The following is a 144,179-nucleotide window of genomic DNA, read 5'->3' as shown; positions in this document are numbered from 1 at the left end:
CTACAAGAGGGAGGCAGGAGGATCAGAGTGAGCAAAGATGTGAAGATGGAAGCAGAGTGACACAGACATTTGAACACACTACACGGCTGGCTTTCAAGATGGAGGAAGAGGCCATGAGTCAAAGAATACAGTCTAGAAGTCGGAAATCTTAAAGTCAAGGGGTTGGCAGGAATGCGTTCCTCCCAGAAGCTCTAGTGAAGAATCTGCTTCCTTACCTTTTCCAGCTCATAGGCCTATCTAGACTGTTAAGATAATAGGTTTGCATTGTTATAGGCACTAAGTTTGTGGTAATTTGTTACAACAGCAATAGGAAACTAACAATTCCTTATCCCCCCATCAAGGACACTGGCATGGTGGGCAGCAATCAGCAGACCTGGGTCTGACTCTGTGTTCCATGCCCTGTAGCTACGTGACTTGGGACAAGTTACTTTATCACACTGAGACTCGTTTTCCATGTCAATAAAATGGGGATAGCAATGTTTGACTCACAAAGTTGTGAAAATTAGAAACTGTGTGAACCAGCTGGGGTAGAGGAGGCTCTTAGTAAGTGGAAGCTATTATTATTCTTTCCATCACTATTTTGTTTTTACAGCTTTCCTTTAATTAGGCAAGGAGATAGGAGACCAGAGACACAGACCCCATTTAGAAGCAGGATGTTGGAAGGGAGAAGGGATTACAAAATGCTTAGGTGGGAGTAGTTAAAGGAGGTTCTATTCCACAGAACCAGGCAGCAGCCCTGGCTGTCCTTTCTCTCTCCCTTCTACTCTCAGTGGCACAATCCTGCTCTTCAACCTCCAGGTTTCACACTCAGGATTTCTCTTGGCCTATCTCCTTTATCCCCATCAAGCCTTGATTCTTTTTCTCCATCTCATCTCACCCAGAGGCCAACCCACTGTTTTGGTTATCCTTCTCAGTCATGACGCCGGTCATTTTGGTTATATTTGCTCATATTTGGTCATTTTTGCTTTCTTTATGTAGCACTGATACCCAGTCTAGATTGGGTCTCCAGTTCTTGGTCACAAATTGTAATGACTGTGTCTTCCTTGCTCACAATGGAGAGGCTCCAGCAGCCGTGTCTGCACTGTGTATCTCATTTCCGCTGGCTCTAATAACTCATTGGCTCAGGATGGACAATTGCCCAAGTTAGGAATGGGGATTTGTGATCTAGACCACCCTGACTCAGAAATGGTCAGAACCATAAGCATCAATCACTTTCTCAGGAGGCTGATTAACAGCCATATTCCACCAGGGGAGGGGGAGGAGAGGAGAGAAGAACCCAACAGACTTGCAGGGAGATGTCCCAATGACATTGCAATTCCCACTTCTAGCCCTTTCCTGCAGCTCTACTGTATTCTTGTAATCCAATTTTATGAGATAACCCTATACATATCCTTATACATAATTTACATACATAGAATACACATATACGTGAATATGTATGTAGAATATACATGTACATGTTGAGATAAATTTCTAGGCCCAAGATGGAGCTGCTCCTGGCCAGGGTGCCATGTCAGCAAAAGGAATATAGGTAACTTTCCTGTCTCTGTAAATGTTCTGCATGCCCAGAAATATGGTATATCCAATCAGCTGATTTCCAAACACCAAGCTAACTCTGGGCTTTATGCTTATTTCCTTGTTTTTTCTTACCCCGAGTGAGGTTGACTATGTGGCCCCAGCCAGTCAGATAATTTCTATTTTGTTTCTGCTTTTTCTTTATCTTATAAAAATTTCCTGCCTTCCTCCCATTTTTCAGTTCTCTGGACCCTTGGGAATGGTGACTGCTTGTTTCATGAAGTGTGAAATAATGTTTGTTTATATCACTTAAATTGTCTTCTTTAATCATTTTTAACATAGATATACATAAAATTCTCAATTTTCCCCTCAGCCAACTTTAATTGAATTTTGTCATGGTGACCAAAGGGCTTCAGCCAATGTATAAATAAAGATCTTTAAGAATAGCAAGCTCCATCCAGGATTAAGACTAGAGGAAAACCATTTAATACAAATGCTGCCTGGTGCCTTGTGCTCATCTCATTTTATTGCTGAGCCAGAGGCCTGAAAATCTTGATGACCAAAGTCCTCTATCATCAAACACCTTCATCCAGGAGGAAGTCTATGAAAAACGACACCACGTGATCATGGCCAACATCAAGCACTGAAAGAAGCATCATATCCTTTCTTTCTTGAAATGTATCCAAAGAAAAGATGAGTACAGGACGTCCATAGCCATGGCCAGCTAATCTTAATTTCTCTTCATGTATAAGAAAAAGAAAAAAGGGCAGTAAAAACGATGTCCTCAGGGTTTCTTTCTTTCTTTCTCTCCTCCTCCTTCTTTTCTCACAGGCCCAACTTAGCCTGAAAAGAGGCACTTTTGAGTGAAGATTCTCTCAATGGACGTGGACATTAATGTTCCAAATGACTTGTGGGTTGTCACGTTCCCACTAGGCCAACTCACCAAAGCAGGTGGTCCTACCAGATGTTTTGGTGGCCAGGACCCTGCTAGGAAAGACCCAGAGAATGGGAGGGACTAATGAATGATGAGTACCTGCTTTGGGCCAGGCATCTGGCTTCTCTTCATTCCTCATAGTCATCCAATGAAGTGGGTAGTATTTTTCCCATTCAACAGATAAAGAGCTGGGGTTCAGAGAGGACAAGTAACTTGTCCAGTATCTTACAGGTAAAATGCGATGGGTTCCATCTCAGTCCAGAGCCTGCAATTTTTTACTATACCAAGCACAACCTTCAACTGAGAAGTTCCTCATTCCCAGGAAAAAAAGTTGTAGAGGGCGCCCGGGTGGCTCAGTAGGTTAAGCAACTGCCTTCAGCTCAGGTCATGATCCTGGAGTCCCGGGATTGAGTCCCGCATCGGGCTCCCTGCTCAGCGGAGAGTCTGCTTCTCCCTCTGACCATCCCCTGCCATGCTCTTTCTCTCTCATTCTCTCTCTCTCTCTCAAATAAATAAATAAAATCTTAAAAAAAAAAAACTTAAAAAAAAAGTTGTAGAGTTTCCCACTAGGCCTGAGACAGAATTCACAGTACAGCCTGTGTCAGGAAAATGATCTGAATATTCACCCAGTAGGCTTTCTGTAGTTCTGTTACTATGGATTCAGGTTTCCACTCTCAGTTGATCCATAACCACCTTCTGAGGTGTTCAGTAAGAACATGAAAGGAACATGAAAGGTAGTTAGATGGACAGGGCTTTAGACTGGGGGGCCAACAACCCAATGTTGGGTATACACCTCTGCTTCTGATTCTCATGCCTTTGTTCCAAGTCTCTAACATGGGAATACTAATTCCAGTTCATTCCACCTCACAAAGGACAAAGAGCAGGTGAATTCTCTGCCAAAGGTGAGTCTGCAGGTGAGCCAACACATGCAGTGATCCACCCAAAGGCCCCTCTCACCCTTAGCAACAACCCTGTGATGGCAAAATAAATAGCAGATTTGGGGGCACCTGGGTGTCTCATTCGGTTGGACATCTGACTCTTGATTTCGGCTCAGATCATGATCTCAGAGTTATGAGATCAAGCCTCACATGGAGCTCTGTGCTTATGGCGGGAGTCTGCTTGAGATTCTCCCTCTCCCTCTGACCCTCCCCCTCTCGTGCGTGCACACTCTCTCTCTCAAGTAAATAAACCTTAACAACAACGACAAAAAAGAAATAGCAGATTGGAAAGTCAGGCAGGTGCCTCCTCCTGATGTCAATCCTCCTCACCTACCTATATACTAAAAGAACTGCCCTTCCCTGGGGGCAGGGGAGGGACCTGGCAAGACAAGCCAAACCGCCCAAGTCTTATCTAGGTCACCTTGAAGCAGACTAAGCAAAGCTTCATCCCAGCACGGCTCCCTGAGCACAAGACAAAAGGACAGGGATGAGAGTAAGCAGCAGGGAAATATTCATCACCACCCCTCGGCCTCCCACAGCACACTGCTATCAGTGTCTTACCATTTTTTTCTTTTCATGCTTGTCTTTCCCTGACCGCATGTGAGTGACTTGTAGTCAGGGATCCTCTCCTGTTACAGAAGAAAAATACGAACACATTTTTTCTTGTTAAATAACAATAAAAACATCCCAGAAGAGACTGAAGGCCTCCCTGACCCCTTCGGTTCCAGCACCTCCGATCCCAGTCCACACCCGGGGGGTAACCTCTGTCAGTAGGATGAACGTAGATACTTTTTCTGTGTATTTCACTGAATGGTGTTGTATACACACTTAACTCATACAAATCCAGTTTTAGCCAAAACAGAACAAAACAAGACTCTGAGCACGAAATAGCAATTTAAATAGTACCATTCCACACACTGAGTCAGTCAATGGCCTGGAGAAATGTAGGGTGAATGACATAATAATCCCTCAGTGAAAAACCAGGTCCCTCAACTGTCCTGTGCTTCTGAGAATGGGACCATTTCACTATCCACGGGGATGATTTAAAATATTTTCAAAGATAATTCTGCTATTATTTGATTTTTGCTCTAAACACTAACTTAACACTAGCCTTTTTTTTTCTTTAACAAGCTTTATTTATTTATTTAAAAATTTTTTTTAAAGATTTTATTTATTTATTTGAGAGAGAGAATGAGAGACAGAGAGAGCATGAGAGGGAGGAGGGTCAGAGGGAGAAGCAGACTCCCTGCTGAGCAGGGAGCCCCATGTGGGACTCGATCCCAGGACTCGAGGATCATGACCTGAGCCGAAGGCAGTCGCTTAACCAACTGAGCCACCCAGGCGCCCTATTTAAAAATTTTTTTATTATGTTATGTTAGTCACCATAGAACACATCACCAGTTTTTGATGCAGTGATCCACAATTCATTGTTTTCGTATAACACCCAGTGCTCCGCGCAGTACGTGCCCTCCTTAATACCCACCACAGGGCTAACCCATCCCCCCACCTCCCTCTCTTCTAAAACCCTCAGTTTGTTTCTCGGAGTCCATAGACACTAACTTTTGAACCCAACTCCTATTAAAAGTACCGCAGATACCCACTCCGGCTCCATGACATTACCGTGATGCCCAGAGCAAGTCCTGAAATATAGTGACAAAGTCAATTCACCTATTGGGATCCACAAAATGGAGGCTGGCCCCGTGGCCCAGCACACCTGAGTCAACCTTCAATTAGGGAAACACTTCACTGCTTAAAAAACCTAATACCAATCACAATCTTCCAATTCAGCTTTAGCTAGTTTATCTTACACTAGAAAATAGGACCTGCTGGCCTTATAAAGAAATTCCCAAACTCCTCCTAGCCTGTTTTCTCGGTGCCTCTTTTAACACCCTGTACAATTTGCTCTTGCCCGAAATCCCTTGGCAAGAGTGCTTCCCTGCTTGTGAGGCCCTGTACCCCCCCAATCCACAGATTGCCTTCCCTTGAAGAAAGGACAAACTCATTACTATATTTAGTTCTGTCATTTTAACAATAGGAATGCTCTGAGGGGCGCCTGGGGGTGCTCAAGTCAGTTTGATGTAGGTAAAATATAGGTGAGGTATGGTACAGTGAGGTCCAGAGCCCACGGCCAAGAAAGAATTCTTGAGACTCCTTTGGTGCAAAATGGTGGGCGGTGGGGTTTTTTTCCCTATTTAAAGATTTTATGTATTTATTTGAGAGAGAGAGCACAAGCTGGGGGAGTGGCAGGCAGAGGGAGAAGCAGGCTCCCCGCTGAGCAAGGAGCCCGATGTGATACTCAATCCCAGTACCCTGGAATCACGACCCGAGCAGAAGGCAGCCGCCTAACTGACTGAGCCACCCAGGCATCCCAAAATGGTGGTTTTATTAAAGCATGGTGCTACAGGATTTTTTCTCCATCGGTCCCTGCAGTTCTTGGTCATGCTGCTTTGAAGAATGAAGAGATCCACCAGACGGTGGTGGGCAGCAAAGCAAGGTTCTCACAAGGTTCACGAGGTTCATTGAGGAATAGCAAAGTGATAGTACAAAGCTCCCGAGGAGGAAGAGGACCCAAGAGGGTTGCCACTGGAGTTTCTAAGACTTCTAAGTCTTAAGGGTTTTTATGGGCTTGTTGGTGGGCTGTTTCATTCTGATTAACCCTTCATGAGCTCGTCATCCGATCAGGTTTTTGCCATCTATCTATCCCGTGGGAGAGGGTGGCGGGATCCTTCCAGGGTGGTGTAAAATCCTTTTAAGGGTGGTTTCCTCTTAGGGTGGGGGATAGCTTGTCCCTGCTGGCCTGCCTTCCAACTATCCTTCCTCACAGGGACAGGACGCATGGGCAGAAAGAGCTGCACCGGGGTTGTGAGGAGCAATTGATTATATATTATGGGGTTGGGGCAGGTAAAGAAAAAGGGAGGTGTCAAAAAGACTTTCACACGCTAAAGGAGACCCTCAGGATACTGGAGGCCTTGCTATTATCAAACCAAGGTTGTTTTTTTGCTCTAGCAAAAGCATTAACATTAAGATAGTTGGAAGTTTCCTGGAAGAATGTTACAGATGTCTCACCCAGGAGTGTGGGGGAGGGTGTCAGGGTGTCAGCTTGTGCTTTGTCCTCAGCTAGTATCAGGTTAAGCGTCTGACTCTACATCTCAGCTCTGGTCTTGATCTCAGGGTTGTTAGTTTAAGCCCCACTTTTGAGTTCCACACTGGGCATGGAGCCCACTTAAAAAAAACTGAGATTGATTCCTCCCCATCGGGCTCCCTATCCAGCGGGGAGCCTGCTTCTCCCTCTCCCACTCACCCTGCTTGTGCTCTCTCTCTCTCACTCAAATAAATAAATAAAATCCTAAAAAAAAAAAAAAACCAAACCAAACAGTAGGAACTTTCTGAAATGTTTCAGGACAGAGGAAAAGAAAGAAGGAAGGATCCTGGACTGGGTGGACCTTACAGGCGAAGCAAATCTTGGCTACAGATTATGCTGAGTAATGGTATTTCTGACTTGGCTGAGATGCTATTCAGAGGGAAACACCACTCTGCAAATGTGTAATATGGGCCTTCAACAGTGGCCATCTGGAGGCTGTCCTTTGGCCCAGAAAGTGTGGGCCCAGAAAGTCTGCTCTGAATGTGGCATCATGCTCATCGGGCCTCCATCAGCGGAAATGGGCTGACCCCTGTCCACATGAACTCCGTGATACCAAATTCCGACTTGAGCCAGATGTACTTTCTTTTCCACAGATGCACTTTAAAGGGAATGGGCCTGGCTGTATTTTCTCTCAAAACCAGGAGAACTTGGGGCCTTACTCCCCTTACGTTCTTGGGTATCTGGTCTCCCTGCAGGTACTAGGCATTTTCATAGTCCTGACTGATGATTGCTATCAAATCTCTCCTCCCTCAAAGCTCTTCCTTAATTCAGAGTTTCACTTTATGTCAAATATTGTTTTTTGGACATTCTGAGCAATGATTTTGCAATGGTGAATGCCTTGCAAAGGAGGAGAGGAGAAGTGGGTGACTGATTCTTACAATGTTAAAAGTCATCCTGGAGGGGCGCCTGGGTGGCTCAGTCATTAAGTGTCTGCCTTCGGCTCAGGTCATGGTCCCAGGGTCCTGGGATCGAGCCCTGCATCGGGCTCCCTGCTCGGCGGAGAGCCTGCCTCTCCCTCTCCCACTCCCCCTACTTGTGTTCCCTCTCTTGCTGTGTCTCTCTCTGTCAAATAAATAAAATCTTAAAAAAAAAAAAAAGTCATCCTGGAGTTGGCACATCAGCTCAGAATTGCCAGATAATTCCCCTTCAGATCTAGCCATCTGACAGAAACAGCCACGCCGAGAGAACGGCCAAGCTCTTGCCCAGCTGTTCCTGGGGTGGGTTGCTAAATACCCATTTTGTGAGGTTTTTAGCCCCAGTGAAGGCTTCAGAGCCAGAGTTGTTCATCCCTTGGAGCAGGATAGAAAGTGGGGATTAGAAAGGCTGTTAGAAATAATCTAATCCAGCCATGTCATTTAGATTTTCATTTTTAATTCTTTCAATTTACAAATGAAGAATTTGAGGCTGCAAAAGGGGAAGTTTCTGGTTTGAGAACACACATTTGCTTTAGTGAAAGAGGGGAAATGAGAACTCAGGCCTTCTCACTTCTAATTCAGTGTTCCTTCCTCAACACCATGCTTTGGAAGTGCTGGGTGAAACAAAATTAAACCATGTTCTTTATCACCAGACTTCTAGTCTTCAATATGGTCATATCACCAGACTTTTGAGTCTTTAATATGCTCATATGTAACATTTCTTTCTTAGAGGGGAATATATTTTTCACACATTCCCAGACGTTTTTGACCAGATTACTTTTTTAATACGATGTCTGTTTACATTCTCCAAAAGAAGATTAAAGGATTCTTCATAACAGCTTAGGAAATACTGCCCTACACCATGCTATTATTGTTAAGTGCTACGCACAAAAAATCACCTACACATAATCCCTACAACCCATGGAATGCAGCACTGATGTTGAGACCCAGGATACTCAGCTGCTGGCAAACATCATCTGTTGTTCTAAATATCAGCAATGAGCTCTGCATCTCAAAATACAGAAGTGTAGGGCACCTGGGTGGCTCAGATGGTTAAGCGTCTGCCTTCGGCTCGGGTCATGATCCCAGGGTCCTGGGATCGAGTCCTGCATTGGGGTCCCTGCTCTTTGGGAGCCTCCTTCTCCCTCTGCCTCTCTCTCTCGCTCTCTCTCTCTGTCTCTCATGAATAAATAAATAAAATCTTAAAAAAATACAGAAGTGTATGTGGTGGGAAAGGAGGAACATAGGCAGTGCAAGGGTTAATGGTCAGCTCTTCTCTGACTCCCCTCAGCATATCTGGGGTTTAGGGCTGGTCAGCCTTCATTCAACATGCAATGATTGTGTTTCTGTGAGGTGTCCTAGATTCTTGGCTTCAAGGACATCACAGTTTGGTAGGGGAACAAGCACATAAAGGAATGAGCGCTGCGGTAGATGCAGTGGCAGGAACATGTACAAGGCAAAGGTAAAGCGAAGAGGAGGGACAGAGTGAAACCTTAGATCTTGCAGAAGGGGACGGGGCCAGTGGCTAGGACCACTTGCCAGAGGAATCCCTTTCATTGGGTGTTAAGGCTCAGTAGGGATTTACTAGATGGCAGAATGGGCTGAGGAAGAGAGAACAGCATGTGCAAGGGCAGAGAAGGGGAAAACAACATGGTTCTTGGGGTTGGCATAGGAAATTGGGTTGTTTTGGGGATTTTTTGGTTTTGTTTTTGAGATTATTATTGGTGGGAAGGGGAGAGTCATAGGGTTAATCAGCAGGGATCTGAGGCTGATGAGCCTTCTGCACTAGGCTGAGGTGTTTGAACTTCATCTGTGAGTTGGCCCAGTCTGCCTCCATAAATACCTGCCTTTCTGCGAGCATGTGAGGGTCAGCCACCTCCTCAGGTCAACTAAGATTCCAAACCGCCATGTCAACAGATGGCATTTTGAGGTATGGGGCTTCAGAGAGAGAGACTGGCTGGGACTGAATTTCACAATAGCCTCTTCTCCACATACAATTTAAGAATGGAACCATAATGCCCACATGCAGCCAAAAAAGCCACACTGTTCGAGATGCAAGAATTTAGAGACAATCCATCCTCATAATTTTTTTTTTTTTTGTAGTTAAGGTAACTTAGACTCTGAATAGTGAGGTGGTATAGCAAAACATATCAGCAGCAGAACCAGGATGAAACACCATTTCTCATATGCCCAGGAACAGACTTTTTAAAAATTTGCAGTTAAGTTACCCAAGCCATGAGAAACATCATCAAGTTTGTGCCCATTTATTCATTCAGCATGCATTTGTTCATTCTCTTCTATAAATTTGGCTTTAGGAACTGAAGATTCGTGGATGACAAAACCTGGTATCTGTCCTAGAGGAGCCCAAGGCAAAAGATAAGGACATGACACCATGGAAGACTCTGGTGGCTCTGGTGACTGAGAGTATGCTGGGTGAAATGGGATGGTCCCGACCATGACTTTAGCTGATTGTTGTCTGAATATTGGCTCAAGGTTTCTTCCTTAAGAATTTTTTCGAGAGGCCAGAAAACTAGATTTTTGAGGAAAACATTCTGATTTTTAAAACACTGGAAGGCCAGGGTGCCTGGGTACTCAGGTCACGATCTTGGAGGCCTGGAATTGAGCCCTACATTGGTCTCTCCGCTCAGCAGGGAGTCTGATTCTCCCTATCCCTCTGCCACTCCCCCTGCTTGTGGTCTCTCGCTCTCTCTATCTCAAATAAATAAATAAAACCTTAATAAATAAATAAATCAAATACTCTAAGGCCCAAATGAAATATATCTGCAAGTGAATTTGACTTACTGCCTCTATTTTGTGATTCCTATTCTAGGCAATTATTCTTACTGTATTGCTGAAAGATCTCCCAGGGGGCTTGTTAAAAATACAAAACTCTTGGGGCACCTGGGTGGCTCAGTCATTAGGCAGCTGCCTTCGGCTCAGGTCATGATCCCAGGGTCCTGGGATCAAGCCCCGCCTCAAGCTCCCTGCTCAGCGGGAGGCCTGCTTCTCCCTCTCCCACTCCTCCTGCTTGTGTTTGCTTTCTTGCTGTCTCTCTCTCCATCAAAATAAATAAATAAAATGTTTAAAAAAAAAACAAAACTCTTGACTACATCCCAATACATTTGGAATCAATAGGGCTGGGTTGGGATCCTTGAATCTCTGCTTATCATAAACACTTCCAATGTAGGGGTCCACAGACCACATTTTAAGAAACCCTGATCTAGCTGCCTGTTTCCCACTTAGGAGCTTTCATTTCATCCCCTCTTAACCCAGGGTCCCCAGCGGTGGATTTAAATCGTTGATTCGATTTATAGTTCAGTTAGGAAACACTGTTCTGGAGGTCAGGACTCATACATTCCGTTCATTTCAGTGTTGACAAGTCTCTCATGCAAACTCAAAGAGGGAACAGCAATGACAAACAGAGGTAAAGGGCAGAAATGCATAGATAGCTTGTAGGAGGCTGGAGACAGGGAGAAAGCCAGAAAGGAAGAAGGGGGGGAGGGGGACTCAGGAAGTTGAAGTTAACTGCTGCATTCAGTGGGGGTGTGGGCTTCAGAAGGATCACCCACTCTTACACACTGACTGTAATCCCTGTTCCTAGCTCTCAGCTGCTTATCTAGTCAGATACTTCATCCATCAGGAGATGGCCCAGGAGCCTATTAGAGGTGAAATGATTTTCCAGTTGCAGCAACAGGCCTTCCTCCCTCTGAGTAGACCACTTGATTTATCTTTTGTTAAAGATTTTATTTATGTGAGAGAGAGAGCACGCATGAGAGAGAGAGAGAGAGAGAGTGCGCGCACACACAGGGGCAGAGGAAGAGGGAGAAGCAGACTCGCTGCTGAGCAGGGAGCCCAACATGTGGCTCGATTCCAGGACCCTGGTATCATGACCTGAGCTGAAGGCAGACGCTTAACAACTGAACCATTTATTGAATAGATGCGGTTTAACCACTTGGGAGCTATGCAGCCTTGGCAAATCACTTAATCTTCTAGAGTCTTAAGATTTCTTTATCTGGGGGCGCCTGGGTGGCTCAGTCATTAAGCGTCTGCCTTCAGCTCAGGTCATGATCCCACGGTCCTGGGATCGAGCCCCGCATCGGGCTCCCTGCTCCGCGGGAAGCCTGCTTCTCCCTCTCCCACTCCCCCTGCTTGTATTCCCCTCTCTTGCTGTCTCTCTCTGTCAAATAAATAAATAAAATCTTCAAAAAAAACGATTTTTTTATCTGCTCAAGAAGGTAATGATACCTCCTCCATAAGGCTGTTAAGAGAGCTAAATGAGATAATGTATGTAAAAGCATTTAGCATAGCACCTGGCTGATAGGACATGATCAGTAATTTTTTTCAGAGCTAAAAAAGGGTTTAAGAAGTTATCTGTCCCAGACCCCTGCTTTCACCATCAAAAACAATTAAGCCAGTCTCCTCATGCTACAGGATCTGAATACCATTTTAGATTTAAGGAAGATGATAGCGACACGCCTCTTTCTGGGGATGCACACTAGATGGGATTTCAGTCCAAAGAAGCAACCCTCTGAAGGGCAAGGTCTCCCAGAGTGCACTCTTCCTGGGCTGCACCTAGTAGGTGAGAAGAATTTGCATATGAAAGTCACATGCTTTTTTTACTTAGACTCTCATGAAATAATAAACACTCCAGACTTGCACCACTCTCTAAATCAGGAAAGAGGGGGCACCTGGCTGGCTCAGTCAGTAGAGCAGGTGACTCTTGATCTCAGGGTTGTGAGTTTGAGCCCCATGTTGGGTGTGGAGCCTACTGAAAAAATAAAAGAAAAAAGAATTTATTAAATAAATAAATCAGGAAGGAAAAATGAAACAGAATCAATGGTCCCAGACTGGTTGTGTTTCAAGGAGAGGATGTTATTTCTTTCTTTTTTTTTTTTAAGATTTTATTTATTTATTTGACAGAGAGAGACACAGCGAGAGAGGGAACACAGGGGAAGCAGGAGAGGGAGAAGCAGGCTTCCAGTAGAGCAGGGAGCCCGACGCAGGGCCAATCCCAGGACCCTGGGATCATGACCTGAGCCGAAGGCAGACGCTTAACTGACTGAGCCACCCAGGCACACCTGTAGTCCTCTTCTTAAATGATGTCCAGGTGTATCAGTGGATGTGCCGAGTGCAGATGACATACCCCCTTCTGTGCCCACAGGAGCCCCTGCCTACGTGCCCATACTCTTTCCCACTCAGCACCAATGCAGTCACAAATTGTTCTCAACACAACACATCTGATGGATTAGCTGACCAAGAGCGGAACCTATCCCTGCAGTTGGTAGTGTGGGGGCTTTGGAAACAGGCAGCTCTGTATTCAAACTTCAGCGTCAGCGCGTACTAATTGTGTTGTCTTGGGAAGATCCCTTGTACTGCTTGTACTCTTGAGCTTCCATTTCCTCATCTGTAGAATGGGACAATCTTCACAATGACACTGCCAGGGTGGTACTATTACTATTCCCATTTTATAGTATGAAGTGTTTTTTTGTGTGCTTTTTTAAAAGATTTTATTTATTTATTTATTTGTCAGAGAGAGAGAGAGAGAGAGAGAGAGAGCGAGCGAGCACAAGCCGGGGAGTGGCAGGCAGAGGGAGAAGCAGGCTTCCCGCTGAGCAGGGGCCCAACGAAGGGCTCAATCCCAGGACCCCGAGATCATGACCTGAGCAAAAGGTAGACGCTTGATGACTGAGCCACCCAGGCGCCCCATGTTTGTTTATATTGAAGTAATCTCTACACCCCACATGGGGCTTGAACTCATGACCCTGAGGTCAGGAGTTGCACACTCTTCCGAATGAGCCAGCCAGGTGCCCCATTTTCCCCATTTTAAAAATGAGAAAAACTGAGGCACAGACAGGGCAAGCAACTTGCCCAAGATCATGAAATAGAAAGAGGGAGAGCCAGAATTCAAAGCCAGAGGTCTATTTTTCAGAGCCCATTCTAGTAACTGTCAAGCTACTCTCCTCTTAGGCTGATCAAATGCTGCCTAGGAGCTAACAAGCACAAAACTGCCAGACTTAGGTGACGTATTTAATAGAGAGTTGATTAAGAGACATATTCCATTGGCTGACACTTTAGCTCTGGCTAGAGACAGTTTGTCTTAAAATAAGAAAAGCTGTAGTGGAAAGACCTGCTGGATTTGAGCGTATAAAATCTCACGTCATATTCAAACTATTTGGCCAAGAATCTGGCTCTTGAAAAGCGACTCATCTGATAATGGAAATATAAGAGTCAGAGATCACTTGACTAAGTAGCCCAAACTCCTCTGAATAAAAAATGTACCATGAGCGAATGTTGCTAAAGTCACCATCCATTGCCAAGATGATTGCATAGTGATTGAGACACAGGTTAAAAGAAAGTAAATTGTAACTTAAGACTGAGCCATTGTAAGTGGGCTAATATTTGTAGAACCCTTAGCACAGTGCCTGGCACCTAGTAAACACAATTTAATGTTTCGTAAATAAAGAAAATATAGCCAGGTGGGTGTGGGAGGAGACCTAGTTAGAAGCAACCATGCTGGGTGCCGGTTGAACTTCTTTTCACATCCCCCCCCCCACTGGCCTTAGAAAAACCATTTCATTTCTGAACCTCCGTTTTCCTGTCTGTTAAGTAAAAATTATAACAATAACTAACTCAAGAGGATTGTTTTAAGAACCAAAGAGACAGTGGGATATTAGGGATGAAAATATGTCATTTATAAGCTATAAAGCACTATAAAAACACCATTACTATTTCTAATATCCCAGTTCAGAATTACAAGCAAAAGGACTGGAGAGATGTCCTGAGGCAGAGAATCAGATTTCTGGTGCCAGTGCCCAGGATTGTCTGCCCTTCTCCCAGCCCCCTCCCTGGCACAGACCCACCCCTATCCGCAGGCCCAGCCAAGTAGGGAGTAGAGGAGGGTCCCCAGCACCCAGAGTTGGAACACAGAGTGCTCTCTCTCCCTTGCTCACAGAATCAAGGCTGTACAGAGTTCTTGAGTTAAGTGAACAGCACATCTAGTGTGCCAGGTTGTCTGCATTCGGGATTAGATAGACTTTTGGGGACTGCCCTGAGAACCTGATGACCCAATGTAACCTCATTTTTCTGGGCACTGGCATTGTGAGTTTTACACAATTGGCTTTATAAATATACTTTGGAATACAGAGCCTGCTCTAACAGTGGGGACTGCTTGTATAGAACCAAATGGAACTGCTTGAACTATGGTGCAAACTTCTGAAAAGAATATAAAAACATGGCATTACTATAAACTGTGAGATATTACCCCAAAGAGGATTCCCTTTTCTTTTTCTTTTTGCCTTTCTTTGTTTTTTGGTTTGTTTTTGTTTTCATTTTCTTTTACTGTTTGGGAGAGAGCCATAGTTTCCTATTGATTTGTCTCTAGGATTCAATTCAGGGGGAAAACCAAAGTGACTCAACAATTCCAGGGATGCCGTGTGTAGGAATCAGCTGCCACGAGGAGTAAAAAGCAATATAAAACCACCAAGGAAAGGTACAACCAAAAGGTGATGAGGAGTGGCTGGCTGGCTGGCTCAGTCAGTAGAGAATGCAACTTCATCTCAGCTTGCGAGTTTGAGTCTCACGTTGGGTGTAGAGAATACTTAAAGATAAAAATGTTTTTAAAAAATAAAAGGGGGCGCCTGGGTGGCTCAGTCGTTAAGCGTCTGCCTTCGGCTCAGGTCATGATCCCACGGTCCTGGGATCGAGCCCCACATCGGGCTCCCTGCTCAGCGGGGGAGCCTGCTTCTCCCTCTCCCACTCCCCCTGCTTGTGTTCCCTCTCTCACTGTGTCTCTCTCTGTCAAATAAATAAATAAATAAATAAAATCCTAAAAAAATAAAATAAAAAATAAAAGGTAGTGGGGCGCCTGGGTGGCTCAGTTGGTTGAGCCACTGCCTTCGGCTCAGGTCAGGATCCTGGAGTCCCGGAATCGAGTCCCACATGGGGCTCCCTGCTCGGCAAGGAGTCTGCTTCTCCCTCTGACCCTCCCCCCTTTCATGTGCTCTCTCTCTCTCTCATTCTCTCTCTCAAATAAATAAAATCTTTACAAAAATAAAAAATAAAAGGTAGTAAGGAAAAAGGTTTCATAAGGCAAATGAATTCAAGAGGGGAGCAGAAACCTACAGCTCATGGGGACCCTTTACAAATATAGCTTTTAATCAACTTCCCAGTATGCCATCAATAGAAGAGATCAGATGATTTCTGTCTAGAAATATTTAGACCAAAATTTTTTTTACCAGAAATAATGTGAGTTTTGGGTTTTTTTTTGTTTTTTTTTTTTTGTAAGCAGGCTCCACACCAGCATGGAGCCCAACATGGGGCTCAAACCCACGACCCTGAAATCAAGACCTGAGCTGAGATGGAGTCACATGCTTAACCGACTGAGCCCCCCAGGTGCCCCTAATGTGAGAAATTAATTGACATCAGATGTTATTTTCTTTTCATTCCTCATCACTCTAGCAGGTAAGTATTCATAACTCGTAACAGATTAGAGAACTGATCTGTAGAGATGGTATGTAGTTTGTTCATGGTGGAGCAACTACAGCATGGTGGAGCAAGGATTCAGACTCAGAATTGTCTGACTTTAGTCCGTGGTCTTTCAACAGCACCATGTCATCTCCACCACACAGCTCTATGAAAGAGCCATGCTATTGAATTTGCAAAAGGTAGAACAGAAGAGAATCAGTCTAGAAAGCAGAATAGAATTTGGTTCTCATAGATTTAATAGGGGAGAACTGAGAATGATACCTTCACCTGTCTGACAACTGATGGACATTTTATCTGGGAGATGCGGTCTTTCTGGTTCTCTTATTCATAGAAGAGTCACCATATATTCATAGAAGAATCACTCATATATTCAACATATATTTATTGTGTCACACATTTCTCGGGCAGTAGGGATAGAAAGACAAGAAATAGCGCTACGCTTCATAACTTACATGTATGAGATTTATATTTTCTATATATCAAAGATACCTAGCTGCCCTGTGGGGCTTACTTTCCAGTGGGGCTGTAGGGGACCAATTATAAGTGCACTTTAGGTACTCTACTAGAAGCATGGAGGACATCAAGAGATCAGCGCTTTGGTCAGCATCAGCTATTATTCCTTTTTTTTTTTTTTTAAGATAGTAGAATACCATTTCTTTTTTCTTTTTTTTTTAAAGATTTTATTTATTTATTTGTCTGAGAGAGAGAGCACAAGCAGGGGAAGGGAGAAGCTCCCTGCTGAGCAAGGAACCCAATATGGGGCTCGATCCCAGGACCCTGAGATCATGACCTGAGCTAAAGGCAGACGCTTAGCCTACTGAGCCACCTTGGCGTCCCGATCAGCTATTATTCCTAAGGCAAATTTACACACATATGCAGATAAGGCATTCTAGGGGAACTAATTTTCATCATGCTTGGAACACTTTCATATTTCAAAATTATGTTGGCAACAGGTTTATACAATAGAGACCCCCATACCTGTGCCAGCCTGGGGTGAAAACTAAATCAGAATGGAGTGACTGAGATTGGGCTCAAATCTGAGATGATTCTGATCTCCCAGAGACATAGGATATCCCAGCTGAATTACCCAGATGTGTTCCAAATGTCACAGAAGATCTCGTGGAACTGAGGACTACAGGTGGGCTTTATCATTGTGAGCAGGGCCATCCTTAGGAGGGTCTGAGCCTGAGACTGGGTATGGGACCCCTCTTCCCCTAGCCCAATATTTTCATATATGTGAATATGGTTTAAAAGATCAAGTACAGCCTAAAATAAACTTCAGGAACTAAAAGATGTAAGCATTAGAAGAATTGTACACTTGTTCATACAGGACTTTATTCATTCATCCGTTCAATATTTAGCATCTGATAGGGTCTGTCAGTGGGGAATATGAGATGAATACACCTCTCCGCTCTCAAGAGCATGCATTCTATTTGGGCAGACACGTGTGAACACAGCTTTGGGCAGAGCATCCTAAGAGCCCAGAGAGGCTGTTGGAACAAGCCGGCTTAACTTTTCTGAGGGTAAAGAGGGATGGCGATGCTCAAATTTGATTTTGAGAAAAGGGCAGAGGTACTGAAAGCAGAGAGCAGAGTAAGTGCAAAGCCCCATAGCTGTGGGGGAACGCGCCAGGTTCAGGGGATTGATAGAAGTCACGTGTGGCTGGCAGGCAGCATTCAGGCCCTGGAGCCAGGGCTGCCAAGGAGAACAGGGACAGATCATGAGGGCCACTGCACATGCCAAGGAGCTTGGCACTTAATGAATAAATAATGTGGAACAAACCACAAGAAAGCTTTAATTCCCAATGTGCCACGATCATGTTTGCATTTTTTTTTAATTTTTTTATTGTTATGTTAATCACCATATATTACATCATTAGTTTTTGGTGCAGTGTTCCATGATTCATTGTTTGTTCATAACACCCAGTGCTCCATGCAGAACGTGCCCTCCTCAATACCCATCACCAGGCTAACCCATCCCCCTACCCCCCTCCCCTCTAGAACCCTCAGTTTGTTTTTCAGAGTCCATCATCTCTCATGGTTCGTCTCCCCCTCTGACATACTCCCCTTTTCTTCCTCTCCTGTTATCTTCTTCTTTTTCTTTTTTCTTAAAATATGTTGCGTTATTTGTTTCAGAAGTACAGAACTGTGATTCAACAGTCTTGCACAATTCACAGCGCTCACCGTAGCACATACCCTCCCCAATGTCTATCACCCAGCCACCCCATCCCTCCCACCCCCAACCACTCCAGTAACACTCAGTTTCTTTCCTGAGATTAAGAATTCCTCATATCAGTGAGGTCATGTGATACATGTCTTTCTCTGATTGACTTATTTCACTCAGCATAACACCCTCCAGTTCCATCGACGTCGCTGCAAATGGCAAGATCTCATTCCTTTTGATGGCTGCATAATATTCCATTGTGTATATATACCACTTCTTCTTTATCCATTCATCTGTCGATGGACATCTTGGCTCTTTCCACAGTTTGGCTATGGTGGACATTGCTGCTATAAACATTGGGGTACACGTACCCCTTCGGGTCCCTACATTTGTATCTTTGGGGTAAATACCCAGTAGTGCAATTGCTGGATCGAACGGTAGCTCTAATTTCAACTGTTTGAGGAACCTCCATACTGTTTTCCAGAGGGGTTGCACCAGCTTGCATTCCCACCAACAGTGTAGGAGGGTTCCCCTTTCTCCACATCCCCGCCAACATCTGTCGTTCCCTGACTTGTTAATTTTAGCCATTCTGACGGGTGTGAGGTGGTATCTCATTGAGGTTTTGATTTGGATTTCCCTGATGCCGAGCGATGTTGAGCACTTTTTCATGTGCCTGTTGGCCATTTGAATGTCTTCTTTGGAGAAATGTCTGTTCATGTCTTCTGCCCATTTCTTGATTGGATCATTTGTTCTTTGGGTGTTGAGTTTGATAAGTTCTTTATAGATTTTGGATACTAGCCCTTTATCTGATATGTCATTTGCAAATATTTTCTCCCATTCTGTCGGTTGTCTTTTGGTTTTGTGGACTGTTTCTTTTGCTGTGCAAAAGCTTTTTATCTTGATGAAATCCCAATAGTTCATTTTTGCCCTGGCTTCCCGTGCCTTTGGCGATGTTTCTAGGAAGAAGTTGCTGCGGCTAAGGTCGAAAAGGTTGCTACCTGTGTTCTCCTTTAGGATTTTGATGGACTCCTGTCTCACGTTTAGGTCTTTCAACCATTTGGAGTCTATTTTTGTGTGTGGTGTAAGGAAATGGTCCAGTTTCATTCTTCTGCATGTGGCTGTCCAATTTTCCCAACACCATTTGTTGAAGAGACTGTCTCTTTTCCATTGGACATTCTTTCCTGCTTTGTCAAAGATAAGTTGACCATAGAGTTGAGGGTCCATTTCTGGGCTCTCGATTCTGTTCCATTGATCGATGTGTCTGTTTTTGTGCCAGTACCATACTGTCTTGATGATGACAGCTTTGTAATAGAGCTGGAAGTCTGGAATTGTGATGCCGCCAGCTTTGCTTTTCTTTTTCAGTATTCCTCTGGCTATTCTGGGTCTCTTCTGGTTCCATACAAATTTTAGGATTATTTGTTCCATTTCTTTGAAAAAAGTGGATGGTATTTTGATGGGGATTGCATTGAATGTGTAGATTGCTCTAGGTAGCATTGACATCTTCACAATGTTGATTCTCCCAATCCATGAGCATGGAACGTTTTTCCATTTCTTTGTGTCTTCTTCAATTTCTTTCATGAGTATTTTATAGTTTTCTGAGTACAGATCCTTTGCCTCTTTGGTTAGATTTATTCCTAGGTATCTAATGGTTTTGGGTGCAACTGTAAATGGGATCGACTCCTTGATTTGTCTCTCTTCTGTCTTGTTGTTGGTGTATAGGAATGCCACTGATTTCTGTGCATTGATTTTATATCCTGCTACTTTACTGAATTCCTGTATGAGTTCTAGCAGTTTTGGGGTGGAGTCTTTTGGGTTTTCCACATACAGTATCATATCATCTGCAAAGAGTGAGAGTTTGACTTCCTCTTTGCCAATTTGGATGCCTTTGATTTCTTTTTGTTGTCTAATTGCTGTGGCTAGGACTTCTAATACTATGTTGAATAGCAGTGGTGAGAGTGGACATCCCTGCCGCGTTCCTGACCTTAGGGGAAAAGCTCTCAGCCTTTCCCCATTGAGGATGATATTCGCTGTAGGTTTTTCATAGATGGCTTTTATGATATTGAGGTATGTACCCTCTATCCCTATACTCTGAAGAGTTTTGATCAAGAAAGGATGCTGTACTTTGTCAAATGCTTTTTCTGCATCTATTGAGAGGATCCTATGATTCTTGTTCTTTCTTTTGTTAATGTATTGTATCACGTTGATTGATTTGCGGATGTTGAACCAGCCTTGCAGCCCAGGGATAAATCCCACTTGGTCGTGGTGAATAATCCTTTTAATGTACTGTTGGATCCTATTGGCTAGTATTTTGGTGAGAATTTTTGCATCCATGTTCATCAAGGATATTGGTCTGTAATTCTCTTTTTTGATGGGGTCTTTGTCTGGTTTTGGGATCAAGGTAATGCTGGCCTCATAAAATGAGTTTGGAAGTTTCCCTTCCATTTCTATTTTTTGGAACAGTTTCAGGAGAATAGGTATTAATTCTTCTTGAAATGTCTGATAGAATTCCCCTGGGAAGCCATCTGGCCCTGGGCTTTTGTTTCTTGGGAGATTTTTGATGACTGTTTCAATTTCCTTAGTGGTTATAGGTCTGTTCAGGTTTTCTATTTCTTCCTGGTTCAATTTTGGTAGTTGGTACATCTCTAGGAATGCACCCATTTCTTCCAGGTTATCTAATTTGCTGGCATAGAGTTGCTCATAATATGTTCTTATAATTGTTTGTATTTCTTTGGTGTTGCTTGTGATCTCTCCTCTTTCATTCATGATTTTGTTGATTTGGGTCATTTCTCTTTTCTTTTTGATCAGTCTGGCCAGGGGTTTATCAATCTTGTTAATTCTTTCAAAGAACCAGCTCCTAGTTTCGTTGATCTGTTCTACTGTTCTTTTGGTTTCTATTTCATTGATTTCTGCTCTGATCTTTATGATTTCTCTTCTCCTGCTGGGTTTAGGCTTTATTTGCTGTTCTTTCTCCAGCTCCTTTAGGTGTAGGGTTAGGTTGTGTATTTGAGACCTTTCTTGTTTCTTGAGAAAGGCTTGTATTGCTATATACTTTCCTCTCAGGACTGCCTTTGCTGTGTCCCAAAGATTTTGAACAGTTGTGTTTTCATTTTCATTGGTTTCCATGAATTTTTTTAATTCTTCTTTAATTTCTTGGTTGACCCATTCATTCTTTAGTAGGATGCTCTTTAGCCTCCATGTATTTGAGTTCTTTCCGACTTTCCTCTTGTGGTTGAGTTCTAGTTTCAAAGCATTGTGGTCTGAAAATATGCAGGGAATGATCCCAATCTTTTGGTACCGATTGAGACGTGATTTGTGACCTAGGATGTGATCAATTCTGGAGAATGTTCCATGGGCACTAGAGAAGAATGTGTATTCCTTTGCTTTGGGGTGGAATGTTCTGAATATGTCTGTGAAGTCCATTTGGTCCAGTGTGTCATTTAAAGTCTTTATATCCTTGTTGATCTTTTGCTTAGAGGATCTGTCCATTTCAGTCAGAGGGGTGTTAAAGTCCCCCACTATTATTGTATTGTTGTCAATGTGTTTCTTTGCTTTTGTTATTAATTGCCTTATATAATTGGCTGCTCCCATGTTCGGGGCATAGATATTTACAATTGTTAGATCTTCTTGTTGGATAGACCCTTTCAGTAGGATATAGTGTCCTTCCTCATCTCTTATTACAGTCTTTGGTTTAAAATCTAGTTTGTCTGATATAAGGATTGCCACCCCAGCTTTCTTTTGGTGTCCATTAGCATGGTAAATGGTTTTCCACCCCCTCACTTTCAATCTGGGGGTGTCTTTGGGTCTAAAATGAGTCTCTTGCAGACAGCATATGGATGGGTCTTGTTTTTTAATCCAGTCTGATAGCCTGTGTCTTTTGATTGGGGCATTTAGCCCATTTACATTCAGGGTAGCTATTGAAAGGTATGAATTTAGTGCCATTGTATTACCTGTAAGGTGACTGTTAACTGTCTGTTGTCTGTGTTCGTTTCTGCTCTTTGCTGCTTTTAGGTTCTCTCTTTGCTTAGAGGACCCCTCTCAATATTTCTTGGAGGGCTGGTTTCGTGTTTGCAAATTCCTTTAGTTTTTGTTTGTTCTGGAAGCTTTTTATCTCTCCTTCTATTTTCAATGATAGCCTAGCTGGATATAGTATTCTTGGCTGCATATTTTTCTCGTTTAGTGCTCTGAAGATCTCTTGCCAGTCTTTTCTGGCCTGCCAGGTCTCTGTGGATAGGTCTGTTGCCAATCTAATGTTTCTACCATTGTAGGTTACATATCTCTTCTCCCGAGCTGCTTTCAGGATTTTCTCTTTGTCTCTGAGACTCGTAAGTTTTACTATTAGATGTCGGGGTGTTGACCTATTATTATTGATTTTGAGAGGGGTTCTCTGTGCCTCCTGGATTTTAATGCCTGTTTCCTTCCTCACATTAGGGAAGTTCTCTGCTATAATTTGCTCCAATATACCTTCTGCCCCTCTCTCTCTCTCTTCTTCTTCTGGGATCCCAATTATTCTAATGTTGTTTCGTCTTATCATATCACTTATCTCTCGAATTCTGCCCTCGAGATCCTGTAGTTGTTTCTCTCTCTTTTTCTCAGCCTCTTTATTTTCCATCATTTGGTCTTCTATATCACTGATTCTCTCTTCTGCCTCATTTATCCTAGCATTTAGTGCCCCCATTTTTGATTGCACCTCATCAATAGCCTTTTTGATTTCGATTTGGTTAGATTTTAGTTCTTTTATTTCTCCAGAAAGGGTTTCTCTAATAACTTCCACGCTTTTTTCAAGCCCAGCTAGTATCTTTAAAGTCATGATTCTGAACTCTAGGTCCGACATCGTACTAATGTCTGTATTGAGTAGGTCCCTGGCTGACGGTACTACCTCTTGTTCTTTTTGCTGAGGTGATTTCTTTCGTCTTGTCATTTTGTCCAGAGGAGAATAGATGAATGAGAGAACAAAATGCTAACAGGTTTACAACGTCCCCAGCAAATATACTGTATACAAATCAGAAAAGACCTGAAACCAGGGGAAAAGAAAGGGAAAGAAAGAAAAAAGAAAGAGAAAAAGAAAAAAAAAGAGAAAAAAGATAAAAACAAAAACAAAACAATACAAAAAAGGCAGAATATGATCAAATATGATCAGGCTAGTGCATAGATCAGTGCCACACACTAGATTTTGGGCGTATTTTGGTCTGTTAGAAAAAAGTGCCTCCTAAAATTTTAAAGGAAGAAAGACATATATGTACAAAATAAGGGTTGATACAATGAAGGGATGGAAGATGACTGTAAAGATGAAAATTATAAAAGATTTTATAAAAGGACTTGGTAAGATAAGTTGTTTGAAAAAAGAAAGAAGATTTAAGAAGAAAAAAAAAAGGAAAAAGGGAGAGAATGTGATCAGGCAGGAGACTAGAACAAAGCCATACACTAGTGATTTAGGGTATATTTTGATCTGTTAGAAGAAACTGTACCTCAAAATTTTAAAGAGAGAACAACTTATATATATATATGCCAAAAATAAGGGTAACTACTATGAAGGGATAAAATATGACTCTAAAAATGAAAAATAAAAAATGTTTTTTTTTTTAAAAAAAGGGATTTATAAGATGTTGGTTGAAAAAGGGAAAAAGAAAAATAAAAAAAAAACAGTCAACAAAAATTAACTTTGATGAAATAATGAATCCTGGTAAAAAAAAAAAAAAAGAAAAGAAAAAAAAAAAAAAGCCATGAATCTATGTGCAGTATTCCCCTAGCGCTGGAGTTCTCCTATTCTCCTTGATCGATCAACTTGGTCTTGGCTTGCTGGCTGTTTGTGCTGATCTTCTGGGGGAGGGGCCTGTTGCTGTGGTTTCCAAATGTCTTTGCCGGAGGCGGAATTGCCCCGCCCTTGTCGGTCCGGGCTAAGGAAGCTGCTCCGGTTTGCTCTCAGGAGCTTTTGTTCCCTGCAAGTTCTCGGTACAGCTTTGGAGGACCAGGGCAGAAATGGTGGCCTCCCAATCTCCACTCGAAGGAGCTGAGAACTCGGGGCCCCGCTCCTCAGTGTGCCCCCAGAGAAAAGCAGTCACTTCCGTGTCCCCGGTCTCCGGCCACACTCCGTGCTCACCCGGCCTGTGATCGAGCGCTGCTATCTCTGGCACCCGACCCCGCGCGGAGTCTCCAAACCCAGCAGATCCCTGCAGTGCGTTCCCGCACCGCTCCTCTCCGGGAAGGAAGGAGAGTCTCCCCGGATCTGCTGCTTGTTGGGTCCCTGCTGGGGGAGCCGTGCCCCGACTGGGCCGCAGATCACAGTTTATGGCAACCCCGAGCTGAGAGCCCGCGACTCTGCTCCGTCTCTGCAGCCGGCTTCCCTGCTCCGATACCTGGGAGCTCTGGCGCACTCAGGCACCCCCGGTCTCTCTGTGACCCCAAGGGTCCTGAGACCACACTGTCCCAGGAGGATTCCACCCTCCGCTTAGCCACTGCAGCGACGTCCCTCCGCCGAGCCAACTTCTAAAAGGTCCGATTTTGTGCTCCGCGGCTCTATCACTTGCCAGAAGCGGCCGGCGGAGGCCCCTCCCCCGCCGTCTATCCTCCCGAATATCGCCTCGGATTCACTTCTCCGCACGCCCTACCTTCCAGTAAGTGGTCGCTTCTCTGTTCAGAGAGTTGTTGCTACTCTCCTGTTCGATCTCCTGTTGAGTTCGTAGGTGTTCAGAATGGTTTGATCCCTATTCAGCTGAATTCCTGAGACCAGACGAAATCTAGGTCTCCTACTCCTCCACCATCTTGCTCCGCCTCTCCCATGTTTGCATTTTTGATAATCACAGAGAACGCAGTGAGAACAATTATAAAAGACAAGAGCAAAGGAAAGGGACTACTTGGAAGTCTATAGTGATAACTTGACAAAAGTAATATGAAAGTATTTTCACTATCCGATATTTAAATAATACAGAAGCTATTTCAGGAACAACACATTATCCTCCTAATGGATATTTAGGTTGTTTCTAATGTTTTTTATTATTAACTATGACTATGCTTGTATAGGTGTTCAATAAATTGCTTATGAAAAACATTACTTCTCGAAATAGTCTTTTAAAAAACTAGATGCCCATCTTCTTGGCATGGCTAAATCGATTTTTGGAGCATTAAAGGATGGATGAGATGGTAAGATAACTCTAACTTTACTTTAGGCCCAATTAATATCAGCCGAAATATGACTGAACCCAGGACTACGGAGAACAACACTAGTCTATCCGAATCCAGTCAGAGATGGGGAGGGACTCTTCACAGCTCTTGCTCTGGACTCAATGTTTGTATCCCCCCAAAAGTCGTATGTTGAAAGCCTAACTCCCAATGTGATGGTATCAGGACATAGGGCCTTTGGGAGGTGATGAGGTCCTGAGGTCATAGCCCTCATGCATGGGTTAGTGTTCTGATAAAAGAGACCCCAGAGAGCTCCCTCGCCCCTTCTGCCAAGTGACGGCACAGTAAGAAAATGGTTGTTTATGAACCAGGATGCGGGCTCTCGCTGGACACTGAACCTGCCAGTGCCTTGACCTTGGACTTCTAGGCTCCAGAACTGTGAGAAATCAGTGTTGTTTAAGCCACCCCGTCTATATGATTTTATCAGAGCAGCCCAAATGGATTAAGACAGCTCTCATGGATACACTTGGGAAGAGACAGCACAGGGGTGGAAATGTGATATATTTTTCCTAGGAAGGCTTGCACCTAAAGCGGAATCTGGTGATAGAGGGGAGAAATCGGGCCAAGTGGAAAAGCCTTTTGGAGCAATGCAGCACATGAAGCCGATGCTCCAGGCAGCATTCGGGAGGTGGTGTCCCACCAAATGACCACCGCTGCTACTGGTGGTTGGCTGTAAGCCTTGGTCCTAGAAGATCGTTGACTTACAACAAGGCCCTCCCCTTGCCCCCCTCTGTGGCAACTCTCTTACTAATGGTCTTTTAATCATCAAAAAAACTGAAACCCTAGGGATGCCTGGGTGGCTCAGTTAAGTGTCTGACTCTTGATTTCAGCTCAGGTCATGACTTCAGGGTTCTGGGACTGGAACCTCATGTTGAGCCCTCCACTGGTCCCCACACTCAGCAGGGAGTCTGCTTGAGGATTCTCTTCCTGTTCCTCTGCCCCTCCCCCAGCTAGCACACACATGTTTTCTTTCTCTAAAATAAATAAATAAATCTTAAAAGAAAAAACTGAAATCCTTATAAGGTCTGAGGTCAGATTTGTTTGGGGTCACACCTTCCTTGGGTTTTGTATTAACCCCATCTCTCACAGATTGGTGTTAATTCTCTGCCTAAGCCCTACAGAGATGAAGAGTTCCCAGTATCTTCCTTATAGACTCATCTTAGGGTTCCCCATACTTTCATAGGCAGGAATATACCGCAAAGCTCCCACCTAAAAGCTGAGCTCAGTTTTCTTGGTTCAACTGTTAAAGACAAGGATAAGGACAGGAGGTCAGTTGTGATATTAGAGTTATGACATCGCGGACTATGGAACTCAAGAGAGGCATAGAAGCTTTTGAGCACTGGACTAGACTAGAACTGTCTGCAAAGCTTCATAATCTAGCAGGTTAGTATGTGCAGATTTAGTATGTTCTCCTAGTTAGTCACATAATTAAACAATTCTCTTACCTGAGAAAACAGAAGACTCCTAAGAAATATCTTAAAACCGTAGTCGGGGGGGGGGGGTCCATGTTTGTCTGTTTCAAATGACTACTAGCCCATACTTAAGAAAGATATCTCTTTTTTTTTTTAAGATTTATTTTAAAGTATACCCAACATGGGGCTCAAACCCACAATCCCGAGATGAGTTGCATGCTCCACCGACTGAGCCAGCCAGATGCCCGAAGAAGATACCATTTTCTCTAATTCGCAGAAGAGAAAAATTGTGGGAAAGGACAATGGGCATGTTCAAAGCAGATTTAGCCAAAGAGATTTTAATCTACCTGCAACTATGTTCTCACGGACAGGTTACTCTAAAGCCCTCCCTTCTCATATCCCTTTTTCTCTCCACTGATGGAGAAGAGAAGAGCCCAGTCCTCTTGCCTGTGTTCCAGTTGGCTGTCTCTCATATCTCCAAATATTTGGGATATTTGGGACAGCAGAGACTATACTGTTTCAGCTCAGTCACTGACTTGTTGGATGAGTATCTAAAATTAAGGCTGCTAGGCCCTAGGGTAGGGAAAGACTACAGCCACAGGATTTCAGCCAAAGCGTTAAATCATCCTTCTGAAATAGGTGGAGAAATACAAACTGGATGAGAATGGATATGATCTGCCACACCAGAGTTCTGATTGATTGGATCCATGTGAATCCAGAGGGCAGACTCTACTCAGGCTCAGTCCCGGTCAAAATTTTGCCCATGACTTGAATGAGTACAACAGTGACAACCTGATGAGTCTGTAGCTGACCTGAAGCCAGAGGAGACAGTGAGTAGAGAGGATATCAGAATCCGAATCCAAAGAGAGCTCAACAGGCTGGAGCAACGGGGAGAATCCGGCAAGATGAAAGTTGACAGGGAAAAAAGACAAGTACACAGGTCCTAGGTGAGAAGATGGGCATCTTGTAGCATATACGTAAAGGACTTAAGACGAGGTTAATGTACAAGAACAGAGAGATGTGCTAAGATGATTAAAGACTATAATTATAGAAGCATAATGTCAACATTAAGGGAGGTGATTGACCTGATCCACTTTATACTAGTGTGGCCACATCTACAAATTTACTTCTCAGATTCTAGGCACACCCTGTAAGAAAACAAATATTAAGAGATATACAGGACAGTAAAAGCACTTGAAATCATGTCTTAAAAAGGAATGGCCAAAAGAATTCAGTATTTTACCTAGAATCAAAGATTTTTATCTAAAAGAAAAACATTGATGGTGAAATGATTTCTGTCTTGAAATATCAGGAGCTCTGACACGCCAATCTGGAATGAAGTTGGGCCATTTGGCAGGGACATTTTGGGAGGAAGGCATCCCTCAGAGAATGATAGAATAGATGATGCCCCAGGTTGCTTCCAGTTCAAAGAGGCTGTGGCCTTGTCCTTCTGGCACATCACAGGACCCCTATGTGTCTTATTTCCTCATGTATAAAATGATTTCTGAGCAGAACTCTGATCTCCAAGTTCTTTTTCTGCTTGAACAGACTGTATTTCTGTATCTCTTTTTCTTTGAATTTTCCCACAAGGCTGGGTACAGATGGGAGTTAATACAGACTTGTTTCCAGTTTACCTCGTTCCATTAAATGAGAGCAATGGGAAACTCCAGGGAAGGCTAGGTGAAGAGAGAGAACCTGCTGTTACAATTGAATTGTGTCCCTCCAAAATTCATATGTTGAATTCCTAACCCCCCAAGTACCTCAGAATGTCTCAGCATGTGACTGTATTTGGAGATAGGGTCTTTTTTAAAAGACCCTAACTAAGTTAGAATAGGTTATATGAGAGGGCCTAATCCAATACGAATGGTGTCCTTATTAAAAGAGAAAATTAGGGTATGGACAGGTCCGTGAAGACACAGAATGGGGATGGCCATCCACAATCCAAGGAGAGAGGCCTCCGAAGAAACCAACCCTGCCAACACTTTGATCGCAAACTGCTAGCCTCCAGAATTATGAGAAAATGGGTTTCTGTTACTCAGGCCACCTAGTCGATGGTGCCCCGTTACAGCGGTCCTAGCGGACTTGTAGACCTGGTATTTTCACATCTCCTCACACAGGGTAGGGAGAAGAGGAGTGGAATGTTTTGTTTATGAAAACCTCTTCCAAAAGTGTCAAACTATAGGGGTGCCTGGGTGGCTTAGTTGGTTAAGCATCTGACTCTTGATTTGGCTCAGGTCACGATCTCAGGGTTGTGAGATCAAGCACTGCATCAGGCTCCATGCTGGGCGTGGAGCCTACTTAAGATTCTCTCTCTTCCTCTTCCTCTGCCCCTCCCCCTGCCCCCACTTCCTTGTTCTCTCTCAAAAAAAGAAAAAAAAGGTGTCCAATTTTAAGGACACTGCCTGGATTTATCCTTAGATTTCATCCATCCTTCTCAGAAATATGAGGCTTTTTCTTTAGTTGCAGATTTTTGCAATTAGAACGGACTCTACACCACAGATCCCAAATTGGTGACTCAAACCAGTTGAATGTGGTCACAAACATGGTCTGTTTCGGTCCCCACATATTAAATTTTCTTTTATATATAGTGGCAAATAATTAAAAATTGAGGGGCTTTCACATTAAAGCCCATATCTCTGCTTCTCTTAGAAAACCAGGAGATTCAGCATCAGTGGGCCTTCCCTGCAATAGTCTGTTGGAGTGAAGTAGTGGTCCTCTCTTTAGATGGGCCATATATTCTCCACTTACTACAGTCCCCCCCTGGACTACTGCATTCATTTACCTGACCCTGTTCAGGATTTGTATCTGTGACTCTTGTCAGCTAAAAAGGCCAAAAATCTGTTACTCTTTACCTTGCAGAAGGTCATCACAGAATTTCCCCTCAATAGCAAGAGATATATTAAGTGTCATATTTTCTTTGCCTTTTTTTTTTAAGATTTTATTTATTTATTTGACAGAGAGAGACACAGCAAGAGAGGGAACACAAGCAGGGGGAGTGGGAGAGGGAGAAGCAGGCTCCTGGCTGAGCAGGGACCCCGATGTGGGGCTCGATCTCAGGACCCTGGGATCATGACCTGAGCCGAAAGTAGACGCTTAATGAGTGAGCCACCCAGGTGCCCCTTTTCTTTGCCTTTTGTTCAATGAGCAAAGTCTATAACACATTTGGCTCTTCGGATCCTGACTAAAAGTTGAGTGTGAAATTGGGAGCATGCTATCATGAGAACAGATTGTAGAAGCATGGAGAGCTCAGGCTTAGGGAAGACTTAAGACAGGAGATTGGAGGACTAGCTGACCTTGGTCTCTGGTAGCCTGATCAGATGCTCCAAGTAATTAGCATTCTGGCCTGCCAACAGTATTGCATTCACAAAGGATAATTTAAATTGCCAAGAACAACAAGGAAATTGTTCTTGCTTCAAGCTCTCCAGGATCGAAAGCACACAGAATCACACCTGCATGGCCAACCACACTGTCTCTTGTTGTGCTTCGAGATGTACTGATGCTATTGAGCTACAGTCTGCATGAAATATCTACACCTGTTCTCTTCCTAAACCACTGGAGAAATTGGTTTAAGATCTGATTAAATTCTAAAACATTTGGAATGGCTCCAAAGAGCTAAAACAGGTTTTGTTGCAAGGGAAAGAGCTCTGAACAACTATAACAGTCGTAAAAAGAACAGCTTATGACAAAGCCAACATTTCCTCAAAAGATGGAAGGAAGGAGCAGAATGTCCATTTATGCCGTGTCCGTTGTATTGAGCAACTTTTCACAAGGCTATATGATTGGCCATAGCACTTTAAAGATGGTAGCCACGGTAGGAGGAAGAGAAGAAGAACTCAGAGAGAGTGTTCCAAGTTTTCTCCTACTTCACCAACCTGAGTCTCCTCCCACAGGTGGAAAAAAGAGATTGAACTAAGTCCATCTGTACCAGGATAGAGCAGCAAGGGATCCTTAGGACCCCCTTCCCCCAGGCAGCAAGGCATTTCCTCCCAGGGCCAGTGCTGGACTGCCCGATGAGCAAACTGGGTGGCGGTTTAGCACACCAGGAAAGCACTGGCCCTCCCAAAGATTTCAAGTTTGATAGGACATTTTAAAACAGTCTTTCATGGAGAAAATTCAAACATTGTGGGGCTCCTTTTCATTTGTTTCACAGGCTGGCATTTTTTGGAAGGGTAAAGCCACAGATGAGGATTGACTGATTATTTTATTTATTTATTTTTTAAAGATTTTATTTATTTATTCGACAAAGAGAGACACAGCGATAGAGGGAACACCAGCAGGAGGAGTGGGAGAGGGAGAAGCAGGCTTCCCGTGGAGCAGGGAGCCTGACGCAGGGCTATCTATCCCAGGACCCTGGGATGATGACCTGAGCCGAAGGTGATGCTTAATGACTGAGCCACCCAGGCGCCCCTGATTATTTTATTTTAAAGTAGGTTCTATGCCCAGTGTGGGGCTTGAACTCATGACCTTGAGATCAAGAGTCACATGCTCTACCAATGAGCCAGGCACGTGCCCCCAGGTTGGTGTTTTTAAATTTGGAATTAGATATGAGAAACATCAACATCTTTTTAATGCTTAGGGTCTTGAAGGTGCAACTCTTTCCCAGCCAGGGGCTTTATGGGCACACCGGACCTAAATCACCATCCAGGGGAATTATTCTCACGGGAGGAATTCCAAGCCACGCAGAAGCAGGGAAACTGGGGAGGGACAGGATGCTAAAACCTGCACAATAAGGTGAAATTAATATGGATGGATTTCTTCACAAGATGCCCCTTGCTTTCTCATGATATCCTGATCTATGAACTTTGTGGACACTACTTCCGGGAGATATTTTATGTAAAAGGTTTCTGTGGTCAAATAATGTTGGGAAATACTGCACCTTTTATCTCCATCTCGAAGATTCCCGATGTACATTAGCATATTAAATCTTCCAAGCAGTTATGCAATAAAGGAACTAGTCTAAATTAAAAAAAAAAAAAATCAGTGTTTTTCAAACGTGTCTAATCGCAGGAAGAAAATTTTAAATCTTGTAACCCTGATTAATATCCTGCAATATTGTGTGGAGCACAAATTAAAAAGTGCCACCCTCGTTTTTCCTTTCTTTTGGTGATGGGATGGTTTTTACGAAAGAGACATTTGGTGTATGCCCTGTCAAGTAAATCACTGTTTTCCTGTCAACTGATTCATTTGATGGGAACAATAAATTTGTATGCTGACCCACATGAGTGCTCCCCAGAATTCACACCCAGGTGACTTCGTGCTAGAGCATTCGTTGGCTTTTCTTTCTCTCCTTTCCTATGGCACTCACCACTTGGTGATGGGAAGGGTATGTGACTCCGGTGGACTCTGCATTTTTCTGGGCTTCTGTCAGCAAAAGACTACCTGCACTAGCCAAAGGAGTCTAAAAATGGACAAGATGAACATGTCACATTGAGGGAACATGTGTTCTCATTTTATCATACAGTTTTAAGAGCTAATTTTGCTGTCTGCTGGGTATTTAAGTGAAAAACTTGTAGGCTCAATAGGGATTCAGGGGAGAGATGCAAAGAATGGGAGAAAAAAATGTCATTTTATCAAAATGTGAGCACAGCAGCTACTCCATTCTCTCCTCCCCACCCTTCCCTCTTGCTCTCAAACAAAAGTACTGAGTATGTCTGTTTCTTTTACTCCCACTACAAGCGTTGAGCCGGGCAGGGAAGTGTGTCCAGCAAAATGCTTGCTCTCTGGGACCCCTTAGCAGGGTCACCCCCACTGAAGTGGGAAATCGCTAAAGGATTTGTGCCTGAGCGGGAAGCTGCTTAACTGAAACTCTGTTTCACCACAGTAGTAGTAACATCTGTTGTGACTGTGAATATTTTGTCCTCCCAGAATTCTTCCTTTTCCTTCCTCCTCTCCAACCCCTGCCTTTTGGTTGGTTGGTTTGTTTTAGTGGTGGGTTTGCCTCCTTATTCTCAGAGTGCCTCTCTCGTGGGATCAGATAGTGGGATCGGGACTGCTTCCCACTCCCCTGCTCCCTGCTGCCCTGCTCCCAGTTTCTTTGTGGCCTGTCCATAGGGGCAGGCTCACAGAGAAAGCCGGTCTCTTGTGCTTCAGGGGAACAAATCACCCCTCCCTCCCCCCCAGGTCAGGGTTAGAACAAGAAAATGAAAATAGCCAGTTCAGCACTGACTAGATGCCAGCCCTGTGCTAAAAACTTTCTACGTATTTTCTTATTTCATCCTATTTCTATTTTACAGTTGAGAAAACTGAGACTCACCAAGGTAACTTGCCCACAGTCAAACACACCACGTGGCACAGAGCTAAGGTTTGAAGGCTGATGCCAAAGGTCATGTGATTGGCCACTGTAGTAAATTCCTTCACTCCTTCGACGAACGTATCAGGGAGCGTTCAAGTAGTGGGGATACAGGAGTGGGCACAAAGAATGAAGGCTTTCCTTACGCAGCTTCCACTCCAGTGAGGAGACAGAAAACGCACAGCAAAGTGCGTTTGCATGCTCTACTCACTCGCTAAGCAGAGTGACAGGATCAAGAGTAGTGGGGAGGGGCGAGGGGCGGCTCCTGTGCCCAGAGTGAGTGATCAGGGAAGGCCTCTGTGAGATGCCACTGGAATGGGATTACCCTATGCTCCTGCATTTTCTCATGGACACCCGCATGCTGGCAACTCCAGCTACTGCTCCTGGGGCTCTATATTTACACACCCTGACAGGTCTCTTTTGATCAGGGTACCTCTAGGGAACTCTATTTCACTGGGGAGACACAACTGGCATTCTTCCACAGAAATAGGTTGGACGATGTCTTCAGCAATATGCTGGTTGGTGTGTCTTCAGAGTTGTCCAGAGAAAAGTGCTCTCACCTTTCAACAAAAGCATTCGTTTTACTTGGCAGGTGAACCCTATTCTTCTAATAACAACGGATAACAGTTGCCAAGCACTTGCCACGTCATGTGTCAGACGTGGGTCTAAGTGCTTTATATGTGTCATTTCGTTTAATGCTGACAATAACTCGAAAGAGAGATTGTCTGAGCTTTGGCTGCCATAACAAAATACCATAGACTGGGTGGCTTAAACAACAGGAATTAATTTTCTCACAGTCCTGGAGGCTAGAAGTCCAAGATCAAGGTGCCGGCATGGTTGAGTTCTCTTGAGAACTCTCTTCCTGGCTTGTGGACAGTCTCCTTCTCCCTGTGTCCTTACATGGTAGAGAGAAAGAGAGGGAGAGGGAGGATGTGAGCTGCATGATGTCTCTTATTATAAGGGCACTAATTTCATCATGGAGCCTGTCGAAACCTAATTATCTCCCAAAGGCCCCATCTCCAAATGCCATCACATTGGGGATTAGGAATTAAATATACAAACTTTAGGGGAACACAATTCAATCCATAGCAGAGATGTCATTATTACTGCCATTCTACAGGTAAGGAAACAGGTACAATGAACTCGGGTAATTTGCCCAACATCATATGCAGTGGAATTAGTATCGAGTTCTTGTCAGTCTGACACATATCAAAAACTATCTTTGTGAGAAAGAAGAAAATGGCACAATATTACTGGTTCTGAACCCAAATCATGAACTCTGAAAATGCTTAACAACAACAACAAAAAATACCAAAGCCCTACAACTTCTAAACCAAGGAACAAACCTTAAAGGGAAACTTCTTTAAAAAGTCCTATATCCTGGCATACCATGGGTGTAAAGCTTTTTTATTTTAAGAAAAAGAAAGAGTGCACACGAGGGGGTGGGCAAAGGGAGAGCGAGAGAGAGAATCTTAAACAGGCTCCAACATGGGGCTTGATCTCATAACCCTGAGATCGTGACCTGAGTCAAAAATCAAGAGTCGGATGCTTAACCAACGAGCCACCCAGGTACCCCTGCATGTAAAGCTTTTTAAACTGAATGTTAATAAAATGTTCTTGACCACTATGCTATGCAGCTTCTTTCCACGTGGAAGGATGCACTTATCCATCATACAGGTAGAACACTGAGGAATGCACAATAAACTCTTCATAGAGATGAACATATCCTTCTTTGAAGGCTTTCAAAGAAGTGAACTTCTACTTTAAGTTCTGTAGCTATTGCAATACCATTTTTTCTTGGACAAAGGAGTTTGGAATTTATTCCAAAAATAAAGGTCTGTGGAGGGTTCCAAGTTTCAAAAGGGCACGGTCGGAGTTGTGAAGAACAGACTGGCATTGGAGAGGTCTGTAAGAATATTACTATGCTGTTTCAAATTCAATTGACTTTCAGTGCTATAGCCATCACACACCCATACAGTTTGGATCCATTTACTTCCCTATCCCCACTGTCATCACCCTAGTCCAAGCCATTATCATTTCTCACTTTATTTTCTATGAAGTCTCCTAACAAGTCCCCTGCTTCCTCTTTTTCTCCCATTAAAATCAATCTTCTACATGGTAACTAGGGAATTTGTTTTTTTTTAAAATAATAACTTCATTTTGATATAATTCATGCACCCTGAATTCACCCACTTAAAGTATATAATTAAATGGATTTTAGTATAGGGGCGCCTGGGTGGCTCAGTTGGTTAAGTGACTGCCTTCGGCTCGGGTCATGATCCTGGAGTCCCAGGATCGAGTCCCAGGATCGAGTCCCAGGATGGAGTCCTATGTCGGGCTCCCTGCTCAGCAGGGAGTCTGCTTCTCCCTCTGACCCTCTTCCCTCTCGTGCTCTCTGTCTCTCATTCTCTCTCTCTCAAATAAATAAATAAAATCTTTAAAAAAATAAATAAATGGATTTTAGTATATTCACAAGATTATGCAACCGTTGCAAGTGTCTTGTTTTTTAAAGGTTTTATTTTATTTTATTTACTTTTAAATATTTTATTTATTTTATTTGAGAGATATAGAGAAAAAGAGCTAGCAGAGGGAGGGAGGAGCAGGATCCCTGCCAAACAGGGAGCCCAATGTGGGGCTCAATCTGAGGACCCTGGGTTCCTGACCTGAGCCTAAGGCAGACGCTTAACTGACTGAGCCACCCAGGTGCCCCTTAAAGATTTATTTTTAAGTAATCTCTGCACCCAGCATGGAGCTGGAACTCACAACCCTGAGATCAAAAGTTGCATGCTCTACTGACTAAGCCAGCCAGGCGCCCGAAAGTGTCTAATTTTAAAACATTTTAATTATGCCTTGAAAATACCTAATACCTGCTAATAGGTATTGTTAGCAGTCATTTCCCATTCCTCCTTCCTCCCAGCCCGTGGCAACCACTAATCTACTTTCTGCCTCTGTGGATTTGCTGATTCTGGACACTTCATGTAAATGGAATCACAGAATATGTGATTTTTTGTGTCTTGCTTCTGACACTTAGTGTAATGCTTTCAAAGTCTATCTTTGTTGAAGCATGCATCAGCACTTCATTCCATTTTATGACCAAATAATATTCAATTGTATGGACATATCACATTTTACATTTCCACCAGGAGTGTGTGAGGGGCCTAGTTTCTTCACATCCCTCATCAACATTGGTTATTATCTATCTTTTTTATTACAGCCATCCTAATGGTTACAAAGAACCATCTCATTGTGGTTTTGATCTGTGTTTCCTTGATGAATAATAATGTTGAGAATCTCTCAATGTATTTACTAACTTTTGGTATATCATCTTTTTTTTTAAGATTTTATTTATTTATTTGACAGAGAGAGAGAGTACAAACTGGGGGAGCGAGAGAGGGAGACACAGAGGAGCAGGGAGCCCAATGTGGGGCTTGATCCCAGGACCCTGAGCTGAAGGCAGATGCTTAACCGACTGAGCCGCCCAGGCACCCTGACTTTTGGTATATCATCTTTGAAGAAATGTCTATTCAGCTCCTTTGCCCATTTTTTAAAAATAGGGTTATTTATCTTTCTATTAATGAGTTATAAGTGTCTTTTACATATTAATGTATACATGTCTTTGATCTATTTTGAATTAATTTTTGTGTATGATTGAGGTAGGGATCCAGTTTCCTTCTTTATATAGAATGACCCAGCACTATTTGTTGAAACGACTAGAAAGATCTTTTAAAAACATAGATCAGATCATACTCCTTCTCTGATTAAAACTTTTAATAACTTTCCATTGCACTTACAATAAAATCCAAATTTCTCTGCCTACTCCTTCACTCTCATTTTATGCCACTTTCTCTCTTGCTCACCAGGCTGCCAGGTTTCTCATTTCTCAGAATAAATAAAGCTTAGTTTTCCCTTAGTTTCCTCATCTTTCTTCATTTCTCACCTTAAATATCATCTCCTCATAGATGACTTTTCTCAACTTTTCTTGTAAAGTAGATTCCCATCCCACTTATTTCTTGTATCATCTCCTATAATTTTCTTCATAGCTTTAATTATCAATCTCTATATATATCTGCATTTATTTTACTACTTTACTTTTGAGTAATACTTCTTTGCATTTTCCATAGTGTTTTGCATATTGTATACATTCAGCTCATAAGTCATGTTGTTAGAAACTAGAGAAACTAGAATTTACAATTAGATGGGACGTAAAAAAAATCACCTGTCAACTACTCCTACTTTACAGATCCCAAACCAAAGTCTAAAGAGTGTGAAAGAGTTGTCTGGGGTCAGCAGGAGTTGATTTTGAGAGCTCTAATTTCCGCACTGATTTGCCCTATTCCATTGTCATGCATTTTTTCCAAAATTACTAAAATGAAGAGGTTTTTTGTAATTTCTTAGAGAAATGACATTATTTTTCTAAGTCTGCTTTCTAAAATGCCTGGAATGGGCCCTCAAATGGATGGACAGGACCTGGTGAGGAAGGCTGGAAGTCACATTTCGCAAGGGCATAACATCGGACCACTTCTTGGTTTCTTGCTCCTTGGCTGTCCCACCTCCTTCTCCCTCAGTCCTTTCCCTTCTTCCGGGTCAACCGCCCCGGCGGGGATACCCCGAGGCTCCGCCCCCTTCAGGGCCGCGTGCCCTGCGCCAACATGGCGCCAGGCGCTTCTGCTCTGGGGGAAGTGAGCTCACGCTACTCCGGAAGGGAAGGCGGGGAAAGAGCGGGCGGGTGGGTGACCCGCTGTGGGGCTGTGGGTGGGGCGGCGGCCGCAGCTGTGGCATTCGCGTTTGGGGCTGGAGAGAGGGCGAGAGGCTCGCCGGCCCCTGGGAGCCCAGTCGAGGTCCCAGGGCCGGGGGGGTTGGAGGAAGTCGCTCCGAGAGGCTCGCCACGGGCCGAACGAGAGACGGCCCTGGGAGCCGGCGTCCCGCCCCCGGCGGCCTCCTTCCCCGTCCCTCCTCCTGGGCTGCGCGCGGGCGGCCGCAGCTCTGTGTCGGGGGCTGCGGCGGGAACCGTCGAGCGGGCTGGACGGAACCCTCCCTCAGAGGACCCGCTGGAGGAGAAGAGGGAGCGCGGTGGGTCAGGTCGTCAGCTCAGAGGTCAGGCCTCGGGTCGCGCTCCGTGGTCCTCCGTCCTTCGCCCAGCCGTCTTGGCTAGAGTCCGCGCCCTCCCCGCGCCGCTCCAGCTTCTCTTTTGAGTATGCCACCAAACCCTCTGGCAGGGTGAGCTTTTTTCCTCCTCGCTTTTGCCGGGAAGGAGATATATATTTAAAGGATACCCGTGCTCATTGCTACCCCTGCCCTCTTAAAAGTTTGCCTTCGGTAGGAATGCTTGTGTTCCTTCCCTGGACCATTTGATGATTCCCACTCCAGCCGCGGCCTGATTCAGTAACCGGAATCACCTTCCGATCAAATCTTAAGAATTAATCACCTTCAAAACTACTCTGCGGAGTTCTCTCCCGCGCAAGAAGGGCAAATGGACTTTGGCATTAAGATGCAGGGGGGTGAACCAGTGTCAACGATGAAAGTGTCTGAGAGCGAAGGCAAGCTGGAGGGCCTGGCCGCCGCGGTGACCCCGAACAAGAGCAGCGGCAACAGCAGCTGTGGGGGTGGAGTCGGCGGCGGCGGCGGCGGCGGCGGTGGCGGCGGCGGCGGCCGCGGTGGCGGTGCGAAAGGCTGGCAGTACAGGTACGGCACTTTCTTCAGGGTGATTTCCTCAGGTGGGGGTAAGTATGCTGGAGTCTGCATTTGTGCAGTTGTTGAAAGGTGAAGTTACCCACTGACTTCCAGAAGCAGCCTCTCAGTTGGACCCGGGATCTCCTCTTTCATTAGCAAGATTTTCATTCATTCATTCATTCATTCACTCATTCACTCATTCGTCCATTCAACAGGTTATTTATTGAAGACCTTTTGGAGAATACATAAATGTATCCCTGAAGTTCCTCCAGCATCCCTAGAGTTAATCCCTCCTCTGATTTAATTTTTCTGTACTCGTGTTTTTGCCCGCGTTGTAATTTGTTTACAGGCCTGCCTGCTCTGCTGGACCGAGGGCAAGAACTGCTTAACTCAGCTCTCTCCAGAGACTAGCAAATGCTAGGTGCTCAAAACATTTGTCAAGGGACTGAATGGAATCATTGCATAAGAAGATGCTTGCCTCAGTTTGTGACTTAGAAGGGGAGATACACATAAGTAATTGGAATACGGGGGCAAAGGTGCAGATGCTCCTTCCTCTCATACTCTAGACCAGTGAGCCTGAAGATGTTTCCGTTTGAGTTGGTCAGGCCATTTACAAGCTCTGTCTTGTTGAGAAATTCTACATTTGTTAATTTTTATTAATACGAAGAAAAAATTTAAGGAATAGGAAGAGAGTGCTGGAGAAGCAATGGTAGTTTTGTTTTTGTTTTTGATATGTAGAGAGCTATATAACCATCCAGAATCTTTTTAATTGAGATATACTTGACATGTAACTTATATTTTCACGCCTACAACATAATGATTCCATATTTGCGTGTGTTTTGGAAATGATCACAGTACATCTAGTGAACATCCATCACTGTATATAGTTACAATATATTTTTTAAGGATTTATTCATTTATTTATTTTAGAGAGAGAGCGCACGAGAGAGTGAAAGAGCACGCGTGCCTGTGCAAGAGTGCACCAGCACCAGGCATGCAAAGGCAGGGGCAGAGGGAGAGGGAGAGAATTTCAAGTAGGCTCCCTGCGTGAAGTCCCACTCAAGGCTCAATATCACCACCCTGACATCCCAACCAGAGCTGAAATCAAGAGTCGGTCACCTAACCAAGTGAGCTGAGGCGCACCCCAGTAGTTACAGTATTTTTTTTTTTATTGCGATGAGAACTTCCAAGATTTCTCTCTAAGCAACTTAAAAATACACAATATAGTATCATTAATTATAGTCACCATGCTGTGCACTACATCCCCAGGACTTACTTTGTAACTGGAAGCTTGTACCTTTTGATCACTTTCACCTAGTTCATAGCCCAACACTCCACCCCACACTTCCTCTCTGGCAACCAGGGATCTGTCTCTGTATCTATGAGTTTGTTTTTATTTTGTTTTGTTTTGTTTAGATTCCACTGTAAGTGAGACCATACAGTATATGCTTGTCTGTGTCTAACTTATTTCATTTAACATAATGCCCTCAGGATCCAACCGTGTTGCGAATGGCAAGATTTCCCTTTTTTTGTGGCAAAGTAATATTCTGTTTTATATACCACATTTTCTTTATTTGTTCATCTGTTGATGGACACTTAGGTTGCTTCCACGTCTTGGCTGTTGTAAATAATGCATTGAACATGGGAGTGCAGATAATCTTTTCAAGTTAATGGTTTTTTTTGGTTTTTTTTCCAGATAAATACCCAGAAATAGAATGGCTAGATCACCAGAATCTTAAGAATGAATGAAATCAGGCTATTTCATGGTATTGAAACTAAAGGAATGAATTGTTAAGTTTTGGTTCACTGACTGCCTGCTAATTCTAGTCCTTTTCAGCCCTGTGCTGTTTGTAGTTGTGAAATCTGAAAGGGATTAAAGCCAAGATTTTGTGAAGGATATACATTTATCATGAATGATATCCATATATGTAAAAAATGCATGACTATATTAGCATACAGAAATGAAGTGTAGAAAATTAAAACTTTTTATTGGTAAGTGATAATAGGACAAGAAAGTATATTTAGTTATTGTGAGATGTTTAGGCTCACTTTTGGAATCAGCATGATTTTTTTTTTTGGTGCCTTAAGACTAACCGTATAACATTATCAATTACTTGGTAGGAATATTTTGATATGACTTAAGGAAGCAAAATAAAGTAATATTCCAAGTCAAAAGTCAGTCTTCTGATATCCTCAACTTTTTGAAACCCAGTCTCAAATGAATTGAAAAGTGAAACAGGTTTCTTAATCCTGAAGAAAGTTGTCATAAAACCAATCACTTTACTCTTTGTACTTTGATTCAGAATTGTATTGTCCCTTATTTAGGGTATTATTTAATGGTTATGTAATTTTCAAACTAGAATCTGTTGGGAAGCACAAGTGAAAAAGGTTATCACGGGAAATGTACCAGCAAAAATGGCAATTGACAATGTAGGACAGTCCAAGAAGATTTGAAAAATTAACATGCAGATTCAGCTTTATTACTTCCTAGTAATCAGTCACAATGACCTAAGTCATCCAGGAAAGCACACTATGTTTAAAAACATACCATATGATACAGTGGTGAACGATTTCAAAGGAAATAGCTGAAAGAAAGATGCTTAAATAGCTGGAAAATGCAGTTATGTGGAACTCTTCCCCATGGGTGCAGTTATATAATGTATTACTGCATTTACATACTGACATTTTTATTTTAATGAGGTTTGTCCAAGCCTAATCCTTCAATCTAGCCCCCAATCTAATTTGTCCCTTTGTCCTCTAGGACATTGATCAAGCAGTTTTCTCCATTGTCCTGTGTTGCTCTCTCTCTGCTGGCTGCTTCCCTTGAGACTCAGTCTCTAGACTTTAAAAACAACAACAATAATAAAACCCAACCTAATCCTTTCCTCTTGAAAGTCATTTACACTCAGTTGCCTCCTTTTCCTTAATCCTCATTTATTGCTCAACTCAAGACAGTTGGCTCTATCCTCACCAAGGATATGAGTGAAAAGGATGAATTGTTTTAGATTCATATTCCCATTTATTTCTCTGTAAGTCTATTTGTTATAACTCTTTTCTTGATGGGTTTGTCTTTTTTTTTGTAAAGATATTTTTAAGCAATCTCTATACCCAACGTTGGGCTATAACTCAAAACCCCTGAGATCAAGAGTTATGCTCCACTTAACTGAGCCAGCCAGGCACCCCTCTTTTCTTCACTTTATTACTTTCTTTTGGTTTCTCCTTTATCCCTCTGACTGTTACTTTCTCAGTATCTTTGGTTGGCTCTTTTCCTTAAAAAGCTGGTGTGATATTTCATCATCATCTTAAGCTGCATGTTTTCTGTCTGTCTCATTCTCTTCCATGGCCTCAGCTATTTCTGGAACTTGGGAGCCAATACATCTAGCTGTCTACCTCTAATTTGCTACTATCCCATATTAAAAAATGGGGATTTTTGGTTATGTCTTATTGAGTAGTTGAAATTCAGTAAAGACCCTATGATTCAGGCCCTGGGCTTTGGCTTTGCAAACTTAGAAAATTAATTAGGGTAATGTTTTCAAGGTTTATAAATGCTGTAACGCGTATCATTACTTCATTTTTTATGGCTGCATAATATTCCATTATATGAATGTATCACATTTTGTTTATCCATTCATCAGTTGATGGACACTTGGGTTGTTTCCGTTTTGTGGCTATTATGAATAATGCTACTTTGAACATTTGCATTCAGGTTTTCTGTGGACATGTGTTTTCATTTCTCTTGGGTGTATATCTAGAATGGAATTGCTGGTTCATATGGTAACTTTATGTTTAACTTTTTGAGGAACTGCCAGACTATTCTCTTAAAGCGGCTGTACCATTTTACATTCTTGCCAGTAGTGTATTAGGGTTTTAATTTCTTCACATCCTTGTCAGCACTGGTCTTTTTGATTTTAACTGTCCTAGTGGTTTGTGAAATGGTATCTCATTGTGGCTTTGAATTGCATTTTCCTGATGTCTGATAACATTGAGCGTCTTTCCATGTACTTACTGGTCATTTGTATATCTTCTTTGGAGAAATATCTATTCAGATCCTTTGCCTATTTTTAAGTTGGATTATTTATCTTTTTATTATAGAGTTGTAAGAGGTTTTTATGTATTCTGGATACATTTCCCTTGATAAATGATTTGCAAGTATATTCTATTCTGTGGAGTAGCTTTTCACTTTCTTGATGATATTGTTTACATCACAAAAGCTTTTAATTTTCATGAAACCCAATCAGTTTTTTAATTTTTTTGCTTATACTTGGTGTCACATTTAAGAAGCCATTGCCAAGTCCAGGACTGCAAAGGTTAATGCATTTGTTTTTGTCTAAGAGTTTATATTAGCACTTACATTTAGGTCTCTGATCCATTTTGAGTTACTTTTTTTTATGATTAATTATATGTATATTTTTTGTGTGAAGTGTCTGCTTATATGTTTTATTCATTTTTCTATTAATTTTTTCTTAGTATTTTTCTTGTTAATATACTTGAAGTATATTTTAAAAATATTACATGTCAGTTAATATCTTAATTTTTAATACCAATAGTACTTTAAAGGTATTTTGTTGCCTTTTTTTTTTTTAAACAGGTAAAAGAAGTATAAGAAATGCTTACCTTACATACTTGACCCACTTGCCCAGTTTCCCTCCCTGGAGTCACTGTCTTTAATTTATCTTTTTATTTTTTTATTTTTAAAGATTTTATTTATTTATTTGACAGAGAGACACAGCGAGAGCAGGAATACAAGTAGGGGGAGTGGGAGAGGGAGAAGCAGGCTTCCCGCTGAGCAGGGAGCCGGACGTGGGACTCGATCCCAGGACTCTGGGATCATGACCTGAGCCGAAGGCAGACGCTTAAGGACGCTTAAGGGAACCACCCAGGCGCCCTTAATTTATCTTTTTAAATACTGATTTCTACACTGTAGTTCCAGAGAAATTTATATTAGTTCTTTATATAAATATATACAACATATTTTAATTTTGTACAGTTAAATTATTTGCTAAACTTGGTAAAAAGATTTTCCTAGCTGTGTTTTATTTTTTTTATTTATTTTTTTTTTTTAAAAGGATGTTGCAGTCTTTTTTTTTTTAATGATTTTATTTATTTATTCATGAGCGACAGAGGTGGGGAGAGAGAGAGAGAGAGAGAGAGAAGCAGAGGGAGAAGCAGGCTCCCAAGGAGCAGGGAGCCCGATGCGGGACTCGATCCCAGGACCCTGGGATCATGACCTGAGCCGAAGGCAGACGCTTAACCATCTGAGCCACCCAGGCGCCCTATTTTTTTTTATTAAGATTTTATTTATTTGAGAGAGAGAGAATGAGATAGAGCATGAGGGGGGAGGGTCAGAGGGAGAAGCAGACTCCCCGCGGAGCAGGGAGCCCGATGTGGGACTCCATCCCAGGACTCCAGGATCATGACCCGAGCCGAAGGCAGTCGCCTAACCAACCGAGCCACCCAGGCGCCCCCCTAGCTGTGTTTTAATTTTTACATGTTTTCAGGCATATGGAAAACTTTTATCAGTCGGAACTCTCATACCTTTTTTTCCTCTCACTTCAAATTATAGAAGGTTATTTATTTTTAAAATTTTTTTAAAGTACTTTCCATGCCCAATGTGGGGCATGTACTCACAACCCCGAGATCAAAGGTTGCACGTTCCACCACCTGAGCCCGTCAGGCGCCCCTAGAAAGTTTTTTTTTTTTTTAAGATTTTTATTTATTTAAGAGAGAAAGTGCACGCGTGCGTTCATAAGCGAGTGTGGGGAGGGGCAAAGAGGGGGAGAGGGAGAAGCAGACTCCTGGATGAGCAGGGAACCCAACACAGGGCTCAATCCCAGGACCCTGGGATCATGACCTGAGCCAAAGGCAGATGCTTAACCAACTGAACCACCCAGCTGTCTGAAAGTTATTTTTTTAATAAATATTTATTTTCGGGTAGTTTTAAAATGATTTGGTAACTATATATTTATTTTGAATTTATTTTGAAATATGTGAGATAGTGTATTATCTACTTTTGTGTTACAAATTACCCCAAAATTTAGTGTGTTGAAACAGCAACATTTTTTATCCCACAGTGTCGTGAAGTGTAGGTGGGTCCACTGGTTTTGGGTCTTTCAGAAGGCTACAGTCATCTTGAGGCTCAACTGGGAAGAATTCACTTCCTGGCTCACTCGTGGCTCTTGGCACAATACAGTTCTTTTGACCTGTTGGACAAAGACCTCAGTTCTTTATAAACTGACTGCCAGTGGTGTCCTTTGGTTCCTGGCTGCCTGGCCTCTCCACAGAGCATCTTACTACTTGGCAACATGTTTCATCAGAGTGAGGAAATGAGAAAGCAAGAGAATGCTATCAAGATGGAAGTCACAGTCTTTTGTAACTTAAACATGGAAGTGAAGTCCCATCACTTTTCACTATGCATTAGAAGTTAAGTGATAAAGGTCAGCCTACACAAGGGTGTGAAAACCAGCAGGTGGGGATCATTGGGAGCCATGCAAGAAGGTGCCTATTACAGATGTTAGTATAAATAGAGTCTAGATTGTCATCTTCTGTTGAGATAGATTTGACAAGTAGGCAGTTGGAAATTTGTTTCTAAAGCTAAGAGTTTGGGACTGAAACTGATTGTCAGGGAATAAGAGGAGCTACTAGGAGATCTGTTGCAATGACCTACACATGAGATAATACAGGGAAGGTGTTAGTAGGCTGGAAAAGAAGGAAACTGTTAGAGGAAGGTTGACAGACCTTGGTGATTGATTGGATGGAGGGTTGTAGTGAAGGAAGGAAGTAAAAATTGGCATCAGTCATCCAGATTTGAAACTTTGAGAAATCTACAGAAGAAACAGATTTGGGGAGGCAAATGATGGATTTGGTTTTAGGTATGTTGAGCTAAAGTTGCCAGAATGTTTAAGTTGCATATCCAGCTAGACCTTAAAGATGTGGGGCATTAGGAAGGTAGATAATTGCCTTTATAGTATCCATAATGTTTTCACTTCTGTTGTCACATTTAATCCTCACAACAGCTCTTAGAGGAAAGTAGGACATTGTTATCCCCATTTTACAGTTGAAGAAAACGGAAGTCAGAATGAATTGGCCAGGGCTACATAGCTGGTAAGTGGAAGAACTTTTATTTCTAGGTAGTTATTTGCATAGTGGTAGATAAATTCTCTAAAGGAATGAGTAATAATAATTATTTTTTTAAAGATTTTATTTATTTGAGATAAAGCAAGAGAGAGCACGAGCTGTTGGGGGGGGCAGAAGGGGAGGGAGAAGCAGACTCCCCGCTGAGCAGAGAGCCCAATGCAGGGCTCAGTCCCAGGACCCTGGATCATGACCTGAGCAAAGGCAGACGCTTAACCAACTGAGCCACCCAGGTGTTCCATTAATAATAATTATTATTTTTAAAAGATTTTATTGAGAGAGAGAGTGAGTGCATGTGCTTGCAAGTGGGGGAGGGGCAGAGAGAGAAATTCAAGCAACTCCATGCTGAGTGTGGAGCCCACGTAGGGCTCGATCCCAGGACCCTGACGCCATGACCTGAGCTGAAATCAAGAATCAGATGCTTACCTGACTGAGCCACCCAGGTGCCCCAAGGAATGAATAATTACTGATAAATAGTTTAGAACATGGTGGTTTCATCATTTACTAGTGTTCTAACTCATGCAGCAAATAGCCTCTACCATGTGTTAGTTCCAAATTAATGTATACATTCATAACAGTGAAAAGTAAGGACTCCCAAGGCTTATTTGGGAGGAATCTGAAAAAGAATCAGAAAGAGAAGAGGGGTGCCTGGCTAGCTCAGTTTGTAGAGCGTGCCATTCTTGATCTTGGGGTTGTGAATTCAAGCCCCACGCTAGGTGTAGAGATTACTTAAAATCTTTCAAGAAAAAAAAAAGAAGAGCCTCAGCTGCATTTGCAAAATATATCATGATGACCCTTTTTAAAACCAAAACTGAGAAGTAAATTTATTAGATTAGCCTTAAATTTTCTTCTTTCCAAAGTAATTTATATTCATATGTTGTGGTCTTTGCTCACCATTTAAAAGGAAAATAGATTTCTTAATTTTGGATTGTTCCTTTTTCATAATAGTAGTTTTTTTTTTTTTTAAGATTTTATTTATTTATTTGACAGAGCCAGAGAGCACAAGCAGAGGGAATGGCAGAGGGAGAGGGTGAAGCAGGCGCTGCACTGAGCAGGGAGCCTGATGGGGGACTGGGATCATGACCTGAGCGGAAGGCAGGTGCTTAACCATCTGAACCACCCAGGCGTCCCTCATAATAAATGTTTAAAGTTTATAAAATGTGCTTTTTTCCGTTATTTTCATATTCATGTCAGCTTTTAGAAAAATTTACAAATCTGCAAATATGCCACTTGTTTATTGAAATGGACAGAAGAGAACTACCCAGAGGAGGAACTGAAAAGCAAATTGGGGTATATAACAAGTCTGCTTTTCTTATTTTGGGCTCCATGCCGGCCAAGCACCATTAACAAACAGGCAGATCTCTTTTCCTCATTAGCAGATATTTACGGGTTTCAGTAAATGGATATAAGTCTACAAACGTATGGTATAAAAATAATTTTTATGATCAGACCTGGTATCTAGCACTATGAATACTCTGTTACAAGGAAAAGTACCTATTTGCAAATGGGGAAAGGAGATCTGCCTAAATATAACCTAACATTTACTGTCTTCAAGGTTTGACCACTTTTTTTGAGTTTGATTTGAAGAAGTCATGAATGTTTGCTTTTTTTCTCTGAAGGGGTTAAAGGAAAGTTGAATGTATATTTCTGTACCCTAGTTTTTGTTTTCCTCATCTGCAGTTTGCTGTTGATGCTAGTAAAAATAAGGGAAAGGCGACTTAGAGGCGCGTAACTGAAAACTATAAAATATTGTTCCAAAAATCTAGTGAGAACTATACCAAACCTTGAGGAAAAAGATTTGGTTTATTATAGTATACTCTGATTTCTTAGTGTTTTATATTTTTGCTCTGTAGGTCTAAATACAGTCCATTTGAGTTAATATTTTACATAGAAGTTATACTGTATCAACACTATACAAACAGGTTAATGTTAGAACATGCAAATTAGTCTTTGTAGTCCTTTTTGGATAAATTGCATAATTTAGGTTCCAGAAGAAATTGTCCATCAAATAGATCTGTGGGAAATTATGTCTTTTTAAACTCTTCTGTTTTTGCTTTTAAAAATAGTGGAGAATATTCCTGATGTAAATTATACTTAGGGAACATCTCTGAGAATCTTCCCTTGTACTTTATTTTGCTTAATAAAATGATTTGTGTCTAGACTTACTCAGGTTTAAGTTAAAACCAAATTGCCTGATTAAATAGTTACATTACTGTTTTGGCATTACCATCTGGGTTTTAGAACAACTTAGTTTGGTGGCGAAAGAAAGGATTCTCTTTTGGGTTTATTAGGTCTTGTAACAAAGCATAATTTCCCACTCAGTGTCTCCCTATACTTGAGTTTTGTCTGCCTTTGCCATTTACTTCTGTTGCTGTTCTTGAGGTTGGTCAGAAGGGCCCTGGAGGGGAGAAACTGAAGTCTGCGGTTGCTGCTGGCCACAGCTGGAAACCCTAGTCTAAAGGATGGGAGGGAGAGATAAAGAAAAGAAACAAGAGGGAAAATAGGGAAAGAGAAAGGACAGACAGAGCAAAGGATAGAGATGGGGGAAAGGCAGAAGGGGGGAGGAAAGGAATGAGAATGGTATAAATGGTGAGATGAAATGCCACCAGTAGTTGCTTCTGAAACAGCTGTCTTATCCTTGATAGAGGCCTTTTTAAAGTGCTGCCCGTGCCTGTACCATCAGTTCTACAAAAAAAACCTTCTTTATCAGTTTTGCAGATGTTTCACATATTTATAACATAAATGAAAAGCATATTTTTTTAAGATTTTATTTATTTATTTGACAGAGACACAGTGAAAGAGGGAACACAAGCAGAGGGAGTGGCAGAGGGAGAAGCAGGCTTCTCGCTGAGCAAGGAGCCTGATGCGGGGCTCGATCCCAGGACCCTGGGATCATGACCTGAGCTGAAGGCAGACGCTTAACGACTGAACCCCCCAGGCTCCCCTACATTGTTTTTTTTAATAATTAATATTTATAGGTACTTTCAGGGGGAAAAAAAACTTGAGTGTTTGAATTTGTTATTACTTGGATCATAAATGTGAAATTTTCCAAAGAAGAATGAACTCTTTTAGTCCAGTAATAAATGTATGAAAGCACACATTGCTTGTTGAATCTTGTGTGGTTGTCACCTTTTTTTTTTTTGTTTATCCAAATATGAAGGAAGAAAAATGCTTTTCTGTTTTTTCTTTTTACTTTCAATTTAGAATTAGTCTAAAGGAAGAATGCATTTCTTTATACTCATTTCTTGGATTATGCTATCACAGACAAAAATGTTACTCTGAGTGTATTTGGGAACTAAGTATGGTTTAAAACCAGAGAGAGATACATGCCAAAATGGAATGAGAGAATAGATGTAGGTAGGGAGGGTGGCAGTGACACCTCTAGTACCTCGATATTCTCTTGGTCTGTGGTGTCTTGGTCTTACTGAAATGGCTATTGTGAAGACCTTTTGGAAGTATATGAGGGATAAGTAAATATCACTATGTGAGTAAGATACGATACCAGGAAAAGGTTTCTACTTTAAAAATTTTTAATTATAAGTATAATGTTGCTTTTATTTGTAAATTTTACTTTTGAAATAACAGTTTTCTGTTGAGGAAAACCTTTAGAGTTTCAAGCGATGAGTGATGTATACACATTTTAGGCTAAGGGTTATCTAACACATGAGAAAACCGAGGCTGAGAGAGATTGATATGGCCAAGGTCACTCATGGCAGTAGTCAGTGGGAAAATCAGAACTAGATACTGCCTATCTTTTATGGGCTCATTCCACAGTATAACATTACCTCACACTTACATTTTAGAAACTTAATTTTGAACATAAGGGGTATGGAAAAGCCTACTAGTAATGTCTGAAAGTCCTGTTTTTGGGTAAGAGCTACACCCTATTTTTGTTGGCAAACAATGCTGCCTTCGGCTGGTGTGAGGAAATAGGTCCTTGTTCTACATTAAAAGATGGTTGTAGCCTCTTTGGAGAGCAAGTTGGTGATATCTATATCTGTAAAACTAAAAACAGGGGTGCCTGGGTGTCTCAGTCGGTTAAGTGTCCAACTCTTGATTTTAGCTCAGGGCATGATCTCAGGGTCGTGAGATCAAGCCCTGTGTTGGGCTCCACACTGGGCTTGGAGACTGCTTCAGATTCTCTCTCTCTCTCCCTCCCCCCCCCCACTTGTTCCCTCTCTCTCTCTCTCTTAAAAAAAAAAAAAAAAACCAAAAAACTAAAAAAAATATACTTAGCAATTTCACTATTAGCAAATATATACAAAGATATGTATAACTCTGTTGCAGCATTATTTGTAATAATAAAAGCCTAGAAACAAAACTCTGTTCGTAGGGGGACTGGTTAACTATATGATACTGCCATAAAATGGATGACTATGCAGATGTTAAGAATGAGTTAGAGCCATATGTGTCAGTATGAAACCATCCCTAAGAAAACTGAGAAAAGCAAAGTACAGGGCCGCATGGGTGGCTTAGTCAGTCAATAATGTGTCTGCCTTTGGCTCGGGTCATGACCCCGGGGTCCTGGGATCGAACCCCACATTGGGCTCCCCACTCAGCGGAGAGTTTGCCTCTCCTCTCCCTCTACTGCTCCCCCTGCTTGGACTCTCTCTCTCAGTCCAAAAAAAAAAAAAAAATCCATAAAAAAAAGAAAAGCAAGGTACGGAACTGTGTGTGTAATTGCAAACATTTGTTTAAAAAATAAAGTGTGTGTGTTTGTGTGTGTACATGTGCACTTATAGGTGCATAGAAAGCTCTGAAGAGTACACAAGAAATTGAGAGAAGTCCTTGTGTCTGAGGAGGGGAACTGGTGGCTCAAAGACAGGCTTGGATAATGTAATACACAGTAACGCTCGTTGGGAGACAATTCTTCTTTTGTTCCTTACTGTTTTTTTTCCCCAAAATTTATATAGCAAACAGTCTTGGAAGATAAAGTATCTTCCCTGTAAGCAAAAGTCAGGTTTATTTACCATCCAGTATAATATACATAAGGTCTCCTTGCTACAGAGGTCAGGCAGGCAGGCTTACTGTTCACTAAAAGATCTGGGTTCCCTGTACACGAGGTACCACAGCCTCCTGCGTGTGCAGGTGTCTCTCGGCCTCTTTGCATTGCCCTGTGTGATGGGAGCTATTGCTGTGGCTACTGAAGTCTCTTGTCTCTGACTCAGGAGTGTCATGCCTTCTGCCTGCATCCATGAAACTGGGCTAACTTACTAGCTTGCAAGTGGGGTAACATCTCAGACCCTTCATCGTTTTTGACAAAGTACCCACTGGAAAATAACAGGAATTATTTCTTAAAATAAAAGAAGTGGAGGTCTTAGGGCTTTTTAGGTCCCATATCTGACCTGGAAATGTCAGGTTAAGAAGATAAGACCAGATCTAGAAAACTGATCTAGAAAAGGAGCCTAGATCAAAGGAATTTGCCTGTGGAGGAATTGACTTCCTGCAGTGGGAGAGAACCAATATTTGTTGAGTGTTAACCATATTGAAATACACTTCAAAAATACATGGGTTGAAATATATTATCTCTTTTTTTCTTTCCTCATTGTAAATCTGCACAACAGATACTCTTATCCCCATTTACAGATGAGGAAACTCAGGACCAGATGTCATTACCTACCCAAGGTCACACTGGAGTTCATACCTGTATCTGTGTGGCCCTAAGCCATATTCTTCCCATTATAATAAACAGCTTTCTAACTTTCTTGCGGTGTTAGAGGTGACTTTCTACTTTTCCATGTAGAAATTTTCCTGTTCCATCATCACTGAAGCTCTGGCCCGTTATCTGCATGAGGGATTTCTTAGTTGTCTGTAACAATCAGATTATGTATAGGATTTTTTGGGGGGGTGGTTTATAGGCAAACATTTTACAGCTGTACTTCTCAAACTTTCTTGCTGAATAATCTCTCTTTTTTTTTGAGAGAGAGGGAGAGAGAACATGTGTGCACATAAGCCTGAGTAGGGCTGGGGAGAGGTGGAAGGAGAGGGAGAGAAAGAATCTCAAGCAGACTCCCTGCTGAGTGTGGAACCCAACTCTGGATTTCAGCTGAGGTCATGATCTCAGGGTTGTGAGATCATGACCTGAGTTGAAATTAAGAGTCACAGGCTTAACCAAGTGAGCCACCCGGGTTCCCCTCTTCCTGATAGTAGGTACCTTAAATGAATCTAGTTTGTGAGTTGAATCACAGACCTGTACCTCTGAAACAAATAATACATTATATGTTAAAAAAAAAAAAAAAGTAAGAAGGGAAAAATGAAGGGCGGGGGACATTGGAGGGGGAGACGAACCATGAGAGACTGTGGACTCTTGAGAAACAAACTGAGGGTTCTAGAGGGGAGGGGTTAGCCTGGGGATGGGTATTAAAGAGGGCACGTTCTGCATGGAGCACTGGGTGTTATATGCAAACAATGCATCATGGAACACTACATCAAAAGCTAATGATGTAATGTATGGTGATTAATGTAACATAAAAAAAAAAAAAGAATAAAGTAGTCCGTGGCTGGTACAGCTTTCATGAGAGTTTTCTGTATTATCTTTGAAATTCATGACGATTTTATATTCTACTCTATATCTGTTGTTTCCAGAGGTCAGTAAATAATATCGTGAGTTCAGGACCAGTTGAGAAAGAGGACACAGGAGTCAGACAGGACATAATTAAATTGTCAGGTGTTTTTTTTTTTTTAACTGTGGTAAAATAGACATGTAAAATTTACCATCTATTTTTTAGGTGTACAGTTCTGTTGTCACTAAGTACATTCACATTGTTGTGCAACTATCACTACTATTCTTTTTTTTTTTAAGATTTTATTTATTTGAGAGAGAGAGTGAGAGAGCACATGAGCAGGAGGGGCAGAAGGAGAGGGAGAAGGGGACTCCCTGCTGAGCAGGGAGCCCGATGCAGGGCTCGATCCCAGGACCCTGAGATCATGACCTGAGCCAAAGGCAGACGCTGAACCGACCGAACCACCCAGGCGCCCCTGTCACTACTATTCTTTAGAATTTTTCATCCTCCCAAACTAAAACTGTGTACCCATTAAATAATAACACCTCGTCCCCCACCCCAGCCTTCAGCCCCTGGCAACCGATATTCTGTCTTCTGTCCCTCTGATTTTGACTACTCTAGGTACCTCATATAAGTGAAATAATACAATATTTGTCATTTTGTGTTTGGCTTATTTCACTTAGCATAATGTCCTCAAATTTCATACATGTTGCAGCATGTGTCAATTTCCTCCCTTTTTAAGACTGAATAATACTTGATTGCATGTATTTGCCACATTTTGTTTATCCATTCATCTGTTGATGTCCATTTGGGTTGTTCCATCTTCTCGCTATTATGAATACTGCCGCAGTGAACATTGGTATAACAAATATCTGTTCGAGTCCCTGCTTTCATTCTTTTGCTTATACCCAGAAGTGGAATTGTTGGATCATATAATAATTCTCGACACTTTAACTTTTTGAGGAACCACCATTGCTGTTTTCCACAGCAGCTGTACCATTTTACATTCCCACCAACAGTGTAGAAGGAAGGGTTCCAGTTTCTCTATATCCTTGCCTTGCCAACCCTTGTTATTTTCTGTCTTTTGTTCGGTTTTGATAATAGACATCCTAATGGATGTTAAGAAATAGTTTTATTACTGGGAAAGCTCACTGAAGAAAGCTGCAGCAGTTAACAGGGTAGAGTAGGTGTGCTATCTCCACCCTGGAATTAGGCACACTTTATTTACCTAGTCACAGGCAGTTTGGAATACTCAGGTCTTTTGCTCTGTCAGAGCAGGTAAGAATGTCTTCTTTGGGTAGGGGGCAGATCCAAGGGAAAGAGCTCAGAAAGGGTGAACCGTTCATGCCCAGCTGTGGAAGGTGTCAGGGTAAGAATGGGGAGGGGAGGACAGGAACTCTCTGGAGAAGTTCTCCACCTGGAAATGTGTCAGGAGGGAGCAAGTTTTTGCTTTTTCTTTTCTTTTTTTTTTTTTAACATTTACGAGAGTTTTGATATTAAAAATGTTTTTACTTCTCACAGTCAACTGAATTTGCTCTAGAATGCAGTCTGGTTTTATGCCGTTCTCCCAGCCACCCAGCCCAGTTTTGGGTATGTGTAATTTAACTTGGGAAGTAAGTACATATAGGAAACAGTTCTACAGCCCCAAAGAGCAATGGTCATATGGTCACATTGGAAAGTTTTAAAAAATGTAATCTATACCTAATAACAGATAGAAATAGCTCTATGCCTGAATTATGCCACCTAGTCAATATAATTGAACATTTAAAAACTGTTTTGGTTGTGAAAATAATACAATATTAAAATTGGAAAATGTGAAACAGTAAAGGGGCGAAGTAAAACCATCCATAATTCTTCCCGTTTAGTGATAACCATAGTTACTATTTTGTGTAGTTTTGTTCTGTACATATTCTTTATAGGCTATATAAAATTGGGTAGCCTGAAGTTTTAATGATCTTAAAAAACTTTCCCATGTTGTTAGAAGCTCATAAACATTTTACTTGGCAAATACTATTCTATGATACTTCTTTTTTTTTTAAGTATTAAATTCCAGTGGTTTAACATATAGGGTAATCTGTGATACTACTTAATCATTCTCCTAATGTCTTTCATTGAGCTTATTTTAGTTTTCTTCCTCTCCATTCATTTCCTTTTTTCTTTCTTTGGTTATGATTATTATTTTAATTATTATAAATAGTGCTACAGTGGACACAGTTGAATATTATCTTTGTCTACATTTCTAATCATTTTCTTAGATTAGATACCTGGAAGTAAAGTTCTTGGGCCCAAGAGTATTAACATTTTTTAAAAATTTTAATTCCAATATAATTAACATACAGTATTATAGGAGTTTCAGGTGTACAATATAGTGATTCAACAATTCTATACATTACTCAATGCAAAGAGCATTAACATCTTTAAGGCTTTTAGCAGGAAGGGAGTACCTTTCACTTGACTTCATACTTTTGGGTGTAGACTAAAACACAGTTGGAATTAGAATTTGTTTTATCTGAGATTGATTTGAGTGTATAGGCTGTGAGTTGATTTTTTTTTTTTTTTTTTTTGCCAGCTACTCAGAATTGTCTTGTGGTTTTATAGAAACATTCTGCTTCTATCTTCCTATTGCTTAAATCATTCAGCAGAGATTTCTTGAACACCTGTTATATCCCAGGCTATGTACTAGGTGCTGCAATGAATACTGGGATGAGTAAGAAGCAGTCTCTGCTCTGCAGAATTTCTTTTTACAGCAGGAGGAGGTACATGTGTTGCAGTCACTCCCGTCTGTTGTCAGATGCTTTTTGCTTAGCTAAGCTGGCTGCTGTCTCCCTTCATCATGCTATTTATGCTATCAAGGGAGTGAAGCAAAACTAAGCTAATTTTGGAGGACAGTTTTTGCTTAGTAGAAAATAGGAATTTTGGTCTGTGGCTTGACGACAGCTTGCTTGAATTCCTGTCTGCAGTTAAATGTGTTAAGGTGTCCGAGACTAATTCCTCTTCCCGAGCTCCGGAAGCCACCTCTCTTACATTTTCCTCTTTCTCCTGAGTCTTGAGTCTTTCTGTCTCCTCTTTGGGTACTTAGAATTACCCTGTCTTAAGCCCACATCCTTGTAACCAGTACTGTTTCTCCCAGTCTTTCCTAATTATTACTGCCAGCTGGCTGTGCCTTCATCATTCCATTGATCTGTTGTCTCTTGGTTGTTAAATCTATTAGAAACTTCTCAGTCTTCATCTTATCTCACCCCTCAGTAGCTTTGAACATGCTTGACCACAAACTTATTTGAAATACTCCTTGTTTTCTTCCTACTACTTAGCTACTTCTTCTCCTTTCTCTGTACTCCCCTTGCCTCTAAAACTTTTCCTTAGGGTTCTTTCTTAGACTCTGTTCTACTTCTTGGTGTTTTAGAATCCTTCTTGGGTGATTTTTATTTGCTCTCATGGCTTCAAAACCAGTACATGCTTACATGCTAATTATATGTCCAACCCAAATCAGGCTACCTTATTGTATATCTCCTCATGTAAGTCCCACAGATCCCTGAAATTCAACATGTGAAATTGGAACAAACCCAAACTTCCCAGTGAAGGTATTACTGTCTGCACAGTTGTTCCAGCTGGAAATCCAGTGGTGGCCCTGTATTTTCTGTCTCCCCCTTATTCTCACTGTCGATCTCTTTCTCACTTCACATCCAGTCAACATCCAGTCATTTCAGCCTCAGTCACTATCAACTCCTCTGTCTGTTTAGTGAATCCTATGTCTTTAGTGAAATACCTTTCCCATTTGTATGACAGCTAAAAACACAGTCCCAATGTGTCTCTCCTCCAGTAGGAGCCCTTGTCATTGTCTTTTGCTTCAAGGAGATATATTTCTCTTATATTAGATTATGGTTGGGGGATGGAGAGAAATTGCCTTATTTTCCCATCCTTTTCAGTGGATTTCCAGAGTGCTTTGTATGTAGAAGGTACTGAGTAACTGTGCTGAACTGAGATGAAAGGATTGGAAACTATTCAGAAAGTAGCTTAACTTTATTTTTTATTTTTTTTTAAAGATTTTATTTATTTGAGAGAGAGAGGAAGCACATGAGATGGGGGGAGGGTCCGAGGGAGAAGCAGACTCCCTGCCGAGCAGGGAGCCCGATGCGGGACTCGATCCCGGGACTCCAGGATCATGACCTGAGCCGAAGGCAGTCGCTTAACCAACTGAGAGCCACCCGGGCGCCCTAAAGTAGCTTAACTTTAAAAGCTATAAATCTTCCTTAAGTCTGATCAAGAAGGAGTAAGAAATAAGTATGTTATAGTAATGGAGACTTAGGAATTGAAATAATCATCATTATTTCAGAGAAAATGAGGCTCACATTAACTCTAATAATGCCACCTGGCATAGTTCAGTTAATCGGTTGTTTTTATAGACTGTCAGCCTCTAGTACTAATCCCAATTGAATGTTAACAAGTTTAGAAGATCAGAATATACCCAATTTGTTGAGCAGTATAGTTGCTGAAGGACTGAAAAAGAAATTAACTTTTTCATAGCTTATTTTTTAGTGTATTAGTCTTTTGGACCATCATTTCCACCTCATAGAACACAAAATAGTAGTATGATATGATCAGATATGTGTGTTCCCACTTGAGCAACTAGATTTTGTTCCTTTTAACAGGTACATTAAAAATCTCCTATAAAACATCACACATTTTATTTTATTGTTTCAAAGATTTTATTTATTTATTTATTTTAGAGAGAGTGTGCATGAGCAGGGGGAGGGAGAGGAAGAGGGAAAGAATCTCAAGCAGACTCCATGCTGAGCGCGGAGCCCGACATGGGACTCGATCTCCTAACACTGAGATCATGACCTGAGCTGAAACCAAGAGTCAGATGCTTAACCGACTGAGCCACCCAGGTGCCCCTTTTTCATTTTTTTATTTAAGTTGTACTTAGTGGGTGCCTGGGTGGCTCAGATGGTTAAGCATCTGCTTTGGCTGAGGTCGCAATCCCAGGGTCCTGGGATCGAGTTCCGCATCGGGCTCCCTGCTCAGTAGGGAGCCTGCTTCTCCCTCTGCCTCTCTCTCTCTGTCTCTTATGAATAAATAAATAAAATCTTTAAATAAATAAATTTTCCTTAGTTAACATACAGTGCAATATTGGTTTCTGGAGTAGAATTCGGTGATTCATCACTTACATACAACACCCAGTGATCATTGCAACCCATTTAGCCCATCACCCATCTAGCCCATCCCCCCCCACCTCCCTCCATCAACCCTCAGTTTGTTCTCGGTTGTTAAGAGTCTCTTACAGTTTGGGAAAGAGCCAAGATGTCCATCGACAGATGAATGGATAAAGAAGATGTGGTATATATACACAATGGAATATTATGCAGCCATCAAAAGGAATGAGATCTTGCCATTTGCAACGACGTGGATGGAACTGGAGGGTGTTATGCTGAGTGAAATAAGTCAATCAGAGAAAGACATGTATCCTATGACCTCACTGATATGAGGAATTCTTAATCTCAGGAACAAACTGAGGGTTGCTGGAGTGGTCGGGGGTGGGAGGGATGGGGTGGCTGGGTGATAGACATTGGGGAAGATATGTGCTACGGTGAGCGCTGTGAATTGTGTAAGACTGTTGAATCACAGATCTGTACTTCTGAAACAACGCAACATATTTTAAGAAAAAAGAAAAAGAAGAAGATAGCAGGAGAGGAAGAATGAAGGGGAGTAAGTCAGAGGGGGAGATGAACCATGAGAGATGATGGACTCTGAAAAACAAACTGAGGTTTCTAGAGGGGAGGAGGGTAGGGGGATGGGTTAGCCTGGTGATGGGTATTAAAGAGGGCACATTCTGCGTGGAGCACTGGGTGTTATGAACAAACAATGAATCATGGAACACTACACCAAAACAAATGATGTAATATATGGTGATTAACATAACAATAAAAAATTAAAAAAAAAAGAAAGAAAGAGCAAGAGTTAACAATCTTGATGTATATTTACCTTGATTGCATTACTTGTTGAGTTCTCAAAAAATATTCTGAACATAATTTAGTCTTTTATCTACATTTCAGGCTATCACTGTGAATACTAGTCATATAAATAGATGGTTCCTGGATTATTGATTATAGAGTTTATGTTGCCCTTTTACTAAAAGGCCCAAATTTCTGTGTTGTTTCAAGTAAATTTTGATTCCTTTTCTCTCACTGAAAAAAAAAAAAGTCTCTTACAGTTTGTTTCCCTCTCTTTTTTCCCCCCTTCCCATATGTTCATCTGTTTTCCTCCTCAAATTCCACAAATGAGTGAGATCGTATGGTATTTGTCTTCTCTGACTTACGTCACTTAGCATAATGTGCTCTAGCTCCATCCACATGGATGCAAATGGCAAGATTTCATTCTTTTTGATGGGCAAGTAATATTCCATTGTATATATGTGTGTGTGTGTGTGTGTGTGTGTATATATATATATATATATACACACACACACACCACGTCTTTATCCATTCATCAGTTGATGGACATTTGGACTCTCCATAGTTTGGCTATTATTGATAGTGCTGCTGTAAACATAGGGGTGCTTGTACCCCTTTGAATCTGTATTTTTGTATCCTTTGGGTAAATACCTAGTAGTGCAATTGCTGGATCATAGGGTAGTTCTATTTTCTTTACTTTTTAAGGAGCCTCCATACTGTTCTCCCGAGTGACGGCATCAGATTGCATTCCCACCAACAGTGCAAGAGGGTTCCCCTTTCTCCACATCCTCGCCAACAGCTGTTTTTTCTTGTGCTTTTGATTTTAGCCATTCTGACAGGTGTGAGGTGGTATCTCATCATGGTTTTGATTTGTATTTCCCTGATGATGATTGATGTTGAGCATCGTTTCATGTGTGTAAGCCATCTGGTTGTCTTCTTTGGGAAAGTGTCTATTCATGTCTTCTGCTCATTTCTTAACTGGATTATTTATTTTTTGGGTGTCGAGTTTGATAAATTTTTTATAGATTTTGAATACTAACCCTGTTATCACATATGTCGTTTACAAATATCTTCTCCCATTCTGTAGGTTGCGCTTTTAGTTTTGTTGATTGTTTCCTTTGCTCTGCAGAAGCTTTTTATCTCAAATCCCAATAGTTCAGTTTTGCTTTTGTTTCCCTTGCCTCCGGCGATGTGTAAGAAGTTGCTACAGCCAGTGTCAGAGGTTGCTGCCTGTGTTCTCATCTAGGATTTTGATGGATTCCTGTCTCACATTTAGGTCTTTCATCCATTTTTAGTTTCTTTTTGTGTATGGTTTAAGAAAGTGGTCCAGTTTCATTCTTCTGCATGTCACTGTCCAGTTTTCCTAACACCATTTGTTGAAGAGACTTTTTTCCATTGGATACTTTTTCCTGCTTTGTCAAAGATTAGTTGACCATATTGTTTGGGTCCATTTCTGGGTTCTCTGTTCTGTTCCATTGATCTGTGAGTCTGTTTTTGTGCCAGTACCGTACTGTCTTGATGTCTTGAAATCTGGAATCATGATGCCTCCATGATTCGGGTTTTTTGTTTTTGTTTTTTTTTCAAAATTGCTTTGACTATTTGGGGTCTTTTGTGGTTCCATACAAATTTTAGGATTTGTTTGTTCTAGCTTTGTGAAAAATGCTGGTGGTATTTTGATAGGGATTGCATTAAGTGTGTAGCTTGCTTTGGGTAGTATAGACATTCTTTTTTTTAAGATTTTATTTATTTATTCATGAAAGACAGAGAGAGAGAGAGAGAGAGGCAGAGGGAGAAGCAGGCTCCCAAGGAGCAGGGAGCCCGACACAGGACTCGATCCCAGGACCCTGGGATCACGACCTGAGCCGAAGGCAGACGCTCAACCATCTGAGCCACCCAGGCACCCATGGGTAGTATAGACATTTTAACAATGTTCTTACAAACCATGAGCATGGAGTGCTTTTCCACTTCTTTGTGTCCTCTTCAATTTCTTTCATAAGTGTGTAGTTTTCAGAAAACAGATCTTTTACCTCTTTAGTTAGGTTTATTCCTAGGTATCTTATTGTTTTTGGTGCAATTGCAAATGGGATCAATTCCTCGATTTCTTTTTCTGCTGCTTTATTGATTTCTGCATATTGATTTTATATCCTGCAACTTTGCTGAATTCATGTATTAGTTCTAGCAGTTTCTTGGTGGAGTCTTTTGGGTTTTCTACATATATTATGTCATCTGCAAATAGTGAAAGTTTGACTTCTTCCCTGCTGATTTGGATGCCTTTTATTTCTTTTTGTTGCCTGATGGCTGAGGCTAAGGCTTCCGGTACTATGTTAAATAGTAATAGTGAGAGTGGACATCTTTGTCTTGTTCCTGACAAGGATGTCCTAAAGGAAAAGCTCAGTTTCTCCCTGGGAATATTAGCTGTGGGTCTTTTGTATATGGCCTTTACTGATGTTGAGATATGTTCCAACTCTCCCTTTGTTGAGGGTTTTTATCAAGGATGGATGCTATGTTTTGTCAAATGCTTTTTCTGTATCTGTTGACAGGATCAAATGGTTCTTATCCTTTCTTTTATTAATGTGGTGTATTGCGTTGATTGATTTGCAAATATTGAACCACCCCTGCAGTCCCAGAATAAATCCCGCTTGATTGTGGTGAATAATTCTTTTAATATACTGTTGAATTCAATTTGCTAGTATTTTATTGAGAATTTTTGCATCCATGTTCATCAGGCCTATACTTTCCTTTTAGTGGGGTCTTTGTCTGGTTTTGGAATCAAGGTAATGCTGGCTTCGTAGAATGAGTGTGGAAGTTTTCCTTCCATTTCTGTTTTTTGGAGCAGTTTGAGAAGAGTAGGTATTAACTCTTCTTTAAATGTCTGTTAGAGGGCACCTGAGTGGCTCAGTTGTTGGGCGTCTGCCTTCGGCTCAGGTCATGATCCCAGTGTCCTGGGATCGAGCCCCACATCGGGCTCCCTGCTCAGCGGGAAGCCTGCTTCTCCCTCTCCCACTCCCCCTGCTTGTGTTCCTCTCTCGCTGTCTGTGTCCAATAACTGAATAAAATCTTTAAAAAAATAAATAAATAAAATAAATGTCTGTTAGAATTCCCCAGGGAAGCCATCTGGCTCAGGACTTTTGTTTGTTGGGAGATTTTTGATAACTGATTCAGTTTCTTTGCTGGTTATGGGTCTGTTCAAATTTTTCTATTCTTGTTTCAGTTTTGGTAGTTTGTAAGTTTCTAGGAATTTGTCCATTTTTTCCAGATAGCCCAGTTTACTGTTATAAAATTTTTCATAGTACTCTTTTATAATTGTTTGCATTTCTGTGGTGTTGCTTGTGATCTCTCTTCTTTCCTTCATGATTTTATCTATTTGGGTCCTTTCTCTTTTCTTTTTGGTAAGTCTGGCTAGGGGTTTATCAATTTTATTAATTCTTTCGAAGAACCAGCAATTAGTTTTGTTAATCTGTTCTACTGGTTTCTGTTGTTGTTTTGTTCTTTATCATTTATTTCTGCTCTAATCTTTATTATTTCCCTTCTTCTGCTGGCTTTAGGGTTTATTTGTTGTTCCCTTTCTAGCTCTGTTAGGTGTAAGGAAAGGTTGTGTATTTGAGACTTTTCTTGCTTCTTGAGGTAGGCCTGTATTGCAACATACTTCCCTCTTAGGACTGCCTTTGCTGCATCCCAAAGGTTTTGGACTATACTGGGTTTTTGTTTTCATTTGCTTCCCTGTATTTTTTTTTTTCTTTGATTTACTGTTAACCCAGTCATTCTTTTTTTTTTTTTTTTTTTTTAAGATTTTATTATTTAGTTGTCAGAGAGAGAGAGAAAGAGCACAAGCAGGGGGAGCGGCAGGCAGAGGGAGAAGCAGTCTCCCTGAGCAGGAAGCTGCTGTGGTACTCATTCCCAGGACCCTGGGATCATGACCTGAGCCGAAGGCAGACGCTTAACCAGCTGAGCCACCCAGGCGTCCCTAGTAGGATGTTCTTTAATTTCCATGTATTTGAAGTCTTTCCAAATTTTTTCTTGTGGTTGATTTCAAGTTTCATAGCATTTTGGTCTGAAAATATGCATGGTATGATCTCGATCTTTTTGTACTTCTGAAGGCTGATTTGTGACCCAGTATGTGATCTCTTCTGGAGAATGTTCCATGTGCACTCCAAAAGAGTATGTATTCTGCTGCTTTAGGGTGAAATGTTCTGAATATATCTGTTCAGTCCATCTGGTCCAGTGTGTCATTCAAAGTCATTGTTTCCTTGTTGATTTTCTGCTTAGATGATCTATCCATTGCTGTAAGTGGGGTGTTAAAGTCCCCTACTATTATTGTATTGTAATCAATGAGTTTCTTTATGTTTGTTATTAATTGATTTATATATTTGGGTGCTCCCAAGTTGGGGGCATAAATATTTACAATTGTTAGATCTTCTTGAATGATAGACTCTTTAATTATGATATAATGCCCTTCTTCATCTCTTATTACAGTCTCTGTTTTAAAATCTAGTTTGTCTGATATTAAGGATGGCCATTCCAGCTTTCTTTTGACATCCATTAGCATAATAGATGGTTCTCCATCCCCTCACTTTTTCTTTTTTCTTTTCTTTTTTTTTTTAAGATTTTATTTATTTGATAGCAGAGAGAGCACATGAGCAGGGGAGGGGGGTAGGGGGCAAAAGGAGAGGGAGAAGCAGACTCCCCACTGAGCAGGGAGCCTGACAAGGGGCTTGATCCCAGGACCCCAGGATTATGACCTGAGCCAAAGACAGACCTTTAACCAACTGAGCCCCCCAGATGCCCCTTCATCCCCTCACTTACAATCTGTAGGTGTCTTTAGGTTTAAAATGAGTCTCTTGTAGGCAGCATATAGATGGATCTTGTTTTTTTATCCATTCTGATACCCTCTGTCTTTTGATTGGAGCATTTAGTACATTTATATTGAGAGTGATTATTTTTTTTTAAAGATTTTATTTATTTATTTGAGAGAGAGAATGGGAGATAGCAGGAGAGGGAAGAGGGTCAGAGGGAGAAGCAGACTCCCTGCCGAGCAGGGAGCCCGATGTGGGACTCGATCCCGGGACTCCAGGATCATGACCTGAGCCGAAGGCAGTCGCTTAACCAACTGAGCCACTCAGGCGCCCAACAGTGATTATTGAAAGATACGCATTGAGTGTTATTGTATTACCTGTAGAGTTGGTGTTTCTGGGGATGTTCTCTGGTCCTTTTTAGTTTTTGTTGCTTTTGGTCTTTTTTCCCCACTCAAAGAGGTGTGTCGTGTGTCCCCCCCCCCCCCCCCCCCCGCTTAATATTTCTTGCAGGGCTAGTTTAGTGGTCATGAACTCCTTTAGTTTTTGTTTGTCTGGGAAAGTCTTTGTCCCTAACCCTTCCATTCTGAATGACAGCCCTGCTGGATAAAGAATTCTTGGCTGCATATTTTTCCCATTTAGCCCATTGACTATTTCCTGCCACTACTTCTGGCCTGTCAATGTTTCTGTGGACAGATCTGCTGCGAACCTTATCTGTCTTCCCTAGTAGGTTAAGGACTTTTTTATCCCTTGCTGCTTTCAAGACTCTTTCCTTGTCTGTGTATTTTGTGAATTTGACTATGATACGCCTTGGCGATGGTCAGCTTTTGTTGAATTTAATGGGAATTCTCTGTGTTTCTTGGACTTTGGTGTTTGTGTCCTTCCCCAGATTAGAGAAGTTTTCAACTATAATCTGTTCAAATACACCTTCTGCACCTTTTTCTCTCTCTTCATCTTCTGGAATGCCTATGATACAAATGTTATTAAATTTAAAAAGTCACTGAATTCCCTAAGTCTACTGTTGTGGTCCGTTACCTTTCTTTCTCTCTTCTTTTCGGCTTCATTATTTTCCATAATTTTATCACTGCTTTGATCCTCTGCTTTGTCCATCCTCATTTTTGTAGCCTCCATTTGAGATTGCATCTCGGTTACAGCATTTTAAATTTTGGCCTGACTAGATTTTAGTTCTTTTATCTCTGCAGTAAGGGATTCTTTAGTGTCTTCTGTGCTTTTCTCAAGCCCAGCTAGTATCCATATAATTGTTTTATTTTTTCTTTTTTTTCTTTTTTTTTTAAAGATTTTATTTATTTATTTGAGAGAGTGAATGAGATAGAGAGAGCATGAGAGGGGGGAGGGTCAGAGGGAGAAGCAGACTCCCCGCTGAGCGGGGAGCCCGATGCGGGACCCGATCCCGGGACTCCAGGATCATGACCTGAGCCGAAGGCAGTCGCTTAATCAACTGAGCCACCCAGGCGCCCCGTATAATTGTTTTAAATTCTAGTTCAGACATCTTACTTATATCTACATTGATTAAATCTCTGGTCATCATTTTTTCCTGTTCTTTTCTTTTGAGGTGAATTCCTCTGTCTTGTTATTTTAGAGAGAGACAAAAAAAGGAAAATAAAACAAAATAAAAATTTAAAAATCGAAGAAAAAGGAAAAAAGTACATAAAGGAAGCTAGATCCTAGGTATGTTTTGGTCCGCTTGTTACGGAAAGCTTGATTGAAAAAGGTAGGGGCGCCTGGGTGGCTCAGTTGGTTGAAGGGACAACTCTTGATTTTGGCTCAGGTCATGATCTCAGCTCCCCATTGGGCTTTGTGCTCAGCGGGAGTCTGCCTGAGGATTCTATCTCTTCTCCCTTTGCCCCTCCTCCACTCATGCTCTCTCTTTCTCTCTCTCTCAAATAAATACATCTTTAAAAAAAAAGGGGGGGCGCCTGGGTGGCTCAGTCGTTGGGTGCCTGCCTTTGGCTCAGGTCATGATCCCAGGGTCCTGGGGTCGAGCCCCGCATCGGTCTCCCTTCTTGGCGGGAAGCTTGCTTCTCCCTCTCCCACTCCCCCTGCTTGTGGTCCCTCTCTCGCTGTGTCTCTCTCTGTCAAATAAATAAATAAAATCTTTAAAAATAAATAAATAAATAAATAAATAAAATAAAAAAGGAAAAAAGGTAGAAAGAAAAGAAAAAGAAAAAAATTAAAGAAATGTATATAAAATAATACAATTAAAACATTAAAAATTGCATTCTGTATCTAAAAAACAAACAACAAAAACAGATAAAAACAAAAGAAACAAAGCCCAAAGGATGCTAGGTCCTGTTTCCCTTAGTGCTGAAGCTTTGCAACACTCTGTGGTCAGTAGACTTGGTGTGTGAGGGGGTTTGTGCTGGTTCCCTGGTGGAGGGCCTGCTGCTCTGATTCTCAGGTGGAATTGTCCTAGTGGAGATGCTCCTGCAGGGTGAAGGGGAGCGGGGCTTGATGTAGTGGCTCCATTCTCCACTTGGTGGCGCTGTTTATCTCACTGAGATGGATCAAGCTAGGGGAGAGGGGGGAATGGCTTTGACCTCTTCTCTCCAGAGCAGGAAATGTGTGCCGCCTCTCTAAAGTAAGCCCTCACAGATGCCCAGTGATGACCCTGACTCTGTTACTGGTTTCTGTCACATCCCCGCCTTCACCCTGTGTCGTCGCTGTCCTCCTGCCAAACGGTGCAGCACTCCTGTGTTTTATCTCGGGTGTGGTTGTGTTTCGAAATCCCGCACTTCAGAGACCCCCCCGGGGCACAGACTCGCACTGATCCTCTGGGGGAGGGTCTCCCTGAATTGTGGCCAGTGCCAGTTTGTCGCAGGAGACAGCTGCGCCATTTCTCAGCAGTTTGGAGTTTATTGTAGATCACAACACGCAGCTGGTGCCGGGTTTGCAGCCCTCAGTCGGAGTCTTTGTTCCTATACTGGTGAGTGGGACAGCTTGATGGTGCCTGCAGGGCCCTTTGCCCGTGGAGAGGCCGTGTCACCTCTACCAAATGCACACCAAGCAGGGGTACTGCTTCTCCCTGTGTGACCCTGGGGATCCTCAGGCTGTCTGCTGCTGGGGCTCAGCCCTGCTCTCCCATTGAAGCACTGCTCCGTTCCCCAGGCACAAACCTGGCAATGTCTCAGACTTCAGAAACTTCAAAATCTGCACTTCACTGTTTATAGAAAACTGGCAGTATTGTAACCCTCTCCTTTCTCCCCATCCATGGTTTGGGGACTAGTTTTCTTGTTCAGCCCCCCGCATGTGTTTTTACTCTTTTTTTTTTCCCCCTGTGCTTTCTCTCTCTTCCTCCTCTCTTTATGCTCCCTCCACTGTCAGGGCGCCCTCCCCTGGGCAGTGCCCATGGCTCTTTTCTCCCACAAACTCTGCAGCTCCTATGTTCCATGGGTCATTTTTCTGGTTTGTAGATGTGCAGCTTTGTTCTCTAAGACTTCCAGTCGATTTCTTGGGTGTTCAGAGTGATTTGATATTTAGCAAGGTGTGTTCCAGGGAGGAGGCAAGCTTAGGGTCGACCTACTCCTCAGCCATATTACCTCTCCAAAATTCACACATTTTAAATGGGAGCAAAGCATAAGGGTTAGAGGTACTACATGAAGAGTCATTTATAAGGAGGGAAGAGGAGAAAGGGAAGAGTGAACAAAAGGTGTTCACTCACAAAGCTCTTTATAAGGGCCACCAGATGGCGCAGTTGTTTCACATCTGCCGCTTGCACTGACCGGGGAAGGGAAGGATAAGAGAGAGCAGGACCGGGCCAACCAGCTGTTTCAAAGAATAGGATGTTCTTAATTCTTAAGTTGATTCTTTGCAGCCTCAGATGCCTGTTTCATGAAGTAAAAGCAGGCCTGCAGTTTATAATTAATTGCACATTTGAATATCATAGCCATGTCAGTATCACCCTTGTAATTTTTGTGAGAAAGTTAACTCTTTAGATACAAGCATCAATAAAATATTAACATTTTAAAAATTGAACATAAAACATTACTGTGATACAAGTATAAGGATATACTTTAATTTTATTTCAGGAATGATGCTACCAGAATTGTACTGTTAAAAAATCATTGATAGCTTTGAAATGACTGATGTAAATAACTTAGATGTGACCAAAATGAGGATTAGCTTTAGTAATATGAGAGACTGGACAAAAGTAAAGGAGATGAGGCATTATCTTCAATTACTTAGAAATGAAATTTTTTTTTTTTTTTTTTTTTTTTTTTTTTTAGTTGTACTGAGGTTTTAAGAAAGATTCTTTCCACAGTTCACATACGCATTTAAAGAATATAATTGTCAGGGTGCCTGGGTGGCTCAGTCGTTAAAGCGTCTGCCTTTGGCTCAGGTAAAGCTTCTGCCTTTGGCTCAGGTCATGATCCCAGGGTCCTGGTATGGAGCCCCGCATCCGGGCTCCCTGCTCGGCGGGAGGCCTGCTTCTCCCTCTCCCACTCCCTCTGCTTGTGTTCCTGCTCTCGCTGTGTCTCTCTGTCAAATAAATAAAATCTTTAAAAACTGTATATATATAATTGTCTTAAAACCAGAGGAATTGAACTATAATTGAGTTGTAATATTTTTATCCTACGCTAATAGTCATAGTATGGTTATGAAGGCTTGGTGTAGAGAAACTAGATTATAAGGGTTCGGAAAACCAAAAATGGTGAATTATGGAATGTTTTGGTACTTCGAAGAAATATTTAATTTAGGTTGTGTGGCACCTTAGGCTTTTTGTGGATGGATGAGGAATATGTATATATGTATGTATGTATAAATAAATAAATAAGTTAGGAAAATACAGGTTAGAACGAACAGATAAGTTTTTTCTTAAATTAAGATATAATTGACATACAACATTATATCAGTTTCAGGTACACAACTTAATTTGATCTTTGTATACATTGTGAAATGATGACCACAATAAGTCTAGTAAATATCTATCACCATACATATTATACTTTCATTTTTCTTGTGATGAGAACCTTTAAGAGCTGCTCTCTTAGCAACTTTCAAATATGCAATATAGTATTTTTAAGATACTTCCTGTGCTGGGCATTATATCTCCAGGACTTATTTATTTTATAACTGGAAGTTTGTATCTTTTATCCACTTTCATCCATTTTACTTACTACTCCACCCCTGGCAACCATCAGTCTGTTCTCTATATCTATGAGATCTTTTTTGAAAATCATTTTTAGGGTGCCTGGCTGACTTAGGCAATGGAGCACTTGTGAGTTCAAGCCCCACATTTTGTGTAGAGATAACTTAAAAATAAAAAAATACTTTAAAAAATTATTCTTTTTTTATTTTTAGGGCCCACATATAATTGAAGGAATGTTTTTAGGGCAAAAACAGTTGAGGGGAGCTGAGCTGAGTGTTAAATACCTAAAACAGAGAAAGAACTCTGGGAAGTTATTTTTGGGCAAAATCCATGAGCATTGGGATTCCTGTGACCCCTAAGAGCTGTTTAAGCCTGAAGCTTGGGAAAGATGTGGGAGCCAGACAATAAAAATATCTTCATGCTTTTTTTAAGTACCAGTGGAACTGAAAGAAATAGCTTTACTGTGACCTGGGGCTGTAACTAGAGGAACTCTAGCAAAAACCCAAGGGGCTGGGTTTCCAGAGAATCCTTTCTTCTAGATGTGGGCTCTAGACAGTATTGAAATGAGAATTTAGCTGCTACTGTCAGTTTTAACATGACATAACATATAAGGTTGGCATTTTAGAAGTGGATAACCTTTGTCTTCTTGAGAGTAGTGACCTTATAAAACCCAAAGGACTTGAGTAGTTTCACTTAATAAACAGTATTGCGTGCTAGCCTTAGAATGAAAGAAAAATATAGAAAAAAATAACATAGTCATGGGCTCAATTCTTTATTTTTAGATTTGATCTTTATTTTCAAGCACTTTGAAGAAATGAGATTAGAAAGACACCCAATATTGAGTTTATTCCTGAGGCATCCCCCTTCTCACTCCCCAGTAATAGCTACAAGAATCTTATAATCAATTTGGTCATTTCGTTTTCCTGAGAGAGTCTTTATCTTCAGCTCTTTTTATCTGTCACTGAGATCAAGCTAAATCTGTTTTGAACTTTGTTCTATTAGTTGTGCCAGCTCTTCCTTGCTTTTTGCCTTTAATATGTCCATGTTTTAAAGGTTGCCGGTCGCCTCACACTTCCAGTTTCCTTTGTGCTGGTTAGCTGAAATTTTATCAAGTATGCTCTGTGACTTAGGGATAGTAAAGAAAATTAGTGATGAATATCCATTGCATTTTATAGTGTAAAATTAAAACTTTAGGTGAGTTTTAAAGGAATTCTAATGTAAACTATGAAATAAAAAATGAATGTATCAACAAGATATGTCAATGTAGGTCTCACTTTACTTTTCATAAGTATAAGGAACCTTAAAATGTTAGGAAAAGAAATATCAGTGAGAGACTGCATTTTCAAGAACCACTATAGCAGAATATATGTGTAATATGTGAAAAAATGGGGCAGGAAGTAAAACTCAGTTGTAATAAGGCCTCGATCAAAATCTTTCCTATGGCAGAACTTGTAGAGAGTGTTTTGCCTCATACCTGTCTGATGTGGAGCGGGAGTGAGGTGTCACACTCTCGTCAAAAACAGGACCTTCATTTTGGAAGCCCAAAGAATCAGAGACAGAACAGATTGGCCTCTTTATGTGTCCCACCAGAGTGAGGAGGCACTATTCAATTTAGAGACCTTTTTTGGCTTTCTAGAACCATAAAACTATTTTATTTCTTTAGTATTGAATTGTTATAAAATATTTTTATTTAAAATTATATTTATAGTATATTTGTTTTATGTTTGCATAATTTTATGTTTATATAATGATTTCCTATTTGAAGTATTAATATAATAATTTACATGGGATTATATTCTGAAGAAATCTGGTAAAATAAAGACGTATGGATATCAAATTTGGGGGATTAAATACCTCTTTGTTAATCTATAAATCTTCTGAAGCAAGTTTGAGGCATTTGTAAAACGCATGTGTATCTATAGCTATTTTTAAAACTGTTCAGTTAACTTCCTGATAGTTCTTCTAATTTTTATTGACTGTTTGGTGCATTCTGATCTTTTTGAAACAGTGATCACATGGAAAATGTATATGGCTACCTAATGAAGTACACCAACCTTGTCACTGGGTGGCAATACAGGTAAGTGCTTATCCTGTGTCACATCTCTCTCCTAAGAGACCAAAAGTGGGACTGATAATTTTATATTCTGATATTACTTCTGTACAAACATGGATGGGAAACCTTTTAGAGAAGAATTTACAGTTATTTAAAGTCTGATGAATTCTCCTTTTTAGAGGGTGAGAGGAGTTGACATCTGTCCAGATGGCACCCTCCAGATGCCTCAGAAGTTAATATTTTTTTAATTAAAGAATAATTGACATGCAATATTGTATTAGTTTCAGGTATACAACATAGTGACTTGATATTTATGTATATTACAAAATGGTCACTTCAGTAAGTCCAGTTACCATCTGTCACCATACCAAATTATTATAGTATTATTGATTGTATTCCCTATGCCGGACATTATATCCCTTTGTCTTATTTTATAACTGGAAGATTGTACCTCTTAATCCTCTTTACCTATATTGTTTATCCTTCCATCCCTCCTCTCTGATAACCACCAGTTTGTTCTCCATATCGATAAATCTGTTTCTGTTTTGTTTGTTGGTTTTGTTTTTTAGATTCCACACATAAATGAAGTCATTCAGTATTTGTCTTTGTCTGACTTATTTCAGTTAACATAATACCCTCTAAGTTCATCCAGGAAGTCACCAAGGGCAAGATTTCTTTTTATGGCTTAGTAGTATACCGTGTGTGTGTGTGTGCACGCGTATCTATATCTACACCACATCTTCTTTATCCATTCATCTGTCATCTGTCAATGGACACTTGGGCTGCTGCCATAATTTGGCTATTGTAAATAATGCTGCAATAAATGTAGGGGTGCATATATCCCTTTGAATTAGTGTTTTTGTATTTTGGGGGTAAAAATTCAGTAGTGCGATTACTGGATCATAGGGTAGTCCTGTTTTTCATTTTCTGAGGAACCTCCATGCTGTTTTCCACAGTGGCCATACCAGTTTGCATTCCCACCAAGAGTGCAAGAGGGTGCCTTTTTCTCCACATCCCCGCCAACACTTTTTGTATCAGTTCTTTATATATTTTGGATACCAACCTTTTATTGGATATATCATTTGTAAATATCTTCTCCCATTCAGTAGGTTGCTTTTAGTTTTGTTGAGTGTTTCCTTGGCTGTGCAGAAGGTTTTTGTTTTGATGTAGTCCAGTGGTTTATTTTTGCCTCTATTTCCCTTGCCTCAGGAGACATCTAGAAAAATGTTGCTATGGCTGATGTCAGAGAAATTACTGCCTGTGCTCTCTTGTAGGATTTCTATGGTGTCAAGTCTCACATTTAAGTCTTTAATCCATTTTGAATTTATTTTTGTAGAGACTGTAAGAAAGTGGTCCAGTTTCTTTTGTATGTATGTTCTTTACTCCTTCATTGAAGATTAATTGACCATATAATTGTGGATTGATTTCTGAGTTTTCTGTTCTGTTCCATTGATCCTGTGGATCTGTGCCAGCACCATACTGTTTTGGGTACTGTAGCTTTATAACGTAACTTGAAGTCTGGAATTATGATACTTCCAGTTTTGTTTTCCTGCTTTTAATATTTCTCCACATTTTTGCCAGTATGTGTATTTCTTGTCATTCTGATTCTAGCGATTCTGACAGCTGTGAGGTAATATTTCATTGTGGTTTTGATGTGCATTTCCCTGATGATTAGTGGTAGTAGGATCTTTTCCTGTGCCTGTTGGCCATCTGTATGTCTGTATTTATTTATTTACTTATTTAAAGATTTTATTTATTTATTATTTATTTATTTATTTATTTGACAGAGACACAGCAAGAGAAGGAACACAAGCAGGGGGAGTGGGAGAGGGAGAAGCAGACTCCCCACTGAGCAGGGAGCCCAATGTGGGGCTTGATCCCAGGACCCCAGGATCATGACCTGAGCTGAAGACAGATACTTAGCATCGACTGAGCCACCCAGGCACCCCATGTCTTTTTTTTTTTTTTTTAAGATTTTATTTATTTGAGAGCTAGAGAGAGAGCGAGCACACAAGCAGGGGTGAGGGACAGAGGGAGAGAGAGAAGCAGACTTCCTGCAGGGCAGGGACCCTGATCCAGGACTTGATCCCAGAACCCTGGGATCATGACCTGAGCCGAAGGCAGATGCTTAACCGACTGAGCCACCCAGGCACTCTCTATATGTCCTTTTTATTTTTTATTTCTTTTAAAAGATTTTTTTTATCCATTTGACACAGAGAGAGAGAGAGAGAGAGCGCACAAGCGGGGGGGAGGGGCAGAGGGAGAGGGAGAAGCAAGCTCCCCACTGAGCAGGGAGCCCAATGTGGGGCTTGATCCCAGGACCCCAGGATCATGACCTGAGCTGAAGGCAGACATTTAACAACTGAGCCACCCAGGCACCCCTGTCTTTTTTTTTAAGATTTTCTTTATTTATTTGAGAGCTAGCAAGAGAGAGACAGAGAGTGCACAAGCAGGGGTGAGGGACAGAGGGAGAGGGAGAAGCAGGGGTGAGGGACGGAGGGAGAGGGACGGAGGGAGAGGGGCAGAGGGAGAGAGAGAAGCAAGCTCCCCACTGAGCAGGGAGCCCGATGTGGGGCTTGATCCCAGGACCCTGGGATCATGACCCAAGCCAAAGGCAGACACTTAACTTTGAGCCACCAAGGCGCCCCTGTATGTCTTTTTTAGAGAAATTTCTATTCAGGTTGTCTGCTCACTTAAATTTAAGTGGATTGTTTGGGATTTTTTTAATATTTTTTTTTACATTGGATTTTATGAATTCTTCACATATTTTAGATGTTACCCCTTATTGGGTATACCATTTGCAAATATCTCCTCCCATTAGGAGGTTGCTCTTTCATTTTGCTGTGCAAAAGCTTTTTAGTTTGTTGTAGTCCCAATTGTTTATTTTTGCTTTTGTTTTCCTTGCCTGAGGAGACAGATCCAAAATAATATTGCTAAGATCAGTGTCAAAGAGCTTACCACCTATGTTTTTTTCTGGGAGTTTTATGGTTACAGGTCTTAGAGTTAAGCCTTTAATCCGTTTTGAGTTTATTTTTCTATATGGTATAAGAAGGTGATCTAGTTTCATTCTTTTGTTTGTAGCTGTCAGTTTCCCCAACCCTTTATTGAGGTGTTGACAATACACAAAAGTTACTATTATATTAGGTTTATAATTACTTGTTCACCTGCCTTGGGCTTTTTAAAATACTTGTAGTGATTAAGCTTTTAGGATGGTTTGGAGGCAGCAAATAAATTTGTGTTTAGGTGCCTATTTTGTGCAGGATTCTCAAACTTCTCTGGGATCTTGGAGAGTTTAAATATCCAGTCCAAGGTGACACAGGCAGTCAGTAAGGAGCAAAGCCAGGGTAGAATTGGTAGTTGTGGAGCAGGGGGATTAAACTTTTATTTATTTTTTATTGTGGCAAAATGTACAAAAAATTTATCATTTTAACCATGTATAAGTGTTCAGTTTGGTGACATTAAATGCATACATTGTCGTGCAACCATCAACACTGTCTCTCTGTAGCATTTCTCTCATCTTCTCAAATGAAACTATACCCATTAAATACTAATCCCCATTCCTCCCTCTGCCAGGCCCTTGGCAGCCAGTGTTCTACTTTCCGTGTCCATGCTCTGACTGCTCTTGGTACTTCAAATACATGAAGTCATATTGTATTTGTTCTTTTGTGCCTGGCTTATTTCACTTTATTTCACAAAGAGCATCATATCTTTAAGGTTCAGCCATGATGTAGCATGTGTCAGGATTTCCTTCCTTTCTCAGGCTGAGTAATACCCCCCCTTTTTTTTAAAGATCTTAATATTCTATTGCATGTGTATACCACATATTCTTTGTTCATCCGTCAGTGGATGCTTGGGTTGCTTCCACCTTTTGGCTGTTGTGAGTGATTCTGCTATGAATATTGCTGTACAAATATTTGTTCAAGTCTCAGCTTTCATGTCTTTTTTGTATATACCCAGAATTGGAATTACTGGATCATATGGTAATTCTATGTTTAATTTTTTGGGGAATTCCATACTGTTTTCCGTAGTGGCTACATCATTTTACATTCTTACCAGAAGTTCACAAGGGTCCTAATTTCTCCACATCCTCACCAACACTTGTTATTTTCTGTTTTTTGGTTTTTTGGGTTTTTTTTATAATAACCTTCCAAATAGGTGTGAAGTGGTATCTCACTGTTGGTTTTAAGCTTTTTAAAAATGATAATACTGGAATTTGAACCCAGACAGTTCTGACTCCAAAGTCTATGTTTTTATATTATCATGCTGCTTCTAATTCACATGTCATTTGGATGCTTCTGCTTTTGGCTACGGTAAAATAACAGGAGCTGAATTTGCTCTCCTACCTTGAACAACTTGAAAATGGTACATAATTTATAAAAGAATGATTTTTAAACATTTAAAAGAATAGGAGAAGCACTGATAAAAAGGTGATTTGTTTAACAGAGAGGGCAGTTTGGGCTGTGTTTAGTTGGAAGTGACATTAGGTAATCCAAATAAGAGTGACAGGCAGGAAGTTAGAGATCATATGGCAGATCAAAGCTGGATATGAAAACTTAGAAGGGAATCATCCCTATTGAAGTTAAAAGGGCAGTTCTCCAGGGTTCCCATCTTTTATTTAAAAAAAAAAAAAAAGTAAAGTCAAGGGAGTCTTTTCATGTTGTATTTTTCACTTAAGGTTTTTGAAATTTTTTGAAGGCTCATATTCAGATTTCATACAGAATATTAATTTTTTTAAAGATTTTATTTATTTTAGAGAAACAGAGTATGTGAGCAGGGGAAGGGGCAGAGGAAGAGGGAGAAAGAATCTCAATCAGACTCCCCACTGAGCGAAGAGCCCATCACAGGGCTTGACCTCATGACCCTGAGCTGAAACCAAGAGTTGGACACTTAACCAACTGAGCCACCCAGGTGCCCTGAGAATATTAATTTTTAAAATTTTTATGTCACTTTGGTTTTCGCACTATTCTTTGTTCTCTTTCTTAAAAGGAAGATAGGTTAGCTTTCTCCCCCAATATCCAACAATTGTCATTTATTATAATATTGAATAATACTGAGAAACTCTCAGAAGGGGAACAAGGTAAGAAAGCTCCAAAACATACACAAACATAGAATTTAGCATAGGGGTGCCTGGGTGGCTCAGTCGTTGGGCATCTGCCTTGGGCTCGGGTCATGATCCCAGGGTCCTGGGATCGAGCCTCGCGTTGGGCTCCCTGCTCCTCCCTCTCCCACTCCCCCTGCTTGTGTTCCCTCTCTCACTGTGTCTCTCTCTGTCAAATAAATAAAATCTTTTTAAAATAAATAAATAAAATTTAGTATAATTTCAAGATGGCATTTCAGGTGAGTGGCAACTTGAGACCATAGGAAGAAGTGGCAGGTGTTTATCATTGCATGAGGGAGCCCACCAAAAAGATCCATTGGCTACTGGTTGTCTGGAGTTAGCAGATCCAAGCAAACAGTCTAGGATAGGGAGGGGCACTGCCTCTCCTGACATAATCCCTCCAGTTGTATAAGAGACCAGTTTTTAGCAGCACTAGAAAGTACTTGTAAACTCCTCCCTGTTTGCTCTGAGAGAACACAGAAACTTTTACCAACTTACCCCATCAGAGAGAGTTCTCACCTTGTCAGTTTGCTGTACACCCACTTTATTATTATTTTGTTAAAGATTTTATTTATTTGAGAGAGAAAGAGAGCACATGCGCGTGAGCTGGGGGAGGGGCAGAGGGAGAGGGAGAGAATCTCAAGAAGACTTTGGGGAGCGCAGAGTCCGACATGGGACTGGATCCCACGCCCCTGAGAATATGACTGGAGCTGAAACCAAGAGTCAGACGCTTAACTGACTAAGCCACCCAGGCGCCCAAACTGTAGCCCCACTTAAAAAAAAAAACTTCCATCTTCCATTTTTATTTTATGTCAGCTGGGCTGGAGGTCCTGTGGTACAGCAGAGATATACTGGGTCCTCAGCATGAAACATGTAGATTGAATGATCAAAGGTGAACAGAAAGGGTAAGACCATGTTCAAGGACCCTCGGCTTGGTTGCTTAGTTTCTTTGGCATGCCTAGCCACTCTTGTCCATATGCTGCAGGTGTAGCTTAAGTAATAAGAGCACTGCACCTATGGCAGATATTCAAGACCATTTCCCTCCAATCCATTTCTGTTTTGACTAAGGTTGACTTGTAGCAGCTTGGAGAAATCCACCATGGGCATGCTGATTAAATAACTGCTTGCTCTGGAATGTGGTAGGCTAGCAAAGTACAGAGCAGCAACACCGTCTCCTGAACCCACTTCCTGCCACTTTAACTTCTAATTCCTGAAGGTGAGATTGCTTCCCATCTGGCTTAGAAGTCTGTAGACACAGAACATTAAAATCCTGGGATGGCCAGAATATGGCACATGGTTGCCTTTCCTCCCAAAAATCTTCTCAAGTTTATTTTTGTCACAGTAAGATAGACTTCCAAGTCAAAATATTTTTATTTCTTTAAAGATTTTATTTATTTATTTATTAGAGAGCGAGCGAGAGAGAGAAACAGCATGAGAGGGGAGAGGGTCAGAGGGAGGAAGCAGGCTCCCCGCTGATCCGGAGCCCGATGTGGAACTTGATCCCAGGACTCCGGGATCATGACCTGAGCCGAAGGCAGTCGCTTAACCAACTGAGCCACCCAGGCTCCCCAAGTCAAAATATTTTTAGATTAAAGTTGCATTTTGATGATATTTAACTTTAAGTTGTGGGTTATTTCAAAGATTAGTCATTTTCCCAAATTGACAGTGTGTTATTTTGAAATTGCAAAAAATAAGCAGTTATTTGCCAATTGTAACAGCATTTTCTTTTAACAACTTAGCTGAATTTCCTGCATGTGAAGGTTCATGATGAATCTTGTTTCCCTGTTACATTTAACCTTTCTTCCTACATTTTCTTCATTTATTGGCTAGGCCAACTTGTTCAGAATGCTTCCACCAAGAGTCTGCTACCCTTCTGGGCAAAATGGCTTTGTTAAATTTCCTCACTATGTGGATTGCCTTTCTATCTCCAAACTATACATCTTGTAAAATTTCTCTTCATAAAAGGGATAGAAGAAGAACATTTGGATTAATCCACATATAATGAAAGATAGCCCAAAGTGCTCTCTTATTGCATTGGACCCATAGTATCATCTTGGTATTAAAAAGATCAGTTATTGGCTCATTTTTTTTAGTGAGGTATAACTGACATGTAACATATTAGTTTCAGGTGTACAACATACAACAGATTTGATATCTCTATATATTATGAAATGATCACCACAATAAGTCTAGCTAACATCTCTCATCATACATAATTAAAAAAATTTTTTGTGATGAGAACTTTCTTTTTTTTTTTTTTAAATATTTTATTTATTTATTTGAGAGAGAGAGAGTGAGAGACAGAGCACAAGAGGGAAGAGGGTCAGAGGGAGAAGCAGACTCCCCGCTGAGCAGGGAGCCCGATGTGGGACTCGATCCCGGGACTCCAGGATCATGACCTGAGCCAAAGGCAGTCGCTTAACCAACTGAGCCACCCAGGAGAACTTTCAAGATCTACTCTTAGCAACTTTCAAATGTGCAGTACAGTGTTATTAACTATAGTCACCATGCTGTTCAGTTATTGGTTATTTCTATGACTCCACCAATCCCTCCTCACCATTATTTTCTGTATATTTAGGTGAGTGCCTCCTGTATTAAAAATTTGTGGTGGGGCACCTGGGTGGCTCAGTTGGTTAAGCGACTGCCTTCGGCTCAGGTCATGATCCTGGAGTCCCGGGATCGAGTCCCACATCGGGCTCCCTGCTCAGCAGGGAGTCTGCTTCTCCCTCTGACCCTCTTCCCTCTCGTGCTCTTTCTCTCATCCTCTCCCTCTCAAAATAAATAAAATCTTTAAAAAATAAATAAATTTGTGGTAATACTTTTGGGATAAGAAATATGTGTTCACAGCAAACTTGAGATTTTCAAACATATTGTTTGTCTAAATTTTCTTTGTCTGTTTGAGATGAATTGTACTTACATTTAGAGTGATGGAAAGAGATTTCTTTCCTTCCTTCCTTCCATTTTTGTTGTTCTTTTTCTTAACAGCTTTATTGAAATACAATGCACAATTCATACAATTTGCCCACTTAAAGTGTATTCAGTGGTTTTTAGTATCTTGATGAGATTGCTTTCTTACTAACCCACCCCTTCTGTTTATTTCTCTGTTTATTTGATGAATTTTTTGTAGTAGATTCATTGCTTAGTCCATTAGGGCTGCTATAACAAAATACTACAGACTGGGTAGCTAATAAACATTTCTCACAGTTGTGGAGGTTGTAAGTTCAAGATCATGGTGCCCACATTGTTAGGTAAGGGCCCTCTTCCTATCATAGACTGCTTGTTGTGTGAGAACATGGCAGAAAAAAGGTCAAGGAAGAGCTCTTGGGTCTCTCTTACAAGGGCAGTAATCTCATTCCTGAGGGTTCCGCCCTCATGACCTAAACACCTCCCAAAGGCCCTGTTTCTTAATACTGTTACCTTAGGAGTTAGGATTTCAACATAAAGAATTTGTGGGGCACACATTCAGACCATAGCAGATTCATATGTGCATTTTGTGTTTTATGCTTCTGTTTTAAGAAATTGAAGATGACGTCAGTGACTATCTTGTGGTAATTCAAAGAATCTCTTCAGATATTTTGGAAAATAAAGATAACCCTATTAAGGGCGTCTGGGTGGCTCAGGCGTTAAGTGTCTCTGCCTTCGGCTCAGGTCATGATCCCAGGGTCTTGGGATCAAGCCCCGCATCAGGCTTTCTGCTCCACGGGAAGCCTGCTTCTCCCTCTCCCATTCCCTCTGCTTGTGTTCCCCCTCTCGCTGTGTCTCTCTATGTCACATAAATAAAATCTTAAAAAAAAAAAACCCTATTAAAAATGGGCAAAATGTGATGAGCAGTTCATTAAGTAGAACTATGGGTGGTCAGTAAACACATGAAAAAGTGTATGACTCTTCTAGTAATTAATGAAATGAAAGAAAATGCTAATTTTTAAAATAAAATATGGGAACGTAATTTTAAAAATCATGCTAAAAGCATGTTAAAAGATGAACAAGAAAAACAATAGTTCTTTGCTTTTCCATCTCCCTTTTCAGGCAACCACTTTCAAATTTTGCTTGCTTCTCAGCAGTTTTTCTTTCCTTGAAGAGAAAGCTGATTTCCATTTTCTCCCAGTTTGATATGATATGGTTGCCTGTTGCTTAAGACAATATCTTCTAGGACCTTGAACTCCATCTTACGGTCTAATGTTCTAGAACCCAGAAACATAAAATGCCAAACTGCTCCGAACCCGAACATTATTTTTTTTAAATTGAAACTTTTTAGATTTTTTTAAAAAGAACTATTGAATTACTTAAATTGAAATCTCAATAAAGTAATTAATCTGGAACGAAATCATAACATCAAATTCTTTTCCAAAGTGTATCAGTATTTCATCATTTAGTTTCTAGTTCCTTATGTTTCTCCATCTCCAGTTGCAGCTTTTACATTTTTAAACAGGGTAAGTAATCGTTAGTTGTGACCTATTTAATGATACATTCACAAAATCCTTCTACCCTGACATTATTCTCATTGTATATTTCACTGATTAAATCTTAAATCAGACTCATTCCTTACCCAGCATTTAGTTATCCTCAGAGTTCATGTTTTGATTTGTTTCCAGTGAATTTTAAATAAAAAGTCTCACTACCATTTGTCTTTGGGCTATTTACCTTCCTTGTTAATGAATTCTGGAGAGAAAGAAATTTTCCTCTGAAAGGATACTCTATCTTTGCTTCCTTTTTGCATTATCTGGTATGCCTCTTCCCTATTAAGTACCTTTACTTCAGCTCAAGGTTTTATGTCGTTTATTAAATTCATTCAATTTCTCAATAAGCTTTATTGCTGGGAAATTTGGCCTCGTGTTTCCAAGTACTTGAACAGCTTTTGAATTTTGTTTGTTTGTTTGTTTATTAGAGGGGGAGATGGGGGTGGGTAGTGGCAGAGGGAGAGGGAGAAAGAAAGGATCTCCCCACTCTGAGATCCTGACCTGAGCCAAAATCAAGAGTCAGATGCTTAACCGACTGAACCACCCATGCACCCCTTGAATTTTATTTTTTTAATAGCAAGAACTCCAAAATGTGATTGAGATTTAGTTTGACTAGGGAGAATGTTTAAAAATTATGACTTTTCTTTTTTGAATCATTACAGGTTTTTTGTTTTAAACAATGAAGCTGGGTTATTGGAGTACTTTGTGAATGAGCAGTCTAGAAATCAAAAACCCAGAGGTACTTTGCAGCTTGCAGGAGCTGTAATATCACCTAGTGATGAGGACTCTCACACCTTCACTGTAAATGCTGCCAGTGGGGAACAGTATAAACTCAGAGGTATGATCGAGATACAAGAATTAATAGTGTGATTTTCTTCTTCCCTTGAGAAGTTGATGTACTTCCCTGCCTTCATTTGAGTTTTGGAAACAGAAACTACTGTCATCGATATGTAGATAGGATATTCCAAAATCTCAGAATTGCTTATGAATTTATGAAATCTGTTTTAATAAGTAAGCTTTCTCAAGGGGCACAATGAACAAGTGTGTTTACAATTGGCCCCTGTAAAATATTTGTGTAGACAAACCCTGATTACTCAAAAACCTAAAAACATAGCTTCTTTAAATGGTATTTTTTATGTCTGCCTTGTATTTTACCCCTTTTCTTGACTTGGTTTACATGCCCTCTTTGAAGTTTCTAGTAACTAATACACATGGCTGGGATTTATTAAAATGTTCATATTCATTTAAAAAGTGTAACTTTTGTTTAGGTAAATTTAATTCGTGTTTTTTGTTTAATTGATGCACATAAAATATAATGGTAATCCTAACTGAGCATGCTGCAAGAGATCTGAAAATACTGAGTACACATTAAATGCTTAATAAAGGTTATTTCTTTAAGTAAGAGCATATTTTTATGAGAAACTTAAGACACGTCAAGTCTTATATTCCTGCCTAGCTGCATGTAATTTACCCTCCTTCTGAAATATCCATATCCAGCTACGGTGTTACCTAACAAAGTTGATGCTTGGGCCTTTTTTTCTCCCTCCCTCCAGTAGGGGACATTTATTCTAGGGAGAGTAGGACCAATTCCTGGTTTTCAATTATGCATCTGTTCTTCATGCTGTAGACAGTTAATTGTATTCCAAAAATAAATGTAAAAGTGAATAACTTTTATATTCTTTTTATCAGCCACAGATGCTAAAGAACGACAACACTGGGTTAGCCGACTTCAGATATGTACACAGCATCACACTGAAGCTATTGGAAAGGTATGTGGACTCATATATGATATTAGTGCATAAAAAGGGGGAAAAGAATGTTTTATTTTATTTTCTTGTATTCTTAAATTCCAAGACTATTGATATACCATAAAATTTACCTTTTTAAAGTGTACAATTCTGTTGGTTTTAATATATACATAAGATTGTGCAACCATCGCACCTCTCTAGTTCCAGAACATTTTCATCACCCTCCAAAACACCCATATCTGTGAGCAGGCACTCACATTCTCCCCTTCCCAAACTCCTGGCAAACGCTAATCCATTTCCTAATCCATAGGATTAGGTTTGTCCATTCTGGGCCTTTTATATAAATAGAATCATACAATACGTGGTTTTTTTGTGTCTGGCTTTTTATACTTCACGTAATTTTTTTCAGAGTTAGAAGCAAATTTAATTAAATGTCCAGTTTTACTTGTCCTTTAGTCTTTTATGTACGCATAATACTTTCAAGGTTCATTCATGTCATTTTATGTATCATTTTATTCCTTTTTATAGCCAAATAATATTCCATCATATGGATACACCACATGTAGTTTATCCATTCATCAGTTGGTGGACATTTGGGTTGTTTCCATTCTGTGGCTATTAATGAATAACATTTGTGTCTAGGTTTTTGTGTGAACACATTATTTCACTGAGGTGTATATTTAGGAGTGGAATTACTGAATCATATGGTGGTTCTCTGTTTAACTTTTTGAGGAGCTGCCAGACTGTCTTCCAGAGTGACTGAACCATTTCACATTCCCACCAGCAGTGTCTGAGGGTTTCAGTTTTCCCATATCCTCACCAGCACCTGTTACTGGCCCCCCTTTTTAATTGTAATAGGCATCCTAGTGTATGTGAGGTGGTTTTGATTTCATTTCCCTAATGACTAATAATGTTGAGGATCTTTCCATATGTTTATTGATCGTTTGTATATCTTCTTTGGAATTTTTTTTTACTTTTTAAGGTGGACAGGTTGGTCTCATTACTTGAAATCTGAGGTTAGAGATACCTGAAAACTAGTATCTGGGCAGCATAGTTGAAGGATTCCATACCTAGGTATGCATAGGTGATAGATTGACTTTAAAATAAAAAAAAGTTTTTTAAGATTTTATTTATTTGACAGAGAGAGACACAGCAAGAGAGGGAACACAAGCAGGGGGGAGCGGGAGAGGGAGAAGCAGGCTTTCCCATGGAGCAGGGAGCCCAATGTGGGACTCGATCCCAGGACCCTGGGATCATGACTTGAGCCGAAGGCAGACGCTTAATGACTGAGCCATTCAGGTGCCCCCCAAATTTTTTTGCCTAGTGTTTTTTCCCCATAAGTAAATTTTAAAAGTTTGTGATTTAGGCCTACTGCCCAATCTTCAGGAAGTTCATCACAAAAGCTTTACTCCTACTGTAAGATTGTAGTCATTGGCAGTGATCAGAAAGTACTAGTTTGTGGGGTGCCTGGAAAGTACTAGTTTGTTCCAAAGATACTTGCTAGTTAGATTAGAAAATGTACTATATTGAATATTTTTGCTTTAGTCATGGTATTTAAAAATCTGAAATTAGAAATTTCTTGTTCTAATATTTGTAAAATGTGAAAAAATATTCTCGACAGCACAAACCTATACAATTTTCTAAATAAATTACAACTTTACTGTTGGATGTGTCAGATGTTTAAACTTTGAGTGCTTTTAAATTTTAGCATTTTTCAGAAATGTTCTTGTAGTCAATTCTGAGGTTAATTTAATTTTTAAAACTGTTCATGTGTAGGCCTAAAGTGTATTTATAATAGGTGAGGGTTAACCAAAATTTTGGAAAACGAATGATTTTCCTTGTTTGTCTAATAGAATAATCCCCCTCTGAAATCACGAAGCTTCTCACTTGCATCTAGTGGTAATTCTCCTATATCCCAGAGGAGACCAAGTCAAAATGCCATTTCTTTTTTTAATGTTGGACATTCCAAACTACAATCAGTGAACAAAAGAGCTCACTTACCTCCAGACCATCTTGTGGAAGTCAGAGAAGTAAGTATGAATTGAAGTCAAATTAAAATGCTAAAATGACCTAACTTGCTTGGTTTTGTCACAAAAAAAAGTTGAAATCCTGTTTGTGTCTTCTGGGACCCTCAGATGTTTTCTGTCTACTATGCGGAGATAAATTTTAAGTCATAAAGATTCCCTGGTTATATGTGATGTCCTAAGTTTCTTTTCTGTGGTATCCTAAGTTTCCTAGGTACATTCTCATTTTTCAGTCTATATCTTTCATTTCTCAAGTAAGACTCCTTTGATGTAACATTTATGATCAAAAGAGTTTTTAAGCCTATTAGGAAGACAATATGGCCAAACAATTGATTTAAAAAAAAATTTTGTATAGACAATTTCAAACATATGCAAAAATAGAATAGTTAAATCCTTGATGTTGCCTTATCTCACCATTTCCCTGTTCTTTTCAAATTGAGTACTAAATAATTCTAGTTAATAAAGGATGTAGTTGTTAGGTTCTAAATATTCCCAGGTTAAATTTGGTACAGCTAATAGATGTCTATGTAGTGAGTGGCCTCACACAGGTATGTGATTGGAAAGTAGAGAAATATTTTAATTGCCTTTTCAGATAATTGTGGTTATTCTTTGGTACTGCACAAAAACTTAGTAGCAGTTTCGTAAATGTTAGATGCACTGTGGAATCTAATATATATTCATGAACTTTTGATGTTCTGTTACATGAAAATCTGTTGGTCTGTCTTGTACTTGGAATGTATCTTTAATCTATGCATGATTTTGTAACACCATGCATTAGTCAAAATATCATCTCACCGAGTTAGGCAAGTCTTGGAGATGGTGATCTATTTAACATTCAACATCAAAAATTCCCATTCATTAACGTCCTCACCAGTCTCATTAGAAAAGCCTTTCAGTATTGGGAAGTTGTCAAGATTATGGTGACAGATAAAGGTTTCCCAAAATTCTTTTCATTTTAAAGCTCAGATTTTATAATTGGCAGTAAATACTTTTGGCTTGTTTTGAGGTGATGGCTTGTTTTTTTTAATTTTTAGGATGTCTACCACATATCTCCAAGTCTAACTCTCCTATGTTTCTCCTCTGCTCTGCTATAACACTCTGCAGTTCTGTACTCTGGTCACCAACTGTTGGAGTTTTTCCACCGCCCAGCAATTCTCTAGTTCTCTGTGGACACCAGCTGCCTGTCCTACAGTTTAATTCAGTTTCAGCACTATCTGAGATAGTGTCAGATCCCACAAGACTGCCCCCACTTTAGACACCAGTTGCAGGTTGATGTTGTCACCTGTGCCTCTGACCTGCTATAAAGAATTCAGGAACAGACAGATATAAGGGGAGAAAGGCCTGGAGCTTCCATGCCCTTTCTGGTTGTACCACCCTCCCAGTACCTCCAGGTGTTGACCAACCAGAAGCTCTCTGAACCTCCCCTTTTGGGGTTTTTATGGAGGCTTCATTAGGTAGGCATGATTGACTGAATCACTGCCTGTTGGTGATTAATTCATCCACTAGCCCCTCTCCTCTCTAGAAGTTGGCGGGTGCGGCTGAACACATATATACATATCTGTTGTTTACATATCTAAGAGTATAATTGTTCAGTCATAGATTATAAATTATTTAACTCTAGTAAACATTGCCGAACTGTTGACAAGAGTGGTTGTACTATTCGTAAGTTTGGATTACTGGAAGTTAGTCCTAACATTTGTATACAAAATATTTTACACACACAAAGCACACACATATATTCATGTATAAATGTGTACATGTAGATATCTTCATATCCACACTTTTCATTTAGAAACCTTTTTTTCTGATAAAGGTGAATGTTTGATCCATTGCTATGACACATGTTTTCAAGGGCTATTTCGTGTACTACACACTTGATTTGTTTGGTAGGATATTTGCATCTCTCTTTCCCTGGCGCACTGATGAACTGTGTTAAAAATCACCTGGAATGGTGCCTCTGAAAGCTAAAAGAGTCGGTCCATTATAGATGAATTAAAATAGTGTCTAAAAGGTAGGCAATCTGAGAACCTTCTGGTCACAATTGAGTAATTAAGTATAATAAATTCAGTTTTCATTTAAAAATATTTGGTTGCTTATCAAGCATTGTTATTCTATTGGCTCTCTTAGGAAAAGTGGACAGAGCTCTTGATCGAAGCAGAGTGTATTAGACTCTTTTAACCTGAAAAGCTTATATCCAGTATTTGCTGCACAGTCAGGCTAATGGGACCAGAAAGTTAGATTTGAGAAAAGGAAGCAGGAGAACCATCATGTTCTTATTGTATGTTCAAATTGAGCCTGACCAGAGGTGCTGAGAAGAAAGAGGTTAAGAGCCCAGAGTGGGAACTAATTTTACTTTGTAATGAAATATTTAACGCTGCTATTGAAGATGATCAGAATGTTCTTTTAATGACTTGTACAAATGTATACTGTTAATAAAAGGTTTGTCAAAGCTTTTGAGCTTTGTTGCTTTTAAAGAAAAAGTGCAGCTGCCAAAGATCACCATTTTTTGCACAATTGATAAGCACTATTAAATAGTGCTCATTGAGACTAGCCAAACATAAAATAGATTTCCAAGCCTAATATATCCTAAAAATGGCTCAGAAGCTGAATATGGTAATTAAAATGGGAACTGTATGTATACGTGATACACAGAAATCATGGGTGGGACACATAGAACTGTTGTTTTCCTTAGATGATGTCTCATGCTGAAGGACAACAGAGAGACTTAATGAGACGAATTGAATGCCTTCCTGCTTCTGGCCATCTTAGTTCCTTGGACCAGGATCTCTTAATGCTCAAAGCTACTTCCATGGCAACTATGAACTGCTTAAACGACTGCTTTCATATTCTCCAGTTGCAGCATGCATCACATCAGAAGGGCTCATTGTCTTCAGGTAAGTTGTAGATTAAAAGGACTTAACATTAAGGGCCAAAACATGGAAAGATTGCGTTTGTTGTAATTCTAACTCCTAAAAATTCTTAATAAAAAAGAAAAAGAAAAACAATGAGCCTCGGGGCGCCTGGGTGGCTCAGTCGTTAAGAGTCTGCCTTCGGCTCAGGTCATGATCCCAGGGTCCTGGGATCGAGCCCCGCGTCGGGCTCCCTGCTCCGTGGGAAGCTTGCTTCTCCCTCTCCCACTCCCCCTACTTGTGTTCCCTCTCTCGCTGTGTCTCTCTCTGTCAAATAAATTAAAAAAAAAAAAGAGCCTCTTGGTTTTTTTTTTTTTTAAGATTTTATTTATTTTTATTTATTTGATAGAGAGAGCACGAGAGCAGGAACACAAGCAGGGGGAGTGGAAGAGGGAGAAGCAGGCTTCCTACTGAGCAGGGAGCCCGATATGGGACTCGATCCCAGGACCCTGGGATCATGACCTGAGCCGAAGGCAGACGCTTAATGACTGAGCCACCCAGGCACCTGAGCCTCTTGTTTTTTAATTATCACATTAATGTTAAAGAAAGTCTATTGTGCCCTTTTTCAAATCTAAAATTATTTTAGGCCTAATGTTTAATATAATTGAATATCCCTTTGGAGACCTCAACTACACATGTCAAAAACTGAACTCAAAACCCACATCTTGTATGTTTCTGCTAAAATTGGTGGCGTCGTTATTCATCCAATCGACCTTAATAGAAATATTGGGACCATTTCTTAACTTTTGGTTTAGTCCACTGTTCATTATATCCATATTGAGCCAGGGATACTACTTTTTTTAAAAGATTTTGTTTATTTGACAGAGAGACAGTGAGAGAGGGAACAAGCAGGGGGAGTGGGAGAGGGAGAAACAGGCTTCCTGCTGAGCAGGGAGCCCAATTCAGGGCTCAATCCTGGGACCCTGGGATCCTGACCTGAGCCGAAGGCAGATGCTTAATGACTGAGCCACACAGGTGCCCCTGAGTTAGAGATATAAAGTCTGTCCGTCACTTTTCAGTTTGAAAAATAAGGTGTACATTTAGTATTTGAGAGCACTTATTTGTTGAAATTAATCTGGGGAAAATGTTACTACACGTGAGGACAAAAAATGAGTTTTTCTATTTAATGAGATGAATAAACTCATCATGTTTTTCTTTATTGAGATATATTGACGTATAATATTATGTAAGTTTAAGGTGCACAGCATGTTGATTTAATGCGTATACATGTTGCAACATGATTACCAAAGCTAATGCCTCAATCATATCACATAATTATCACTTTTTTGTGGTGAGAATATTTAGGATCTAGTCTCTTACTCCAAAGTATATATTACAGTATTGTTGACTATAATCACTATGGTGTGCATTAGATTTCCAGAATTTATTCCTCTTCTACTTGTAGGTTTGTACCCTTTAACATCTCCTCGATTCTCCCATCCCCATTGTTTTAATAGTAGTAACTTAAGAGTTCACAACAATTCATTGTTCTCTTACCCAACTAACTCCCCTTGTGAAAGAAATTTTAGAAAGCTACTGAGTCTCTGCCCAGGAAAAAGTTTATCATAGTCAGATCTTTTTTTTTTTTTTAAGATTTTATTGATTGATTGATTTTAGAGAGAGTGTGTGCACGTGTGCAAGCGGTGAGGGAGGGGGGAGGAGCAGAAGGGGAGGGCGAGGGAGGGCAAAAATCCCAAGCAGACTCCGTGTTGAGTGAGGAGCCTGATGTGGGGCTTGATCTCACAACCCCGAGATTCTGACCTGAGCCAAAACCAAGAGTTGGTCGCTCAATGGACTGAGCCACCCAGGTACCCCTACCATAGTCAGATCTGAGTTGATAAAATATGGCTTCCATCCTCATGTATGCCTACCTAAATCAATATTTCAAGCTATTAATGTCAATTGTAGATATAGAGTAGTAAGCTATGTATGTTTCCCATAAGGAACTCATAGTCCACTTGGGAATGAACATGTAAATACTTAACTGTAATATGGAAAGTGTTGTTTACAGTGGGAACAAAATACTTTGGGAGAATATATGAATGGACCGATACTTCTGACAGAAAAAGGTTTGGGAAAGGCCTAGAAAAGCTACAAAAACCAATTAGCTTAAGGGTGGAAAGAGAGAAGAGGGTATTCAGAAGAAATGGACTGGCATAAGTTGTGAGTTGTGAATACGGACTGGGGCCTTGGAGGAAATGTAAGTAGTATATAAATTATAAAGCAACACACACACCTGGGATGCCTGCGTGGCTCCATCAGTTAAGTGTCTGACTCTTGATCTCAGCTCAGGTCTTGATCTCAGGGTCGTGAGTTCAAGCCCCACGTTGGGCTCCACGCTGGGCATGGAGCCTACTTAAAAAACTAAAGCAACATACATTCATAAAAAATTTAGGAACTATTATATAATTAAAAAAAGAAATCATGCTTATTCTACCAACCAGATATTGCCACTGTTAATATTAGTACATACCCCACCAGGTTTTCTTTCCTTCTAAGTTTTTGTTTGTTTTACTCCATTGTTATTAGAAAATATATGTTTTTATCTTACACTTTTAACGTAATATCAAGAATATTTTCCAGGGACGCCTGGGTGCTCAGTCAGTTAAGTGTCGGCCTTCGGCTCAGGTCATGATCCCAGGGTCCTGGAATCGAGTCCCACATCGGGCTCCCTGCTCAGCGGGGAGCCTGCTTCTCCCTCTCTGACTCCCCCTGCTTGTGTTCCCTTTCTCACTGTGTCTCTCTCTGTGTCAAATAAATAAGTAAAATCTTAAAAAAAAAAAGAATATTTTCTAATTTATGTTAAGCTTTTGGTAAACACAATTTTTTTTGGCTGCATTATATTCCTTTGAAGGGATAGTTTTTTGGTTGACTTAACTGTTCTCCTATGTTGAACATTGGATGAGTTACCTTGAGCTGTGAAATTTGGTTTAATTCTAGTGTTTATAATAATAATGTTGTCAGGGAAATGTTAGTTTGTTTTCAGTTGATGCTACTTAATTTTTACAAAACATATCAGCGAGCACAGAGCTAGATACTAGATGCCTAATACTTGATTAAATAATTGTATGTAATTTTTTTAATTCTTAGAAATTTCTTTTGTGTAGTTTAATACACAATTGTATTTTTAAATGATTGCTTCATGATTAGTGAAGCATGTACAATATAAATTTGCATTTTTTAGTTAAAAAATGAAACAGACTGTAAACTTTATAGAAGTGTTTAAAGTAAAAGTTGTTCTCCCTCATTACTATGTTTTGGAGCATGGATATTTGGTGGAATTGATTAACCAGTATTGGTATTTCTTACATAAACGGTCATTTTCCAAATTAGATCTGTAGAAATTTATTCTTTGGTCACTTGAAAGTAAAAATATAACTGTGGAAAGAAAAACTGAATTACCTTTGCCCTCAAATTTTGAGATGACACAAGAAATGAAATCTAAGTTTAAATTAGTGTTCAGTCCCATAAGGTCTTAATGTATGTTATCCAAGGATCATTGATTTAGAGGGGTCCTGAGACCAGATGATTGGTTTGATAAAGAGTATTGTGGTTTCCAATCAGTTGAACAATCTCTTAAAACAGATTTCTTAAGAATAAACATTTTAAGGTAGAAACAAAACGTTTTCATTTCTTTAGAATTTTGAAACTGACCTCTTGAACTTACCCAGGGCATTCCCTAAGAGACTGGCCTGAGTGGCAAGGCAGGATGCTCTGGTAGCGTGATAGGTACTTAGTAATTTATTCCTGTACTGAAGTCTGGCATTTCATTATAGACTGAGTAAATTCCCTACTCTGTTAATTTCTGCTGTAGTAGTCTGAGCATCCCTTATTGTAGCACTGCAATAATCAAGCTTCTGTGAAACCTAGATCAGCCTCTGACATCAAATGGAACATTTTCCATTATTGATTAGGCATAGAATCCACTTTGTTAAACTAGTTGAGGGTAATAAGAGACATTTGAGTCATTAACTGAGAAGATGACAGGTCTCTAAATGTGACCACTTCTTTCACTAGGTCAGCTATTATTTATTCAGTAGAAAAGCCTTTCAGTTTGAAAGTATATGGACCTTCTTTATAGGATTAAAAAACAAGAGGAATGGACATGTATTTGCAATACTTACATTAGATCAAGGTGGTTATCTTGCATGGTTAGAAAATTGCTACTGAGAATAAGGTTCAGTCCCAAAATGAAGAAAATTTTACTGTTTCAAAATCCCAGGCTCCTCCTGTAATGGTGACTCCCTGAAGTCTAATTGCGTATTTTTTGATCATTACGGAGACGGACAGTGTTTTTCACAGAATGGGTAGCAAATCAGCTATTCAGGGCAGGAATACATTATGGTTTACAGATTTCCCAGAAGTTCAGTACCATTCAGGGTTGATTCTTTTAAAAGGTATCTGATTTCAAGTTGCAAGTCGCTCTCTTGTAAAATACCCAATCATGGTGCTCATGCTAATGAGATACAAGTGGCCCTTTTGCAAGGTCTCTTAGCAGGTTGAATTGCTTTTAGTCGTATGGGTGCAAAGCAAAATTGTTTAATAAAATCCACATCTGCTGAACTTTCCAGATTATGAGCAAGTTTCAGCGAAAGTTTTCTCTTACTTCATCAGGAACGACAATCGAGTGGTTAGAACCAAAGATACCTTTATCAAACCACTATAAAAATGGAGCTGACCAGCCTTTTGCAACTGAGCAAAGTAAACCAGTGGCGGTCCCAGAAGAGCAGTGTGTTGAAGAATCTGGACCATTAGCAAGGGTAAGGTAATGTGAAAATACAGTTTTGATGTAAAAACTAGGAATCACTGAAAAAGTTCAGTTCTCTTTTCATTGTCAGGGCATGCAAGTCAGGCTAACACCAGCACAACATTCTTGAGACTCTAGACATTGTTTTTCTAATTTAAACAGCACTGGCTTTAGAAGAGGTCTGCTGTATAACACTTGTACACATTGTGTTTTGCAGGTTAAGTTATGTGCCTTTTTTAGTTTGGGCATACTTTTGCTGGATAAAACTGTATTTAAAAGTTGTAATTTACATATATTTATTTTTCTAGAGAATAACTTATCTAATATAAGATTATTTGCACACTATTTCTCTCTTACATTTCTTCTTAAATCTTTAACATTATTAGATGCTTACTATTAAATTTACAAGTTTAAAAATTTACTATTAAGGGGCACCTGGGTGGCTCAGTTGTTAAGTGTCTGCCTTTGGCTCAGGTCATGATCTCAGGGTCCTGGGATCGAGCCCTGTATCAGGCTCCCTGCTCTGCGGGAAGCCTGCTTCTCCCTCTGCTACTCCCCCTGCTTGTGTTCCCTCTCTCGCTGTGTCTCTATCTCTGTCAAATAAATTTAAAAAAAAAAAATTACTATTACGTCCTTTTGTTTTAAGAACTTTACCAAACCAGTTTTTTTCTTACTCAAAATAGCAGTCTCAGGGTTTTATAATATTTTTATAAGTATTATTTATTCCACATTTCTCAGAAGCTAAAGAATGTCTTATTCTAGTCATAGTTCCACCACTGTAAAAAATCATATTGATGTTTTGCCTTTTGTGTTTTTTTTTTATGGTCATCATAATTACATAGATCATTTTATTCTAAGCTCTTTTGACTTGATACTTCTCATAAGCATTTTGTCTGGCCTATATAATTAAAATTTTAAACGTTGAATTAAGTTATTAAATATCTAGGCTCTTTGTTATTTTTTTGTTATTATATATCACTATGTCATCTTGTCTACTGTTTTTTTTTCTCCTCTTAATTTGGATTATTTCTTTAGGTTATAGTCCCAAGTAGAATCACTGAGTCAAGAGTAATGCACAGCATATGTTTATTTAAATATATTAGCAAATTACTTCTCTTTTTTTAAAGATTTTATTTATTTGAGAGAGAGCACGCACACAAGCAGGGGAAGGGGCAAAGGGAGAGGGAAGCAGACTCCCCGCTGAGCAGGGAGCCCGATGCGGGGCTCGATCCCAGGACGCTGGGATCATGATCTGAGCTGAAGGCAGTCGGTTGAGCGTCTGACTCTTGATTTCATCTCAGGTCATGATCTCAGGGTTGTGAGATCGAGTCCCCTGCTGGGCTCTGTGCTCAGCAGGAAGTCTACTTAAGTTTCCCTCTCTCTCCCCCTCCCCTCCCCAAATAAATAAATAAATCTTTAAAAAAAGAAGTAGTACATGACACAGAGACTTCCAAAACTGGCCAAGACCTTGACTTAATGAGGCTGGCAGTGGCAGCAGTGTGGATAGAAGAGAAGAAAAAAACAGTATGAAATGCTTTTTTTCCCCCCTGTAACTTTTTGACCAGCCCATTTCTAGAGTCAAGCAGTTAGTATTTATTAAGCCCTCTAGTGTATGACAAGTCCAATGTTAGGAATTACAGGGGACACAAAAAATCGAAGACGTAGTTCTTTCACTGGAGAGATTTACTAATCTGCTTGGAGTCACAACAATTAAATACACACTGAAACAATGAGAGGATAACATGAAGTAGTATTTTTTTCCCCATCTTAGTTGATATGGTTTAGGCTGTTGGGATATGGGCATTCAGAGAAAGAAAGAGGAGTATTGAGTAGAGTGGATGAGGAATGCTTTGGAGAGAAAGTGGAATTGGAATCAGGCTTTGAAAGAAGACACGATTTGAAGAGATGAGGAGTAGTGGGATAATCTCGGGCTGGAGGAATAACAGGAGCAGGGGTATGAAGGCATCTATGCTTATTGTGCTGAAAGCTTGCCTGATGGTTTTAAACCCAGGTCCTGTCATTTACTGACTTGCGGACCCATAATTAACCACTTAGTTTCGGTTTTTCTCATCTGTAAAGCAGGGATAATAGTGTCTTATAAGATTGTTATGAACATAAAATGAATATAGCAGAGCACCTGGTTTATGGAAAATGATCACAGGGTGATGGGATTTTACAAATCCAGATGACCATTCATGCTGCATTCTCTGGGGAGTGATAATCCCTGGAGCCACTGCTCATAAAATACAATGTAAACTGTGCCTCCAAGGAACATAAAAATCATACAGAAGAATTTAGTCTTAATGTAATAGATGATAAAATCATGAGCACGGGATATGTTTAAGAAGATTGGTATATGATATGACCTAAAATTAAAGTGTCGACAGAAGGCTATGGAGGTGAAAATGAAGACAAATGAATAGGTAATGTGCATTTCAAATGAAAATCAGTTGGACTTGTGATTGACTGGTTGTAGAGTTGGATGAAAGAAAACTCCCAAGTTTGTGAACCTAAATGACTAGGTAGAATTGTGGTACCATTCACAAAGGTAGGAAAATTAGGAAGAAAGAGCCTTTTGAGAGAAAAGGTTTGGTATGGTTTATGAACACGGTGAATATCTAAAGTGTATTTTTAATCTCTCTACCCAGTGTAACCAAAGCTTTGGAGAAAGATCAGGACAAGAGATACAATTTGCAAGTGAAAATTAGAAACTCTAAGTCGTATACTCCAACATCTTCACTCTTCTCAGTGAGAATACAAAGCATGTTGGGGGTTAGAAAGGCAAAAGTTAAAGGTGGGACACAGAGATGGGAAGGAGAACATTGTTATATTTCCAAATCTCTCTCTCTCTTTTTTTTTAAATTTTATTTATTTATTTGAGAGCGAGAAAGCATGAAAGAGGGGAGAGTCAGGGAGATGCAGATTCAGGGAGTCCGATGCAGGACTTGATCCCAGGACTCCTGGGATCATGACCTGAGCCTAAGGCAGACGCTTAATCGAATGAGCCACCCAGGCACCCTCCAAATCTTTTGAAATAGTGAGTAGGCCAGATATATCACCTAGTGTAAGTACAAAGAAATAAGCACACAGTTATTATTTTTAATTACAAAGACACTAGACTCTACTCAAGCATATCAGAATGGACCTGAATTTTCTAAAAATTTCACACATGCCTTCTTGAAATATGAGTGTTAATGCAAGCTGGAGACGGACATCTAGTAGGGGAGATTTTGCTGCCAGGTGATGGAAAAACTAAACACTAGTAAGGCTAGAATGAAGCCCACAGATCCTTTGTGCCCAAGTCAGAAATCAGAAGGACAAAGATGGGGTTAATATGAGTTTGGTGGAATATTGGGGTTTCCCTTTGCCATGCAGTGTCCAAATATTATAAATTCCGTAGAAACTCAACAGCTCTTGCCACTGTCTGCTAACCACTCTGGGTTTGTAGGGATATTACACATTCGCACACATTCATTTGAATTTGGTAATGCTTTTACCTTAAGCTTTTCTTTACAAAAAGGATGATGACCTCTAAGAAGAGACATTTCAAAAAGAAAGGAGAGCTTCCAAATTCTTCCGTTCACACCAAGATTTAGAATCAGTAATTAATTAATAGAATTCCTCTTTTTTCTATCCCAATAAACAATATGACTGTTTTTGTAAAAACAACAAGAACTGTACTCTTTTAAATATTTTTTACCAGATTATGTTTTATTTCTTTGATATTATTTTCATTAGGGGAAGTTCCAAAGTACAAAGTAAACTTTGCATTATGTAGTAATGTTAAGGTTATATTTGTATTACTAATCTTTGTCCTCGGTTCTGACTCCAAATGTAATGGTATCTCTTCAGAGGGTTGGAGAACATTATTTAATCAAGACCCAATAGGGGTTTTCTCAACACTTCTCAAATGAGTAATTATTATATTTGGTATCCTATGTAGAGAGGACGATGATCAACTTTTCCCCCATTGTATAGTGAGTAAACATTCACAAGTATACTTAAACTTCACTAGACTATATTGTACAACTGATTTAGAGTAAGCAATAGGAAATACTTCCTGACAGTCTTATGAAAAGGGGAATTTAGAAAGCCTTTGGGATCTCTCCTTAAGGTTGTAAAAACAGAAGTAATTCTGAAATACACAAACAATAGCTGTCTGTGTGGTCTTAACATGAAGAAATGAACTAGACCGTCAATTTAATTATCAGAATTTGAGCATAGTAGATTTCCTTGGTAAAAGAGAAGAAGAAAAAGGAGAAAAAGACAAAAGAATGACCAGAAACCCATTTTTCTTTAATTCTGTTGCTGTGTTTTATATTTTGTTTTTAATAATTTTTAATATTTGAGAACATTACATTCTTGATTTTATGCCTGATTAGGATTGGTTTTTGCCTACCTACAGAGAACAGATGGGCTTCTTATTTGATAGGATTTAATTGTGTGAGGAGAAAATCAAAGGCAGAGACATTATCAAGATCATTTCCTTTTTAAAATCCTCATAACTTAAAGTCTACTGTAATAACAAAGCTCTCTTGCACAAAGGTACAAAAAAGAGGTACCACTGAGAGAGCTGGGACACCACCCCCTCCCCACATACACATGAGAAGTGAACCTAAGATTCTACAGAATCTTGGAATTTGAAACTGTTATTTGAAATTGTTTAAGTAGAAATAAATTTCTCTTAACCAATTGTCTGGAACTAAGATGCTGTTGAAACGAGGTAAACATTTTCAGTTTTTCAAGAGGTTGTCTTACTGATTGATTAAAGAGCTGCGTAGAGAACCTTTTTGTGGCATTAAGACAGCATGAGCAACTATAGGGTTGCCATATCTGCACCTAGAATTCTCTTCAGCCCTACGGTTTCTTCCTGACATCTCCAAGAATGAGTGAATATCAAAATATAGATTATAGTAGTTAGACTTGACATGTACAGTCACTTTTAAATTTTTACTTGTATAGTTTTAGCTTTAGTTTTTTAAGATTTTATTTATTTATTTGTCAGAGAAAGAGAGAGAGAGCAAACACAAGCAGGGAGATTAAGAGGCAGAGGGAGAAGCAGGCTCCCGCTGAGCAAGGAGCCCAAGGCAGGGCTCAATCCCAGGACCCTGGGATCATGACCTAAGCCGAAGACAGATGCTTAACCGACTGAGTCACCCAGGTGTCCCTAGTTTTAGCTTTTAAAAAGGGCAAATATTGGGGTGCCTGGGTGACTTAATCAGTTAAGCATTTGCCTTCGACTCCGGTCATGAGCCCAGGGTCCTGGGATTGAGCCCCACATTGGGTTCCCTGCTCAGTGGGAGTCTGCTTGTCCCTCTCCCTCTGCTCCTCCCCCCACTTGTGTTCTCTCTGCCCCCCCTCAAATAAATAAAATCTTTAAAAAGGAGGGGCAAATATTTTATTCCCAAAGCATCTTCAACTTAAATTATAGGTGTTGGTGGTATCCCCAAACAGGTGGCCAATCCTGCAAAGCCTGAGATTCAGATGAGACGTTTTTCACTCTTTTTGAAAAATCCCATGTTTACAAAATATATGTATTTTATATATTATTTTTATGGCAAAACCACAGTATGTTCAATGTAAATGATAATGGACTCATTGAAGGAAATCTGTTTCATGGCTAAGTGATGGAAGTTATATTTTTAGAAAGATTTTTGCTCATTCCCAGATTCATTTAGGCCCAGTATAAACATCTTCAAGTCTGCTGTTTATACTTCTTTGTAATGTGGCTGTGAAGTCTGTCCTTTAATTAGCAACGAAGTCTGTCCTGTTGTTTGCAAAGCTTGCTGTTTAATTCGATTTCTGTATTGAAAAGAAAGAAAATAACAAGAGTCTTCTTGCACAAAGAAACAGCGAAAGAAAAGAGACTTTTATTATTTTTTAAGATTTTTATTTATTTATTTGAGAGAGAGAGAGCACAAAGGGAGAGTGAGAAGGAGAAGCCGGCTCCCCGCTGAGCAAAGAGCCTGATGCAGACCTCAATCCCAGGACCCCGAGATCATGACTTGAGCTGAAGGCAGATGCTTAACCAACTGAGCCACTCAGGCGACCCAAGACTTTTATTCTTGATAGATATTAATAAGCACTTACAACACTAGACTTTTGCTTTGTTTGACTTCAAGGAACCTGAAGAAATCAATGCAGATGATGAGGTAGAGGATACATGTGACAACAAGGAGGATGACCTGGGAGCTGTGGAAGAACAACGTAGTGTCATCCTGCATCTCTTGTCACAGCTGAAGCTGGGCATGGATTTAACGAGAGTAAGTAACGGGATAACTGGCTATGGTGATCAGTAGGTCGGGACGACCTGTAATTGTTAATGTTGTCAGGGTTTTTTATTCTTTATGAATTGGTTTCTTAATCTCTTTTATTTTTTTTTTAAGATTTTATTTTTTAAGTCATCTCTCTACCCTGCGTGGGGGCTCGAACTTACAGCCCCAAGATCCACAGACTGAGCCAGCCAGGTGCCCCTGGTTTCTTAGACTCTTGATCAACATTTCCTTTCTTTTCTTTTTTCTTTTCTTTTTTTTAAGATTTTATTTATTTGAGAGAGAGATTGAGAGGGAGTGGGAGGAGGGGCAGAGGGAGAACCAGACTCCCTACAGAGCAGGGAGCCTGACGGAGGACTTAATCCCAGGACCCTGAGATCATGACCTGAGCTGAACCAACTGAGCCATCCAGGTGCCCTTGATCAACATTTCTTATTTCATAAAAAATGTGACAATTATCTTGTGCAGCAGGAAGTCACATGGCAAGGAAACACCTATAATCTTGTTTCTGTACAAATGAAAGAGGTCCATTGGTATACAGAACTGGAGAATCTAAAGAAAAGGATATAATCCCAGAAAACCGTGAAAAACTTTGACACTTCTACTTTGCTCTTACTTCCCATGTTGGATAGTACATTTTGGGTGTTATCTATAACAGAGGTCAGTAAACATTTTCTGTAAGCTATGAGGACACAGGTCTCTGTTGGAACTACTCAGCTTTACCTTTATAGTATGAAAGCAGCCATAGATAACATGTAGGACTGGGCATGGCTGGGTTCTAACAAAATATTATTTATAAAAACAGAGACCAGATTTTCCCCAAAGGCCATACTTTGCAGTCCCCTGGTCTGTAGCCTTCCTACTTTAAAAGTGTGGTCTGAGTTAACTAGATGTGGGAATTCTTTTACAATGTACACATATATCAAATCACTTTAAATATCTTACAATTTTATTTGTCAATTATACCTGTGTAAAACTGGAAAAAGAACATACTGTTGTCTGAAGACTAGTAGCATCACCATTGCTGGAGGACTTGTTAGAAGTTCAGAATCTGAGCCCCCAACCCCAAACTTAGAGGACCAGATCTATATTTTAATAAGATCCCCATGTATTCATACATACATTAAAGTTTGAGAAATACTAATCTATAATTTTTAATTTTAGGCCACTCTTTAGCATTTCCAGTTTATCTAATTACCCTGTCTTCATTTATTTTAGCAATCAATCTGTGATGTTAATTTGAAAAGGAAATTTGGTTCAAAACCTATGTATGTCAGATATTACTACTGTGGGATTATGTACTTAGAATTACTACTGACACTACTTTGCATTAGTATGGAATTTCAGAACTGACACCAGGACGTATATTTCAAATTAAGGATTTTGATGTCAGTGAAGGTAGTGAAAGCATAGATTAAAAGTGACTTAAGGAAAATGTAACTTAAGTAGAAAGCATTTTGCCTTTAGTGTTTACTTTGAAGCATCTCAAAATCAAAACACATTTCTTTCTTTACTTAGACTTACAGTGATTATAGGGGAGTTTAAAAGAAGATGGATTGAATTAAAAGCCTACTAAGAAATAGACATTTTAGGAATTACTAAAGAAACCCATTAACCTTTCCTCTTTAACCTTAATATTTCAACTGGGTGTCATTTCTGTTCTATAAATATTTTCATATTAGTGGTTCAGAAAAGATTATTAGCTGTAAATCAGTTAAGATGAATAATGATATGAAAGGTTTGTTTGGTTATTCTGGTGTTTGCTGTCCCTTAGTAGATTTAGGTTTGTAAGGCATAAAAACAGTATAGGGGTTTATGAGGCATAAGAACATTTGAAAAGAATGTGCTGTGATAGTAATCCAGATGGTAAAGCTTTCTCTAGGCGTGATAACTATATATAATATAGCTTCCCCACATTTGTTCCTTGTTAATTAAAGATATAAATACATACATAACCAACCATGAATTATGAACATTCATGTAACGTTAAAAAGAATGATACTTTTTGAGCAACATTTAAAAATCTGCATGTAGATGTGACTAAACTGCAGTCACATCTACCTTCTTTTTTAACAAAACACTGTTAGAACAAATATTTTTTGAGCCCCTCTTATATTCCAGACACTCTGCTAGGTGCTGGAACTACAGCAGCAAGAAAGGTAACCATGGTCCCAGCCTGCATGTTGTGAATAAGTAATAACTGTTCATTTTGTTCCTTTTTAAATAATATTATGGATTCAGTATAATTATACAGCTCACAGAAAGTTAGGGAAAATAAAGGAAAAAATCTCCTATGATTTCATTACCCTAACAACACAACACTAAGTTTTGAGAATTCCTCTCAGTCTTTCTTCATATAATGTAGTTTATTTATTTCCCAATTTTGTTACATTTCCTTTTTTCAGTTAATACTCTTTCTTTGCGAAATGTATTACACACAGTCTTCTGTGTGCATAAACAGTTTGAAGAACAATGGTAAAATGTGCACCCAGGTATCAGGTCGTGGAACATTGCCAAAAGGCTGCTCTCTGAAGGCCCCTCCTGGTTGTAGTCCCCTGCTGTCTGCTAGATGTAACCACTTACTTGACTTCCATGTTTATCATCTCCCTCCTTTTTTTTTGTGGTTTTACCACCTGCATATGTACCCCATAACAATGTTATTTAATTTAGGAAAAAGTGAACAGCCAGCACAGGTTTAGCTGTATAAGGAAAGGGCCCTGTTGCCATTCATAGAAGAAGCCTCCTAGGAGAAGATAAGCTAAACAGAGTCCCTGGCTTCAGCATCTTATAAATTATTGAGAAAGTTTAGAAGATCCCTTTCTGAAGAAATGAGAAGGCAAAATTCTGAGTGAGTCTTGCCAAATATATGGCTCACAAAGTTAGAGCATTTGGTGTGAGCCAGATACTGGCCATTCAGCAGGAATGTGGAGAGAGGGAAGAATCTGCTCAGTGTTTTCCACCACTAAGCAAACTGTGACCCACCTCCCAACTCTCAGCAGTAGATTGAAGCCAGAATGTGTCTTTGGGTGAAATGAATGTCTTCAGCCAGCCCGGACAGCAGGGCATGGGAAGGAGAGTTGGCACTTCAAGCAGATGCCCACCACCAGCCAAATACAGATGCAGATGGGAACAGTTTCCCTAGAGCATTCTGTCCTCAGGTTTCAAAAGAGGGTAACCGTGGAAGCATGGAGCGCATGGATGACAGTCTTCCTGTGTCTGTCTCTTGAATCATATCACTCTGATCTGGACCGATTTCCCTGTGTCTGCTGTGCAGCTCTCTTCCTGGGATGTCCTTTCATTGTCCTTCTGTGCTAGATCTGTCTTCTGGTTTTTTTTTCTTCTTTTCTGGTTGCCTCTCATTTCAGTGGAGCACATCTTCTTTTAAGCTCTGAGAAAGATCTGTGGGAGACAAAATGTGTGAAGTGTCTTTATTTTGCCCTCATGTTTGATTTCTAGTTTGGATAGAATTTCTAACTTGCAGTTAATTTTTCCTTTGAATATTGCCTCCTTGCTATGGTGCTCTGGTGAAAAGACTGATGTCCATTCTGGATTTGTTGGGAAATCTAGTGTTAGTATCATTAGATTTTCTCTCTTGGGTTAGTGAAATACCCCAGAAGGAATTCTTCTTATCTCCTGCTTGGTAGGCAGAGCAACTAGGAGTGGTGGAGGAGAAGAGAGTCGGGTGGGAGAGGATCTTAGCATCTAATATTTATTTCATATAGAGTTACTTCATACCCCTTTTATCCGTATGGTATCCATTCTCTTAGAAGCCCCTGATGTTCCCCAAACTAGAGAATAAGCCACCTTGTTTCACTCTTTGGAGACTAAACCTCCAGACCTTGGCTGGGATGCAAGAGGGGCACTTACCAGCAGTGTGGAGTTGGGGAGGGGATTTAAGGATTCAGTTGCTCTGCATGCAGATTTCACTCAGTCATCATTATAGGAATGTTAAAATTCCTATAAACTCCCAGATCCAGAGGTACCTGATGCTGTCAGTTCCTGAGCCCTCTCTGGAATCTATGAACCACTGCATAAGAGTCAGCTTTCTAGTTAATTCCCAAAATGTTGCTTTTGGGGGCACCTGGGTGCCTTAGTTGGTTAGGCATCTGACTCTTGATTTGGGCTCAGGTAATGATCTCAGGGTCATGAGATTGAGCCCCACATTGGGCTCCGCACTGTGTATGGAGCCTGCTTAAGATTCTCTCTTCCCCCCTGCTCCCCCCAGCTCGCGTGCACACTCTTAAAAAATTTTTTTGTTGTTCTTGTCTACTTTCCTGGTATCTTTAGATTTGTCTGTATAAAATATATTTATTTTAAGATTTTATTTATTATTTGACAGAGAGCAAGAGAGGGAACACAAGCAGAGGGAGTGGGAGAGGGAGAAGCAGGCTTCTCGCTGAGCAGGGAGCCCAATGCGGGGCTCGATTCCAGGACCCTGGGATCATGACCTGAGCTGAAGGCAGACACTTAATGACTGATCCACCCAGGCGCCCCATAAATAAAATACATTCAATATAATTTTAATGGATTTCAGTAGAAAGTGAAATTAAGATGTATGTGTTCATTTCACCATGAAATGAACCTGAAACATTGGTATCTTTTGTATTAGTTGTATCATCTTCATAACCATCTTTTTTCCCCCATAACCATCTTTTTTTTTTTTAAAGATTTTATTTATCAGAGAGAGAGAGAGAGAGAGAGAGCACACAAGCAGTGAGAGCGGCAGGCAAAGGGAGAAGCAGGTCCCCACTGAGCGGGGAGCCAGACGCAGGCCTCGATTCCAGGACCCTGGGATCATGACCTGAGCGAAAGGCGGACGCTTAACGACTGAGCCACCCAGGCGCCCCATAACCATCTTTTTAAATGATATAAAGTTTATCAGGTGGAATTTCCATATTTAAGTTTGCTAGAACCACAGTTAAAAGCATAGATTTTAATTTTATTTTCACATTTATTTTTCTTTATTCATATTGTTTCCTAAGGCTAAATTTCTAGAAGAATAATTACTAGGCTCAATAGATATGAATATCTTTGGGCTTTTGAAAAATATTACAGGATTGCTTTCTCAATTTGTTGAACCAGATTGCAGTGCCTCTCCAATTCTGCTCTAAAGAAGACTAATCCACAGGGCCCCTGGGTAACTCAGTCAGTTAAGGGTCAGACTCTTGGGGCACCTGGGTGGCTCAGTCAGTTGGGCGTCTGCCTTAGGCTCAGGTCATGATCCCGGGGTCCTGGGATCAAGCCCCGCGTCGGGGTCCCTGCTTGGCGGGGAGCCTGCTTCTCCCTCTGCCTCTGCCTGCCTGCCTGCCTACTTATGATCTCTCTCTCCCTCTCTGTCAAATAAATAAAATGTTAAAAAAAAAAAAAGTGTCGGACTCTTGACTTCGGTTCGGGTCATGATCTCAGGGTTGTGGGATTGGGCCCTGAGCTCAGCTCAGAGTCTGCTTGTGGCTTCTCTCTCTCTCCCCCTCTCCTTTGCCCTTCCCCCTGCTCACACGCGTGCTCTCTCTCTCTGTCTCTCAAAATAAACAAAATCTTTTTTTGAAAAAATAAAACTAATCTTCCTTGAACTTACCTGGCTTTAGGTGTCAAAAGTACCCTTCTTTTGTTTTGCTTTGTTTTCAGTGAAAAAATTTAGATTTAGGGGCGCCTGGGTGGCTCAGTCATAAAGCGTCTGCCTTTGGCTCAGGTCATGATCCCAGGTCCCCGCATTGGGCTCCCTGCTTGGCAGGAAGCCTGCTTCTCCCTCTTCCACTCCTCCTGCTTGTGTTCCCTCTCTCTCTGTGTTTCTCTCTGTCTAATAAATAATAAAATAAAATCTTTAAAAAAATTTTTTTAAAAATTAGATTAAGCCACCTGGACTTCTGTTTATATATTTTTTTAAACGATTTTATTTATTTGACAGAGAGAGACACAGCAAGAGCAGGAACACAAGCAGGGGGAGTGGGAGAGGGAGAAGCAGGCTTCCCGCAGAGCAGGGAGCCCAGTGCGGGGCTCGATCCCAGGACCCTGGGACCATGACCTGAGCCGAAGGCAGACGCTTAACGACTGAACCACCCAGGTGCCGCTGGACTTCTGTTTTGTCGGCAACATCCAAAGCATCATAGATACGACTTCTTGTCTCCATCAGGCCTGATCAGGGTGTTGAGCTTGGCCACCTCAATGTCATAGAGCTTCCTCATAGCCTGTGTGATTTGGTGCTTGCTGGCCTCGACATCCACAGTGAACCCAAGTGTGTTGTTGTCTTCTATTTTACACATGGCTAACTCAGTAGTAAGGGGAAACTTGATGATGGCATAGTGGTCAAGACTCTTTCTCCTGGGGGCACTCTTTCAAGGATATTTGGACTGCCTTCAGAGATGCAATGTCTTGATGCATTGGAAGGTAGGAGACATGTGGATTTTCTTTTTTTGTGCATTTGACTGTTGGCACCTTTCGGCACCACTTTCTTGGCCTTCCAAGCCTTTGCTTTGGCTCCTGCTTTGGGGTGGGGGTGAGAGGGGGAGGGAATTCCTTCTTCACCTTTGGCACCATCTTCATGAAAGGCAAAAATTCCATTCTTGAGGGGCGCCTGGGTGGCTCAGTTAGTAGAGCATGGGACTCTTGATCTCAGGGTTGTGAGTTCAAGGCCCTCACTGGGTGTGGAGCCTACTTTAAAAAGTTCCCTTCTTGGGGTGCCTGGGTGACTCAGTTAAGCATCTGCCTTTGTCTCCTGGGATCGAGCCCTGCATCGTGCTCCCTGTTCAGCAGGGAGTCTGCTTCTCCCTCTGCCTCTTCTCCCGGGCTTGTGCTCGCTCGCTCTCTCTCACACACACTCTCTCAAATAAATAAATAAAATCTTTACTAAAATAAAATAAAAAGTTCCCTTCTTAAAAACAGTTCTCTTATCCTTAAAATTAAGTGTAAGTTAAAATATTTGCTTTGATCAGTGATCTCTTTAGTCTGTCTATTTTCAGGGAATGAAAATTTCTCTTCTTGGGGCACCTGGGTGGCTTAGTTGTTAAGCGTCTGCCTTTGGCTCAGATCATGATCCCAGGGTCCTGGGATCGAGCCCCGCATCGGGCTCCCTGCTCATCAGGAAGCCTGCTTCTCCCTCTCCCGCTCCCCCTGCTTGTGTTCCCTCTCTCACTGTTTGTCTCTCTGTCAAATAAATAAATAAAATATTTAAAAAAAAGAAAATTTCTCTTCTCTTATCTCATCTCTTGCTCAGTCATCCATAATTTATTTTTTAAAAAGGAAAGGAAAAAAAGCATGGCTAGCGTTTTGAGTTTTACTGTCATTTCCCTGATGATACTTTTTTTATCCAGTCTAGGAGTTAGAGGAATTTTTTACAAATGTCTTCTACCTGACCCTCTTGAAATTCTGCATTGGTATTTAATCTTAACCACTTGATTTTAATTTCCTTTTAAGCATGCTTATTTTTTAATGAGACCAAATACTTTTGTGACTTTGTTTTTAATACTCACCTAGAATGAAATATGTTCGAAAAGGTAAGAATAGTTTTCTACAGATATACACGTGGATTAAAATTTTCCTCTTTGGTTGACTTTTGTTGTTGTTGTTTTAGGTGGTGCTTCCTACGTTTATCCTAGAGAAGCGTTCCTTGCTCGAAATGTATGCAGACTTTATGTCTCATCCAGACCTATTTGTAGCCATCACTAACGGAGCCACAGCTGAGGATAGAATGATTCGTTTTGTTGAGTACTACCTTACCTCATTTCATGAAGGCCGTAAAGGAGCCATTGCTAAGAAACCGTACAATCCTATCATTGGAGAAACATTTCACTGTTCCTGGAGGATGCCAAAAAGGGAGGTGGCATCCAGTGTTAGCAGCAGCTCTTCCACCCAGGCAGTCACAAATCATGCTCCTCTGTCGGAGGAGACTTTGAGCCAGGTGGAATCAGACTGTTATACAGTCAGATTTGTTGCTGAGCAGGTTTCCCATCATCCTCCAGTCTCAGGATTTTATGCAGAATGTGCGGAGAGGAAGATGTGTGTAAATGCGCATGTCTGGACTAAGAGCAAATTCTTAGGCATGTCCATAGGCGTGACAATGGTTGGAGAAGGTAAGGAGAAAAACTGTTTTCCAATTTTTAATATCAAACTATAATCTTAAATTTGGGGAAGCTAGATAAATATTATAAATTTGAAATGTTACGTGCCACTTTTTTGTTCCACTTTTTAAGTGTGTTCCAGAATGGTGTGGAGGGAGGCTCATATTTATGGACAAATATAAAGTATCTTCTTAAATTTTTTTCCTGATTTTAAATATAAAATTTTTTATTGTAGAGTATTTGGAAAACTTAGAAAAGTATCAAGGGGAAAATAAACCATTTCTAATACCTCCATCCAGAGAAGGATAAGTTTGGCTAGCATTTTGTATTTTTTCTATTGTGTATATGTTCATACTTTTATTTTTGTTTTGTAAAGTTGGGATTAGTTCTCTATATATAGTTTTGTGTTCTGCTTTTTTGCAATAAATATTCATTTTCCCATGTCACTGATAACACTTTAAAACATGTTTTGATGACTGTATAATACCCTATGAAATAAGATATTTACCATCTTTTATTTAACCATTTCCTCTATTTGGACATTGAAGTTGTTTCCATATTTTCATTATTATAAAACACTCAAGAAATATATTACCTAGAAATATCTCCTAGCTTGATCTTTTCTGTCTTCTGAGGAGGTAATATTTTAAACTACATTGCCAGTCTTTAATTTCACTTCAGCAAAAGGTTATGAAAAAGTAAGGTAATACCCAAAAAGTAAACAGCAACAGAAAGCTTCCACAGAAATCATTGAAGAATTAATGAAAATATAATGGCAGAAAAAGCCCTCCCATTTTTATGTTAAAGGAAAACCCTTGTGCATGGAAGAATTTGTTCAGAATGTAAAATTACAGTGTTAGCATGGCATAATTAAGCCTGTGATACTAACATTTTGAGACTGTGTTACAGTAGCTGTGAAGAAAATACTTTATCCCCTCTTTCACTTTTCCCCATTGTTAAGATCTGCTGTGATATGAGTCTTAACCAATTTCCAAATAATGTATTAAATTAATCAAAGCTTTTATAATATTAGAAAGTACTCGTGTTTTATTAGTTAAAAAAAGTTTGCCATCTTCATTTATAAGCTTCATAACATTAGCTCTAAGATCTTCATAAATCAGTTTATTTTATAGATGAAAAAAAACAAGTGTAGAGGTGATGACATGTTCAAGTTTACAAAAGCTAAGACATAGCCAGATTTAGAACATCCTCCTTTAACATATTCTCCCTGAGGGCTTTTGTTGGAGGAGTCCTCAGTAGGTTAGCTCCTACTGAGAATCTGGTGATGGTAAGCCTCTTCAAGAAAGGAAATGCTTCAGGAAATAAGGAAAAGCATTAATATCTTAACTTTGCATTGATCATGAAGGCAGTATAAAATAGGTAATTTTTAGTATTTCTGTGCTAATTATATATTTATGGATTACCTTTTAGAAATAAAATTTCTATAGTAACCTCATTAAAAGTAAATAAAATCAGAGAATGGGACTTATGACAATTCATTTTGTTCTAATAGGAGCATGTTTTGTTTTTATTGTTGGGGGAAATTCCATGTAATGATGAAGTAAGTGAGGTTTTAGAATTCTTTGAATCTGTTGTCCTAATTAGTCTATTATCATATACATTCACAACTGATTTTAAATTATGTTGTGTGTGATACTTATGGTAAATATAGTCTTAGAAATCAGAGATCAGAAACCCAGGTTATAAGGTGATGTATTCTTAGAAAAGTAATCAAAACATCTTTTCTGACTTAAAATGAATCAGCAGTTACTATTAAACCCTTAAAATATACCCAAGTATGTTGTTTATATGCCTTCTGACAGCTCCCATTATATATAAATGTATTACAGCCAGAACCAGGTTCCTTATGAAATGGCTTGATAATTCTTGATTTATTGTTGCCCTTTGTGAAGACTGTAAAGGTAATATAAGAAAATAATTGGTGTTACTTTATATAAAGTAGACTGCTTTAGAATCTGTCTATTTGCTTATCCTAAAAATTTATTAAAATATTTATTACGACTCTTGCCCTTATTTGTGAACATTGAGAACAGAGTACTTAATGAGCATTCATTAAGAGAAAGATACCATTAGAGTTCAGACTAGTAGTACTTTTTCAGTTCAGTATTTAGTCTGATAGTGACCCAGGTAATGAGCTTGGGTTAGTAATGTAACTCAAATATCGTTAGTGTCTCTTCGTTATCTAGTATAAATTGATTATTCATTAATGTAGTTTCTCTTCCTGTATTTTTTCTTTTAAAAAACCATCTTTAATATTGCATCACTTAATATAAAACAAGTCCCATTAGAATAATATTTGTTTGAAAACTCACTTCTATCTCTTGTAGCCTCACACCAAATACTTCAGAATTTGGCAAACAAAGTTGTTACTATGACCATAGTTTTCATAATAGAATTAGTTTTTTTCTTCCTAATATACATTGAATGAAGAATGCTTTTTTTCCCCATTGAACTGAGAGTAGGTTCCGTGACTCTATAGCATCAGACATTTATTTGTTCCCAAACTGAGAAAGTTATTAGTACTATGATCAGACCATAACATGATTCAATATAACGTGTTCTTAAAATCTGACTTAAGGTTTTAAGAGTCTGTTAGAGGGAAATTTGGATCTGTTTCCACTCTAACATTCCCATGAACCCCAAAGGGATAGCAAAGTCATAATGAAAGTAACCTAGATCCACTACTACCAGGAATGTTATCAAATACAATTGTAAGTGAAGTTAGTTTAATCCAAAGTTAAATGAAAATTAAGCAAAATAATGTTTATTTACTAGACTTAAGAAAAAATAATATGGATGTTTTATAACTTTTTTTTTTTTTTTAAGATGTTAACCACCCTCATGTTTTCATATTCAGGTATCCTCAGTCTATTGGAGCATGGAGAAGAGTATACATTTTCTCTACCTTGTGCATATGCCCGGTCAATTTTAACTGTTCCCTGGGTAGAACTGGGTGGTAAAGTCAGTGTCAACTGTGCAAAAACTGGGTATTCAGCCAGCATCACTTTTCATACTAAGCCATTTTATGGTGGCAGACTACACCGGTAAGAACATTTTAATGATATCCGGCTCATATTCTACCAGTTTGATCTTGTATTATAACTCCTTATTCTTTTCCTGCTTTGTTTTATGTGGATGGAGTTGGCCTTTTATTTATGTCTATTTTTTCGAGACATTCTGGGCATCCTGATCTAGTTTCTTTAAGATTTTATTTATTTATTTTAGAGATAGAGAGTGAGAGTGCGAGTGGGGGGGACGAGCAGAGGGAGAGAGAGAAGCAGATACCGCGCTGAACACAGAGCCCAACGCCGGGCTCAATCCCATGACCCTGAGATCCTGACCTGAGCCAAATCCAAGAGTCGGATGATTAACTGACTGAGCCACCCAGGCACCCCCATCCTGATCTAGTTTTTAAAATAGTGACAGATCTGTCTACTCTTATAAAATTTTCCTGGTTAAGCTAACAAGGTGTAGAGTAGAATTCCTAACAAATGAACATTCAGTCTCTGGCCCAATTTCTGCCTTTAAAGGGGTTCAGACTAGATCCGGGCCTCAGTGAAGCCAGGTTGGTACAAGTTGGCATGAAAATATATCTAATCATATAAAATAGTTCAAGTAGCACAGTGATGGAAACCAGTGTTTTTAGGTACTAATACTGTGAATAGGGGCTTTGTTCTGATCCCATCTAGGAAATGGCCAGTTCTTATACCCCCTTCTCAGCTTCTCTCAGTCTCTTCAGCGCTGGTCCAGGTCGTGCGAACTCCATGAAGACAAGCTGTCTAATAGAATCTTCAAAAGGATACTGACTCTTTTCCTTAAGCCCTTCATGTCTATTCTGACTGTCCCTAAAGTAGGGGTAGTTTTCTCTGTCTATAACTCTTTTGAAAAATACATCTCTTGTTGAATATTTTTACAAAGTAAAAATATGAGCACTTTGATCCGGACATGGAACATTACCAGCATCCTGGAGATCCTGTTCATGCCCTGTTATATAGTTACACACACACACACACACACACACACACACACACACACACACGCGCGCGCGCGCGCGCGCGCGCGTTAACCATTTATACCCTTTCCTCTTAGGGTAGCCACTATCCTGATTTCTAACACCATTGATTAGCTTTGCCTGTTTTTGAACTATATACTACAATGAAATCATACACTGTATTCTTTCACATTTGACTTTTGCTCAATATTATGTTTTTGAGATTCATCCATGTATAGCATGGTTCATTCTCCTTACTGAAGACTGTATTACATTGTATGACTATGTCACAGTTCACTTGTTTATTCTCATGTTAGACATTTGGGTAGTTTCCAGTTTGAGGCCATTACAAGTAGTGCTGCTAGAACATTATTTGGTGAATGTATGTATGAATTTCTGTTAGATAGATACCTAAAAGTGGAATTACTGGCTCATAGGAGATGGAAGTTGAACTTGAGTAGGTGCTGACACAGTTTTAAGTGGTCATTACCAAAGTAACACTCCCTGCAGCCATGTATGAGACCTTCAACTGCATATAGCTATTTTACTTTTTCATTCTTAGACAGCTGGTACTTAACAGTTTTAGAAGTGGAAAGAAAGATTGATTGATTCTGAGACATTGAATGGGCCTTTAAAAATACAGACTTCAAAACACACACGTATTACCCAAACAGAACCACTAGACATTGTCAGAATAGTCACCTTTTACCCTTAGAGAAGGTATTGTTATGGTTAACACTTTGCTTTATGTGTCTCTACTTACACCTCATTATAGTAATCACAGGATTCAAACCTTACAACCAGCAGGGGCTTTAGATGTCACTAGATCAACATTTGCTAGGAGCATATATCCCTTTGCAACATGCCTGATAACTGATCTGTTCAGTCTGTGTTCAAACATTCATTATTCGCACAAAACTCACAGTGTTTGAGGGGCAAGCAGTCCATTCAGACTCCTCTTATTTATATATTTATATAAAGTTAGAGCTGAAATCTGTACCCCTGTAACATTCTTGAGTAGAATACTTAGGGAAAACAGCTATAGGGATAAATCTTCCAAAGCCAGCACCATCTTATTGTCAGTGACACTAAGGTAATTCTTAGTGGCCTGTTGTTTATTTTTTTCTTTTTTTTAAAAGATTTTATTTATTTGAGAGAGAGAGAGAATGAGAGATAGAAAGCACGAGAGGGAAGAGGGTCAGAGGGAGAAGCAGACTTCCTGCTGAGCAGGAAGCCTGATGCGGGACTCGATCCCGGGACTCCAGGATCATGACCTGAGCCGAAGGCAGTCGCTTAACCAACTGAGCCACCCAGGCGCCCTATTTTTTTCTCATAAGTATTATTTTCTGGGTAAGGAAACATGGAGTGATTTTAGTTGTCTTTTTGCAAACTATTTCTGGTTCCTGAAACTTCATTCTGAGAGTATGTGTTTGTGCATATGTGTGTGTTATTTGAAATCCTACAGGACTCATATTACCTGTAAAAACATTTGTTTTTAAAAAAACATTATTTAGGGTGCCTGGGTGGCTCAGTTGGTTAAGCAACTGCCTTTGGCTCAGGTCACGATCCTGGAGTCCCGGGATCAAGTCCTGCATCGGGCTCCCTGCTCAGCAGGGAGTCTGCTTCTCCCTCTGACCTTCTTCCCTCTCATGCTCTCTCTCTCTACCATTCTCTCTCTCTCTCAATAAATAAATAAAAATCTTTAAAAAAAATAAAAAAACATTATTTATACACAAACTTATTCTCTTGATTGATTTGTCTTATTTCCCCCAACATGGCTGTAAGCTTTTTGATAGAACTGTACTGTTTTGGGCCTTCTGTTCCATCTATACAGTGCTATGTACATAATAAGTGATTTGTAAATTTTTGCATATTTTTCTTTGGAAAGATTAGGTGTGAGTTTCTCTCTTCTTGGGGATAGAATCTAGTCCACCCTACCAAATTGTACCTGTTCCTTTAATATATTACTCCTTTAATAAAATTACTGGCTAATCTCTTAGGTATGAACTCTTAGCTCTGATTTTTTTAGAGCTTCACTCAGTTGCTATCCCATTTCCTCCCCTAGGAGAGCCCTGCAGAGGTTTGAAAACAGCTGTTGCAGGCTCTCTTCATTTTTCTCTTCTTGGAGTTTAACATCTTCATTTCTTTGACAGTCATTCTTAATGACGTGAAGAACTAAGAAGGTAGTTTTGGTATTGGGATGTTCTGCTCAGTGCCAAATAGTTGATAGTGAGATGAAAATACTAGAGCCACAGGCAAGAGTAAATAAGTGGCTTTTTTTTTCATATTAAACTTGCAGTTTTATTCAGGTTTGATTTTAACAAATGTGTCGGGGAGAGAGCCTGCAGGAAAGGGTGAAGCCCATGGGAGCAGGGCCCTCCCAGATGCCTGAGGAGGGGGCAGGTCCCCTCCCCTCTCCTCCTCTTCCATCCCCAGCTAAAGGTATTTGGGAAGAGACACGGGCATAAATCAGTGGATATTAACAACATGGGTGCCAGCTGCTGGGGCAGTGGGGGTCAGCCTCTCGGGGGGCACTGATGCCTGTAAACACCAACAGGTACAGAAAGTTGTGTTGGGCTGTTTAGTTGGAGCTAAACTGAAACTCCAACCCAAGTCATGATACCTTTTTTTTTTTAACTTTATGTTTATCTGTATTCCTGTTCAGTCCTTGACATTTGACTATATCTCTTAACGGTGATAGAAGAATACAATATACTATTTTGCTGACAAATCTGATCTTTATTCTGAAGGCATTGGGGAGCCAATTAAAATTTTAAGCATGGAAGTGATATATGTTATTACTTTTATCTTTTATTTTGAAGTCATTTCAAACCTACAGAAGAGTTGTACAAACTCTCATATACCCTTTGCCTAGTTGCTGGCATTTTGCTTCATTAGCTTTATCAAAACCTCTTTTTCTCTCTCTATATACATATTATTATCACTATTATTATTCCTGAAATAGTTGAGAGTTAAAGACCTCCTGACACTTTAAAATATTTTAGTCTGGGGGCACGCCTGAGTGGCTCAGTCAGTTAAGCAGCTGACTCATGATTTCAGGGTCCTGGGCTTGAGCCCTGTGTCAGGCTCCTTGCTCAGCAGTGAGTCAGCTTGAGGATTCTCTCTCCCTCTCCCTCTGTCCCTCCCCCCACTTGCACGCAGGTGCATTCCCTCCCTCCCCCCCCAAATAAATAAATCTTTTTTAAAAAATAAAATATTTTAGTCTGAATTTCCTAAGAACAAGGAAATTGTCTTATACAATCACAGAATGGTTATCAGATTCAAGAAATTTAACATTATGTTAAATTAATACTATTATCTAATGTACAGTCTATATTAAATTTTGTCAATTTTCGCAATAATCGGCAGTATTTTTTCTCCTACCCAGGATCATGCATTCATGTCATTGTTATGTCTCTTTAGTCTTCTGGAATATTTCCGTTGCCTTTCTTTGTCTCTTATGACAATGACAGGTCAATTTTATAGAATGCTTCTCAGTTTGGTTTTGTCTTTTTTTCTTTTTAGGTTCAGGTTATGCATTTTTGACAAGAATACCTTAAGCAATTTTGTGTCTGGAAATGATATATTTTAAGTATTTATTTCTAAAAAGACCTGTCTAGTGGCAGGTGAAGAATGGACTGGGGGGCAAAGGGAATGAAGAGAGATTAGAAGAAGGGAGACTGCTTAGACCTTCAGAGTTGACCCTTCAAGGATGTAGAGGAGGAGTCAGAGGGCATCTAAGATAGCTTTGGATAATTATTTACTGCCAGTAATAAACTCTAAAACATAAGTGTTTGAAACAGCAATTCATTATCTTTCACAGTTTTGTGGACTGACTAGGCTCAGTTGGGTGATTCTCACATGATGTCCTTCATGTTGGTTGAGGCTTCAGCCATCTAAGGGCCTGACCCAACTAGATATCCAGGGTTAGCTCACTCATGTGGGAGAAGGCAAAAGATCTGGCTGTGGACCAAGAGCCCAGCTGGGACTGTCATTCAGAGGGCCCACATGTGGCCTTCCTGCATGACTGCAGCTTCTTCCACCTTGGCAGCTAGGTTCCTAGAGGAAGCATCTACCAGTATTGTGAAAGCCTTATTGGTTGATACTGGTTTTCATATTCTGACTTTTTGAAGACCCCTAATAATTTTCAATAGACATCCTCATTTTTGTTAATGATCAGTCATCATATTTGCTCTCTTGTTTATTTCAATTTCTTACCTAAATTGGCTTCTTTTTCCCCTTCATACCCTTTACCTATCCACAAGGACACACTCATTTGATTTTTCTGTCACTTGGAAGTACTTATCTGTTCTCTAACATAGTCTCTCTCTTTCCTTTGCATCCACATATACACTCTTTCCATAACTGTTGACGGATACTGTTAGCTGACTCTAAAGTTTCCGCATTTTTTCCCATATTGATCTCTCCCAAGACCAGTGGTTTCATCTAATTTCTCATTTAAAAGATTCCTATTAGAAACAGACTTTTCCATTTTTGATATCTTTTTTTTGGTTTTACAGAATATTATAATGAAAGCTTTCTTTCATGCCTTTATCAATGGCCATGCCTCCCTCCTCAGACAGCCTAGTTTTTTACTGCTATCTGCAGTCAGAGCAGACACATGATCTGCTGTCTGCATTTGATATAAATATATTATCTTTCACTTGTCTTCCCTTACTCCCTCATTTTCCACAACGCTCTCTCATGCAGCCAGGTGAGCCTACTTAACTATTCCTCAGGTCCATGTCTATCTCCTGATCCCATTTTCCACACTCACTTTAGGATGATGATGATTTTATAAAGTCATCCTAAAGCGAGGTGAGGATTATCAATATAGATAAATAGATATAGCACTCTTTCTATCTATCTATCTATCTATCTATCTATCTATCTATCTAGTGGTATGATATTAAGATCATGTGAACTGTCTGCCAAGTGACATACTTTCCTGCATACTAGAGGCACAGTATAAAAAGACTACCTCTGCCTTCAAAAAGCCTTCAGTGTAGTATTAGAATCCAGCACCCTATCTTTGGAAACCATTTGTAAGGCTTTTAGGAAAAATGTCATATATAACCGTTAAAAAAACAGTCTATTATATAGTGATCATAGCAGTGGAACAGGGATTAGATAATTATTATACCTGAAAAGAAAATTTAACTCCAACTCAGGTTAAAGTAAAAAAAAGAAACATGATGCTCAACATATTTCTCATTGTCTAATAAAGGAAGCCTATCACTTTTTCAAGAGAGACAGACTGTTTTCCTGGTTTTAAAATTTAAAGGGATTTGTTGCAGGTATCCTTATGTAGTGGCATTTAGAAACATAAATAGGCAAGAAACCTTCGCAGTGGAATTATTTAAGTTCCTAGGTTTCCAAGTATGACTGAGTTCCCATCTGTACTGTAGTCAAGCAGACTTGTAGCCATGGTGTTCTTTGTGTCCAGTGAGCTGTCATTACACATAACTTTTGGTTTTGGATGTTTGGTTTGCTCTTGGATTCCAAATCCCTCTTACCTCAGTCTCCAAAATCTGGTTCATAGATCATTTACTTATTGGCCCCTGTATCTCTGCCTTGAGTTATGAGTTTACAGACCTTTAATTAACTTCTCCTGATTGAAAACGATGGATGGGGCTCCCTAAATTTCACTGTGTCTTTCTGGTTCTTAGGCCCTTGGCTTATACTTGACAAATACTGCTTAGGCTTCCTGTAGCCCGAACCACTGGGCTTTGGTCAGATTGCCTTTTGCATCCAGATAAACCACAAGCACTTGCACACTGATTAGACCCTAACACCTGCCCACTATTCTCTAAGTTCTGGATCTCTATCTTACCTGACCCTGTTGTTATTTATGTTCTATGGTGAACACAAAATGCTTCATTAAAAATAATTAGACCTGGGGGCGCCTGGGTGGCTCAGTTGGTTAAGCGGCTGCCTTCGGCTCAGGTCATGATCTCAGGGTCCTGGGATCAAGCCCCACATCGGGCTCCCTGCTCAGCAGGGGGTCTGCTTCTCCCTCTGACCCTCCCCCATCTTGTGCTCTCTCTCGCAAATAAATGAATAAAATCTTAAAAAAAAAATTAGACCTGTTTATTCCGATCTTCATTTGAGCTGTATCCTGTCTGTCTGTTGATAAACTAGTCAGATAACTTAGTCTTCAATAAACTTTCAACGACAGTAGTGTTTGAGTTCTCTTGCAGTTCTGTGTTGATGATGATTATTTTTGTATACCGGTACTCTTTTAATTTTTCTATTTTGGCAAGAGAATATTAAATTTTTTTATTTATTTTTTCAATTTTTCTACCTCTTACTGGTTTAGCTGGTTTCTATATTTAATTTAAGATTAGGCTTATGTGATTTTATACAGAATCGGTATATCCAGAACCTCAAATATAGGGACTCCAAACTTTTAAGTAAATAGGACTAGTTTTTTTAAAAACGTTAAATTGTAATGTTATAACATTTTAAAACTGTAATACAAAAGAAATGTTAATATTTTTCATATTTCTATTTAGTTTTAATATTATAGTTTTGTTTGGAGCAAGCATTTAAAGATCACACTTTGTGATCATTTATGGTAACTTAGTCTCTAGTTTGAGTCCGAATATTCTTTCTAAAAGATTAAAGTTGACGTTTTTTGAAAAAATTATCTAGTAAGCTGTCATGGGATTTACAGATTCTGACTTTGGCACTGACAAATTTAAGTGAGCTATATAACCAATTTAAACAGAATTCAGAAAGTATGTTTTTAGGTTTCAGAATACTAAGAAACAAGCCTAATTTCACTTATTAGAGCATATTTTTATTTCTTACCTGCTTCTAGGGTTACGGGTGAAGTAAAGCACAACATCACCAATACTGTGGTATGCAGAGTGCAAGGCGAATGGAATAGTGTTCTTGAGTTCACTTACAGCAATGGAGAGACAAAGTATGTGGACTTGACTAAATTGGCAGTAACAAAGAAAAGAGTAAGACCTCTGGAGAAGCAAGATCCATTTGAATCCAGGTATGTCATCCTCACACCCATCCAGGAAAGAGTCTGAAGCTCTGGATGTTAATCTAAGTCTTTTCAGTAGTTTCAGCCTTAGGCAAGGCACTTCACCAGTTTGCAGTCAAAGGATTACTATCCTTATCATAAAAACTCTTACAAATTATTAACAAAAAGACAGATGCCCCAACAGAAAAATGGGCAAAGATCATAAAGAGGCAGTTCAAAGGTAGAAAAAAAAGCCCACTAAGAATGAAAAATTATTCATTGTAATTAGAATTCAAAGAAATATAAATTAAACAATAAGATGAATTAGTTTTTAAAATAATACCTCTTTTGAGAAAACATGGGCGCCTGGGTGGCTCAGTTGCTAAGTGTCTGCCTTCAGCTGAGGTCATGATCCCAGAGTCCTGGGATTGAGCCCCGCATCGGGCTCCCTGCTCGGCAGGAAGCCTGCTTCTCCCTCTCCCACTCGCCCTGCTTGTGTTCCCTCTCTCGCTGTCTCTCTCTCTCTGTCAAATAAGTAAATAAATAAATCTTTTTAAAAAAAATAAATAAAAATAAAAATAAAGAAAACATGAGCAAATAGGCATTTTCATACCGCTGGTTAGAAGATAAATTGGTACAACCTCACTAGAGGGTATTTTGGCAATATATGAAGTTTCCTAGATGTGTTCATAGTGGTTGCTTCGAGAGAGGAGTGCTGGGATCTAGGATAGGGAAGAGACTTAACCTTTCAGAGAATCCGTCCCACCCTTTTTTAAAGATTTTTATTTATTTATTTGAGAGAGAGAATGAGATAGAGAGCATGAGAGGGGAGAGGGTCAGAGGGAGAAGCAGACTCCCTGCTGAGCAGGGAGCCCAATGTGGGGCTCGATCCCGGGACTCCAGGATCATGACCTGAGCCGAAGGCAGTTGCTTAACCAACTGAGCCACCCAGGTGCCCCTTCCCACCCCTTTTTAAAAGATTTTATTTATTTATTTGAGAGAGAGAGAGAATGAGTAGAGAGGAAGAACAGAGAGAGAGGGAGAAGCAGACTCCCAGCTGAGCAGGGAGCCTGACATGGGACTTGATCCCAGGACCCTGGGATCATGACCTGAGCTGAAGGCAGATGCTTAACTGACTGAGTCACCCAGGTGCCCCACAGAATCCCCTTTGAACTGTTTAAATTTTATATCTTGTGGAAGTATTGCTTTGTTAATTTAAAAAAGAAAAAGGGAAATAAAAGGAAGCATTAAACATCTTAAGATCATGTAAATAGAATGAAACCATTTATAATTGTATGTGTAAAGGAATTAAATACCCATTAACCAAAGACTCAGATTGCATCAAGAAACAAAACAGTAGTGATTGAGGAAAAGTTTTCTTCTAGGGATTTATCTGAAAGGAGAGGTTCTTTTTATTTTATTTTAATTCCAGTATAGTTAACATAGAATGTGAAATTAGTTTTAGGTGCACAATACAGTGATTCAAAAGGAGAGGTTCTTAAGGTTTGGTCCAGCTGTCCTTGAGATTTTCAGGTTTGCAAGTTCAATTTTATTTTCATCATAATGCTAAGATGTTATTTGCTCTTTTACTCTGTTGGCACTTGCAGTGGTTGGTAGCACTGCTGGTCTTAGCACTAATCAAGGCAGTGGCGTACAACTGTACAGGTAGTCATTGTATTCTTCACTGCCCATGTACTTGTATTTTTTTAAGATGCCAGGTTTGTTTGTGGGTTTTTTTGTTTGTTTTTAATGTCCTTTAAAAAGCAGTACTGGGGCACCTGGGTGGCACAGTTGAGCCTCCGACTCTTGGTTTTGGCTCAGGTCATGATCTCAGGATCGTGAGACTGAGCCCAGCGTAGGCTGGGCTGGCACCTGGCATGGAGTCTGCTTGAGATTCTCTGTCCCTCTCCCTCTCCCTCTCCCTCTGCCCCACCCACTCATGCTCATGCATGCTCACTCGCTCTCAATAAAAATAAATCTTAAAAAAAAAAAAACCGAGTACAGATTGTTAGTTTTATTAAATCTGTACAGTTGAGTACCCATCTTTTTAATATTCTACATGACAAATTGGTAGTATACATAAAGCACCAGTGGTAGATACTGAGAAGTATGGTGGTTATCTGGAGGAAAAGCACTTGTGCAGTTGTTGGAGTTACAAGCTGAACTAATTGCTCTTTTCATAAACAATATTTCTGCTTAAAAGAATGACTGGCAGGGCACCTGGGTGGCTCAGTCAGTTAAGCGTCTGCCTTGCGCTCAGGTCATGATCCCAGGGTCCTGGACTGGAGCCCCACGTCAGACTCCCTGCTCAGTGGGGAGCCTGCTTCTCCATCTGCCACTTCCCCTGCTTGTGTTCTCTCTCTCTCTGTCTCTTTCAGATAAATAAAGAAAAGCTTAAAAAAAAATTTTTTAATTAAAAAAAATGGCAAACCATGACTGTTCTAATTTCAGTATTGGGCAGACATTTTTCTTATAAATGAATGACATGAACATGGCACTTCAAGGAAAACAATTGACAGTATTTTTTGCTAATAATAAAGTTTAAATGGAAACAATGTATGGATTGACCTAACTGTGAAACCTGAAACCATAGAAATCCTAGAAGAGAGAGCACAGGCAGTAATTTCTCTGACATCAGCTATAGCAACATTTTTCTAGATATGTCTCCTGAGGTCAGGGAAATTAAAGCAAAAATAGACTATTGGGTCTACATCAAAATAAAAAACGTTTCTGCACAACAAAACTAAAAGGCAACCTACAGAATGGGAGAAGATATTTCCAAACGACATTTCCGATAAAGGGTTAGTACCCAAAATATATAAAGAACTGATAAACAACAAGTGTTGGTGAAGATGTGAAGAAAAAGACATCCTCTTACGCTGTTGGTGGGAATGCAAACTGGTGCAGCCACTCTGGAAAACAGTATGGAGGTTCCTCAAAAAATTAAAAATAGAACTATCCTATGATCCAGTAATTGCACTAGTGGTTATTTACCCCAAAATACAAAAACACTAATTCAAAGAGATACATGCCCCTGTATGTTTATAGCAGCATTATTTATAATAGCCAAACTATGGAAGCAGCCCAAGTATCCATCAACAGATGAATGGATGAAGAAGATGGGGTACACACACACACACACACACACACACAGGAATATTATTCAGCCATAAAAAAGAATGAAATGTTGCCATTTGCAATGACATGGATGGAACTGGAGATTATAATGCTAATAAGCTAAATAAGTCAGAGAAAGACAAATACCATGTGATCTCATTTATATGTGGAATTTAAAAAACAAAACACATGAGCAGGGAGAAAAAGAGAAGCAAACCACGAAACAGACTCTTAACTATAGAAAACAAACTGATGGTTCCCAGATGGGGCGGTGGGTGGGGGTTGGGAGAAATAGAGGAGGGATTAAAGAGTAAACGTATCGTGATGAAAAAGTAAATAAAGTGAAAAAAATTTTAAAAATAAAAAGGAGAAGGGAGAGAAAGTGGAAAGTAAATAAATAAATAGATGGAAACAACTTAAGTGTCTCTCCACAGATGAATGGATAAGAAAATGTAGTATATAGGGAGCCTGGCTGGCTGAGTTGGAAGAGCATGCGACTCTTGATCTCAGGGTTGTAAGTTTGAGCCCCATGAGTGGGGCCGAGATTACTAAAAAAAATTTTTTTAACTTAAAAAAAGTTGTAGTGTAGGGCGCCTGGGTGGCTCAGTTGGTTAAGCGACTGCCTTCGGCTCAGGTCATGATCCTGGAGTCCGGGATTGAGTCCCGCGTCGGGCTCCCTGCTCGGCGGGGAGTCTGCTTCTCCCTCTGATCCTCTTCACTCTCGTGCTGTCTCTCATTCTCTCTCTCTCTCAAATAAATAAATAAAATCTTAGCAAAAAAAAAAAAAGTTGTAGTGTATATACACAATACAATTATATTCAACTGTAAAAAAGAAGGAAATCCTGCCATTTGTGACATGGATGGACCTTGAGGGCATTTTACTAAATGAAATAAGTAAGAGAAAGACAAATATTGTATGATCTTACTTACATGTACAATCTAGGCAAAATAAAAACCTCATGGAAAACAGATCAGATTTGAGGTTACCGGAGGTGGGGGTTGGGGAGTGGAAGAATTGGATAAGGGTGATCAAAAGGTACAAACTTCCAGTTGTAAGATAAACAAGTACTAGGGGATGTAATGTACAATATGATGACTACAGGTAACATTGCTGGTGGTATATTTGAAAGTTGTTAAAAGAGTAGATCCTAGGAACTCTAATCATAAGGGAGAAAAAACTTTTTTCTTTTGTATTTATATGTAATGATGGCTGTTAACTAAACTCAGTGTGGTAGCTATTTCACAGTATATGTAAGTCATAATGCTGTACATCTTAAACTTACATAACAGTGCTGTATGTCAATTGTATCTCAGTTAAGTTGGAAAAACTATTTAAGCTCAAGGCAAAAATCAGAATTTTGGAAAACTTGTATCTGCTACCTGAGTGTGAAAGCTTCCCAAGTAAAGGGTTTTCTGATGAAATTGGTGGTGATAGTAATGAATGTGATTTTTTTTTATATTACATAATAAAATGTTAACATCTGAAAGATCATTTTTCAAGTGAACAATGCATGATATTACAAAATCATTCAAGATCCGTTCAAAAATCCAGTCAAGATGAATGGATAAAGAAGATGTGATATATATAATGGAATATTACTCAGCCATCAAAAAAATGAAATCTTGCCATTTGCAATGATGTGGATGGAACTGGAGTGTATTACGCTAAGTGAAATAAGTCAGTCAGAGAAAGACAGATACCATATGATCTCACTCGTGGAATTTTTTTTTTTTTTAAGATTTTATGTATTTGACAGAGAGAGACACAGCGAGAGAGGAAACACAAGCAAGGGGGGTGGGAGAGGGAAAAGCAGGCTTCCTGCTGAGCAGGGAGCCCGATGTGGGGCTCAATCCCAGGACCCTGGGATCATGACCTGAGCCAAAGGCAGACACTTAATGACTGAGCCACCCAGGCGCCCCTCATATGTGGAATTTAAGAAAGAAAACAGATGAACATATGGGAAGGGGAAAAAGAAAAAAAAAGGAGAGAGGGAAACATGCCATCAGAGACTCTTAAAGATACAGAACAAACTGAGGATTGATAGAGGAAGGTTGTGGGGGATGAGCTAGATGGGTGATGGGTATTAAGGAGGGCACTTGTTATGATGAGCCCTGGGTATTGTATTTAAGTGATGAATCACTGAATTCCACTCCAGAAACCAATATTGCACTGTGTGTTAACTAACTAAAATTTAAATTAAAAAAAAAACAAAAAACAGGGGCGCCTGGGTGGCTCAGATGGTTGAGCGTCTGCCTTCGGCTCAGGTCATGATCCCAGGGTCCTGGGATCAAGTCCCACATCGGGCTCCCTGCTCCTTGGGAGCCTGCTTCTCCCTCTGCTTCTCTCTCTCTCTCTCCCTCTGTCTCTCATGAATAAATAAATAAAATCTTTAAAAAAAAAAACAAAAAAAACAAAAACAAAAATCCAGTCAAGATGCCAGTTAGACCAATGAATCTCCATGTAGCACAGTATAAAAAATTCACTGACATCTTTTGGTTTCCACACTGCAGGCAGCCTTTAAAAAACTACCACTTGGGGCTCCTGGGTGTGTCAGTTGGTTAAGCGGCCCAACTCGTGGTTTCGGCTCAGGTCACTATCTCAGCGTCGTGAGATTGAGCCCCACATTGGGTTCTGCACGGCACAGACCCTGCTTAAGAGTCTCTAAATAAATTAAATAAATAAATAAATAAATAAGAATAAAAAACTACCACCTGCTGAATTTGATACAATACCAAAGAATTTAATTACTTGAAAAATATGTTAAAATATTCTCTTTTCCAACTATGTATCTGTGTGAGGCCAGATTTTCTTAAGATTTATTTATTTTTTTTTTTTAGAGAGAGAGAGTGCCACCAGTTTTGCCATTTATTCTCTGTGGATTTCCTTCATCTATGTTCTTCTTTTTTTCCTAAAGATTTTATTTATTTGAGAGAGAGAGAGAGTGTACGTGAGGTGGGGGAAGGGACAGAGGGAGAGGGAGAGAGAGAATCTCAAGCAGACACTGAGCACAGAGCCTGATATGGGGCTTGGTCCCAGGACCCTGAGATCATGACCTGAGCAGAAACCAAGAGTCAGCCACTTATACCACTGAGCCACCCAGGTACCCCTGACTTTCTTTATATAATTTAATTAAAACAATATATCAGGACAGACTGAATGTAGAAACAGTTAAAGGAATCCAGCTACTATTAAAGCAGACAAATGTTTAAGAGATACTGTTGTAGGGGCGCCTGGGTGGCTCAGTCGGTTAAGCGTCTGCCTTCGGCTCAGGTCATGATCCCAGGGTCCTGGGATCGAGCCCCGCATCGGGCTCCCTGCTCAGCGGGGAGCCTGCTTCTCCCTCTGCCTCTGCCTGCCTGCCTGCCTGCCTACTTGTGCTCTCTCTCTCTCTCTCTGTCAAATAAATAAATAAAATCTTAAAAAAAAAAAGAGAGAGAGAGATACTGTTGTATTCTCTTTGCTAAAATTTTATTAAGGATTTTTTATATCTACATTCATGGGGGATATTGGTCTGTTGTTTTCTTTGAGGGAGTTTTTAACTACAATTCAATATCTTTATAGGGATATTGAGGTTGTCTTCTTGAGTGAAGGTTGATAATTTGTGTCTTTTAAGGAATTGATTCATCTAGTTTGTCAAATTTATGGGCATATAGTTTATAATATTCCCTTATTTTTCTTTTAATGTGTGTAGAATCTGTAGTGATGTCCCCACTTTCATTCTGTATGTTGGTAATATTTTCTTTTCCTGATCAATGGTATTAAAGGTTTTTATTAAGGATTAAAGGATTATTAATTTTACTCAAAGAACCAGCTTTCTGTTTCATTGCTTTTTGTCTGTATTTCTGTTTTGTTATTCATTGATTTCTGCTTTTTTTTAAAATAAATTTTCTCTTTTATGCTTACTTGGTACATCATTTGCTCTTCCTTTTTCTAGTTTCTTAAAAGGGAAGCTTAGGTCAGGGATCAGCAAACTTTTCTATAAAAGGCCAGAGAGTAAGTATTTTAGGCCTATTAGGCCAGATAGTCTCTACCACAACTACTCAGCTCTGCCACTGAAGCATGAAAGCAGCCACAGATAGTGAAAGGAAAGACAGATACCACTATGTTACAGTAAAAATTTATTCACAAAAATGGGCAGCCAACCATAGTTTGACCCCTCGTTAGGCTGATTTTTCTTCTTTCCTGATATAAATATTTAATATATTTCTAAGTCTGCTTTATCTATATCTCACAACTTTTGAACTTTCGATACGTGTTTTTTGATTTTCCTTGTGATTTTTTTTGGACTCATGAAGTTATTTATATTTAGTAGTGTATTATTTAATTTCCAAGTATTTGGAAACTTTCCAGCTATCTTCCCATTATTCATTTTTAATTTAACTTAATTTTGGCCGAAGGATATACTTGGTATGGTTTCAGTCCTTCAAATTTATTGAGATTTGTTTTATGACCCTGAATACATTCTGTCTTGGTAAATGTTTCGTGTGCACTTGACAAGAATGTGTATTCTGTTGATGTTAGGTGACAGTATTCTATAAATATCAATTAGCTCAAGTGGGTTCATAGTATTTTTCTAGTACTCTGTGTTGTTACTAACTTTCTGTGTACTTGTTCCATCAGCTGAGATCAGTTACTGAAATTACCAATTGTAATTGCATATTTCTCTTTGTAGTTCTCTAAGTCTTCATGTTATTTGAAGCTCTGTATTAGGGACATACACATTTGGGATTGTATGTCCTCTTGATACACTGAATCCTGATCATTATAAAATGATCTTCTTTATCCCTGGTGATAGTTCTTGCTTTGAATTCTACTTTAATACTAAAATTGCCACTTAGAAACTTTATCAGGATGTATTTTACATATTATAAAACCACCTGTTTCAAGTGTATAACTCAGTAATTTTTAGCAGCTTTCTTGAGCAGTGCAGTCATCACCATAAATCAGTTTCACAATCTTTATCCTCCCATACGATCCTCATTCCCATTTACAGCTAATGTCCATTCCATTCCTATCCCCAGTCTCAGGGAACCTACTTTTTGCCTATAAATTTGCCTTTTCTGGACACTTAGATAAATGGAATCGTATAATATGTGATATCTTGTGCCTGGCTTCTTTCACTTAGCATAATGTTTTTGAGGTTCATCTATGCTATAACATGTATCGATAGTTCATTTTTTATATTGCTCAATAGTATTCCACTGTATGGAACCACATTTTGTCTGTCCATTCACCAGTTGATGGACATTGCCAGTTTTGGACTGTGATGATTAATACCACTGTGAACATCCTCGTTTGGATGGATATGTTTTCATTTCTCTGGGTAAATATCTGAAATTGTAATTGCTGGGTTGTCTGGAGGTTTTACATTTAACTTTTCAGGAAACTGCCAAACTATTTTCCTAAATGGCTACACCATTTTACTTTCGTGCCAGCAATGTATAAGTGGTCCAGCTCTCCACATCCTTACCAACGTTTGTTATTGCCTGCCTTATACCATTATACCCCTTCTAGTTTGTATGAAGTAGTCTTATTATGGTTTTAAGTCACATATTCCAAATGACTAATGCTGTTGAACATATTTTCAAGTGCTAATTACTTACCCATTTGTTTATCCTCTTTGGTGAAATATGTGGTTTTCTTCTTCTTGGGTTGCAGGAGTTCTTCGTGAATTCTGAATATAAATCCTTTATTGGATATGTGTTTTGCAAATATTTTCTCCTTGTCTGTTGCCCATTTTTAAATTTTTGTAGTGGGTTTTTTTCAGTATAGGTTTTTATTCTTTTGAGATGAGATTATTGATGTTTTCTTCTATAGATTATGATTTTGGTGTTGTAGCTAAGAAATCTTTGCCTAACCCAGACTCAAAGATTTTCTCCTATGTGTTCTTGTAAAAGTTTTCATATAAGGTAAGGGTCTGAGGTCCTCTTTTTGCTTGTAGATTATCCATTTGTCCCAGCACCATTTATTTGTTCAACAGACTGTTCTTTCTCCCAAAGACTTGTTTTGGCAGTTTTCTTTTGCTTGGAGTTAGTTGAGCTTTCCTCCTCCTACTGTGCCTATAAACTCTAGCCAGTGAGTTGGAGCACCCATAGGAATCCCCTCATTTATTTCCCTCCTCTCAGGAATCACTGTCTTGTGCTGCCTTTTGCTCAGTATCTGCAGGCTCCATTGTTTTCAATATATTTTGTCTGGTTTCCTAGCTGATTAAAGGCAGAAGGGTTAAGTCTGGTCCCCATTATGTCGTCATGTCCAGAAGTACAAGTTGTCTCTCTTACCTTTCAGCTTTTAAAAAATTTATTTAACTTTTTGCTTATTATTTCCTGAGTTTCTTAAAAATAAAAATCTTTCTATTTGGTAAAATACAAATTATTTATCCTTTCTGATGGTTGAGTAATATATTGTATATACGGACCACATCTTCTTTATCCATTCGTCTGTTGAAGGGCATCTCAGCTCCTTCCACAGTTTGGCTATTGTGGACATTGCTTCTATAAACATTGGGGTGCAGGTGCCTCTTTTCACTACGTCTGTATCTTTGGGGTAAATACCCAGTAGTGCAATTGCTGGGTCATAGGGTAGCTCTATTTTTAACTTTTTGAGGAACCTCCACACTGTTTTCCAAAGTGGCTGTATCAACTTGCATTCCCACCAACAGTGTAAGAGGGTTCCCCTTTTGAACTGGAGGAGATTATGCTAAGTGAAATAAGTCAAGCAGAGAAAGTCAATTATATGTTCTCACTTACTTGTAGAACATAAGGAATAGCATGGAGGACAGGAGAAGGAAGGGAAAAATGAAGGTGGGGGGTAATCAGAAGGGGAGACGAACCATGAGAGACTATGGACTCCAAAAAAAAAACAGGGTTTTAGAGGGGAGCGGGGTGGGGAGATGGGTTTTAAGGAGGGCACATACTGCATGGAGCCCTGGGTGTTACATGCAATGAATCAAGGAACACTACATCAGAAACTAATGATGTAATGTATGGTGATGAACATAAAAAATAAAATTTTTTAAAAATGCAAAAAAAACTAATTATGTATTGTATGGTGACTAACATAACATAAAAAAATACAAATTATTATTTTTTAAAGATTTTATTTATTTATTTGACAGAGACACAGTGAGAGAGGGAACACAAGCAGGGGGAGTGATGGAGGGAGAAGCAGGCTTCCTGCAGAGCATGGAGCCCAATGCGGGGCCGATCCCAGGACTCTGGGATCATGACCTGAGCCGAAGGCAGATGCTTAACGACTGAGCCACCCAGGTGCCCCAGAAATACAAATTATTTTTAATTTGAAAAGAAAAAGCAGAAGCAACAGCATCTTGGACATTAATATCAGCACCATAATATTCTGTGTTCTTGTAATTCATAAACATGAAATTATATATCTGATTCAGAAAACATAATTTTTTAAAATTAACTGTTAATTTCAAGGGTATCAGTTCTATTTAATTATCTTTTAAAAGAATGCTTGTGGGTTGCCTGGGTGGGGCTCAGTCGGTTAAGTGTCTGCCTTGCATGATCCCAGGGTTCTGGGATCGAGTCCCACATCAGGCTCCTTGCTCAGCAGGGGTCTGTTTCTCCCTCTCCCTCTGGGTGCTCTCTCTGTCTCTCTCAAGTAAATAAAATCTTTTAAAAAAAAAAAAAAGAATGCTTGTAAGATCTGTGGTTTTTCTAATTATAGGCGATTGTGGAAAAATGTGACAGACTCTCTGAGGGAATCTGAAATTGATAAAGCCACAGAGCATAAACGTACCCTGGAAGAACGCCAGAGGACTGAAGAAAGGCATCGAACTGAAACAGGCACACCCTGGAAAACCAAATATTTTATTAAAGAGGTTTGTCTTACGTGTCTTCAGACTAAAACTCATTATCTACTTAGTGAGAACTTTAGCTTCCTAGGCTTTATTGAATTGTTATCATTTATACATCTTTATTTCTGAAACTAGTCCAGCTTAACCATGAGCTTTTTCATGAGCTTTTCACAATTTGCCAAAGTAAAATAGTTTAGTAGCAGTTCAGATGAAGTAGATTTTAGGATTAAATTGGTCAGAAAAAAAATGCTATAACACAGTCTCCAATCATAGTAATAGATTATACAATTTATAATTTATTGCCCTTTGAACCACACTAAAACTCTGTGTTCATTTCCAGAGACCACCTTTTAGAGGGAGACATGAGAAACTTAATCAGCTACACAGTGTGTAATGAAGTGGCTAGAATCTTTACAATGTTTAAGGAAAAAAAGAATAAAGTGGGGTGTTTAGCCTTGAAAACCAAAAATTAGGACCATTTGTTGTAACCTTCTTCAGATATGTGTATGGTTTATCATGTAGAAATTTTTTATCAGTTTGTATAGCAGTCCTGAGGTAGGTCCATCCTACCAGGAGTTTTGAGCTTAGCATAGGAAGGAATTGTACAACAATCAAAAATATCCAATAATAATAAGGGAGTACATTTTATAGTAATGCATCATTAGTCCTTTATGAGACCATGGCTTATGTGGAAGACTTTGATGCACTGATTTTGTAGCTGGACTAAATAATTTCTGGAGTCTTACCTAAATTAAAAAATTTTTCTTTGTTTATTACTTTCTGGTAGAACTCAGAGTAAGGTGAATAGCGGACCAGAGCTGATACCAAGAAAAGTTTTCTTGTCATGGGTGCCAGGCTGGCTCAGTCAGAAGAGCATGCAACCCTTGATCTTGGGGTTGTGAATTCCAGCCCACATTGGGTGGAGAGATTACTTAGAAAAAAAGGGTGGGGGGGCTCCTGGGTGGCTCAGTCAGTTCAGTGTCTGCCTTTGGCTCAGGTCGTGGTCCCAGGTTCCTGGGATCGAATCCTGCATTGGGCTCCCTACTCAGTGGCTAGTCTGCTTCCCCCCTGCCCCTCCCCGCCCGCCCCTAACCTCACCCCCCTGCCCCCTGCTGGTGCTATCTCTTTCTCTCTCTCTAAAAATAAATAAATAAAATATTTTAAAAAAAGAGAAAAGAAGGGGCGCTTGGGTGGCTCAGTCGTTAAGCGCCTGCCTTCGGCTCAGGTCGTGATCCCGGGGTCCTGGGATCAAGCCCCGCATCGGGCTCCCTGCTGGGTGGAGAGCCTGCTTCTCCCTCTACCACTCCCCCTGCTTGTGTTCCCTCTCTGTCTCTATCAAACAAACAAACAAATAAATAAAAAGAAAAGAAAAAGAAGAAAAATTTTGTTGTCGATAGCCAAGTCTAAAGAAGCCCACTGAATTTTAATATTGGTCCATCAAGAAGGAATTTGCAAAAAGTAATTTGATCTTGGTTTTTGCATAGTTATTAACCCTAAAAATCCATAGTTTATTATAGTGGCTTCATTACCTTCATTTTTCTAATCATTATCTATTAAAAATACCAGCCATTTTCATGGATTGAAATAATAAAGGGAAAAGTACATATCTACTCTTTTATCTGAAAAAATTAATAATTTTCAAAGTTATAGTCTGGTAACTTTGCATTTTTTTCATTTCAAAGAAAGCAAATATACCAGGAGGAGATTCTAGGAGGAGAATTTCTAAAGGAGGAGCTCTGTAAATCATTAAAAGTGAACTCGGGGGGGTCAAGAGCAGGGGCTATGATGGCTAAAAGCTATAGGGACGCCTGGCTGGCTCAGTCAGTGGAGCATGCAACTCTTGATCTCAGGGTGTGAGTTTGAGGCCCACGTTGGGTGTAGAGATTCCTTAAACATAAAATCTTAAAGAGATACAATTAATGAAATCTTTTAAAGATAGGCACCCTGATTCTTGCTAATAACATGACATATAAAATTGCTACTTGTCATTTATTCTTGGACAGATATTATTAAGAGCCGCTACCAGTCTAGCATTCAGTGATGTGATTAGGTGGCATCTTTTTCCAAGAACAGTACTACAGGAGTTGAGAATTATCAACCAGGTGGAAAACAACCTAATGGTTGCTATTATTTTTTTAAAGATTTTTATTTATTTATTTGACAGAGGGAGTGAGCATGGGGGGAGCAGCAGACTCCCCACTGGGCAGGGAGCCTAACATGGGGCTCAATCCCAGGACCCAAGATCATGACCTGAGCCGAAGGCATACAACTTGACTGACTGAGCCACCTAGGCGCCCCTAATGGTTGCTATTATTAAAGAAAAATTATTTTGATACCTATTAAAAACATCAAGGAAGGCTTCATTCAGGACTATTGTAATAGAGAAGAGGGATTGAACTCAACTCCAAGTATGGGGACAAGTGGAAATGTGAGGGAGTGGGTGGAAAAGAGAATCTTGGTTAGATATCAAGGATGGGGGTGGGGAGAGAGGAATTTGATTAGATATCAAGGGTGGGAGAAGAGGAGTTTCGGAATCAAGGATTTGGGGGTGGGGGGGTTCTTGGTAAACCGGCTTATCAGAATTCTTTGCTAAAATTAGGCTCTGTAGGCCATGGATGAGGTCTGGTCAAGAAGAGTGCTCAAAGTAGTCCGACTAAAACGCAGTCAAGGAAAGAATGAGTCCTTGTCATTAGGAGCCAAGTAATTGCCGGCCTTAAGTCATTTTAGGAACAAGATAAAATATATATATACAAATTAAATATTTTTAAATACAAATACATTGAAGGAACTATGCATTAAGGACGGGTTGAGATCTGACTGACTTCACCTAGTCCTATGAACACTGCATTCCAATCTGTGTCAAGTCCTGCGCCCCAGTATATGGCTTCATGGGTTTCTTTTCCTCACTTGGTCTTGGTCTTCCCCTCTTTCTAGTTCATTCTCTGACTCTAACCTTATCTCCTTGCAGTATCCTTCTGTTCACAGGAGCCAGGGAAAACTAATGGGAGTAGAGTCAGGGAAGAACTAGAACACAGTACTCAGATACCAGAGATGCCAGTTGAGGTGGTGAGAACAGCTAGTACCTTGATGACCATTTCTTTGTGCTCCACCTGCTTCGTGCCCATCACGCTGTGGGTGAAGCCAGTCTGCAGTGTCTTGGCAAAACTGGCAAATTGCTACCAGTGATTTCTGCAAAGTGATCATCGGGCATCAACTAGGTGCCCACAGACCAGAACTTCTCCCCTAATCCTAGCTAAACCACCAGCATTACTTAATGTCTTAAGCACAGAGATTTTTTTTTTTCCTGTCACAGAAACTCTTGTTTTTAAATGTGAGAGTAGAATTCCACCTCAGTGAAGGTGTCGCTTCTCGTTTTGATTACCAATTGTGAAAATATTAGAGGAATCGTTCTTTAATTTACTTTTCTCCTTGTTTCAGGGAGACGGCTGGGTTTACCATAAACCCCTTTGGAAAATAATTCCAACAGCACAACCAGCAGAGTGATACACACTAAGACTCGACCAAATGAACTTCTTCTCTGTTTACCCTAAACCCTCCCAGAACGGAGTCATTGCACTGAGTGACCTGCTTCCTGATTGCACAGACTGAATCTAGCTAAACACGAATGTACCTATTAAGGCACCGTAGAACTGCAGCAAGACCAAAGTGTTGAAGAAGCACGATGGGCCTCTCACCAACCTGTTCATGTGACACGAGCAATATCATCTGAAAACCTTTCATGGGAATTATTAGATGATTAATCTTTTATCCAGTCCCTGCTCCTAAAGTTAAGTTTGAACCCCTGTTTTTGCATGGGGGCAGCAGATACACACAACAGTGAGAACTCAGTGATTTTGATTTCTTTACAGTGAAAAGTGAAGTCTGTTGCAGAGTTTGTGCTTTGCTTTCTGTCAGGAACTGAAGTATTCAAAGTATTCACTACTCTTACAAACAAACTAAGAGGAGGACGATGACCCAGAAGTGGATTCAGCCATTGTGCCTGAAATCAGTGTTAAAAAAAATCACCCAGGTTGTAGTAACAAGGCATTCTGTTCCTTCAAAGAGACTGTGTGCCTGTGTCTGAGGAGCTTCTCCATTATCCACCTCTGTTGGAACTCTCTTTTAAAAAGTATATTTATAAATTGATTAGAATTATAACCATGGAGAATTTTTTCTTCTGAGCATTTTAATATACTTGAAAACAACATTGACTTGAAAAATTTCAGAACATTTTTCAATACCTAGTTTTATTAAATACTACACTTGAGAGACAATTTTTTTAAATGTGTTCATGTTAATATGATGAGATTTTGGCCTTTCTCAAGAACTGAGGCACTAAAAAACATAGCAGACATTAAAGAATAAAACTGTTACTTTTTTCCTTACCTTTTTTTCACTTGTAGGTTAATATCCAGTGTTATGTGCTATCCCTCTGGATATGTATGCTTCATCTTACCTCTGTTCATTCAAATTTAAAACAACTATTCATATTTGTCAGTAATTCAGAAGTTATGTATGTGGCTGAGTGCATGTATGGTATGGTTCTCTTTTCAAGGAAACTCAGATGCTGAAAAAAGAATAAGAAAAAGTTATCAGGAAGTTGTATTCAGGTACAAATCTTTTTTTTAATAAGTATTTTATTGAGGTTGAAGAATTGCTGGCAATTAAAAGGATAGTGCTAATTATGGCTTTCATCATTCATTCAAGTATTTATTGAGCACCTACTTATGGTGCTCAACACTTGTTACTGCAAGCTACCTTAATTTTCCAAGAGTGGTGCCTTACTCTGTTTCTTCTGATGTGGTCTTCCAATCAGTGTGTGTAACATACCTGTTATTCATCAGCCATGTAGGTGGCTGTATCTCTTGCATCATCATAAGAAATTTAAGCTTTGTGTTCTGATAAATTGTGTTTTATTGAAGGGGTTAATAGGATGAAAACAGCAAAACAATTTTTTCAAGAAACTGTAAATTATAAGAAAATAACTGGTTATGTACAACCATTTTAATGATTCCCTTGTTCATTTTTGCTGTGAAATGCACTGAAAAATCTCAAAATGAGTTATAGTTCATGTGTTGGGAAGATTGACAAATAATAAAACTAGAGAACAATAATGCCTTTGTCTGTTTTATGAATGGAGACAAATAGAAAGTTTATATTCAGTAGAGTTAGCACCTTGTTCATTTGAGAGGGATGTTGATTTTTCTCTTTACATTCTTATTTTCATGAATCTCCTAGGGAGAAAAAGAAGTAAATTCAGTAAGAGTTTTTAAAAACTAAAATGTTCAAATATACTGGAAATAGAGCAAGAATGTAAAATTAAACTAGTGATTTTTGTTTCGTTCTTTGAACCAATTGAATACCCATTTATTTCTTTTGATTTGTTGAGCCATTTTAAAAATTATTGAAATACGATTTTAAAAATTCTTCAGGAAAACGATACACTTAGGAGTAATTGAAAACTCAAGATATTGGGTTGCTTCTTTGATGAGAGTGAAATAATACTACTTTTGGGTGATTACTTTACCTTGTCTCTGTCTTCTTGACTTCCCACTGCAGCTTATCTACCAGAGAAGCTAGAGGCCTTTTCTGTTTCTTTTTTTTTATTCATACCTGTTGATAATTGGCCAGAGAAATGAGTCTTTGTAGCAGTTGCTCCTTATTTGTATCTTTTTCTTTTAGGTCAAAGTTTCAAAGGTGCACTTTTCTTCTGGTTATTAGGAATTATGTGTTAAGAAGTCCAAGACCAGAAGTGACAAAAAGACAAGGTTCTGGCCATGTATTTGGACTTCTTAACTGTTTTTTGTTGTTTTTGTTTTTGTTTTTACTGTGGTGATACCACCACCCTATACCTTCTGTCAAACATTTATATTTAAATTCCACAATCATATTCTAATTAATTGCATTTTGGTTTTTTTTTAATGTTTTATTTATTTATTCATGAGAGTCAGAGAGAGAGAGAGGCAGAGGGAGAAGCAGGCTCACCACAGAGCAGGGAGCCCGATGCGGGACTCGATCCCAGGACCCTGGGATCATGCCCTGAGCCGAAGGCAGACGCTTAACCATCTGAGCCACCCAGGCGCCCTAATTAATTGCATTTTGAATAGACAGTTTTTAAGCCCCGAAAAGTAACTTTCAGATTATCTACTGGGTGAGATATGGCATCTATGTATCAGTTCACTGTACTCTTCATTTGTGACCAACATCACCTCTAATGCCTACTTGTAACCAAAAATAAGATGAAAAAAGGTATTGAATTTCTCACTCCATAATCCTAGTACTAATACATTACTCTCAACTATAAATATCTGATACTTGATGAGCCAGCTTCTACAGATTAAGTCTTAAAGGATTTTTTAATTAATTAGAAAAGCATGAAAATTTTTTTTAAAATATTGCCTTAAGATGAAGGCCAACTTCTATTCAGTGTTTTTCCCCAGAGAAAGACAAATTGTTTTGATCACTCCAGCATCTATACTTGAGAAGGATTCCTTAGAGCTGCTACAGTGACTGGAAGCAGAGTGATAATTCACCAGAGATAGTGGGAGAAGAGAAGATGATTCTACCAGATGGGGATATAAAAGTTATATATATGAAAATGAAAATTCTAATAAAATATATATTCTAGTGGCATAAAATCCCTCCTTGGTCCAAAAACGAAGCTGCACAAGAAATTCTTACGTATTACAAAGCATTTTCCTATGTTTTCACTATTTGATATTCACAGAAACACTGAGATTACAGTCAGGGATGGCTGTGCCAACTTTGCAGATGAGGAAATTATTGAAAGTTCAGTGTTCCGGACGCCTGGATGGCTCAGTCAGTTAAGCGTCTGCCTTCAGCTCAGGTCATGATCCCAGGACCAGTGTCCTGGGATTGAGTACCCCATCGGTCTTCTTGCTCAGTGGGGAGGCTGCTTCTCCCTCTGTCTGCCGTTCCCCCTGCTTGTGCTCTCTCTCTCTCTGACAAATAAAATCTAAAAAAGAAAAAGTTTAGTGCTCACTTCAGTTCACTTAGCTAGACCTTCAACAAACATCTGTTAAGTATTCCTTTGGGGCCGGATAGTACATTGGATTCCAACATGATAAATAATGTCCCTACCCTTACAGACTTAGATGAAGGAAGAAACCAAAACCTAAATTCCCAGGAATAGGTTGTTGACATGGACAAGGCTAACTGGTCTTTCCAAACCCCAGAAAGGCACCATGGTACCTAGGTACTTTGGAAGGCAGTTGATCAATGAATTGAAAATGAAGGGGGGTGGGGGGGATGCATCTGGCTGGCTCAGTCGATAGAACATGTGACTTGATCTTGGGGGTCATGAGTTCGAGCCCCCCATTATATGTAGAGCTTACTTTAAAAAATAATAAAAAAATTTTAAAAAGCAAGGGGTTTGGCTCAAAGTCTACCTAAGAAGCCCCAAACAATGCAACTAGGTGATTAACCCTTGTTCCACCCTATAAGACTGGAGAGATTGAACCAGAGAGATTTCCAGTTCAGGAATACAAGTTGATAAACTGAAAATGAGGAACAAGTTGAAGTCTATATATTTTTTTTCAAAGATTTTATTTATTTATTTGAGAGAGAGAATGAGATAGAGAGAGAGCACGAGAGGGAAGAGGGTCAGAGGGAGAAGCAGACTCCCTGCCGAGCAGGGAGCCCGATGCGGGACTCGATCCCGGGACTCCAGGATCATGACCTGAGCCGAAGGCAGTCGCATAACCAACTGAGCCACCCAGGCGCCCTGAAGTCTATATATTTAAGGATGAGAACATAAAGCCCCTTCCCCTGTCCCTTTCCCAAAATATTGGCAGTCAGGCTTGTACCTTCAGGCAAGAGATTAAAATATCCTTTTTGGGAGCACAACTCCAGAAGAAAGTCCTACAGATATATTTGGAGGGTCCACCAACAAAAAAATTCTCAGCTGACAACCCTGTTAATTAAAGCCAAGTCAGCAACTCCTACAGCCATAACCCTCCACCCCTTCCCCAAGAAACTACACACATCCATCCTCCCACCAACACATTGTATATATAGACAATTACATCTCATTTTAACAGCTAATGATCAGCAGACATTTGAGGAAAGATTCCAATGTGAATAAAAAAGATCAAACAGGAAAAAAAAATTGAGGAAACAATTTGGGAAATAACTTCAGAAAAAAATCTTCAGACCAGAGCGGATGATCTTACTTCTATGAAACATGAGCAAATTGCTATCTTTTTTAAAAAAAAGATTTTATTTTATTTTTATTTTATTTACTTTTATTTAAAGTAGGCTCCACACCCAGCGTGGAGCCCAGTGCAGGGCTTGAACTTACAACCAGATCAAGGCCTGAGCTGAGATCAAGAATTGGATGCTTAACCACTGAGCCACCCAGGCACCCCTCAAAATACTATCTTTAAAATGGACTGTTCAGGAAATAAGAACAGGTCTTGGAAATTAAAAATATGATAGTTCAAATTAATCACCCAATAGAAGTTCTAGAAGATAAGTAAGAAAAAGCTCTGACAAATAGAACAAAAGGACAAAAGATGAACAATAGAAGGGAAATATGAAAATTAGAGGAACAATACAGGAAGTCTAACAGCTAGTGACTAGGATTCAAGGAATTAAAAAGCAATGGAAGGAAAAATAGTGAAAAATGCATCCATATATATGTAGAAGAGTTTCCCAGAACTGGATAACATGAATCCAAATGAAAATGCCATGAATATCTTACACAGTAAGGGAAAAATAAAAGCCCAGGGGCGTCTGATTGACTCAGTTGGTAGAGCAGGCGACTCTTGATCTCAAGTTTGTGAGTTCAAGCCCCATGTTGGGCATGGAGCCTACTGGGGGGAAAAAAAGGCCCAAACCAAAGTGCATCATTATGGAATTTCTTAACACCAAGGATAAAGAGAAGATTCTAAAAACAATAGCATCAGCCTTCTCAACATCATTGAAAGCTAAAAAGCAAAAGGGAAATACCTCCAATTTTGCCTAGAATTTTATCCCCAGCCAAAAGACGAATCTGACATGCAATTTTAAAACAATTTTGTCCTAGTTGTGCCTTTTCTGGAAGCTATTAAAAGCACATACTCCAGCAACACATCAGAGAAGAGAGAAAAGCAGGAATTGGAAAAGATAAGAAATCAAGAAAAACAGCCTCCAACAGAGGAAAGAGTCAAAGAGAGGCATCCACTCTACAATATCTGGGTGGTCTCCCGGGAACTAGCTCCTCCAACACCTATTTTATCTGTGGACAACACTGACTTTAGCAAGTCCTTTGTACCAAAATCTGTCCCCATTCTAATGGAGTTCCTATAAGATGAGAATGTTGTTCCTTGCATATAGCAATACTAAATATCTCTGAATATCAGTTCTCCCAATTGTCCTATTCTGAGGTTACTCAGCTGTGCTTCATATGGTGGGTCTCCATCTTATGATCAGTTTCCTGAGAATATACCATGTATCAGTGTTCCGTGGACTACTCAGAAAGGGCCAGAATATTGCAAGTGGAGTCTTATTTTAGAAACTATATGCCTTTTTTTTAACAGCCTTGTTATTGTGCAATGGACTTAAACTACACATTTTTAAGTATACGATTTTATAAGTTTTGATATGTGTGTAGTCCCATGAAACATCACCACTCTCATGATAATGAGAATATTTATCATTTTCAAGAGCCTGCTCTTGCCTGTTTGTAATCTCCCCTTCCGACCTTCCCCTCTCCACTCCTGTCCCATACCCAGGGAATATTGGTGTCCCAAGGCTGCCATAATAATTACATAAACCGATGACTTAAAACAACAGAAGTTTATTTTCTCACAGTTCTGGGGGCCAGAAGTCTGAAATCGAGGTGTCAGCGTGGTCATGCTCTCTAGAGGCTCTAGGGGATAATCCACACTTTGCTTCTTCCAGCTTCTGGGATCTTTTGGCATTCTTCGATTTGTGGCCAGTTACTCCAATCTCTGCCTCTGTGGTCACATTTCGTCCTCTTCTCAGGGTCTGCCTCTCTTCTGTCTCAAATCTTCCTCTGCCTTCCTCTTATGAGGACACTTGACTTAAATTTAAATCTCACCTGGACAATCCAGAATGATCTCCTCATCTCAAGATCCTTAATTATATCTGCAAAGACCCTTTTTCCAAGCAAATAACATCCATGTCTTCTGGGAGTTGGGATGTGGACATATCTTTTGGGAGCCACCATCATTCAGTCCACTCCACCACTAATCTTCTTTATGTCATTTGTTTGCATTCTCTAGAATAAATAGAATCAAACAGTATGGTCCGTTTTGACTTATTTCATTCAGCATAATTATTTTGCTTCTTATTCATGTGGCTTCATGTATGAGTAGTTCATTCCTTTCTATTGCTGAATAGTCATTCATTGTTTGGAGTATACCACAATTTGTTTATTCATTTACCAGTTGATAGACGTTTGGGTCATTTTCAGTTTGGGGCTAGTACATACACAGCTGCTGTGAAATTCTTGTACAAGTCTTTGTATGGGCATATGCTTTCATTTACCTTGGGTAAATATGTAGGAGTGGAATGGTAAGCATATGTTTTTAACTTTTTAAGAAATTGCAAGTGGGTTTTTCAAAATGATTGTACCACTTGACACTCCCACCAGCAGTGCCTACGAGTTCCATGTGTGTCACGTCACCGGCAACACTTGATATGGACAGTCTTTCTGATTTTTGCTATTCTAATAGGTGTATCATGGTAGTTCCTTATGGTGTTAATTTGTACAAGCCTAATGGTTAGTGATGCAGAACATCTTTTCATGTGCTTATATGCCACCTGTATACCTTCTTTGGTGACATGTTTGTTCATATCTTTTGCCCATATTTTCATTAGGCTGTTTTCTTATTGAGGTTTGAGATTTCTTTATATATTCTGGATGTAAGCCTTTTACATTTGGTTTGTAATTTCTCCTGTCTGTGGCTTCATTCTTTGAACAGTGTCTTTCAAATAGCAGATGTTCTTAATTTTGATAAAGTCCAATTTATCAAATTTTTTTTTGTGGATCATGGTTTTGGTGTCATCTCTAAGATCTGTCTAACCCAAGGTCACAAATATTTTCTCCTATATTTTCTCAGAAATTTCATAGTTTAAGCACCTACATTTAGGCATATAGTCCATTTTGAGTTAGTTTTTTATTGAATATGTGCAAAATATGTCTCAAAAATTTTTTGGTTTTGTTTTGTTTTTCTACAGTGGATAGCCAGTTCTTTCCAGCACCATTTATTTAAAAGACTATCCTTTACACTAAAGAGATACATGCACCCCTATGTTCACTGCAGCATTATTTACAATAGCGAAAATATGGAAGAAACCTAAGTGTCCATCTCTAGTTGAATGTATAAAGGTCAGACAGAAAAAGACAAATATATGATTTCACTTATATCTAAGAAACAAAACAAATGAACAAACGAAACAGAAACAGACTCATAGACACGGGAAACAAACTGATGGTTGCCAGAAGGAGAAAGGGTTGGGAGGTGGGTGAAACAGGTGAAGGGGATTAAGAGATATAAACTTCCAGTTATCAAATAAATAAGTCATGGGGATGAAATGTACAGCATAGGGAATATAGTCAGTAATATTATAATACCTTTGTATGGCGACGGATGGTAACTAGACTTATTGTGGGGATAATTTCATAATGTATAAAAATACTGAATCAGTAAATTAAAAGATTTATAAAACACAACTTATTTGCAAAATTATTAAAGTATGACAATACAAAGCTTAATTAAATAACTTCAATAACAAAAAAAATTATAAATCAGGGGATGCCTGGGTGGCTCAGTCACTTAAGCAATCTGCCTTCAGCTCAGGTCATGATCCCAGGGTCCTGAGATCAAGTCCCACATCAGGCTCCCTGCTCAGTAGGGAGCCTGGTTCTCCCTCTGCCTGCCACTCCCCCTGCTTGTTCTCTCTCTCTCTCTCTCTGACAAATAAATAAATAAAAATTAAAATAATGAATCAATATGATGAACACCTGAAACTAATAGGATATTGTATATCAATTATACTTCAATAAAAAATAAAAATAAGGGCGCCTGGGTGGCTCAGTTGGTTAAGCGACTGCCTTCGGCTCAGGTCATGATCCTGGAGTCCCAGGATCGAGTCCCACATCGGGCTCCCTGCTCAGCAGGGAGTCTGCTTCTCCCTCTGACCCTCTTCCCTCTCGTGCTCTCTATCTCTCATTCTCTCTCAAATAAATAAATAAAATCTTTAAAAAAAAATAAATAAAAAATAAAAATAAAAATAAATAAAAAACTAGCCTTTGTTGAATTGCCTTTACACCTTTGTCTAAAATCAACTGATCATAAACGTATGGGTCGACTATGGACCCTATTTTGTTACATCAAATTGGTTTGTCTCTCTTTATAACAACACTGCATTGTCTTGATTACTGCAACTTCATAATCTTTGAATCAGATAGTGTAACTCTTCCATCTTTGTTCTTTGTCAAAGTTGTTTTGGCTATTCTAGTTTGCTTTTCCATATAAATCTTAGGATAAGCTTGTCAGTTTCTACAAAAAAAGCCTGCTGGGATTTTGTTGCAATTTAATTGAATCCATAGGTCAACTGGGGAGAATGACGTCTTACCGATATTGTGTCTTCTGAACCATGAACACAGCCCTGCTTATTTCAGGCTTCTTTAATTTCTCTTGGGAATATCTTGTGGTTTTATTATACAGGTTTACATATCTTATATCAGAGTTATCTCTAAGTTTCATATTTTTTATTTTATAAATGACATTTTAAAACATTTTCAGTTTTTAATTGTTTGTTGCTAATATATACAAGAAGTACAATTTATTTTTTTATACTGAGCTTGTATCCTACTGCCTTGCTTAACTCATTACTCCTAGTTTTTCTGTAGATTCCTTATGATTTTCTACATAGAAGTTCTTATCTTTGAATAAAGACAGTTTTATTCTTCTTTTCTAATCTGAATGCCTTATTTATTTTTCTTGCTTTATTGCACTGGTTAGAACCTCCAGTACAAAATGAAATAGAAGTGGAAAGAGCAGACATCTTGCCTTGTTTCTGATCTTAGGGCAAAGCAGTCTTTAATAAGTATGATGTTAGCTGTAGATTTTTCGTAGAAACTCTATCAATTTGAAGAAGGTCCTTTTAATTCCTACTTTGCTGAGAGTTTTTAATCAGGTTGGATGGTTATTGTTGCCTAAGTTTGCATCTGAATTTGGATGCCATTTGGTCAATTGTTTATTAAATGTATAATCAATTAAAAACCTCATGGTCTTAATCCTCCTTATGGCTAAATCACAAAGCATTATTGAAGAGTAGGCTTAGTAGAATTTGAAGCCTAAAGACCCCTTCTTAATTTTTGGTTCTGCTACTTACTGTTTGTGAGACAATAGTGAAGTCATCTGACCTAGCTCTAAGACCCAGTTTCCTTATATTTAAATTAGTAATAACAAGGTAATGTTAACAACCATGCAGGATTGGCACTTGCCTGAACCTGAGAGAGCATCTTCTTAAATTGTGTGCCCTAAGTACTTTGCTTGCCTTATCCTAGTTCTGGCCCTACATTATGATGTTCAATTCACTGTGTTCCTGGAAGTCACAGTATTCTCCAGTACTGTCATTCTGAAGCAAGTTCTCACTCTGAGAGACCTGGATTTTTCTGAAATGACATAGTGGAAAAAATTCTACATATATAATTTAAAATTCCTTGAACCTGAATTGACATTTCAACTCTGTCTTTTAATAGCTGTGGAAAAGAAAACAAACAAACAGTATTTTGATTAAAAAAAATAGCTGTGGGATCTTGGGCAAATTATTTAATTTTTCTGAACCTTACTTTTACAAGCTGTAAAATGAATAAGAATACCTATTTTACCTACCTTATGTAAGGTGTTTTGAAGCTCAGCATGATGATGGATGGATAAACGCTTTAACTGCAAATCATCTCTCAAATATATAAAGTATTAGCATACCAACTGTGAGAGTAGATCACTGGTTAAAAGCTTGATAAATTCCTGCAAAGCCCAGACATGCGGAAGAAATGACACAGAAATGTTCCAAGTCTCCAAATTTATTGAGCCTTTTCCTTCCTTTGGTGCATAATGAATCACTGGTGAATCACTCAGTCAATCACAAACATATTCAAAGGACTAACGTAGAGGACTGGTTGGCTCTGCCTTAGGCCAAAAATTGCATCTCAGTGTAAGCAACTTTCACTTAATTTTCAAAGGAATTTCATTTCATTCAAATTCTCTTTGATCGAAGTTTAATTTATCAACAATAAAGTATATATACCTTCAGTGTACAATTCAGTGAGTTTTGACAATCATATATACCCATGTAATACCCACATCAGATCAAGATATAGAACTTTTCCCTTAACTCAGAAAATTCCCTCAGGCCCCTCTGTAGTCAAATCTTCCACCATCCCAGAGGTAATTGTTCTCATTTCTATCATAGAATATTAGTTTTGCTTATTTTGGACTTTATACAATGCAATCATACAGAATGTACTCTTTGAAAAACTTTATTTTTGTTATATTAAGATTCTAGTTAAACAGGGCTCAGAGCTAGGGTATCCATGTTCCCTTGGCTATTTAAAAGCAGTGGTAACTTGAGATTTTTATTTCCACTCACAGTTGTTATAACAGTTACTCTCCTTTTTTTTTTTTTTAAGATCCACTTATTTATTTTGGAGAGAGCACTCGAGAGCTGGGGTAGGGACAAAGGAAGAGGAGAGAAGCAGACTCCCTACTGAGCGCGGAGCCTGAGGGCTTGATCTCACAGCCCTGAGATGACCTGAGCCCCGAGCCAAAATCAAGAGTGGAAGACTTAACTAACTGAGCCACCCAGGTACCTCACAGTTACTTCCCGATTGTCCTGGTTTTCGGAATTACCCTGAAGTACAATAAAAGAGTGAGTACTTAAGCAGGGAGTCAGGAATCTTGGGTTTCAATCTTTACTTCATTACTTTGGGCAAGCTCTTAGCTGTGAGGTCTGACCCATCAGAATTTTGAACATTTAATCATTTTAATCAAGTTTACTGTTAAAAATAAGCATATTTCTCTTAAACAGTTGAAACTAAATTTTCTGTGGGGCGCCTGGGTGGCTCAGTTGTTAAGCGTCTGCCTTTGGCTCAGGTCATGATCCCAGGGTCCTGGGATCTAGCCCTGCTTCAGGCTCCCTGCTCAGCGGGAAGCCTGCTTCTCCCTCTCCCACTCGCCCTGCTTGTGTTCCCTCTCTTGCTGTGTCTCTCTCTGTCAAATAAATAAATAAAATCTTTAAAAAAAAAAAAAAGAAACTAAATTTTCTGTTTAGGTGAGTTTTGGGGAAAGTTATACTTATTCCCTTTAGACCCATTCTGCTAAGCTCAAGACATTTAGATAGCCTACGTTGTATGCAGCTTATTCCAAATTGGGATGATACTGTGCGGCCCAGATATCAGGCTGAAACACTTCTAAAAACAAGTAATTCCAATTCTGGAAAAATCCTATCATGGCTGACTCAAGGTAGGAAAGCAAGGGACTGGACATGAGAAGCTGAAGGCTGACTTATTTTTTACTGTATACCTGTTTGTGCTGCTTAATTTCTGTACTAAGTACATGTATTAATTTTTCAGTTTTTTTGAGGGGGAGGGTCAAAAGGAGAGGGAGAGAGAATCTTAAGCAGGCTCTGCACCCAGCACCCAATGTAGGGCTCCATCTCACGAACCTGAGATCATGCCCTGAGCCCAAATCAAGAGTCAGACACTCAGCTGACTGAAACACCCAGGCGCCCATAATTTTTCAAAATTTTTATTATTTTTTAAAGATTTTATTTGTCAGAGAGAGAGAGAGAGAGAGAGAGAAAGCGTACAAGCAGGGGGAGTGACAGGCAGAGAGAGAAGCAGGCTCCCCTCTGAGCAGAGAGCCGGATGCGGGACTTGATCCCACGACCCTGGGATCATGACCCGAGCCGAAGGCAGACGCTTAACCGACTGAGGCACCCAGGTGTCCCAAAATTTTTAAATAAAATTAAGAAGTGGAGGTGATTGAAGTGAACAGCTGAATATGAATTCCGAGGCCAAAAGGAGAGGTGTGTCCTATATAATTCAGTTATTATGACTGATAACCAGCAAGCCTGGACCATGCCTGATGGCTGAGCTTAAATGGATCATTTCCTGCCATCCCTTTTCTGCCCCTACCCACCTCTCCACCATTTTCCAGTATGACTCACCCTCGTACTCTAGGACATGATAATGTCATGTTTGCCCAAAATATATCTGTTTCATGCCTTAGCGCTTCTCTGTACAGTGCTTCTGTGGCCTTTAACCCCCCACGCATTCCACCTCTTGAGCCAGGTAAATTCTTCCCTCTTCCTTCTCTCACTACCATCCCTGTTTGGATGAGGGCTCCTCCTCTGTGTTTCTATGCTTATTACATAGTATCGTAATTGTTTTTTTTCTTTCAAATAGCTAGTTTTTCTCATTGTAAAAGTAACTGATGCTCATTGTAACATTTCAAATGATAGGGGTATGTATATCTAAAAAGAACTTTCCTCCCGCTGACCGCCATTCCACTTGGAAGGGTACTAAAGGGTGACTCTCCATACTTTAGTAAAAATTATTGAAGCAGTACTTGAATTTATTTCCCTTTGTAAAAGATTCAAATCACAGGATTTTACAAAGGAGCGCTCCCCTTGGATTTTTGCCTTCACTTTCCTTACCCAAATCATTAATGGTGTGCTGGGTAGCCTTCCAGTCCCTCTTTCTATCCATTTCATATAAATGCACATGCGTATGTGTGG

General features: G+C 39.9%; 1 protein-coding gene across 2 annotated transcripts; it reads left to right on the top strand.

Moving 5' to 3' along the window:
- Positions 1-37,707: 37,707 nt before the first annotated feature.
- Positions 37,708-132,517, top strand: OSBPL11 (oxysterol binding protein like 11). Of its 2 annotated transcripts, none has more exons than XM_028091314.2 (13): positions 37,708-38,649; positions 70,128-70,196; positions 80,390-80,565; positions 81,417-81,496; positions 83,329-83,505; positions 86,354-86,393; positions 91,023-91,168; positions 97,278-97,418; positions 104,995-105,493; positions 108,360-108,546; positions 116,317-116,499; positions 127,274-127,427; positions 130,842-132,517. In XM_028091314.2, exons 1-13 carry the CDS (start codon positions 38,438-38,440, stop codon positions 130,905-130,907), a joined length of 2,130 nt encoding a protein of 709 aa, XP_027947115.1. In that variant the 5' UTR covers positions 37,708-38,437; the 3' UTR covers positions 130,908-132,517. The 2 variants fall into 2 exon arrangements, with proteins under 2 accessions (XP_027947115.1, XP_027947114.1); XM_028091313.2 differs by having other exon boundaries at positions 86,192-86,393.
- Positions 132,518-144,179: the final 11,662 nt, after the last annotated feature.

This window comes from Eumetopias jubatus, unplaced genomic scaffold (genome assembly GCF_037043125.1).
Source record: "Eumetopias jubatus isolate StellerSeaLion01/CBP00866 unplaced genomic scaffold, mEumJub1_p1.0 scaffold_1, whole genome shotgun sequence".
Taxonomy (NCBI): Eukaryota; Metazoa; Chordata; class Mammalia; order Carnivora; family Otariidae; genus Eumetopias; species Eumetopias jubatus.
The sequence above is the reverse complement of the archived record's forward strand: the minus strand, read 5'-3'. Positions and strand labels throughout refer to the sequence as shown.

Excerpts from the sequence above, each read along its gene's own strand:
- OSBPL11 (XM_028091313.2), top strand. The coding sequence starts at position 38,438 with ATGGACTTTGGCATTAAGATGCAGGGGGGTGAACCAGTGTCAACGATG. Across the intron at positions 86,394-91,022 it reads GAAGGGCTCATTGTCTTCAG|GAACGACAATCGAGTGGTTA; the intron begins GTAAGTTGTAGA and ends TTACTTCATCAG. Across the intron at positions 127,428-130,841 it reads CCAAATATTTTATTAAAGAG|GGAGACGGCTGGGTTTACCA; the intron begins GTTTGTCTTACG and ends TCCTTGTTTCAG.